The sequence below is a fragment of the Conger conger genome, chromosome 2 (genome assembly GCF_963514075.1).
Source record: "Conger conger chromosome 2, fConCon1.1, whole genome shotgun sequence".
Classification (NCBI taxonomy): Eukaryota; Metazoa; Chordata; class Actinopteri; order Anguilliformes; family Congridae; genus Conger; species Conger conger.
The window spans coordinates 13,298,151-13,429,589 of NC_083761.1; the positions used below are offsets into that span (position 1 = coordinate 13,298,151).

Genomic DNA, 131,439 nt, shown 5'->3' on the forward strand with positions numbered 1-131,439 from the left:
GTTTGTAAGCTGTGACATACAGGCAACAAACTAGGTCTGAAGATATTTAGAAAGCATGATTATAGCTTCCTCTCATATTACGGAGCTTTTGTTTTGGTGGTACACTTGTGCCCTTCATATACTGCCTTCACCCAAGGCTTTATTTAGAGCACTGCAAATGGGGAAAATTGGCTTTTACATTGGAGTTTTAAATTTGACTAAACAGTGTATGCAAAGATGTAAGGTATGCTATTTGCTCTGGAGTAAAGAGCAGAGTAGAACACATTTAATATGTTCATGTACCTTATTTACATTAATATGAGCCATGTAAACAGTTTCATTATGCTACATGTAGGCTTATATTAGTTAGAATAAGGCACATCTTTCATCTGATTTCATGAATTAAGGATACGTAACTATTGAATTGGGAAGAGCAAAAGAAATGTAAAAAGTAATGAAGTTTGAATTAGAATTGAATTAGACAGCTGCACTGATGGGAAGATGTTAACAGACAAATGTACTGTATGGAGTGAACAAACATCTGTTAAAGTACAAGTCCATTTATTTTTACATCTAGGCACTGAGGTTCTTATGCAGAGAGACTTACACAGTATGCAATTGTATCATACAATCCATGGATAGTTGACAGCTCATTAAAAGCTGTTATTAGAGGGCTTCATTGAAATTAAAACAATCATACACATTCTGAACTGATCTATACAATTTGTTGCTGTAATGTGTGGGCTAAGAATTACAAGGTTCTAACTGACCATTATTTAAATATAACATACATATGTTGGCCTCACAGCAAGGAGGTCCTGGGTTCGAATCCCCGTCGGCCGGGGCCTCTCTGTGTGGAGTTTGCATGTTCTCCCCGTGTCTGCGTGGGTTTCCTCCGGGTACTCCGGTTTCCTCCCACAGTCCAAAGACATGCAGGTTAGGCTGATTGGAGAGTCTAAATTGCCCGTAGGTATGAGTGTGTGAGTGAATGGAGTGTGTGCCCTGCGATGGACTGGCGACCTGTCCAGGGTGTATTCCTGCCTTTCGCCCAATGTATGCTGGGATAGGCTCCAGCCCCCCTGCGACCCTGTTCAGGATAAGCAGGTTTGGATAATGGATGGATGGATGGATACATATGTTGTTTATCGGGTACTAAGTACACGGGTTATACAAGGCCCTGTAACATCCAAGGGACATCATACAGCAGTGTGCTTCAGAAAAGCATATGAATGCAGTGTGTGTGTGTATCAGAGTGTGTATCAGAATGAATATCTCGACCTCAATGTTTCCCAATGTTGTGGAAGTGAAAAGTTGTCGATGAAGTATAGTTCATGAATGTACAGGATTGAAATTGAAATGTTACAATAGTACATAGTTACAAGAAAGTGCTATTAAACATCACAAGGCAAAGGTTCATCCTCCTTTACAAACAGTAAATACTATAGACATGTATATTACATAAGTTACAGTCATAAAATAAGTGAAAGACAGTAGATTTCAAACTATGGCTTGTCACTCCCAAAGTAATCACAAAAATGTGGCAAAGCAATAAAAAAAAGAGGGACCGGCAGAGCTTGCAATACCACGCACCAAAAAGTGGAGCTTGTAATACCACACACCAAACAGCAGGGGGCCAAGGCAGCTGGACAGGAACAAAGAGCTAAAAACAACCGCAAAAAGCTCCCCAATGCTCAACAGTTCACTCTTTTATGTATTTGAAAGAGGAGAGGGGACACCTCCTTTCTTCCTGGTCCACATACGTATAATTAATGATTGCTTAGGGGGAAACCATATATAGACTTGGTCAATTTTGTCTTTTGTCTATGTTTTGGTTTGGGACATTCTGCAATACAAAACATTTGTTTTTTCAGAAGAATAACCCTACGTTGTTGCACACTACATATTGCTATGTTGTGGTTAGAGAGAGATAGGTTTCATTATTTATGAAAATGCAGGTAGCCAAGGTCAGGCAATAAACAAGCTAGAGTATGTTACAAGTCTGTTATCTTTCAGTAGTATGTTATCTTTAAGTTACATGTATGCTATCTTTATGTTGCAGTATCTTGTCTTTTACACACAGCAGCACACACAGACACACCCCAGCACACACACGCACACACACACACTCACAGATGTACACACACATTTTACAAATGCCCCAATGGTGAAATTACAGGCCCTAGGTGAAAGTTGCTCATGTGGATGTGTATTACTGTGATGATCAGCCCCAAAGTCACAGTAGAAAAATACGGGGGACAGGCGAGCTGTGCACACACTGTGAGAGAATTATTTCAGCAAACTCATCAAATCTAAAGGGAAAGGTCAGAGGTCAATCGTCCTGTTTACAATATATTTCATCAGCCTTTTTAGGACCAAACATTGACAATGTTTGTTTGTTGGTACATTGAATTAATTGCAGCACATGCTGTGTCTAGTGAAAAAAGTGAATACAAATTAATAGAAACAAATCATAGGTATATTTTCTTCGGAATAAGATAAATGTCTCTAAATGTTTATTTTAAAAAAAGAAAAAAAACGCAATAATGAAAAGCATGAGAAGAGAGTATTGGAGATCCTTTGTGGGATGAATAACTTAAAGTGCTTATGGATTTAGTGGTATTCAATACAAATGACTTAATTAGTATCTATAATAGTTTTTGTACAGTATTATTGACTGTTAGTTATTTTGGCAGTCACATAAAAGGCTTAATTGGGAGGATAGTATTCAGTGCATGTCCAGGAGCTTTCGCTGGAGAAAATTCTGGATTACAGCAGATAATTCAGATTCTACCAGCAGATGAGGGGCAATTATCTTCTGTTTCCAGGCTCTTCTGTAGGCTGTAATAGGTACAGTGGTTTATTATGATATAATTGCAACAATTAATCACTTTAATTCACTTTAATGATTCAGTCAACACAGTTTCTTATTGGCTAACTCACATGACAGGGTTTTGTGGGTCTGAAAATGTATTGAATTTAAGGTGAAAATAAAAACCAGTGCACTCTCTTGCAAAGGAGTGACTACCAGTGCATAATGCTGCAGCACATAAACGTGAATTAAATCTATGTACACAGCCTGCATACATTTATGAAAGTTTTATTACAAAAGAATTATGTAAAATTCCATATACAGTGCAGTCCATCAGTATTTAGACAGTGGACAGTTGGACAGTTGCTGGACAGTTGACTTCTTAGCTGTTTTTGAGTTTTCAGGTAGCTAACATTTCTGCCACTATAAAAACTGAGCTGTGGCAATTGAAAGTGACTGCAATTTCTGTCAAGCGACATTCAAGTGATGGAGTATAAACTGCACTTTGTGCCACTTGTGTAGCAAGAGGTCCCCTTCTCATTGCTTGGGAGCAATCTGTCCCACAAATATTAGCTGTTTGGATGAGGGCCACAAAGCAGCCAGGCCATCATTTAGCACTGATCGTACATTTAGGGGATTTTACACTTTGCTTTGAAGCATGAGTTTATATAAGTTTATCTTATTCAGTTTAGTGTTGTGTGTGTGTGTGTGTGTGTGTGAGAGAGAGAGACCTCTATCACAGGTCAATAAATATATACATGTACAGTAGAACCTAGACAGATGTCATTTTAGAAGCTGCTGGAAATTTCCTGCCAAATATATAGTGTCCTGCATAATGTTGGGACAAAGACCCATTTTGTATTTATTGTCTTCTGTACTCCACAATTTGAGATTTGCAATGAAGCAAATCACATGTGGTTAAAGTGCACACTCAGATTTGAATAAAGGGCAATTTTATTTTTGTTTAGTATTTTGTTGCATGTTGTTGTATTTTGCATGCCATGACTTCCTGATGTCTGTGACCTATCAACATCATCAGAGTCTGGATATCTTATTTGCAGGTTGTCCAACAAGCAATACTAAAACTCTTTGCATGTGAATGGACCTCAGTGGGAATTGGGGGGTGGGACTAGATTCAGATGTGAATTATGCTGATATAGTATGGAACACATTTGTTGGCTAAATGGGTTTAAGTCATCAAGGGCCTCAAACCACCATGCTGCTGCCAGATATGCAGTAGATACGAAAAAAATGGTTTCTCCCTAATATTTTTTTCCATTGAGTTCAACGGAAAGATTTCTCAATGCATATAACATTGTGTTAATAATTTTCTGGAAAAGGCTGGGTATAGATAAAATGTTTTGGAGTTGCAACACAATATAACACACAGCAAATTACAGGCAATGCTATTCCCATGAAAACTGTTGCATCGGGGAATGTTAATATTGGCACCAGAAAGCTTGGAAAGGCTGTCCCACTGGGGACTCATTAGCTGCTGAAAAAAGCCCAAATCAGTCGGAGTATCAGAGAGAACAACACACCATAAACTCTCACAGTCAATCTTCAATTTATAAAGATTGATGCACGTTGTAACAAACAGTGCATGGTGTATGTACACATTACAATCACTAAACTGTTTTGTGTAATTTTAAGTATTTTAAAATATATTTACTATTTTTAATATATTTATACTTTTTTTAAATATCCATTGAAGGACAATGGACTGCATTTTTGTATGGTTGCCTTAAAAATATATTTCAGCTTGAAAACTACCTGTATAATATTTTTTGTTGGCTGATTCTATATGGTCTACCACTGGGTCTTCGCTTGTCCCAATAAATCATCTTGAAATTGAAACACTAGTTGAAGAAGAAAAATATTGATGCAGTACAAAAAGAGAACAGTAGATAGTTGAGTGTCTTGGGGCTTTTTTTTCAAAGCAGTAGTATCCGAGCTTAAAGAAGCAAACTGGGTCATTTACAAAGGAAATTTGTCAATACCATCTTAAGGTAAGCTGTTTGTGTTATCCCTAATAATAGGGACTTGCACACATGCACGCACACACACACACACACACACACACACACACACGCACACACAATACTGTATTTATACAGTGAACATCTACACTCAGCGAGCACTTTATTACGTATTTACGTATTAGTCTTCTGCTGCTGTAGACTATCCATTTAGAGGTTTGACACGTTGTGTGTTCAGAGATGCTCTTCTGCATACCACTGTTGTAATATGTAGTTATATGTAGTATGTAGTAATATGTATTTGCATTACTGTAACCTTCCTGTCAGCTTCAACCAGTCTGGCCCTTCTCCTCTGACCTCTTGCAACGCATTAACAACACTGCTCACTGGATGTTTTTTGTTTTTCGCACCATTCTCTGCAAACTCTAGAGACTGGTGTGCATGAAAATCCCAGGAGATCAGCAGTTTCTGAGATACTCAAACCACCCTGTCACTAACAAACACAGTCAAAGTCACTTAGATCATATTTCTTCCCAATTCTGACATTTGGTCTCAAAAACAACTGAACCTCTTGACCACATCTGCATGCTTTTATGCATTTAGTTGCTGCCACATGATTGGCTGATTAAATATTTGCATTATCAAGCTGGTGTATATCAGTCCATTATTAAATATAGCCACAATCATATTAATGTGTACAAACCATTCTGAGGAAACATGGAAGCCAAATTACAGCATTGTATAATACTGTTAATACAATTCTGTGAGTCATATGGAGTATCACACCCAGTGCACAGTAAACACAGATTCTCTACAAAATACATTCTTCACCTAATATCAATGTAATGGCCACTTGTAAGAACACCACTGTTAAGTGATTGCCTTGAACACATACCAGCTAAATAGACTCTGAAATGAATAAGTCTTTTGAAAATGCCGTCATCTTAAGCTTTCTGTAAATGGCGTTGAACAGCCGTAATAGCTTGCAAAAATGGCATTTCAGAGACGCGCCGTTAGCCACTTAGCCCTTCTCAGGATTCCTGACACTGATGGGTATGATCATATTGCTGTTAGAATAAGCCTGCTAAAAATCTCTCTTCCCATACATTGTAAGTCATGACACATACCAACATAAAACTAATGATACATCTTGTCCTCTACTATATAGGCTACCAATCCTATTATATACATAATATATATTATATACAGTGAGTGTACAATTTTCAAACATGATAAATACTTCATTGCCGACCACAAAAATGCTTAGCTAGAAGTAATGTTTTGCAGCCATGATATTTTCTACTTTTTATGCACATATTTAACCATAACGTTGTGAATGAACAGTTAAAATCTGTTGCCAAGGTTACATTTCCCTTAATTTATTTGGGGATATGAACACAGAAAGATTTATTTGATTTCTAAACTGACAATTTAAAAGTTCACACAATTATTTAGAACTGAATGAGACAAGTATCCAGATTACTGTTAAACACAAATATAATGCACGGCTGTGAACCAATTAGAACTGAGTATTAATCCAATTCATAGAACAAGTAAGGGATAATAACCAAGGGGCTGTGCATTGCTGTTCGAATGCCCGACACGGAGGTAGTTTGCCTTGACATTTTCCTTCCGGAAAGAACATACATATAGGCCCCATCATTGGATTGGATATCTGTTTGGACCAGAGGTAAGTGCATCTCCAGATACCCTGCTGAAAATTCCAGCTTTAACCAGCCTAACCTGGACAAGCTGCTTTAAGCTGTGTTTAAAGCAGCTGTCACTTTTCGCTGGTCAACCAGCTATTCATGACCTGACCAGCTTGTATAGTCAGCTAGTCCGCCAGTTACTCTACCAGTTTAACCAGCTTTGTCCAGCCAGAGAACAGCTTCGACCAGCCACAGAGCAGCTATGACCAGCTAGAAGTATCAAAGACACAGCTTAAACCATCTTAAACCCAGCATAGAATCCCCTTAGATGGACATTTTCAGCAGGGTAAATAGCAGGGGGAGTGAATAATATGAAAGGTATATTTTTGCCTCCTTTACACTGATTTTAGCATGTGACTCATGGCAATCACCGACAGCTACTGTATACCCCGAAACGCATTTGACCATATTGGCAGCTGAGTGTCAATGGCTATGGGAGGAATTTTTTAGCAAGGCTCAATTTTAAATGACTTCCCCTCATTTCCAGAGCCTGCAACATTTGACACACCAAATTTGTGTAGGCATATCTCAACCCCTAGGGCGTAGTCTGGAAAGCACTTGATAACATTGGCAAAGACATAAAAAAATAAACGAGCAGGAGTGGATCTTAAACAGGCAAGAAAAAACGAATTCCTCATCATTTTAATGAGGCTTCCTGTAACTAAATTTTAATACAACAAGGAATAACCTCATTACATATCCCTATACAATATTAATTTAAGCATTAAAAGGTGACTAAAGAATGTGTTGATGCTTAACAAAGCCTGGAGGTTTCTAGCTTTAGTATTTGAAGTGGTCCTAAATAAATCTTGCATTTGTCTTAAATTGGTGAATCATCTTATTTGATAAATGTTATTTGTTTTGAAAACAGCTGAAGAGGTTAATTGCTGTACTTAAAATACTGCTAAAGAAATGTGTTTGTAAAGTACTGTACAACAGTTTTCACAGTCGAATATAGCCTGTACCCAACATAACTATGAACAGGCAACAGCACCATCTGTAGGAATGTAAAAGCATCTACTTCACTCCATCGAGCTGGGCTGTCCAGGAGGATAATTTGAGTTTTGCATGCCAGTCTGCACTTCGGCATTTAATATGCCAAAACAATCATATTTTTGCAACATAAATTTCTTGACAAGCTCTTCAATGAAAGCTACAGTGTTCTTGTGCTCCTAAATGAAGTGTTTCTCTGTTGCCTACCATACAAGGGAACAGACATGTATATAGCCAAATAGCTCATTGACCCAAGATGTCTGGTGAAGATAAAACATTTGCATACATGGCTTATAAATGATTTCGAAAAGTGTATTACATTTTTGTTTTCTGATTCGGTCCTGATCCTAACAGATATAGAATTCATGAGGGTTCTGTTTTATAACAGAAAACAAATGCAAAATTCAGGCCAACAGAAAAATGGTTTCCCCTTTAGGATTACAGCAAAATGCTTATACACGATCCAGCTTTAATTTCTGCTTTGGGTTACACCTCTGTTAGTAAAATTGCAAATACATAGCAGAATAATATATTATTATTTTTTATTTGGTTGCCACAGGGGTTGAAGAGAACTTCCCATAATTTACCACATGATACTGAAACAGTGTTAAACAGATACTTTCCATATATGACATCACAAGATTGAACATGACAGGAATACCATGCACAAAGAACAAGTGCTTCAGAAACATTATGCAAAGATACCATAGTGTCAAGTCCACATTATTTCTTATGACAAACTCAAAACAGTGCATCCAACAATATCTGCCATAACAAAATTCAGTCACATACCAGTTAGCTACATTATGCACTGTAGACAACTTAACCTTCAAATGAGTGTACTGTATGAAGAAAACCATTACCAAGCTTGTCAACTTAAAACTTTTTTTTTTTTCTGGAGAGATCAATGAGCACTGAAAAAAACGTTTGAGGCATTTCTTTTCAACTTTTTTTTTTGCCATCTATGACAAAGAAATATATACACTGCTTATTCACCAAGGAACTGTCAGCAGATAAGATCACCCTGGATACTGAAACAGACTGATAGAACATTCAACATAGTGTCGTCTGGTTTCTCTCTCTGCTCCTCGTCAAATTATGAACGAAAAATATTACCACGGTTATAAATACGAAGATACCCTGCAACAATTACAGTACAACTGGCCATTTCATCTCAGCAAGTCCTGAAACGGGATTCATTCTTTTCCACTGCTGGTTCAGAAGAAAGATTATTCGGTTCAGTTAATGTTAAGATGTATTATTCTTATAATACAAAGGTAAATAAATTAACATGCTAGTACAAAAAATATATACACAACAGCTTTGTAAAATAAATAATTCAAATTTCAGCTGTGCTTTGCGTTCCAACAGTTATCCTTTTACAGAATTATAAGTCGAATAGGGTGCAAACATCACTCTTCCAAATATGGACATTAGAACAAGCCAACAAAATTTAATTAAATAAATGAAAAAATTATAATCACAATTTCATTAAATCACGCAGTTCAATATACAACCAAACATAGGAGGGGAGGGGGATTAGAAACGGGATTAGATTAAAAAAAGATTGAAAAGAAAAACTTTATACACTGTATAAACATTTTCTCATGCAGTAATTACAGCCATGGATCAATCTCATAATGCGCATGACAATCTGAACAGGACTGGCCCAGTGCTGACAGCTGACCTTTGACCTCGGAACTTATCCATCTGCAGTCCCCTCGGGTTGAATTATTTGATACGTTATCAAATATTCTGGATAGGCCTGGAAAGGAATGTACAACCATTAATAACAGCAGGATAATCAATATCACTTGTTTATTTCAGGCACCTTCATTCCTTGTGAAAGAAGAGTGAGAATATGGTGCCTTATGTCTTGAGAATCAGTGTTAGGTCATGTGACTTCTATGGTGTCTGTACCTGTTCCCCTCTGTAGATGACGTACTCGGCCAGGGCCAGTCCGTTCACACTGGGCCGGCCAGTGACGGAGTGGTGGCCAGGGGGGGAGTGGGCCATCTTCATGGCGCTGAACTGGAGGAAGGACTTCCCAAGGGTCACGCGGCAGAACAGCAAGTGCCTGGAGTCACAGTCAAACCGCAAAGAGCAAAAAACACAAAGTCACACCAAGTCCTCAACACCAAGGAGCCTTCGTGCCTCCACATTATGACAGGAAAGAAAAAAGCATGCAGGGTATTCTAGAGAATCAGAACCGTCTATAGGTGCAGAGAATTGTAGCTCCTCCTACTTCTCCCCTCATTCAATAGCAGGACAATAAGAAAGGTATAAATACATGTGCTGGTTACCGGAAGTCAAAATAAGTACCCACTCCTGTCTCGGCCAAAATAAAGTCATTATTTTGTTAGAATTGCTGATATCTAGGGTGTTCTTTCCCACGTATTAGAACTTTACTAACCCTATGCATTTTTTAAATGGCTAAAAAGGCTTTGAAAAACCGTTTTCATGAATAATTTTTCTATTATTTTTCTGAGCATGGGAAATGTATAAAAACACAGTTGATTACAAACTCATTTGAGTTGAGCACCCAACGTTAGTTATCCTGTCCAGGATTGCTTATTTGACATTATTATTACTCATATTACATACTACTCATACAACATTTTGTTCCAAGTCTATCAATAAAACGATATAAGCATCTTGATAATATTTTCAGTTAGCTGAAACATAAGCATCTAAACATGTGCAGTGCTAGGAGCCTACAGGGAGAATGGAGAGGGGGCTAACCTTTGGCAGATGTAGCAGGAGCGGTCTTTGTGCAGGGGGCATCCTGTGCCCCCTCCTATCCCATAGACATACTGATTGCTCTTAGAGGAGTTCTCCGCAAAGTAGATCCCAGCTCCAAACATGCCTCCTATGTACGCGTGCCTCTCATCAAAACCCTTATGGATGATGGCGTTCACAAACGGAGAACCTGCAAGCCAGGGAATTCATCAGCCCACCTTTGGAATTGAAGACTTTTAATGTACAAATATCTACAGTATGCAAAAATCTAACAAGATGCAGGAGCCTGTAGCCAGGAAGGTTAGTGGCTCAAGCCCCAATGCAGCCACAATAAGATCAGTGCGTATCTAAACCTTGAGCAAGGCCTATAACCGCACATCAATGCTTGAATCAACTGTAAATTGCTTGGGATAAAAGAGTCAGCTAAATAACTAATGTAATGAAAAAAACAAGGCTGGGTCCTCATGTAATATTGTACATTCATTATTTTCAAAAACCATCACACAACTGCGATTCAGGCCGATTCCTTTGTCAAGGCTGAAGGTAAAAAGAGGTTCATCTGGCAGGAATACACCATTAATCCACCGGCTCTGTAGACAAGATGGACAGCTGGATTTCTGCACAGACATACCGTGGAAGAGCATTCGCTCGTTGGAGTGGTTGTGATTCTCCTCAGATACTTCCTTCCTGCGATGAGTATACCTCTCCCACAGCTTCTTATTACACACCTTCTGGATCTGGAATTTAAATGATGAAAACCACACATTCAGTGCAGATTTTACCAGCATTACAATGATAAAATAATACATAGAATAGAATACCATACTACAAGGCCCATATCATTTTGGTTATTTCATGACTTTCAGTTAAAAATGGTATGACTGCAATATGATAAGCATGTCATCATTCATGCTTCAAAGCAATTGGGGGTTATAGGGAAAGCCCTGCTTTATTACAGGTTAATCGAGTTCAGTAAAAACAGCCCTCACTGCAATTTCTTGTGAAAAATGCAAAAGATAGTCCTTGAATTGGTTCTTTAGACGAGGCCAGATGTGATATAGGATACAAACTATACACAGAGTGAAGGGCACTTTAAAAAGACAATGGCAGTGAATGAAAATGATTCTGCTTGTCATTTGTGTATTAAGAATTCAGCCTCGGGGGAAAACAAACTATGAAATGATCCATAATAGCACGCACCTTTAAGATATTGTATCTGTTAAAAACTCCCCCAGCATGGCCGCCATCCCTGTGCTCCCTGATGGTGCTCTGCATCTGTAAAAAGCAACACGTTTCAAACTCTCCTCCTCCACCAACACTATAGCACAGGCAACTTCATTTTTTATTATTAGGCATAACCAAGTCATAGATTTTGCAGGTGTTATATTACCTAGAGGCATAAATCCCACTTATGTTTTGTGTGTTCCCATGAGGAGCTTAGCTGTCTGAGTCACCCATAGTCAGGTTGACTCCAGATGAGTCGACTTTGATTAGCAGGTAGAGGCTTAAAGATTAATATGATTACCACCACTGCAGTGCCCTCAGGCAAAGTCACCATGTCATTCAGAGACTGACCCTCATAAGACGATAAATACAGTGTCACAATACGCTCCTGATGAAAGAATATACCAGCACAAAAACAGCCGTGTTTTCAGGAGCTTGACGGGGCTCCACAAATATACTTTATGGTGAACCAAAACTCTACATTTAAAAAATGCACAAATACACAACTGCAAGACAAGATGCTATTCTCGACTATTACCATCTAAGGCAAGAACAGCTACCTTCTGCACCTTCACTGAAAATAACTTCAGCATATTATCTGGAGTATCAACATTTTTTAAACACTGGTGAATCCGTCTATGATCATGCGATCATAGATTTTTAGCAGTGAGTTAGTACCTCTTCCTCCACGGACTGGAACTCCTTGTCATCTGTGGCCAGGTCGATCAGGATGGTCCCACTGTTAGCGGTGTTCAGAGTTAGGTACGGGTTCAGACCTGCAGAACATCAAATACAAGCACACGGTTATTTCAACGTTGCAGGTGCGTAGCTGTGGAAATACCATGTAAGGAAAGGGAAAAATCCTGTACACTGCGTTAAATCAGAAGAATGATATTAATGGAAAACTTTATGGCCTTTGAATTTCATTAGAGCGCAAAAATGGAAAGGAACAAAAGTTTAGCTTTTAAGAACTGTGTGGAGTTTTTATATAATATATGTTATATTTTGTTATATAATATGTTGTCACAATAAGCAACCTGAGGCAAAAATCATTCGGTTTCCTGCAGTGTGCAAGTTTTTGTTTATTTTGTGTTATTTTGTGCTTTGTACTTTGCGGTCCTGAGATCAGCCTTTCCACCCCCTTGATGATCTTGTGTCGGTGTCCGTAGGCGTTAATGCCGATCTCCTTCAGCTCTTTGTGTCCCATCTCGATCAGCACGTCCAGGGTGATCTGAAAACACAGAATTCAGCAGTCCACTTTCCGTTCCTTACAGCTTTTGCCATATGGAATATCAGGAATTTAGGCTAATCCCCCCAAAATAAGGAGTAGACTGATATTTAAAAGGTGGATTAAAAAAAAGACTGCATATGAAAAGAGGTTTGAGATATGGACTCACCTGCTCTCTTTCGAAGATCTCCAGAAGGTGGTCCAGGCTCAGGTTGTGGAGGAACTGGCTGATGCTCAGGTCAACCCCTAGAACTGGGAAGAGGGGGGAACAATGGAGTCATACTGCTGTTACCCTCCTCTCTATTCATACAGTAACTCATGCAGGGGTCAGGGCCCTACAGAGATACTGTTTGAGCACACTGTAGCTGCTGACCCACATACTTTCACACAAATGTAGCGGCCTCCAACCCCAGTCAAAACACCATCACAGATAGTTGGCATCTATCCATTTCAGGCATCTATGTTCTGATCTTGAATACATTTTGGAAACATCTAGAAGGCTGGTTGACTAAGGTGGAGTGAAAAGTAGCAGGTCCTGGAAGCTCCTTTTAAGGTACAAGAACACAAATCTGCGAGGGTGGAGACACTCACCCTCTTCCTTGTTGTCTCCACCCGCTGGGCCCTCGGCCCCGGGAGGCGCGAGGAGGGGGAGGAGCTCAGGGAACCCTCCCGGCTGGGTGTCTACGGCGCTGGAGGAGGGCAGGGGGGCGGGGCCGGCGGAGAGAGCGGAGGGGGCCACGCCCGCAGGGGCGGAGACGCTGATGACCTGTGGCTTGTAGCAGGAGGGCAGAGCGGAAGGGGGCATGGCTGCCGTCAGCAAGGCGCGGACGTCGTCCGCCTGGAAGACCCGGAGAGACACGACGTCACGTCACTACCAACGCCATGGAAACCCGGGCGCCATTGAGACGAGAGAACGGTCACATGCACACCGGCTACGCGACACTGGCCTCGAAAGAGAGGCCGACCTAAGGCCTAAGACAGCCGTGCGAAACTCCCCACACCCAAACGCAGCCTGAAGGCAGGCTCCGCCGTGGGTGCGTCTGGCATGCAACGTCACGTCAAGCAGAGGCCACCTTCACAGCAGGCCTGAAGGACAGCAAGCCCATCATTCTCCCTACATTCGCTGAGGGCCGTGAGCCGTGTTCAGCTGGATGTGACAGTCCCGAGGCCCGGGCGTGTCAGGCTGAATGGAGGCGTGAAATGGGCACAGAGATGCATTCAGCCACGTCGGCTACACCCACAGAGCAGAGCTGCGCACGACACCTCAACACCGCAAGGCAGACCTACAGCATTTTAACAGGACAAAACCACAATGAACTAACCGTAAAAAGTAATACGAATACAATTGGTACTATTTTAACATAATATTTGTTTAATAGACCAAACAACTGCCACTTTATGTGAAAAGGATACATAAAATACCGTTAAAAACTCAAATGAACTACAGGTGCATAATTTATTTGGTATTACTGACACACTGGTATCATCAACACATTGGTATTATTTAGATTTGGAATATGGACACATTGGTATTACTGGTACACTGGCATTATCCAGCCTGTTTGCCTATCCTCGTTCATGCGCAGTAGCCTCTCCGCTCGGTGTCAGCCTGCAGCCTCGCTGTATGGGCGGTGTGAGCCGAGCGGTTTAATGCATCTGCAAGCCGGCGAGTGGGGGTGGGGGTGGTGGTGGGAGCAGGCCTTCTACCCATCCGGACTGAGGGGGTGAACGGTGATTGGGGAGGGGGCGGGGTATGAGAACACCGGGAGGACGTGGATACCGTCACTAGGTCCAGCGGCGACTGGCCCTCCTGGTTTGGGAGGCTGGGGTCGGCCCCGTGCGCCAGCAGTAGGGCGCACAGCTGGGTCCGTCCTTTCTGAGCCGCCTCGTGCAGCGGGGTGAAGGCCCACTTATCTGTGGCGTTCACGCATGCGCTGTACTTGATGAGCAAAGCCGCCACCTCCACATGCTGCAAACGAGACACACGCACGCCGCTCGCTCTCGGTTGGCTGTTCCTCTCCGAAGAGTCACCTGAAGCTACTCCCTCACCCTCCCCCCGTAATTAACCCTTTCCCCCTGTACCCAAACTCACACACCCCCCCCCCGCCACTGAGCCGGTATTCACCACGGTACTGTGTGCGAGTGTCTGCAGAAAGCACAACGCAGGCGAAAACACACACACAGCTTTCCACACCCATTCTCAGGGAAAGGGTTACATCACACTGGATCCCTTTATTCTGTGAATACAAACACCTGCCTGACATGCAAACGAGCTGCTTCCTGCCGCCAAGAGCCAGAGCTCCATTTTAAAATGCCGGTCGCGTAAAGACCAGCCCTGCGGAACAGCGGACGTAGCACTCAGCAATCTAAATTAGACGTACAAGTAGAGCAGCTGAGATGTGTGTTTGGAGTGAACACAATCCCTCTTTGCAGGAGCGCTGGGCAGCTTTAAAAGGCCGCGGCGTGATTAGCCGCTCACAACTCAAGGGCCCTCGGAGACGAATGAAACGAACAAGGCAATCTACCGTCCTTGTCTTTTTTCTTTCTTCCTCCTTCTCAAACCTTAACCCTTCCCTTATGATGCAAACCCAAGCCAAATCTTTCCAAGTGATGACTCCCTTAAGTTCCAGAACCTGCTCTCCCCGACTAAACTGGGATACCGTAGTTACCGTAGTAACTGCAGGTGTGATGCTACGACCCAGGAAGTGTTTCGCAGGGCCAGAGGAACTCACCCCGTATGAAGCAGCGTTGTGTAGGGGGATGAGGCCGCCCTTGTCCTGAGAGTTGACCTCCGCGCCGTGCTGCAGAAGGTACTCAGCCACCTCCAGGTTGTTATAGCCAGCTAGACCCAGGAACGCACAGCTCATTACACAACAAGCCTTTCTGCGTCTTTGGTATTAACATAAAATTAAAGAAACAACTCTATCTGGTCTTATATATGCTGCAGAGCGCTTAGCTATCAATTTAAGGGCCAGTTAAGTTTGGACTGGTCTGAATAAATTACAAATCAGCTAATGTCGTTCGCATAAAATAGGCATTGATTATCGCCCCTTCATTACTGGGTTGTAGGTACTAAAAACAGGCAGGAACTATTCCTATTGTCTTTGTTCTTCCAGCTAACATTTCCCTCTTGGCTATATCTTCTCGCAGAAAGGCCCAGGTTTAAGAGGCCAGGTGGGTGAGCAGCGGACGTGGCCGTGGTAACTGACCTGCGAGGTGCAGGGGGGTGGAGTGGCGGCCCTGCGTGTCTCTGCAGTTGACGTTGTCGGGCCTGCACAGCTTCTTGACGCGGGCCAGGCAGCCCTTCTTGGCGGCGTCCAGCAGGGCCGCGTCGCCCCTCAGCAGGTCCTGGATGTCCGTGTCCCCGTCCTTCACCAGGTCCAGCGGGGTGTTCCCGTCACGGTTCTTTTTGGTCGGGTCAGCACCGTGCTGCGGGCAGGATGGGTGCGTTTAGGGGAGCGGAGATTTACCGCGGAAAACCGCCCTCTCACCCACGGCTACTGCAAGCAACGGTGCCTAATCCACCCGGTCCATTGAATCACATGGCGGCCATTTTGTGCAAAGCAACACATTGTATAATGGACACTACATTATACATTCTATAACTATATAATGCAGTGTCAATTATTAAAACCTTCCAGAGTGTATTGATCCAGGCCCAGGATCTGGAGTTAAGAGCCCTGAGAGATCAGCACTACCTGGAATAAACCCGCAGGAGGGCATGGCTGCCATACCTGCAGCAGGAGTTTACAGATCTCATATTTCCCTTTGGCCGCGGCCTCGTGCAGAGGTGTAAACTTCCATAGGTCCGCCACATTGACCACAGCCCCGTGTATGACCAGGAGCTCCGCCACCTCATAGTGACCGTAGGAGCAGGCGTTGTGCAGGGGGACCAGACCGCTGTGGGGCAGAGAGACTGGTCAAGGCGACCGCAAAACCGCAGCATCACTCATACTCCAACACTCATGACCAATAGAATGAAACCATTTGGCGAAATTAAACCTACATTTTTCCTTAACTCAGACAATAAAATATTATCACTATTATTTGTAAATCATACATGTTTTTATTCCCTTTACAATACTTTTTGACAAGTTCCAAACCACCAAATTACTTCAATTGCACCGGTCATATGCAAGTTTGCGGCCTTAGCTACCACTAGTTCGTTTCAAACGGTTGCGTTACTAAATTCTGCCTTCGTTTTACCACAAAGTACAGAACTTTATGCCATTCAGCTTCTCCTTCATACGTCAGCGACAGTAAACGTCTGAGTGAAGCCCAGGGTCCCGCGCCTCACCCCTTGTCCTTAGCGTGGACGTCGGCTCCGTGCAGAAGCAGGAACTCCACCACCGCCACGCGGTTATACCCCGCCGCAAAATGGAGGGGCGTCGACTGGCGGCCCTCCACATCCCTGCAGTTTACGTTCTGGAGCGTACACAGCCTCTGCGGCAAGAACCCAGACAAAGTCAGAATCCACACTTCAATCAGCAAAGCACTCCATGTGATCCGGCTCCTGTAGTGTGACTCATCTGCCTGTTATGCGGCACAATGGAAGGGCTCTGGGGTTAATCCAGTCCTTCAGAATGCATGCAGAGGTTGGATTAATTATGCAGACGCCGCCGAAGAGTGGCACATTCGCTTCCTCCTGATTACCTTGACGATCTCCAAGTCTCCCGATTTCGAGGCCTCCAGCAGCTGCCGGTCGGTGTCCGAGTTTCCGATGAACACGCCCTCTGTCGTGAATAAAACATGCGCGTCGTTGGCAATCAGCATCGCCGAGGGCCGAAGAAGTGCTTTCAAGTATAAACGGCCACCACAACCCGACACCCAGTGTCTTATGCGAGGGGGGAATGAAGGCCTTTCATTTCACAGCAGGGTGTTTTTCTGCATAGAGATATCTTTGGCGTGCACCAAAGCGAGATTTGCAAGGACCAAAGGAAAAGTAGTAAAGGGAAAATGGGAAATGATTTAATGTGAACAAAATGAGATGACTCTACGTGAGACCACATGTGCTAGCCAAAAAACGGGGAGCAGCAAAGGAAAAATGTCCCCATTTCATATCAGGAAAAAACCGCAAACATCAGTGGTCCTCACTCCTGGTCCTGGAGAGCCACAGGGTGTGCTGGTTTTTGTTTTTGCCTTAATAACAGCAACCAATTCAGACCCAAGAAACCAGGGGAGGGAATTTAACAGTGTAATTAAAGGCTTTAATTGATCAATTAAGTGCTGAGTAACAACAAAAGCCAGCACACCCTGTGGCTCTGCAGGACCAGGAGTGAGGACCACTGCTGCAAATAACACTGAATGTATTTTTGGGATTGCAGCTTGCAGCAGCCCCGAGCCCTCCCTCCTTACGCTGCAGGACCTCCTGGACGCTCTCGTTGCCCATCTGAGAGGGGGAGAAGCCCTGCAGGGACGTGATGAGGGGGTCACAGCCTGAGGTCAGGAGGAGGCGGCAGGTCTGGAGGTGTCCGCAGTGGGCCGCCCGGTGCAGGGCTGTCTGGCCCAGGTGGTCCAGCGCGTTCACCTGCAGGCACACGAGGGCAGGACACTCAGAGGCTGTGTTCGAAAATAAGAGTTGGTGGAGCACACTGGGCACACTACATAACATTAAACAGAGAGCATTTCTCTGAGCCCAATGTGCACCACCGTCTCTTATTTTCGGCTAGGTTGTAGAGCACCTATTGGATCCTCCGATTTTAGCTGACTTGTAGCACGTTGGGTATTTCCCTTTCGATGCTCTCCCCACCACCTCTGCACCCCATTCACGATGGGAGCCGTTTGAAGGGCGCTTACTTTGGCCTCGTGCTTCACCAGAACTTCCACGATGTCGTTGTGGGACTTCTCGGAAGCCAGGTGCAGGGGCGTCAAAAAGCTGAGAGCCAAAAAATCTAGTGAAAATTCAGCACATTTATTTGCATACACACCACTTAATGAAGCACATTAGTCAAAGGTAGAACTAATAAAACATAAAACCCTTTACAGCGGTATTCTGGGTCATGTGATGTTACAGTACGCACTCTTTAGACTTCTCGTTCACGTTGGCTCCTTTCCTCAGCAGTAAGTCGCACACTTGTTTTCTCTTCGGGTAGGGGGATGTGGCCGCGCAGTGCTGCAGAGAACAGGGAAGCATCCCACTGAGAAATCGAATTTAACCTGTAACAACAGGAGTTCTAACGGGATACTGTAAGCCAGTACAACTTGGGACAGTAAAACACAGTTTTGAAGCCTGTTCATTTTGCGAGGGGGGACCATTTAATCAGTGTGGCCCAGGAATGGAGTTGATTCACTAAAGAATAATCATAGAATTACAAGCAAATTGATAGAACTGACATTGGCATGTTTCATATTTGTACACAATATGAAAATATCCAATGCATATATTTGCATGTTTATAAATATACATTTCATAGATCCATCATATAACCAATATCCATAAGTCAGAGTAGAAACGCAGTGCGAAAGGTTACCAGTGCGGTCTCGTGAGTCTGCGGATGCCTGAAGTTGATGGTCTCCAGGGAGAGATGTTTCTTCATGCCTGCCAGGTCTGCCTCTCGTGCGGCGTGCAGCAGGGCATGACCTTTGAACTCATCTACAGAGAGAGCAGAGTGAGTAATGGCAGCCATTTACCGGCGCAGCAGGGGGCAGCCTGTTGCCTAGTGGCTAAGGTACATGACTGGGACCCAGGAGGTTAGTGGTTCAAGCCCCAGTGTAGCCACCATAAGATCCACAAAGGCCCTTAACCCCACACAGGGATAGTCCCCTGCTTAGTATAATCAGCTGCCAGCTAAATAACTTTTGCTGTGTATTTTGGGGATTTTATTTCATTGCATGCTCATTTCTGTGAAGCATTTTGTAACTTCCATTTGAAAAAGTGCTACATAATTAAAGATGTATTATTATTATTATTAAAGACGGCCGCCGGGCTCGGTGCTCACACGCCAGGCGCTCCTTGAGCAGGCTGGTGGGTGCCAGGTCGATGGCGCTCTTGTTGTGGCAGTTGAGGAAGGTGGGGTCGGCTCCGTAGCTGAGCAGCAGGGAGCACACCTCCACCCTGTTCTTAGAGGAGGCCTCGTGCAGCGGGGTGAACTGCCACAGGTCCATGGCGTTGACACAGGCTCCATGCTGAGACAGGCAGCAGGCAATGCATGGGGAGAGGGAGGGCGAGGGAGAGGGAGGGAGGGAGGGAGAGAGGGAGGGAGGGAGAGATAGAAGGAGAGGGAGAGAGAGAGGGAGAGATAAATACTGGGAGACTGGGATGGAGATATGATTCAGCGCTCTTTTTGTTGTTGCACCTTGGGACAATAATTAATCATTACAAATAAATGAAATACCAATTTTAACTGTGGCATTATTCAATAACCTGGGAGCACTGGGAAACACTCTCAATAATGTTTTACAGACTCAACAGTTTAGAAAGATACAGAAACATAAAAGAATAGGAAAGATAAAAACACACCTTGACGAGAAGCTCGGTGACTTCGTAATGTCCGTAGGAGCAGGCGTTGTGAAGGGGGACCAGGTCTCTGAAAGAAGAGCAGGGTGTTACGGGCAGGAGGGCGAAGGGGGCGGTAAATGAGACGGCGCCAGCTGAAGCCTGACACAGAGTGGCCCCCCCTCTCTCACCCTTTGTCTTTGGCGTGTACGTCAGCCCCGTGCTGCAGGAGCAGCAGCACGGCCTTCACGCGGTTGTACCCGGCGGCCAGATGCAGCGGGGTGGACTGCAAACACAGGAAGAACAACAAACTTACAGCATGAATACTCACACACAGAAGAGCATGCTACACATAGGCCAAGCTAATATCTTAACTACTGTACAATTACACTCATTTAAGGAATTACCTTCCTTCCATCACTGGCATGACAGTTAACATTTAGGGGTGTAAGAAGGGCCATCAATTTTTCTTCATTCCCACTCCTGGAAGTAGAATACAAACAGTAGAATAATGAAGCATTCCCAGTACTGATGTTTGTACTCTCAGCCATGTCAGTCAGGATTCAACATTATTCTTGCACTTGCATACAAGACGGGGGTGACATGGCTCAGGCAGTAAGAGCAGTCGTCTGGCAGTCGGAGGGTTGCCGGTTCGATTCCCCTGCCCGGGCTGTGTAGAAGTGACCCTAAGCACGACACCTAACCCCCAAATGCTCCTGACGAGCTGGTTGGTGCCGTGCATGGCCGCCAATCACCGTTGGTGTGTGAGTGTGTGTATGAATGGGTGAATGAGAAGCATCAATTGTACAGCGCTTTGGATAAAGGCGCTACATAAATGCCAACCATTTACCAGATGCGAATTACTTGGAAATATTATTTCCCTTGCAAAAACAGCTGATTGCTATAATTAAATACAGAATTAATGACTGAAGCCGGACACTTAAACATTTTTTTTTTTATACCCAAGAAGTCTGTTATCAAGATCTTTAAAAGGTTATACCAAATACGAGAGTTAATTACAAACTTATCCACATTTTAAGAACCAGGAATCAAGCAAGTTAAGTTATTGAACATAATGTGCCTATAATCTGATATATAAACCCTGCGTGCTATGTAAATAGCAGGGTGACTGACTGATCCTGTGAACACTTTGCAGATCATATTTCATATGTTCTGTGTCTGTCTGTCGGTCAGTCAATCACTAAGTGTCAGTAAGAGGCCGAATCTGTAATTGAGGTCCTTTAGTCAAAGCATGACAGGCTGTTGTCTCAACAGCACTGGGGGTACCCTTACACACAGTAGCAGAAATCAGGATTTGATGTACCTTGCACTCTCCAGGAGGTCATCTTTTCTGTATTCACCTGTATGCGGAAATACATTCACATATTACAATGATAAAACCGTACATTACTTTAAGATGCCATACAAAGGAGAAATGTTGGATTAAAATGAGTTCACAACCCAGGTCAGAACACAAACAGTTAGTACATTCAAACTCAAATTACCAATGTCAAGAACAATCTAGGTCTGAGAAGCTTTGTATACACCCATTCTGCAAATCAGATTTTAATGAGACCTCAGTGGAATCTATAGTGATATGGAGAGAGCTCACATTGGGATAAGCCACAACGATCCCCTCATAACATGCATACAGTGAAATGGCACAGAAAATGGTCAAAGCAATCAGATGTATTAACACTTCAAAGGATACTCTGTACAAGTACAGTATACAGTACAAACCTGACACTAAAGCATACTGCAGTCCAGTGCCTGCAACCGGTTTTTAGTCACCTGTGTTTACACCACCATAATAACTGAACAGCTTGGCACATGTTTTCTTGATGTAAAAAAAAAAAAGAAAAAAAAGTGCATTTAGTAAGCGGGTGCTCCACTCACCCGTCAGCACTGCTTTGGTTGCGGGCTCAGCCAGGTCCAAAGCCGTTCTTCCGTCTGTGTTCCGGATTGTTGGCTCGGCCCCGTGCTGCAGCAGCACTACACAAATAATTCAAACATTCTAACTCGATCCAATGTCCCGGGCAACACTGACGCCAAACACCCACAGATACATTGCTTGTTTTGTGATCTCTGAAATGAAACTTGCTGTTCCACCACATCAAGTTCATTTTAGAAAACTTTTAATTTAAGTGGTGTATCATAATGACAGTGGATTCATTTCTAGCAACTGTGGACGGAAAGGGTGTTCAAGCTGTGCAACGCTGACGCTTTAAAAAAGGGCTACAAAAATCCCAACGTTTCTAATTTAGCCCCCTCCGAAAGATCATATTTCACCTATGCAGACGTCGATCTTGCCCTTAATGGCAGCTTCGTGAAGCGGAGTATAGTTCCAGTTGTCCCTGGAGTTGGCGTCAGCCCCGTGGTGCAGAAGCAGGTTGACCACCTCGGCGTGGCCGAAGGAACAGGCGTTGTGGAGTGAGATGAGCCCTCCGTCATCACGGGCGTGCACGTTCGCCCCGTTCTGCAGCAGGTAGTCCACCACGTCTCTGCGGCCAAAGCCTGGGAGGCAGAATGCACTTAGCACCGGGACATGTGCCATAGCACAGCACAAATCTCACAGTTCACATGCAATAGGAAAAGCCCTAACACACAGCTAGTCCAGAAGATAGATGGACAATTTAGCCAACAGTTGTTAGGATTATCACCCTTCCATAACCAACGCTTACTAACTTACACTACATTATCTATTGCAATATATTGTATGCGAATACTATACTATTACAACTACACTGAAAGCAAAAAATATGACATTACGTTACTGTACGTTCGCTGCTAGCACGGATTGTTTACTATACAAGAGGCCTTACCTGCAGCGAAATGCAACGGAGTCGATTTCCTCCCAGCAGTGTCCCTGCTATTTACATTCTCCAGTGTGATCAGCTTCTTCACTCGCTCCAAATCGCCGTTCCTGCAGGCCTCGAAGAGTTCCCTCGTTGGCTCCCCTGTCCCGGTTAATGTCACTTCGATTCCGGGAGACACCGCGCCTCCACCCACACCTGAGATCCCCGAGCATCTTCGGGCGGACATCAGCGGACGTAATCTATTTTCTATCTCGAGCGCAAAGTGGACACCAAGCGCCGTGGCAATTGGCCCAGGAAATAAAATCTCCAGATTTATCTCCGATCTTTAAAAAAACATGCCGAAATTAGGCTACCCGCACGGATAGCTAACGTTAGCTGTCTAACCGGCTACGACTACCGACACGGCCCCATGCAAATGGATAGCAAGTTAAATGGGAAGCTTATTAGCAAGCTCGCACAGCAGCTACAGCTATTTGTTCGACATTACATTATTTGTACATTACGTGCTAACAGTTTTATAGATTGCAAACGACGTTATACGGTTAGCTGTACATCATATATCTATTGAAGATTGGCCACACACAACACTAGCCATCTCAGGCCCTACCTGGGCGTCTGTGTGATGGATTGTAATATGTTGCAGATCACGTGGTTATTCTGCTGCAAAGCTTGTCCATCTGCAAGCGAGCGAGAGGAGGAGGTGTTTTGAGAAATCGGACACACTCGTCTCTTTTCGCTAATCACGTGATGTTGGTCAGCGACGTCCCCCTATGCTCTTCTGAACGTCATTAACTTGTCTTTCTGCACGCCCCATTCTAATTCCTAATAATATGGTTTATAGAAAATTCAACTCAATGTTGATACGTATGTGGATCAACGTGAGGAATTACGTTTTCTTATTATCAATAGTAATGCAAGTGCTGCTCGTGGAATTAAAGGTCTGGGAATTGTGTTAGGAGTATACACCAGGTGGCGGTAAAGACGTGTATGACTTCAGTGGGATTGATCCTGGTTACAATGACTGCTCTACATACATAAAGCAATATTTTTCTTAATAAATATAGATTACTAGAATGTATTGCTTTTGTATTTTATTAGTTTTATAAGTCATATCTAATTTTCATATCATATTTTTATTATTATGAGGATGATGATGATGATGATGATGATGATTATTATTATTATTATTATTATTATCATTAATAATGATTAATAATACTTGCACTATATTTAAAAATATAGCTTGCTATGAATTTGCTTTAAGAATGCCATGTACAACAATCCGTATAATGAATATGGTACTGTGAATATGCATCATAAAAATCCCAATGATATATTCCTTTTTTTAATGTTGTGAATATTAAGCACAGTAAAATTACTGTATTACTATGAACATTAAGACTTCTTACCATAAACGATAGCATGGTAATGCATGTAATTGAAACAGAAAGTTTAGGTATTGCAAGCATTATGGCATCGCCATATTGTGGCAGTATTGGGGCAAAGGTTTTATACTTCTGTAGAATAAGAGTAAATAGAGGACAAATGGTGTATCTTATTGGAGATAGTATCACTGTAACCTTTTTCTCCATGACACATTTCAATTTTATTTCTAAAGTGAGTCTATTTTTGTAGCTGTTCCCTCACAACACAATTTTGACCCCATTTTCCATGGCCAATGACAGGTCTACCACAGTCCAGCACACGTGCATGGCACCCAATCATGCCACCCCTAAAGTTGCACACCACATGGGGTTGACTGTGATTGGTCACAGTTCATTTCACCTTGAACACACCCCCTTGTTTTCAATCCAAAGTAAACCAACAAGGAAAACATCAATAGATATTTTGAGAGACCACTTGTTAAAAAAAGGTTCCAACAGTATCCCCTTTGCCTCACGATTTTGAACACGCAGTTTTTTCATGCAGTGGATGACCTGCCAGAAACTCCCGTCCAAGCTCAGTGAAATAAAAAAAGAAATTCCTTTCAGTGCCAACATTCATGGCACCCTCTTGGGTTCATTTCCCCTGTATACATTGCATGTTCAATCTACCAGCAGAGCTAGAAAGGTTTCTTGTAACTTTGTTTATATTTATAACCTATGGTTTTAGAACCACAAATGTCTGTTTTGTAAAATACTACTCTTATACTTGACAGTACGTTAAACCTGCCAAAATCATGTATTTTTAGCATTAATTTCAGTCCTTTCAATCCAAGACAATTTTGATGGAATAGATTGTTTGGTACATTTGGATCTTTATTAATGGATATATTGACAATTATTGCCATTTGGGCAAAATATAATCTGCATATACTGCACTTTAAAGCATTTCATTCTAATCTTACACTGACTATAGCACTTTTCAGCATATTTGGCAATGCAGGCTCTTATAACAGTTTATTTTTACATGCTTAATTATATATGCATGGGTGGAAGACACTTATTTTTCTACAGGGTGCATCCAGTGTATACTGCATAGTAGTAGGACAGGTCTAGTGACTGAAATCTTAGTGAATTTGGTTTGCAAATGCTAGGTGTGCAGAGATTGCATTAATTCATGAAAGTTAACTTTACTTCCTATGCACATACACAGTTTGTCATTTTAGTGGTTGTTTTTCAGTTTATTGTAAATTGTTATCATTTGCAGAAGGTCGGCTTTTGAATTATGGCATCCAAAACGCTTTCGGGAACTTTCCACTCTGAAACTTCCATATTTGTTGGTCTCCCTCACAGGCTGGCTGCCAAGTTAAGCACTGTGGAATTCTCACTACAGGCGCCAGCTTGCTATGTCGTATGTTTGGGCCCATGTCACAACAACTTATTAAACAATATACTGCAATAATCAGGCATTCTTCAATACCAATACATAAACAATGCAGACCTGGAGCATGTTTAATCTGAAATATGCAGCCTGTGTTCATGTGTCTGAATGTATGTGCCACTCTATGTGTGCATTGAATGTCTTTATTAAAAGCTGATCTATCCATTACATTTTACCACCAAAATATCAGAACTGCAAGGTTGAAACTACAAGGGTACATCAATAGGAAACTCTTTGAAACTATTGCATCAGCTCTGCATTTGCTTGTGAGACATTTCAAAATATATACTTGATGCAATGGAACAAGAGGCAATTTGGACAATCGTTTTTAAACCAACTTCTTAACTGGAGTTACTTGAGGTTGCATGGAGGTGGTTGAGTCTCTCCAAATTACATTTAAGAACCAAGGCCAAAATATGCTGTATCCACCCTGCATTGTCCTTTCATAGTAAGGAAATCATTTATTGCATTTGGCAGCATTGACCCCGAAGTAACATTTCACACAGTGAGGTGCTTAAAACAACAACTTTAGATTAGTACTACTATTTAATATTACTATTTAACAATATGTCCATGTGATCTGCTTGTTTGAATATAATTGGATATGTACATTTTAGACTCTTAATAAACATTCATTTACAGATATTTATATTCTGTGCTGCATAATGTGATATTATTAGTTTCTTATTTTTTATTGTTATAATGTACATATAATGGGTGGCTTGTAGCGTAGTGGTTACGGTACATGACTGGGACCCGCAATGGTTCGATCCCCAGTTTAGCCACAATCCGCATAGCTGTTGGGCCCTTGAGCAAGGCCCTTAACCCTGCATTGCTCCAGGGGAGGATTGTCTCCTGCTTAGTCTAATCAACAGTATGTCACTCTGGATAAGGGCGTCTGCCATTAATGTGATTGTATTTTATTTAATGTGATTTATTTGCACAAAAGAGCGCAAAAGAACATAAAAGGATATGACACATAAAATGCAATACAATAGAAAAGAAACCCTAAGGGGCTTCTAAGTGTCATCCACCTATATATGAAACTTAGAAACCCTAAGGGGCTTCTAAGTGTCATCTACCTATATATGAAATTGTACACTAAAGATGAAAGTAGTTGAATTATGCGAGATTTTAATGGAGATACGCGTTTGCTACAGGCAGAACCACCTGTCACACCTGTCACCTGTCCCCCAGAGATTTAGACCTGAACTTTAACAAAATTAAAAACGTATCCACAGGTTTAACTGCATAGCATTGCCGTACAGATCATAGACCATAGCCTAAAGGACACATGTTCAATTTATCAGGCAACACAGGCAGTCTGTCGGTGCACTTCCTGCTCGGAAGTACCTTGACCAATCAGCACCGGAGTTCTCCTCTCCTGACTGCCAGCACTCAGTGCATTCAACAGCAGTGAGTGTGTACGTGCCTGGTACTCTGCCAGCTGGCTACTGGGGGGATAACAGAGCTCAGCTTTTGAGCAGCAAAGTTCATATGCTTTGTATCTTTATTTATCCAACAGGTGAGCATTTCAGCACATAGATCATCATGCTAAACCACAAAATATGTGTTCTATCTCTTTTTGTTGGTAGTGTTTAGTTGGTGCTTAGTCTCCCCTGTGACATTTTACTGCACCAGTATCACAAGAAAAGTTAAAGTTTTTTATTTACAAAACATACCGTCTATATAAAGTCCATTTGGTTGCAATTGGTTATATTTCCTTTTCTTCTCAGCAGCACCACTTTCATGCATAGAAAATAATTATTTGCAAAAAGCACCTTTTGAAAATCACCTTTTGAATCACTATTTACACTGCAGGAGATAAGCTGAATGAAATCATATTCAGTTTAGCTAATATTCCAGGTGACCAGTTGTCGTGTCCTAAGAAGCCTTCCCAGACTTCAAGGACATTAAAATTCTACAGCTACAACATCTCCTTTCCCCCAATCCTCTTTTTACTGCTGAGAGCTGCGGCCATATTTCTCTCCACCCACTGCAGACATAGCTACCCACTCGTTCCAGTGCTGCTGGGCTCTGCCACGAGAAGTCCTGCCAGAAATCTAGGAGAAGATATCCAACAAATTGCAGTCATTTACATCTTCAAAGCCAACACATTATGAATTCATGGCCACTGTTCAACTGACATTTTCCTTTGTCACCAAGCTGTCAGTGGAAGTGTTCTTGCTCCGTAAATATAACTGTCATTGGCACAGTGGCCTCCATGCTACTCACAACCCCAAGCACCATGATGTGAAATTTAGTTCAAGTGGTAGCACAGTGCTGAAGCCTGCTCACAGCAGATGTGCAACAATTGTCTACCCCTACAACTACATAGACATAGACAAAGAAAGGTTGTTTTCTTTCTTTCATCCCAGTAACATACCTGCAAAGCTAGCTGCATGGGCATTTTGACTTTAATCAGCAGCTCAAATTGTTTAATAAGTCCCTAAGAGAGTGGCTGGCATCAGTGCACAGCCTTCAAAGGTAAATATTTAGTTCTTATTGCAGTTTGAAAACTAAAATTTAATGATTAACATGTGACCTAAATACTGTTTAGTATTTTAGTAAACACCTGCAGGACTGGTAATTACAATTCTGAAGGGAAAAAACATTTTATCACACTTTATTCCCCCATTTTATCACACAATCAGTGAAATTAATTTGTGTTTACATTCCATTGTATGCATGCAAATAAATAGAGGAATAGACAGAAATTACTAGAACTGCAGAGTTTTTTATTAAAGAGAAAAGGCTATGAGAGCAGTTTGTGAAAGGGGAAATAGAATCTGAGATGCCCCTTTCACTGCTGATATTAGGAAGTAGGCTAGACAAGTTCTGAATTTGGCACAGCAGAAGTAATGTAAAAGGTACCTCATCATGTGCAACTCAGAAAACATGTTCCTAAAATATATCGTCCACAGCATGTGAAATCCGACATGGCATTTGGAACTCAGTGCCTCCTCCGGCCTGCAATGCCACCACTGACCTCATGAAAAGTCAGTGTGGGTAATGCCGGTTATATCACTAACACAACATGTGCACCAAGGTAAACACTTTACACACATATAAACATACACTGAATCCCTCTCCTGGGACAGAGAAAAAAAATCCCCTTAGCTTGATTATTACAGTTTTACACTACAATAGCACATACAATGCTCACGCCTATATATATTTTTAAATGTCACAAGCTTTCAAGAATTTGTTTGCGTTCATTTCTGGATTATTACTACCTGGACACATCTGATAATCACATCATGTGAAGGTTTGTTTTCTTTTCACAAACAATGGTGCGGAAATTTAGCGAATGCCTGAGACGGTTGTCATTTCTCCTTCGAATGTAATATCCGCTGTGGCATATAACAATGTTTTCTTTTAATAAAATAACTCCCCCAGATGACGGAAATTCTGATCCTGCACACCAATAACATGTAAACTTTTAAAACACCAAAAAACACGCACAGTCGCGCGCTACGAAAGCACGCACGCACGCACACACATACACACCCACACACAAACTATTTCCTCCACAAACAATACTAGCATCTATTTGACGATGACAGCTGCAACCTTTACTCGGTTAAATTATAACAATTCAGAGGAAAGCAGTACTCAGTCGGGAGATGGATCCATGGGATATGTGTTGCAAACAAATAAGCAACCGGCCGGCAGAGGTCTACCACGACTCTCAGAGGGAATGTGTATCAGACGTCCTCCCGCCTCCTTCCGTGGAAACGTCGACGTCAGATTTTTTTTTTTCCTGTCAACTGGGTCGTGATCAGCCCAGTCCTGCTCGCTGATTGCTCTATTGCAAACTTTCTCTTTCTTGCCATTGGCTGTCTGCTGGCTTCACGTGAGAAGTATGCAAATCTACTTGATATCCCGATTGAAAGCTCAGAATTACAGTGCCAGTGAAGTGCAGCGGCCGAGGAGGGGGCGTGAGAAGGGACAGCCTGAAACCACACTATCGGTTAGTGAGCGGTAAAACATTTAAAATAGCATTTCGGAATCTTCAATCGTTGATTCAGCTGCAGTGTCTTCATGTTCCGGAGTTTTGGCCATTTTAGCACTTTCCGATGAATTGCACCAGGTAAGATTAAGAAGTGCGTCAGAGACACCAGCTTGGTAAATTGATGTAACATTATTTAGTCAGTCGATGACAATTGGGTTTCAATTCATCGCGAAAAGTTTTTTTTTTCCATTCCATATCAGAATGAGATATTCACAGTTAAAAAATGTCGACTTCCACTTATCTATTGAAGACCGTGAATAAGCAGTTTAATTTAGCTACAAAGTTTGAAGGAGGATTCGTCAACCGAATATAGGTAAATAAAATAGGCCTATACTTTTTGGTGTGCAAAATAGACACTTTAAAATTATATAAAATAATTTTAGTTTATGAGTTACAGTTATTCAAAGTGCATGATTTGCCACATTGTTTTATTATTTAAATATAGCCCGCCTTCTGTGTTGTAACAAATTACAGTTATTGATGGTGTGCATCATTTTTTAATATAACATAAAATGAATAACTTCATTTTACCGGATTATTTTTGAGCCAAAAAAAAGAAGATAATTCCAAAGTCTTACGTGCACTGTATGTATTGTGACTCAGCAATTCAATTTAATAAAAGAAAATGATAGGGAATAACTGATGAATGATCTTAAATGTTTTCACTATGAATAAGTAACCGACAACCGACATATTTTCATAGTATCATATTGAAAGTGGATGTGGTCTGTATTGCCAACATCACATAGCGGGTCCTAATACCACTCTGAAATCATTTGCACTTAATTATGTCCTTCTACTTGTTTCTCACATCTGTCTCAAAGTTGTAACACTAATTTCCACAGACATGGTTCAATGTAATCATGTTTGTTCTCATTTCAGGGTATTGCATATCTTGAATCCCAGACCGATGCCGGGCCCGATCATGCCTGTAGACGTTGCCATGAGGATCTGCCTGGCACACTCGCCCCCCCTGCGGAGCTTCCTCAGCTCGTACGACGACTGCAGGGCCAGGAACCTGGTCAACGGGTACAAGCCCCTGAGGCCCTGCATCATCTCCAAGCAGGAGGTAGAGGCCTCCAGCCTGGGCTGGGAGAGCCCCAAGGCCAAGGGGAAAAAACGAGTGGTGTTTGCCGACTCCAAAGGCATGTCGCTCACCGCGATCCACATCTTCTCCAACTTCGAGGAGGACCCTCTCTCCGAGCTGCAGTTTGACCTGGGTGACCTTGAGGACGGTCCCGTCAGCCTGAAAATCAACAAGGACAAAAACTTCATCCTGGACTTCCCTCAGCCTGCCGCCGACTACCTGGACTTTCGGAACCGCCTCAAAAAGAACCTGGTGTGTCTGGAGAACTGCACCATTCAGGAGAGGTCGCTCGCTGGCACCGTGAAAGTTCGAAACGTTAGCTTTGAGAAGTCTGTCCACATCCGGGTAACCTTTGACTCCTGGAAAAGTCACACGGACGTTCCCTGCACTTTCATGAACAATGTATATGGCTGTCCAGACACAGACACTTTCTCCTTCACAATTGATCTGCTGAATGCTGTCCCCCCTGATGAGCAAATTGAATTCTGCATAAGCTACAAAACCCATGTTCAGACATACTGGGACAACAACGATGAAAAGAATTACAGGTTGATCCCTGCTGAGTGTGACGGTGACCAAGGCCAACCTGTGGTCCCGACGAAAGCACCTGAGTACAAGAGCCCGATGAAAGTGCCGGAGATGGAGTTTGATCAGTTCGGAAGCCCAAGGACATCGAGCGGATTCTTCCCAGAGTGGCAAAGCTGGGGCCACATTGAAAACGCCGCCCCCTACTGGTGATTTCACACAACACTGTTGACAAGTCTTGAAGAGACACAAGCTCTGATCTTTGCATGAAGAGAAAACACAACAGTGTAGATGTACATCTTGGAATCCTAGTGTATCGTATGTGATTTCTTATTTTAAAAAGATGTCCTTCAGATCTGTTTGAAATGGACTTAAGGGAACACTGGGACATTGTACTATGTCTCGAACCGTAGACGCCAGCAGAATTGAGCATTCTGGGCCCTTTGGAGGAAACGCCCACATCTTTGTTTTGCTAATTGAAAAATAAGGAGGCTCAAACTGTTTTTTTGCCTCATTTTTATATGATTTGCTGTTTAATGTGATCCTACTGAAGTCAACAGAGTACATTCTCAAATGTCTGTGCTCTTTTTAGTTGCGAACCTAACCCAGCTAAATTCCAAATATGTTTGAGTAGCAAGCAATCTTAATCCTGACTTTCTCAAGGTCAAAGTGTTTAAGTGTTCTGATTCTACTGAAAAGCAATATTAGAACAGGCAATACATGTAGGGTTACTTAGAACATGCAAGGACAGAAATGAAGATTGTAATATATTTCCAAATCTTATTTGCTGTGAACTAAAGCATTTTCATGAATCTAAGACGCAGTAGATCATGTGATGTCATAAGATAGATGCCTACCTTTGTATTTGTGTCTGATTTTCAGTTTGCCTGTACACAAAGCAATAGTGTTTCAGAAAATGTAAACTGTAGTTAAAGCTTCCTGAAACGAGAAGTCGAGCACACGTTTGGAAGTCTATACTTCTCATGGTCACTGTATAAAATGTCTTTATCAGCAAGGTACAGATTTGTATATTCAAAAGTTTTATCTGAAAGGGTCAAAAAGTGAAACTTTTTTTTTTTTATGTGGAAAGTGCCTTTTTTCCCTTAGCTAAACATCTCTGTAAAGCATGTGTTTAGAAACCTGACCTTTTGAAATTCCCTCTGTTTCATTACAGTATTGATTGCCACCCATTGTGGCATTCATTTGCTTAATGTAGCTAAGCCATGTGAATGTCACTGTAATGAACACAGTGAGGATGATTTTGCACTGATTGAAAACTGCCTTTAGAATCTCAGAGTGTGAAAGATAGGTAATTGGTACACTGTGAAGTCCTTCATATTGAAGGTGTTTTTAATTCACGGTATCTGTAAATTATCAACTTTCAGATAGGAACAGTTGGACAAAGGATTTTTGTGATGCCCCAGGAACATTGATATTTAGCTGTAAATGACAAAAAAATTAATTGTCCCTTTTGCACATAATGCATCCATGTTTTAAGACTTCCTATACAGTACAAACACAAGCAATGCACTTTTCACCAACTTTTACCTGTTTGCTGCTATATTTCGGAATCAGCTGGTTTCTCTGTATTGCATTTTGAATCCATGGCATGTGATTTATCCGTTTTGAACTGGAGAAAGGATTGTGAAGGAACTAGGAATGTTCATTTTGAAAAGTTTGAGTATGTAAGGAAAAAGTGAATAAGTTCCATTGGATGATAGTTCAATGGAAACGTTTGAAATGGAGCCATTGCCTTTTCTTATTTGTTTTTCCGTCCTTCTAGAGGAAAAGCAGGTTTGTCTTAAAGTGCAAATGCCCTGGACTTGAAAGTCTTTTGTGAATGGTAAATGTCTTGTGAGCTTTTGTGTATGTTGTGAATGTTCAAGTTCGAAACATAAACATGGTGTCTGACCGCCAGGTATTTTTCTACTGCAAGGTGAGGTTTCTGTGTGAAAGAATGGTTGATTTCATTTTGTGTTCCTTTCAGAAATAAAACTTTATGATTTAATTGTGTAAGGCTCTTGTTTCTTAACACTTCATCACAATTGTCAAGCATGGAAAAAACTGCTCCTGTGGCATCAGGTTATGTGTAAAAAAACATATAAATGCTAACAAATGCTAGATTTTATGACTGTCATGAATGAAATTTAGATGTCAAACACTGGTCCTTTTCTCCAGAACAGTATGACGCAGGTCTCTCGGCTCATACAGAGTGCTCTTGTTAAAAACAAGCCGCAGTCGCAGACCTGGAGGCTGTCAGGCAGGCTCTGGACAGAAATACGGGCTTCATTAACAGAGGTGTCGCACACAGGCAGCCGTTTCTACCAGATGGTGCTGTAATCAAGACTCTGGTCTTGTGACTAAGCACTGCAACACCTTTACATTGCAGAAAATAAGTGACTGTGCCCAAATAAAGCTGTTGTCAGGTTCATATGTTTCTCTTAACAACATGCAAAAGCAGCATCCTTTCCACTGCTTTAAATAATCCCAAAAAACAGTAGATTTGTTGAACAGGGCATTTATGGTTTGGCTGAAAATACCTGTTAGACTGGTAAAGCACAGGCGTGATTGGAAAACGTGTGCGCCCCACCTTCAGCAAAGCCCTGGACTGCCTTAAATGTCATGGTAATTCACCAGAAGAACATTCAATGTATTGGTCTTCAGGATCAGTCTGACTTTTGTGAGTTGGCTCCGGCTGATCGCCACATGTAACATAAGCCCAGCAGAGACCTGCTGACTGGGGGGATCTGAGATTTGAAACGTGTGGCTGGAACGAGAGATATGAATTCACATGCTCTGTAATCCAACAACCAAAACCAACCAACAAGTAAATATGTCAGTGTGAATGTCAAAGTGTGCATTTAAAACCGACACAGATCTCTAGACCGCTGGTTCTTAAGCTTTTAAATATCGGGACCAAAATTTAAAATACCTTTTTAGTATCTTGACCCAAATTTGAAATGTAGTACCTTTCAGGGACCCATCAAGTACACATACCAGCATAGCCTAGTGGACTGCAGACTCATTCTGGGACCCAACTCATATACTCCCGTGACCCATTTTGAGACCCAACCCATATTTTAAGAAACCCCGCTCGAGACCATATTGTCAAGTCAAGTCATCATTTATTTAAAATGCATTTCACAGACGTCTCAACACACTGTACATTTAAAAACATAGGATTGTAAAAGATAATACATCAAGGCAACAGCATAACAACAACAGCAAATATTAATTGTCACTGCAGAGAATATTTGAATTTATAATATCAATGAGCATTCTATGGGAAGTACATGAACATTTTATGAACTGATTATTCTTCTGACCTATTTATTTACATGCACCATGTTATACCATTAAAACAAGGACCCAGTATTAATGTCTTTTATTTGATAAAACACTAATATAGCCAATGTATGCCTCCAAAATAGCTATTATTGTGATCACAATGAATTGAAACTTAAAAGCTGTAAAAGCTGAGGACAAATGAACTTTTGAACTCAGTTCAAAATAAAATTAATGGCTAATAATTCCCACCAGTCCTAAAAGAATGTCCTATTAAAAAAAAAAAGGTAGCCCAATTATGGTGCGAAGAGTTCTGTTTACATTTTTTGGGAAGTCTGAAAATGATGACCCATTGCTCAGGCTTCCTGTATGTACAAATTGCTGCCTGTAAAATGGTCCCCAAAGTCATTTCCTGCCTAGAAACAGGAAGGCAACAAGGCCAGAGTAGCATTAGTCTTTGCAGGAATTTCATTGGCTGCTCAGCTGAGCTGCAATGTCTAATTAATTTCCTAAGTTTTCAGATGGGCTACCAGATTGAATCCTCATTTATACTATTTATTTTAGAGCAAGGTGAAATTATATGGGTATATATTATACATGAATCCTGTATTGTAATATGTAATATTCTAGGACTTAAGGGATGCTTTTGTTAACTCTTTAAACCCTTTTTTGTGAACAAAGGCAGCTGAACAAGAAGTAAAGAATGGTATTGGGTGTTGAAGTGGTATAATACTTAATGAAGTGTATTCAAATTAAGCTTTAAAAACATAAATACCATGCAATATTATTAGAGCAAATAGCAAAAAAAGAAAAAAATAGCTGCTCCCTTGTTAATATGAGGCAGCACCTATTCCTAGTTATACAATGAGTGGATGATGTGTGAGTGGTCATGGTTCTGTCAAATATTGACATTGATTATTGTCATAATGAGGCAATACATCCAGTCTACAGACATTTATTAACAGGAATATTCTTTTCCCTAAGGATTTTAGGTAGTATATTTGAGCAAACAGAATCTTACTTTTTCAGACAGTGTACATCTAGCACCATATAGCTTGCATGGCCATGAGTAAAGAAATGCTGTAATTCTATCAATAACAGAGATCAGTGGCTATCTTTAAACATTAGAAGCAGAAGCAGTTTGCCCATACATTTGGCCCATAAAGTTTCCCCACAGACAGTCCTCTTCACAGGCTGCGGCTGACACTCAGGCAAGCCTAATTCTTTCACAAGACACTTGAAAACAGGATGCTTTCTTCACAAGTCTACCATGGCTATTTGAACACCTCATAAATTAACAAAATACACAAACTCTCCCACACTGATATCACCAGGAGACACATGAACTATGATTTTGCCAGTTGTTGTGAAAGAATTGTAAACATGGGTGCCTGATTAGACTTGACACATTGGCTGACAATGTGCTGATTAACATTCCAGCCACATTACCATGCACTTTGCTTACCCCACATTTCAAGTGAAGGTTCCCGACAGTAGCCTACCTTCAGAGCTAAATGCAATATAGGCAAAGTGTTAATAATCACTAATCATTTTCTAATTTGTCTCTCATGCAAATGGTCTGCTGTATAATTTTGTTTGGTTGTTGGTCGATGGGAAATATTGCCAATTTTGGCCCAGACATCTTTAGCAATGCTGCTGTACTGTAATTGTTTGAGGCATAACTAGGACAATGGTTCACCGCCTCAATTAATTCAAATTTGCCATTCAGTCATCTTTTTAACATTGGGAGATGTTCTGAGGGTGGGCAGTGATGGCAAATGTTGAGCTTTTAACTCAGAGACAGACAGATGTCAGCACACTAGGTTTAGTTGATGATTATTATATTAATACTATTATTATAAACAGTACAGCGCCAAAAAGGTCAAAACGAGGCATTAGAGAATGTAAACAGCTGCCCTTGTTATCACTGGTTGCTTGCAGAGAGAGCAAACTGTGTGTTTTTCTTCCTAGTCTGGATGTCATGCTTTCATGGTGGCCCAACATTTACACAATCAAAACAAAAATCATTTGAGTGAAAATGGCAGGGGCTCTGCCACAATTATCATAATTGGGATTATGATAGTTAATCATAATCACAGCGCTAATGCTAATGCTAAACCAGTCCTGTACTGGCAGGATAGTGGTTGTATGTCCTAGAGGGGAAAGGCTTCTCATGTGAACAACATAGGGTTTATGGGGACTGAAATATTTCTGACCGTCTACTACTGTCCTCTGCCATGTCACATGCTTCGTCCTCAAGGTGGCTTGCTGTCACTTACTAATATTTGAATCCGAAAGGTTTCACATAGGCAGGTTCGACCTTACTAGAATTACCTCAGCTGTGTGTAACAACTGGATCCTGGTCTAAAATGGTCATTGTTAATTGTGTAACTGCACCCGACTGTTGACAGAAACTTTAATCTAATCTATGGCAACAACAGTGCTTGCAATGCATTTGCTAACTAATTAGCCAGCTAATGGGCTTGTAAGCAGTATAGATACTGTCACTGGTACAGTACTGCAGGTGTTTCAGCCACCCCTTTGAATATAAGTCAAAGCTTATATTCAGGAAAATGTAGTTTTAAAAAGTGTTTTTTATTTTTTTACCTACTGTCTCCCCATGTGCTGATTTGTTTGGTTATTCTCTTATTAGGACAAAATAGTAATACTTTATATAGGAATCAGGGACAGGTCACGTCACTGACGAGTCACTGTGTCTCACAGGTTTAGTGGACATGCTACACTCGGTCGGACTTCATGCCCATATAAGGGCTCCCCGTCAGTGGGTGACGTCACAGACACCAGGTCCATATTTTTTCTACTGTCTATGATATTGACAGACCTGCTTCTTGTGGTGTTAGCATTAGTATGCCACAACATGCAATGCATTGTTGGGGTTGTCAGAAGTCAAGTAATTCAGTAATTTGAGGAAACATTTTGAGCTCAAATTTATTTAGAATAAGGTATTTATAATTGTACTAAACAATATGAGCCTATAACAATATTATTAATGTCTCAATAGAAAATGACTTTATTGCCTTTTTATGAGAGGCCTATTCTTTAAGGCCTCCTTCACACATACTGCCTGTGCAGGCTTCAGGTATCCCTGGTACCATGGATATAATTTAGACAGGGTCCCTTCACATTTGAAGTGTCTCCCACTTGCGAACTAAGGCTATTCTTGGCACATAATTCAGCTGCCTGGCATAGCAACTAAATTACATAATGTCAAATGAAACTCACCCTGTTCCAAAGAGCACTATTCTAATTTCTTGAGAAACATTGTTCAATGCTTAGCAAAGTCAGCTGGCAAATACATATATGGTATAAGAGCTGTAATTCTACATTAAGTGGTATGTATTTGTTTCAGATGCCTACTGCACTTCTGGTAAATTACAAGCTGTCCAGAAGTGCTGAACACAGTACATTGTATACACATGCAACCATGACAACTGTACACCAAAGTACCAAACTTAACACTTTTAATTTTAATTGTAATTGTTTTTATTAACATGGCGGAAGCTATGATAAGGAATTAAATTGACTTCCAATCCCTGCTGTTTAGAGATTGCTGCAAAATACTTTTACAAATGAAAAAACCTTTGCAAATGAAAAAACAAAAATATTATTTTTTACGATGCCTAATGTTTCCAAATTAAATCTTGGTTCATTTTCCGTCATATGTACAGTAAATAAAATACGTAATTATACACCATTCATTCTGGGGAGTTTCAAGGGAACAGCCTTTTAAAGTTCCCGAACTCTGAAGACATGTTTTAAATATATATAAGCCAAATGCCGAAATGGAATAAAATAGGAGCATTCATAAACAAGCACAAGTCTGCTCTGTTATGAGAACAGTCCTGCAGGCTTTGAATTAAAGCAGGGCAGCTGTAAAACTGTAACCTGCAGTATACAAGCCTCCTGAGAAATAATTGGAATAAAAAATAGGAAAGCATACTAACTCTGGATAAAGTTGAAATGTTTTTGGTTTGTGAGAGGAGGCTTTTACACTGATTAGAAGTACCTCAACAACATGCGTCTAACATGACAAAATCCCAACCGCTGTCAGCATTCTTCTCAAGTGATTTATGCAATCTATAATTATCTCCTATTCTCCTATGGGTATTAATTACACTGACAACGTCCTCACAACACACCACGAGGGCTCTTGCCAGCCTGCTCAATGAAAACTCAGTGCAGAGAGTGAGCCATGACCCAACTTGCTCTGTAGGACGGTACCTGTCTTCTGTGAGAAAATGGAGGCAGTTACTGTACAGAGCAGGTGGGGCTCCTGTCATTATATCATCTGTCAGTATTTCTAAAGCAGCCTCCCACCCATACAACTGTGTGATGAAAATATCACACCAACTGTGCAATGGCGGCCAAGTATTAGCAAGTGACCATTTTTTCTGTGCCCTGTCATATGATCTTGATATAGTAAATCCACAATGACCTGAGGGATTATCTGCTCTCCTTGTTACTTCTTTCGGAGCTTGCTTGGCAAATCGACATGTGAATACGGGGTGGATAAAAGAGGACGCTGAGCAAGATTAAAAGCACCCAAAGGCATGTCAGCTATAAAAATAAAAATAAGTCTTTAGACATGGCTTGGCTCCAGTGTTTTAGACGTTGTAGATGTTGTAACTAGAAAAGCACTGCGCTCCCATGGACACCCCACTCAGTGCAGGCAGCTGGGGAGTGTTTCCTGTCTAAGATAACACACACAGGCAACCTGAGGACAATGCACTCATAACCAGTGCTGCTCCGCTACTGCGGCCAACTGAATCCAGTACGCCTGCTGTCGAAGCTGATCCAGAGAGGCTTGTGTGAACAGTGCTTTGGATATGAGTCTCCATGCCAACAGTAATGCCATTTCATTTTCAACATTAACTTTACTGTCCCCATGGGGAAATTAGTTTTGAACTCAAGTGTTGCTGCATTGATAACAAACGATGCATAACAAATCACACATTCAACCATGCATGCTGTACATACATACATACATACATACACAAAAACTTACACGCCAGTGCCACAAATAAGAAATTCAACCAACATATTGCACAGCCCAGGATGTTTGACTTATGTGGCATGGACTTTTGTAAGTTGCTAAAATGGGGTGTGATCTAAGTGTGTGGAATGAATGTTGGTGCCAGACAGGGTGGTTTGAATATCTTAGAAATGGCTGATCTCATTGGATTTTCACCAACAACAGTCTCTAGAGTTTGCAGAGAATGGTACGAAAAACAAAAAAACATCCAGTCAGCAGCAGTTCTGTGGGCAAAAACGTCTTGGTAATGAGAGAGGTCAGAGGAGAAGGGCCAGGCTGGTCAAAGCTGACAGCTAGGTGACAGTAATGAAAATAACCACACACTACAACAGTGGTATGCAGAAGAGCATCTTCGAACACACAATGTGTCAAACCTCTTAAGTGGCTAGGCTACAGCAGCTGAAGATCAATAATTCTAAATAATAAGTCTAATAAATACCTAATAAAGTGCTCACTGAGTGTACATATCACACTCTGGCATTTTGGGGACCCCCTTGGCTACATCTCAGACTGTAAATAGTTGGCATTAGTTTGAAGATAGTTGGCTGTGAAGGAAGCCTTGCTCCGAGATTAATTTTCAGCGTGCCGTGTATAAGAAATGCCCACATAAACGTTATAATCGCATAAATCCACGTTATGATCCCGCATAAAGGAACCCGTCAGCTGTACAAATCAAGAATCATGACTCACGATACTGAAATGTGACCTGCTGGAAGAACTCATGTGTAGTCATGATTGCTATGTGAAATCCTGATCGAATCACAAAATGCAACAGCTTGCTGTGGTGTAGCTTCAGAGGCCAAAGGAGGTAGTTTAATATACTAGTGCTCCTTTAACAGTTCCAAGCAATGGGATAATTCAGGTCCAGGACTGTATGGATAGGGTCTCAGCACAGTGGCTTCAAAACAGTGTGACAGGCCCTCTTTTAGATTAGGGATCAGGGGTTCTATTTTAACTTTGTCAAAGCCTTGAACTCTGGTCCAGGACAAACAGACCAATCTTCTCAAGAGGTGTGGAAATTGTAAAGTCACTTTCAAAGCTCAGCTGCTCGTGCTGGTAAGCTTCCCTAAAGTCACACAGAAGCTTCTGTGAATTTTCTTGTAATGAGAAAATGATAACTCGCAAATGTTGTCTCAGAAATCATTCAACAAATAATATAAACCTTACACAAAGTTTTTGTGTCTTCGAGGGAAAATAATTGCTTTACAAATAAAAATATTTTTTCATGAATATTTTTGTACAAACAAAATAATTGGTTGCACTTGCAAATAAATCTCAATGGATAAATGGTTAGCATTAGACATAACTTTACCTAAGACTGTATTCAATAAATAGTCAGTGTGTTGACTCAGTTATATGCATGTGAGTTTGCTATTTTAATGGACTTTGATCTTTCCAAGGTAAGTATGTCAGTCAAAGCCAGGCCATTCCAGGCCAACCTAAGTTTCATAGCCCTTATTTCCCACACCATAGTGTGTTGGCATTATGCAATTTCACAGTTAATATAAAGCATTTTTGAGAAAGAAAACTGCCTTTAAATAAGCTGCAGGAAAGTATTCCACTACAGATATCTCTGCTGTGCTATGCTCACAAGTGCACTGGTGACTCATCAGCTTGTGGTTTCCCAAAACCCTATAAAGGTCCAGGTCCAGGAATTGGCAAAGTTCATGAGGAGTGAGGCCAAGGGGCTGTTGCCGTTACTCAAAACTGGACGCTACCTTCTGTGCCAGGCAACATCACAAGCTGGAAACTATTTATCTAATATTTTAATGTATGTGCAGATTATGCAAGTAATATTTTAAACATGTTTACTGTAGTTACATTTAGATCTAGACAGCACTGTGATATAGTTGGCGACCTGAAAGATTAGCTAAGAAAATACTGTGGAGAGTAGATAATACCTGAATAAAAAGACTTGTATAAGGCCATTATGCAAGACTTTCAGCCCCCTAGTCATTAAAAGGTGCTTAAATTAAATAGCTGAGCCAAATGTATGTTTTTGCTTTATTCCGGCGTCTTGTGCCCAAGCTGTTTGCTGTGGCAAGCTGGTTTAAAGCAGTAAAATTTCATCAGTAAAATGACTTCTTGTTTCACAGGTTAGCCTGAAAGTACATACTGTAGCATTTTTGTCAGATTTACCACTAGCTCCCAAGGAATGATTCAGTGTGAGATAAAAATAATCACAGGTCCACTGAGACATGAAAATAGTTTCCAGCAGCCCTCTCTCTCTCCCTGTGTCAATTATTTGCCGCACAGCAAAACAATGATTGCAAGGAAATTAAAACACAATGAGAGATGATTTAAAACTGACCCTTGTTTCCACATGAGTCGCTATGTCAAGGCCGGACAATCCCACCTTTCTCAGTGCAGCCTTGGCAGACTGTCAACCCCCCCTGCTCCACACAGCCAAGCAATTGGGAAGCAGCAACTAGGCCAGTTTTATTCACTGAGCCCTGAGTTGCAGTCAAAGCAGTGGTTGTTCTAGCCTACAATGGACATTTAAGATCACTTCCAAGATGCAAAAGTAATTTATGAATGCGGTGTTATGTCATAGAAGTAAATACATTCATGTGCTAAATATCCATTTGTGGTAGAATTGAATTTTTCTCATGTATGAAGTATGGTTTGCAGTATGCTTCTCACTTCTAAGCACTGCAAAGCATTTGTTTCTGTATTTGCCTGTGTCTCACAGTGAAGAACTAATGTCTCATCTAAAGGATCACATACTGTAGCACCACAGTTCAAAGCAGAGAATTGAATATTTCTGCAAAGATGCTTAGGCTGTGCAGGTCACCAGCTGAGAGTCATCATTGCTGTCTTAAGTGCAGGCACTTTACGTTACTTCAAAACTCTGTATGATGCACTAAAATGGTGCCCTAAAATATTGGCCTGGATTCAGTAATCAGTAAAAAATCAGTAATTTGGTTTGGTTGCTACTGAAGCCATGGGTCTCGACAACCAGGCTCGGGCTGTCCTGAACACTGTGAAGGCACAGGCTCTTAAAACCAGTCAGGTGTTCAGCTCCTGTGTCCTACTGCCTTCGCTACTTACTAACCGCACGAGGTTCCAGCTGTTCACAGTTCTGATGCTATATTTTAACAGGCCATAAATATTCATAAAGAAGCATTCCCAAGGAGGTTCACTGCCTCAGCTGTCCCTGGGCACACCCGTTCATGAATATTTATAAGATTAATCAAATTGTAACTTTTTTGTCTCAATCTTAAAAGTAGAGTGGTGAGTTGGCCTATATAGTCTGTAGTAGAGATGCAGAGTCCACACAGCCGTAAGGTCTTCCTAGCAGAGAAAGGGAAGAGTTTGATGCCTGAGCCCTTTGTTTCTGCCCCGCCGAACAGCCCTGGTTTATGGGATGTGACTGTGGCTGGGACTGGGATGACCTTGCAGCGGCTGATGAATGTAGAATGACAGATATTGCCCGGTAAGCTATTGAGCAATAGCTTCCATTTAAAGAATGTCCTGAATGATTTAAAAAAAGCACCCTGGTAGCTTAAATGCATCCATTACAAGTGTCCCATCACTGAATAGTCTTTATAAAGAATCCAAAAAGGAAACATTGAGTTGAACATTAATGTAAAACTCACTAAATTATTTAAATTCCACTTAACAGACAGTTTTAAACACCCTTGACCGACTAGAATCAATCACATTTTGTTAACGTAATCTGTTTTGCAGCTGGTGCAGTATAGCTTTTCAAGACAGTAAAATGATACAGAAGCTCACAAATGAGTTAAGTGATATGGGCTTCTTACTGGAACTGTGCCATATGCTCCATAGTATATATAAGAGTAAACTCATGTCACAAGACTCAAGTTGACCTTAACTGCCGAATGTGAACCTGGTCAGTGAGTTTGAAGGCATTAATCTTTTCATTAATAATAGATTAAGCACTGGTATTTACTAATACTGCTGTATATAAGTAGATATTTGATGGAATATATCTTTACATCTGCCATTGGAATTTTGCAAAATACCAGACTTCGCTAAATACGTAGGCTATGTGAAATACTTTACATATAATTGAACAAAGCTCACACCTGCTTATAGGCCATTCAGCACAGGTGGAGTACATGTACCAAAGTATACATATGGCATATTTTCTGGCACTCTGGTGTATTGTTTGTAAGAATGTTGACCTATGCAGCTACGCAAGACATTCTGAAACAGCAGACATAATTAAGATCTTTCCTATCAAGCATTACTAATGCATAAATAAAATGTAACAAATAAAAAAACAAGTAAGTACAACCTGGATCAAGTGCCCATTGACTCACATATTATATGTGTAGCACCATATAAAGTTATGTCACTTCCCTCAGCAGAAGTTAATACTTGGTCTCATATGCAACACTAGTGGCGAATGCAATAAAAAGCACATCATTCATTTGGGAAGTGTAAAAGGAGCCCTTGTTTTAACTAGCACTGTCGCTCAATGCAATGAGTCACACTTACAGTATATGGGAAAGACTCATAAAGGCTTCATTTTTATGATTGTTTGTGTGCTTACAAATGCCACAATGTTTCCTCCTGCTTGTGCAAACATGTGTGAAAGTGTGGTTTCCTCATGCAAATATTGTACAGTTATTCAAGTAAGGTGAGGCAACAGGCTTCTTTTAAAGAGTAATGTCTCACCAGTAATGTATAATTCAGAAATACCACTTCAAAGAGATGGTCAGCAGATGCCTTCGGGTAATTGGTCACCCTCACGGCAATAAACATAACTAGTTAGAGCCATTGATTGTTTATTGCAGTCTTAGTTGCACTTAATTGATGGCTTATGTGTCATGAGAATACTGTATCTTAGTAACCACAGAAACGAGACCCATGAAACAACAAGGAAGGAACAAATAGTCTTGTTTCGGTTTTTGAATATTTTACAGTGAACAACTCAGGTGTGATTGTTCAAACATTCAGGCATAAAAAGTTCCTAGCGGAGCAAAACACATAATTAATATGGAAGGCCACATTCATTCATCAGTTGTTTATTTGCATTTATATCAGATGATTACTGGCAAAGGTTCAAACACATTTGATCTCTTCATAAGGAAGGACCATACTCTGTATGTCAGAATATGTGTTCACCTACCCCTGATAACCTAATTGGTGACTTGTATTTTGTTGTGTATGCCTGCTTGTACATATGTTTTTTCACAGTTCAGATGCAGTAGGCCACAAGTCAAAATGTATCATCCCTCAAAACACAGTAATATCATTGCTCATCCGGTTCCTCTGTGAAACCGGTAATCGGATGAGAGCTGACCGGTTTAATCTTTAAAACCGCTCTCAGACAAAGTGGGGACTATTTATAGACATCTGTCACTTCAATCTAGACTGTCTAGATTTCACAGGCCCAGCAATATAGATGTGTCCCCGTGAGAAAACATACATTAGATCAATATATGCAATATCTAACAAGATCCCCTACATGAGAAAGCTACACATTATGCCACAATTCACTGCTTTGTGTGCGTCTTGATCTATTCATATCTGTCTGTGCTTCATTTGGCATTATAAAGTAATTGTCCTAATTCATTGGGAATGTCTTCATAGGTGATACATACCTGATTTAAATGCAAATACCTCAAATGAAAAGAAAAATACAAAATTACTTTTGTATACAAAATTTAAAATGTGTAAATTATAAATGGCAAACTGCAACTGATAACACGGAAAGTTATTTGTATCCTTCTGCCACAGGTACCTGGTCATAGAGCTCAGTGTTTAGTCAAGTCTAACAGTTCAACTTTAACAGATATACTGTATGTACAGCAGGCGTTGTATTTTACATTATCTGAGTTAAATGTCCTCTGTCAGAATGTATTTGCAGTATGAGTGTGTGCACTGTCTCCTCAATGTATGTTTCCCAGTATTGATGAAGATAACATTACATCATGTTGTAAGACTGTCAAAGTGGTGCAGCACTTTTGGCCAGATGCTGTAAATGAAGACTGACAGGCATGGTGCATGTGGACCATGGCTCCCAAACCTTACTCCATGAAGGACAAGTCCTAGCTTGCCATAGTTGACAAATTATTTTGCTCTCATAGTTTTAGCAGTTGGTCATAAACATGTACGATGGGGGTAATTCTCAAAATGAACAATCACTCCCTGTGCAATTAACACCTCATTTATTTAAGCTACACTGTTTTTTCTCTACATTTTACACTACAGCCTCAGGGAATGGCAAACATTAGAATGCATGGTACCAAATAAATCTATTAGTTTTTTTGCCTTGACACAAAAAAAATGAATACTGGCTTTTGTTTAATGCCCTCTAAGCCTGACTGCTGACTTGCGTAAATGTGATCACATTGTGCTGTGCACTTGTTAGCTATATAACTGTCCTGTCCCTGAGTATTTTGTCTGAGTACGCCAGCTCTTTCTCCATGGAAGGCCAGAGGACAGGGTGAGCTGGCAGGCTGGATGAGACAGACTTTGCCTGGCCGTGCACAGACAATGTTAGGCTGCCTGATGGGTGGCCAGGGAAAACTGAATATTGACTGAGATACACCGAGCTCTAGAAAAAGCCATGACAGTATTATCAACCCTTTCTCTTTACACAACATATGATAAAATGTAAACAAATGATAATAAGTATCATCTGGGCTTTTATTGTAGCTGGTGCCAAGCCTTACAGTGCTGTGAGAGGCTCTGTGGGAAATGTGTGTTGTTAGGGAGGGACACGACTGTGCTATCTGACTATAAATTAAAATTCAGAGGTGCTCTGGCAATAATATATGTTTACAGTACATGCCTCATCCATAAGTGAATAGACTCTGGAGGCATGTGCTAACATGCCTACATGTACTGGGGAAAAATGGTTCATATGAAATCATGTAACTGGAAGACTGAAAAAATATACAGCAAGGAAACTGACATTGTATTCTGGAAATTATGTTCTTAAAGAACATAATAATTGTTATTGGACAAAATGAACCTACTATACGTATTGTAGGTTCATATCAGGGGCAGAGCTAGCCTGTATTATGGGAGCAACTGGCATTGTCTTCATTGTAGCCCTGTGACACTAGCTGGCTCACAGACACCACAGCACACAAAAACAATAGGGTAGCCCAACGCTTTTTGCGTTGTTCCAAACAAGCGGCCAAAACCAGGCTTCTTCACTGAAGTTCATTTCCTGGTCATACTGAGAGACGCATACTCACTTGCGCCACTGCTGTTGGCTCCAGGATTTCATTCAGTCCTGTTTTCAATGCAAACCACTGTTTATGTATTTCTATTATCTATATGTATATTTATTATACTTCTCACTGCTACATCCATCGACAGCTGCACTGAATTTATTGTAAGTAGCCCAAGCCCATTGACATGGCTCATTCAATCATGAATGTGCTTTCCACATACGTAACTTTCTGTCCACATAAACTCACATGCCGAAAGGGTACAAGACATGTTTCAGGCGTAGCGATGGACATCATGACTGGTAACTGAGTGTCCTGTAATTGCACCAAGGTGTACAGCCAAAGTACACAGACAGTAACATGATCTGTGCATGGGTAATATGGTTGTTTTCCCAGAATTTTGTAGTGCTTGAACACTGTTGTTTACAGACCAAGCTCTCATATACAGTCCCCTCCAAAAGTATTGGAACAGCAAGGTCAATTCCTTTGTTTTTGCTCTACACTGAAAACAGTTGAGTTTGATGTCAAAAGATGTACATGAATTAAAAAAACTTAGGGCATATCACCTTTTGTATCAGACCACCCAATTTTTAAGCATGTGACTGACAGGTGTTTCTTGTTGCACAGATGTTCGATGTTCAGATGTTCGATGTTTGATTGATTGGTTAAACAATAAATACTTCTGAATGTCTACTCTTGGTTTTAGCCTTGGTCTTTGCCTGTTAAGATTGCATTTGTGTTAGAAAATATGAACCAATATGAAGACCAGAGAGCTATCATTGGGAGAAAACCAAGCCTTTTTGAAGCTTAGAAAAGAAGATAAATTGTTGCATAAGCATTTGGGAATTGTTGTACAACAACTTGGAATGTCCTGAAAAAGAAAGAAACTGCTGACGTAATGAGCAACAGACATGGCCTCCCCCTCGCCACACCTGCACTTCTCGCTCACGACTGCTGTCTGTCCTGGTCCCACGGTGGTGGAATGACCTCCCGGTGGTTGTCAGAGTCTCTGACCTCTTTCAAGTGCAGACTGAAGACTCATCTCTTCAGGCTACACCTTCCCCTCCCTAACTCACCACCATGATTAGCCTTATATATGCCAATATAGAGGCTATACCACAAGATGCAAACCACTCATAAGTAGTAAGATTCGGAATTAATTAAGATTACAATTTTCAAAGAAGTACAGAGATGAGCCACAAAAGTTCTGGAACAAAGTTTTATGGACTGATGAGACCAAGATTAACATCTACCAAAGTGATTAAAAAGGCCAAAGTATGGAGAAAGAAAGGGATCTGCTCATCATTCAAAACATGCAAGCTCATCTGTGAAGCACGGTGGAGGAAGTGTCATGGCTTCGGCTTACATTGCTGCTTCTGGAGTGGGCTCACTAATCTTTATTGATGATGCAACTCATGATGGTAGCAGCAGGATGAATTCAGAAGTCTACAAAAACATTCTGTCTGCCAACTTATAGAGAAATCCATCCAAACTAATTAGGAAGAACTTCATCATGCAGCTAGACAATAACCCAAAACACTGCCAACATGACAAAATATTTAATTGGGTAGAAAACGTGGAAGGTTTTAGACTGACTAAGTCAATCACCAGACCTTAACCAACTGAGCTTGCATTTCACCTCCTGAAGAGATGATTGAAGGGGAAAAACCCCCAAAACAGAATGATTTCTGAAGGATTGTATTTAATGAACTATGGTTGCCTACATTTTATGTGTACAAGAATGCACCTATTGTACGGTTACAGTGGCTTGACCATGACCGATAACTCTTTCATCAGCTAGATAATCACTTAGTCCCAAAAAAATGTTTGACTCTTGGCTTCCCTCTACCTAAATCAAGGAATCTCTGTATTCAAGGCCCACACCTGACAAATTTCAGGTAGAATTACATTTAATTTTCTATGCCAGGCATGTAACCTAAGAGTAGATATACTCCTTTAAATAGGGTGCATGTCATAAGGTGGTTCCATAGGGAAGAGCTACTATTAAACCTGGCAAAGTCAACCTCCATGTGATGCTTCAGAAGCTATCTCCTCTCCATGAAGTAGCTCACAAGATATCCTGTGTGGAATGTGTGACGAACATGCAGCACAAGCTATTCGTGGGCCTTACGAGACAGCATTCACAGGAGGCGTGTGGGAGGGTGCTGACTTTCTCCTCAAACCCGTCAGAATGCTCTGAAATGCATGGGCTTTGAAGCTCCCGAACTATGGCAGATCAGCTGAGGGAAGCACGGTGAAGCATGCCAGTAATGATAACAAAGAATTTATCTAATTCTGGACTGGCAGATATTTTCAGCAGATGCTTGTTGCTTGAATGGTGAGAAACTTTATTCAATTTGTGGTTTACCTTGTGGGGGTCAGAGCATTGATAGGCTGGTGAACAATAAATGAATGGATCTACTGGCACAAACTGGAAGCAGCAGGTGGTATGCATGAGTGATCCTTGAACTTTGCAAAGATTCTCCATGGGCTACAATAATTCACCAAAAAACGAGATGCACAATTCTTCCTCCCTTTTGAGTTTGTCCCCTAATCAATGCTTAGTTCATGACACCCATTAAATAATGCCTAGGGAATCACAAAAGCCTTTGAATATTAAGGTCAACCCACGAAGTAGCCTGGTGAACCCTGATTATGATATAATTTTCCAGGACAAGAGTCACAAATCAGTCTGACACCAATAAAACATGTCTGACCCCCGTAAAACAGAAGGGTAAATATGTCAATGGATTTGCACCTTATACTGTTATGGACATGGTATTCCTGCCAGGAGGGTGAGCTGGAAATCACCATTGGAAGTTTAAGTCAAGGTGAGCCAAACAACTACGGTTGCTCAAATCCTCTTATGGGATTTAGCTGTCCCCATGTACCCTGCTGTCTGTGTTCACCTTGACTTAAACTTCCAGTGGTGATTTCCAGCTCACTCTCCTGGCAGGAGTGTACCCTGTTGTCTGTGTTCACACATTCTCATTAAAAGTGCATGTAACTGGGCTGTGGTTTACTACTTACCTGCTGGCAATTTGAGTCTTAATGGTACAACAGGTAATTTTGGACTTCTAATGGTCAAGAGAGGAATTTCATCAACAAACATGCTCAAACCACAACACTGTTTATCCCACCTCTTCTCTGTGAACACACTGAAGTTGAAACGCTATTGGCTGTGGCAATTAGAACTCATTTTCAACAATGAGCTTGAATTATTGTACAACTATACAATATTTTGGTACAGAGTGCCGGTCCGTCAACTGCATATTTTGAAATTTGAATTTGAATTTAAGGATATATAAACGCAGGCAGAGGGTGAGTCAACATCTCAGTGAGCCTTTTTAAATGATAGGAAGGGATTTACAATAGTCTTGCAACAATGTTTGAACACAGAAATCTTACCTATTGTACCTTTAAATAACCATGTAATGCACATGAAACCACAGATCATACCTTGCAGTGCCTCACAGAACTAGACCAATGTGGATGGCATGTACCTCTTAACTGATTATTCGAATGACAAATGTTCTGTGCTAGTTATTTCCAGAGTCAGACTCATGGTGTCCAAAACATTGTGAGTAGAGTAGACATTGTGTTTGGATGGTACATAGGGAACACCTGCAAATTGTGTATGTCAACAGCTCTGACTTGTGCCGTTGTTATCGTAACCTGAGCTCTCCACCCCAAATTGCTTCAGATTTGGACTTGGTTCAAGAGCAGTTTCCATGGGAAATCTTTGGTGTCTTTCCAGCCATTTTGCAAGAGTGATTGAACCCATTGATGCCTAACAGATTGGCAAGTTTATGGCGTCTGTTTACTTATGTCATACATATCTTTACAAGGCTAAAAAATCATTATCACTGAAGAATGAATGAAAGGAAGGTCAACTCTTTTTTGTTAATCTGCGTTAAACACTTGAGAAAAAGGGACTGTGGAGATATTCTGCAGCTGCTTTTGCAGCATGCTGTAGGCAAGATGCAATGAAACAGGGATAGTTCACACTGACATATTCTCCAGAGGCTTAGTTTATTGCAATGGGCTGCAACACCCATATACAGCACCCACTCAGTGCAATCAGTGCACCCCAATTCCCCTCACCCTGAAGCACCCTGCTGTAAAACCCAGCTATTCCAGCTTGAAAACTGCGCTGGTCATGAGCTTGCCTAGCTGGGTATGAGCTGGTCAACCAGCTAGTGCTGGTCGCTTGTCTAAGCTGGTAGCTGGACAAACTATATAAAGTTGGGAGTTTGTCTGAACAGGTCAACCAGCTTAACCACGGCAAGCTGGGAGCTGGTCTGAAACCGAGCTTGAGCTGTTTTTTTCAGCAGTGCAGAATTTTCACACCAACGTGCTCTGTTTGAAAGAATGTTGCCTGAGTACAGTAAATTCAAAATGAAATGTATACAATCTGAATCTCTGCTGCCTTCCCATGAGCCTTTGGTGCTCTGTCCAGCTATGTGCCTCATACTGAGATGTGCTTTACAAAAACAGGATCAAAATGTGGCTGTTTTTAATGAACCCAGTAGGGGTGGTGCATCAAGCAGAGCTGGTTTGCAAGCTGCTGAAAACTGAATTCCGTTTCAGCCTCTTTACATTCATCCCTGTCATATGACAGTGGTACACTCTGTACATACTTGGCTCTCTACAGACCTACAGGGTTTCATGTCACATTTAGTCTACATCTCCCATCATTATATCACATGCTTACAGTTCGGTGTCTGCTTACAATGCGGAAACAATAGGCCAATCCTATTTCAGTTTGCTGTGGATATTTTTTTTATTTTAAAAGAGTCAGCTTTTACCTAACAAACAAATAAGCTAAATTCAAGAGATGCAAGGAAAGGGTGTCTGTGGTTTCTGCCATGCCCTCAACACGATCAGATCAATGAAAAAATGTGTGGCCATGCAAAAGAGCAGCAGAACAGTCATGGTGACCAGTAATGTATTTTCCATTACGGCAAACACATTACATAATGCAGCTTTGTAAGAATCGCACAAACGATAAAATCAAATTACCATTACCGCCCCCACTGCTACTGTCCCGGCTTATCAGTAATCCCTGATGACAATACACAACTCTCAGTAAACTGTTGCAAATTGCTTTTTCCTTTAACTTATTCAGAGATGAAACTCCCAGTATAACCACAGTTCTAATGTGGTCTAAAAATACATATAAATTGTGTTCTACAGGAATTGCCCATTGGTAAACGGTTTTGTGTCTCATACCATCACATCATTTTCAAAATCAGAGGTGGGTTTAGGCTGGGAGTGTATCCTCGAGTGGCAGGCTCTGGATGCACGCACATTTTCAGTTTTATGACTAACCGTCTGTGCCACCGTGAGACTGTGAGTCACAGCAGTCAGGCATGGCCCACTTTTTACCCCCGTGTTATTCAAAAAGGAGGGGCAAACAATCCCTGCTATCGCTGCTCTTTTACAGGAGTGCAACGGCTGGGCCAAAACAAAATAAATATGCAGGGAATTAACGTATAAACATATCAGTGTTTTAACAAAAATCTGTTTTGTGAATTAGACATTGTTCATTTAACCAGAACACAACTGACAAAATTGTGACAACACATTCAGCACAGAAAAGCACACAAGAAAAACTTGAAATGGGGATGAAAGCATGTTTAATTAAAATAAATAAAGACATTCCATTTGCATTCCCTCACTTACAGACACTACAAGACAATGCTGGAGTGCTACCAGTCACCAGCCCGGCCCTTAAATTATAGTGCTTGCCAAACTCATTCAGAACAACATTATTGAGCGTCCTGGATGAAATGTGTTCCATACAATATAATTGTGCAGGACCCAAAATTAATTTTTGAATTCCTGTCAAACCTGTACTCCTTTTGAAAGGCAAGAATCTTTCATGACAAAAACGTGCAACACTTGTGTTTTGCAAGAGTGAATCAGCAATTCAAGAAGCAAAAATATCCAGCTGCTGGTATGCGCACTCTGATTAGTTTCAGCGCACTTCCTGTGTTTACATTTGAACTGGATGTTTTAAATGTACATTTAAATACTGATGTTTCGGCATGGTGAGGAAACAGAAAGGGGTCAGGTCAAGTCACTGAACGCAGGCAAATGTATTGCATCATTGAACCACCGATAACCATTCTATTTGACTGTAATGAAAGAATTCACACATTAAATTAATGCCTCATAAACATCTGTCCAGAAAAAACCAAAGCTAGAACAACAAGACTGACACACAAAGTTTAGGAACGACAATTAAGAAATGAGACAATGTTCCATAAATACAGTTTTCAAATCTCAGCATAAGCTGTTTGTCTAATTTCTTATTCTGACTACACCAGAAGCCAGACTGAAGCATCAGTTAGGATAATTTATGACTTTGTTCTCAAGGTTGGCGAGAAATCTCGTCAGACACGTAGCACAACTGCTTGTTTCAAGACAGTAGGGTGCAAACATTTTAACCATTTGCACTTTTTGACAGTCTCTCTGACATATTGCATGCTAAGTTATATAATCATTGATCCAAACCAGTTTGACCTAGATCCAGGGCTGCTGGACCTACCCATATTACTTTCAACAGCAAGGAAAGAGAAAAGAAGCCACAATACGGTGCTATAACTTACTGATTTGCTGGAAATACCTCACACTTATCTAAACATAAAACTGTCAGAATCCGTGTAATAGCTAAATTATACACTTCTGCCCCAGTGCAACACTTTTTTTGTTGCAGAACAGCAGAATTAAATTCTAGGGTTTGCTGACTTAAGGGATGGAAGACAGCAACGCCACACGTCTCAAATCAATTTGTGACAATTGGGCAACCTTCACAAGATACACAGACATATTTATCAACACCTTAAAACACAGCTACAGTCTGCACCCAAAGTAGCCTTCAATAATACTACAATAAGACACAAATCTGTACGACAACAAACAGGGGGGATCTATTATTACACTACCGATAAAAACCCCACAGCCTGCTCATTCTAGACCAAATCCTTCCGAATTTGAAATAGCGATGGTTAACTTCTGCTTCAGCTCCTTCTTGCTTTTGTATGGTGGAAGGCATATCTGGTTGAAACATGTGTGAGACACGGGTAACCTGGAAGAGAGAGGAAAGATTATATAAGTTAAAAAATTATTCACAGGTGTTCCTGTGCCATCTGATGTCCGGTGGAAGCTTTTATGGCATCTCTCTAGAGAAAACTAACACCCGTATGCTAGATCAGATCTGGGCAAACTTGTCACTGGAGTTCTATAGAACTGTAGTGTAGGTCTGTCTAATATTGACTGCATTTAAACTAATATACTGACTAAAATAATGAAGGAAAAGCTACCCCTGCCCTTTGTGACTGAGGCTAACACTACTACTGCTCAACCAATCATACAAATCCTTTCAATTCCCATGAACAAATAAGAAGTAATCAATGATGTAACAAAATCGCTCATGATTCTTTAGATTTATTGTACGAGGCTTGTTTTGCAAAGCATTCCGCCGGACCAGGGGGATATAAAGGACGATGTTACCATTCGGTAGAGACATCAATCTTGGCAATTTTGAAGTTGAGGTCGGCCATCCCTCCCACAGGAACCCGGTCACTCCCAGTGGTGAAATGGAGAAGCTTCTTCTGCATCTCCAGGGGGAAGGCCAGAACCACATCCCAGAAACAGCTGGACAGAGAGGGAAGGCACCTGCCTGTTACATCACCCTTTCAGGGGAGACTTCGTGCCACGAAGACAAACTGACAACTGTCCTTCTATTCATAAGCAATAAGCACAATTCCAGTCATCACTCAATGCTTGTCTCAAGCGAATATGACACATTTATATAAAAGCCCTTGAGCAAGGCCCTTAACCCTTAGTCTCCTGCTTAGTCTAATCAACTCTTTTACAGTTTGGTCTAGAATCAAAATGATTTTTTCTTCAGATTCCTTGGGTTATGCCAGAAAAAATGCCGATATTGACAATTTAATTTGCATCTATTTGCACAATTTCTTTCTTTTTTTTAGTGAAATTTTTTTTGCTTCTTTTTACATTAATTGTATCTAATCTTCACCAAATTTGATATGGCATATGCTGGGGCTAATTCCAATAAAAGTTATCACTTTTATTTGATGTTCCAAAGCATGTGTCCATGACAGGTCAATTAATTGTAGTGGGTGCTTCCATTTTTACTAAAACAGCTGTAACTCGTGAACGCTATATCTGATCCTCACAAATCTTGACACGCATATGTAGTCCATGATTCTTTGGAGATATACCAATATTGGCACCACTTGGCCTATAGTTGGCACTATAAAAAGCAAATAAATTTAAATGCCCATAATTTGTAAACCATTTGATCAATGAGGTATCTTCCATCTCTGTGCAAGTCTTGACAGGCTTAGCAATGTCCAATCGTCATGAAACTCTGTGCGTATGTTCATGTCTTGACTTGATACCACCGTGTAAAATTTGATATCAGTTGGCCATTATAGCAAATATGCAGGATGTGGCTATGGTTAATGGAGTATCAGTAGATCCTACTCCTTCAGATGAACAACTTTGCTCTAAGAAATAATGCTGGCAACCATTTAGTTTTTCCGCCATTTTTAACAAAAAAACCCCACATTTTTTGCTTCTACTTCTAGAAAGTTCAGCTAATCTTCATCAAATTTGACACAGATCATGCCGAGAGCAATGCCCTATGTCAGAAATCCCTGCTTGCACAGTGGTCCAGTGGATAGCACAGTTGCCTCTGAGCAAGAAGGTCCCAGGTCCAAATCTGGCCACGTGTAGTTTGCATGTTCTCCAAGTGCCAGTGTTGATTTCCTCCATCCGTGCAATGCTGTTTGGACCCCGTTATTCGCTGCTTGCAGCTGTGTTTATTATTTTTATTATGTGCCTGATAATATATGAATGGTGTTGCTCAACAGTGATAATAAAATAAATACAGGTAACTTATATTTTCAAGGATGTCCCAGTTAGGGCACACTACAAAGAGCTGCTATAAGTTGTTATAAGATGTTGCTGGCCGTGTTTAGCAGCAGGAAGGGTGAGTGAGGGAGGCGTACCGGATGGTGGGGTCAGTTCTGCTGTAGCCCTCGTACTGAGCAGCCTTCTGCAGGGCTGCCATGTCCAGCTCGGGGTTTCCACAAACCAGGATCTCCACCTCCTCCGGCCGCAACAGCTGCAGCACAGAACAGCACCACAGAACTATTACTAGATACCATACACACACACACACACACACACACACACACACGTCTATGAATGCCTAACCCAGAACATGGGCAAATGATTCGGAAAACATTTGGATGAGTTCCAAATTAATCCTCGAAGGACCTCGATTTGATTTCTGTACTCAGTATTTATGATATCATTACAGCCAGATGGCATGATGTTTTGGCTATGCTTTTTTAAATAACCCCATCTATTGTTTTCTAAGCACTTCTGTAAATAGAAAAGAAGTTTATAACTTCACAGGGTCTCCATAATGTTCTTTTGGCCATGGAGTTTGTAAATGAATTGTGTCATGAATGTCATGTACAGTTTTTTACAACTTCCCAAGACTTTGCATCAAAGCAATGAAAAATAATAAACTGCTTTTGTGACTGGGCGAGCAGTTTTAAAAAGTGAAGTTGGGAAATAGCAGGTGCAGCGAAATGCAAAAACTGTAATATGTTGATATGTAACACTGAATTACTACTTGGAAAGGTTCACTGAGGTTCAGAACTGACAATGCTCTTATTGCTATCAAATTATCTTATCTTAACACAATCAGTGCTATGTTGCGATTGGTACAGAATAGATGCCTTTATAGATTCTGACCTAGTCGGAAACATTGAACTGGTGTGGTCAATCGAATGAGCGAGTTCAAAGAGACACTGCGTCAGAGCACAGGCGTGGCAGATCGGTCTGAGGCCATCTGTCTCGCCCACCACTCGGTGGTGAGTTTTCACCATCTCACAGCTGGTTACATAAGCACTGAGAAGTAGATGTGTTGCATAACAGGACATGAAGACGGGGGATGGGGCGTTGCTTAAACACGCCGGACTAGAGGCAACCGGGGGGTGGGGGGGGTCAGAGGGTAACTATGTGACATATATACAAGCCTCTGCTTTCTTCTGGCAGTCTCAGTGGCCCCTATCCCTAGATCAGGCTAATCTGACACCAGCCTGCAAAACTGCACGCAAAACCCCTTTCACTCTGCACAAGTTCAAGCCTAAAATGGAAATGGCCAGTGCTTTGGAAAGCCACAAGAGCTTTTTTTTTATCTGCACTTAATTTCCCAAGCAACAAAGCAGAGCAAAACTCTGCACGGCGCTGTATACCGTAATCTGCATATCTGAAATATTACAGATTGTATGCAATCTGTTTCTGCGAAATTTCCCCCGAAAATGATATATCTGTGGGAAATAAGTTGCTGCTTTGTTGTCATTTGAAATTATTTTTAGCTACTGTTTCTCTGGAAGCGGCAGAGCCTGAAACGAACTAAACTCAGGCAGATAAATTTAACTTGGTGTTCCAACAAGACAAACACTGTGGGGGTTGCGCCTGCCCCACATTTCCAGAACTCCAGATTCAGACTGAAGTGAGACAAACTCTTTAACAACGCCACATTATAGTCTAATGAGGGAAATAGCTAATAAAAACGTTCAGATATTATGACTACCCGGAACCAATGCTTGACAAGTCACTATATATCATTCTTTTGTCCAACAGAAGACAGAATAAGGCTAAATATAAAGCTGAACTACTTTTAGCATTCTTTTCGCATTCTCAGCAACATTCCCGGGCATTTGGGACGAGAGAGAACTAACTGTGCTCTCTTGTGCAGGTGTGGAGAGAATTCACCCCCAGGTGTAAAAAGAATTCAACTGGAGACGTCCCCGCCCTATGTGAGTTACTGCAGAACAAACACGCTTAACTGCAGGGCTGCGGTTTCCTCAATCTGAAACGTGAGTGAGTGCCGAGCAGGGATCTCAGAAACGAGCCTCGGGCAGGAAAGCAGTGCGTTTTCAGTGCACCCATTTGCCTATCAATCAGCATTGTGCGGCCCTGACTGAGATTGAAAGCCACTGCTGATAAAACAAAGCCGGTTTGGAAAACAACCGAAGAGATGCGACCACGCTGTGGGCTGAGCAGATCAGCAGTGGCCAGCCAGGCTTCGAGAGCACACAGGACTTTTGTGAGTCTTGGTGAGGGTGGCTGATTGAAATTCAGGGAGAGTCCAAAACTCGGTATTTCACAGCGGTTGAATATATTATTTCTATAGGCCTCTCTCGGATTCCCCCCTCTGTTTAAGAGCCTAGAAACCGCATGGAGACGCAAACGGACAAAGGCAGGCTGGTTAAACAAAGGCTCGGTCTACAAAATCGGCAGGGTGTGTGTGTGTGAAGTGGGGGGAAGGCTAGAGGGGAGCCTAGTGTGCTTCTTTGGAGCAGTATTCAGACCTACAAACACACATGTATACGCACACACACACACACACTCACACACAGACAGACAGAGCCACACACACACAAAAACAGACACACGCAGAGACCGAGATAAAGACAGACAAACACACACATACACACTCACAGACAGAGACAGACAAACGGACAGACGGACAGACACACACATACACACACACAGAGACAGACATACACTAACACACGGACAGACACACAGACATACACACACACACACACAGACAGACACACACAGACAGACAGACACACACACATACAGAGAGACAGACACACGCTAACACACGGACAGCCAGACAGACACACAGACATACACACACACACACACACACACACACACACACACCCCTCTCTTCCACAGTGGGCGTGCCATTTGAGTGCCTCATCTGGAACTTATTACAAGCTTGCAGCCAAACGGCTGCTACTCCTGACTGCCCGATATCCACTCGTACTGATTGGCTGGTCCTGATCATCAGTGTCAGTTAGATTGTGTTCATACTGCCACTAGGAAATCACAAAATAAAAACTGCCAAGGCTTTCCAAATTCTCTGGACCCAAAAAAGTACATGTGGTTCTTCAGTGCAAACACACTAAAACATTTATAAACTACTTCTAATGAATGGATCACTCATTCGATTTGTAGCTTATATATTATTAAAGAACCGCCAGACTCACCATTAGTGCATTTGAAGCGCAAACACTGTGAAATCCATAGTAGAATGCGGCAAACTGCTTGTAAATGGATTTATTCAGCAGGAAGTCCACATACAGCTGGATGTATTCTGCAAACACACAGGGTATTCAACACAGTGGCTATTGAGAGAAAGACATGTCCAACATGCAGGGACCGTTTTTTCCGTTTTTTTCCTGTGAAAGCAGTCTACTCACCCTTTCTGTTCTGCTTGGTGACCGGGATCTTATCTCCTCCCGGCTTGAGGTTGTAGGACTTGATAGTCCCAAGTTCTTCCTGGGAAACCTGAAAAAGTATCCACTGTTTTACACCTTCCAAGACAGCATTTCTCTTCATTAAAAACAATTCCCAGCTTTAGGAACAGGTATACAGATAGGGACGTTATTGCATAACAACGCTGCAGTATGTTTTGTATATTGTAATTTGGACATTTTTCAATGGCTCAGTAGGAAGTGCTGGTGGGGGAAATGCACTCGTGTTTCTGCACAGGTGCTGGTGACAGAGGCAGAGGGAGAAACACTGAGTGGGGGGGGGTCACAGACAGAGTATGAAATGTCAAATCCCTGCTATGGAAAGTACCTCCACATACACATAAGAAGAATGCATAATCTCTACCTGGAAAGTTAAATAAAAGTCTTCTTCCACATTTCCCTCATAGCTGAGAAGTTCTGCCAGCCCACGAGCAAGATCCTTCAAGAAAAATAATTTCCTTAATTCAAACACTGAACACTTATTAAACATTTTCCTCTTTATACCCTAAAAAATGTGAAACTATGGGCTTTCCCACGCAGACACGGGGAGAACATGCAAACTCACAGAGAGGCCCCGGCCGATGGGGATTCGAACCCAGGACCTCCTTGCTGTGAGGCGGCAGTGCTACCCACTGAAAAGTTTGATACCTGAAATCAAACTTATCGTGCCCTTTGTTGAAAAACTTTTTTAAAAGCTTCAGTGTCCTTCTTATAAGGTGATGCCCAGACTTGGACACAACACGAGAACTAATAAATTGGCTTAAAAGGCAGCTTTAAAAGCAGTGAGACAAAACAAATGAATAGCTCGCTCACTGTAAAATCCATTCCAAACTTATAAATGTTTAACGGGCAGCAATCTGATTAAGACTAAAGGTAACATAAATTATCCCTGCTCAACAACATCCTTGTTTATACCTTATACCTAAAAGCAGAAATGACATCACATACAAAAAGGTTTTATATATAACAATTTTGATAGATCGATGGATACATTTTGGTGATCTATTTGACATATGTTCAGAACATTTAGTTAGATAAATTTAAAAGCGACATGATTACTGAGCGCTGATGCTTTTTGCACATTTTTAGTACACAGAAGAGGCTCCTCTGTCTATCTGGCACCATCTTAGTCTCTAGAATGTTTCAGTTAGGAAATGAACAGTGACCACAGCACGTCATGAAGAAAGCCAGCTGGAGCCTCTAGGCTTCAGTGTGCAAAGCTTAAATTCTTCAGCTATTTTTTTAAGTTTCCCAAATGTGTATTTTTTGGTGAAATATTTTTTACTAAGACTAGCTATTAATTATTTCTAAAAGTGCATAGTCATAGCGTAAGCAGAGAGTGATTTACGTGCATTCTCAGATGGGTCACTTTGGAAGAACATAAAAAGCTGTACTTAAGAGCCCTCTGCTGGCAGACAAATGAAATTACCTGCTATCACATGGTCTTGCACATTTCTGTTAAAACTCTAATGGATCTGACCTAAAGCATACATTTAATGTAAGCAAACAAAGATTTTAGTCATTGCAATAGTCAAAACATATTTAGCATTTATGTTAATTTAATACAAATGTGATTTTAGTATCCTCTTACAGAATGGCCAGAAATACAGTTTGAATAACTAAAAACAATACTGCCTACAATGTGTTTTGGTATATGGGTACAAATATTTTGATAGATCGATCCTCACCATAAGCTGAGAATTATATTGCAAGATTTCTAAGCAAATAAGCAAGCAGTCAGAGCAATAAAGTAATACATCATGTTAATTCCAAAATATCAACCTTATTTAAGCCCTCATGAAAAGCTCACGTTTTCAAATGTAATTCTTGAGCAGGTGTCAAATAAATAGTAACGCTGCATTTTACTGTCATTTTAGAATTTGCCATTGCAATGTGTTGAAAATGACAGAGAGGCCTTTCAAATTTAACGTTTGTGTAAATGCACCTACGCCGTATCTGTACTTCTAATAGCGATGAAAACGTAAGGGAATTTCACACTGCTGCCAGACCTGAGGAAGACCTGGGCCAGTAAGCCTAATGCATTTCATCCTGTCTGCATGAGTGGGACCTTGTGAATGAATAATTCAATTTCCTCATTTGCAGAGTCATGCTGGAGTTGCAAAATCTAACAGTGGAATAGTAAATCTGTCTGCTACCTCCTTAGTAGAGGTTATACTCTGCGGTGCACACATATACTTCTGCATTGTCCACAACCACATACCACAATCTTCTATGACGAATTTGATGCTGCATAGAGTTTAGAACATGCTAAGTTTGTGACCTTTTCGTTACAAGACTAGCTCGTTACTTTACTAACACTTATGTTAATAAGCATACGTACTGGCATGGTTTGCTTCAGGTCATCCAGGGTGAGGGTCGCCATGCCGACGGGAGTGTTTTGGTCACATGGCACAATGGGCGGAGACAGCAGCTTCTTGTAGCAGCAGGGAGGGAAGCGGATGTCCAGCGTGATGCTGTTGTACACGGCCAGGCCCATGAGCTGACACACAAAGTCAAGGACCATGAGGGGCAAGTGAGCTTCTAATGAAACTGCATTACTGCCGTCCATCTGAATCTCCTGTCTCAATGAACTGGTCCACGCTTGATGGTAAAAGGGCTTCATGTATATACAATTACACCATTACAACGATGCTTGTCCTTCATTTATTTGCACACACACACACACACACACACACACACACACACATACCAATGGTGATAGGCTACCATGCACAGTTAGGTGTCACCTAATTGGGGGTTAGGTGTCTTGCTCAGGGACACTTTTACACATCCAGGGCAGGGGATCAAACCGGCAACCTTCCGACTACCAGACGACCGCTCTTACCTCCTGGGCTAACGTCGCACCTGATACGGGAATATTAGGATCTTGCTAAATTGCTTTGATCATATCTTGGTATTAAATCCAGGCTATCAACAGTTTGTATTGGAGCATTTTGGAAATGACAATGAAATGGGCTTTCCAGCGTAGCAGGTGTATGGTACGTTATGTGGAATAATTTTCCATAACCTCAAAGAGCTCCTCCACGTGTTTTCCTAACACAACTTGCAATATGTTCTGTTATGTTCTCTCATACACAGAGCTGTGTCCTTCCAACAGCCTGCAGGAAAATTCCATGAAAGATTCACTAAAACCAGGTAGAAAAAAAACAAAAAACATAAAACATTTTCCATAATAATTTATCCCATGTGCAGGGGACTGCAAAGGAGACTGAGAGTACACATCACTCTACAGCACCGAGTACACATCACATTAAATTACATTATTGGCATTTGGCAGATGCTGTTATCCAGAGCGACGTACAGTTGATTAGAAGGAGACAATCCTCCCCTGGAGCAATGCAGGGTTAAGGGCATTGCTCAAGGGCCCAATGGCTGTGTGGATCTTATCGTGGCTACACCGGGATTCAAACCACCTACCTTGCGTGTCCCAGTCATTTACCTTAACCACTACGCTATAGGCCACCCTAGCACTATGCTCAGTGCTCTATGTGACTGAGTACACACCACTCTACAGCACTGAGTACACATCACTCTACAGCACTGAGTACACCCCACTCTACAGCACTGAGTACACCTCACTCTACACCACTGAGTACACATCACTCTACAGCACTGAGTACACATCACTCTACAGCACTGAGTACACATTACTCTACAGCACTGAATAAACACCACTCTACAGCACTGAGTACACATTACTCTACAGCACTGAGTACACATCACTCTACAGCACTGAGTACACATGTTTGTTTCCCTTCATATGTGGAAATGCAGGTTGCCTTTGTGCTGTAATGTAAAACAGAGTGGCATAGGCTAACATGGCCATACAAATGTTGGTTATTGTTATAGGCCCAGAATTTCCATATTGTGAATCCCCTCAGCATAACACAGCTTCAGCCAAAAGCTTGCAGCTGCTGTTCGTCCATTTCATCACAAAATTACTGAGCCTGTCAATTGTGCAACGTCTGTTTGAAATCCCTTCATGGAGAATGTGGTGGTGAGCAGTAGCTTTGCTGTGGAAATTGTACCTCGCTGTTATTATGGAAACAGGCTGAAGCTGAGCTACAGGCTCCAGAGCTACTGAGGACAAAAAACCATGTAAGGGATTACTGTTTTATCCATGAAAGATTCCCCTGGTACAATGTCCATTAATTTTCTATATACGCACTGTGTATGAAACCTGGACATCTTCACAGTACGAAAATATTATTTTGTGTGATTCCTGCCGTTTCCTGAGCATATGGGCTGTGGTTTTTGCTTCATCTTGGCGTGAACATTTTGTGCTGCTGCTCTGTGACGGATTTCACAGTCACTGCAGAGCAGGAAAGGATACGGTTCCAACCAATCGGAACTCAGAGTAGTTGTCACACTTCCAGCTGCTGAACCAATGGCAGTGGGAATCCTTCAAGTATGTAAACATGCCTGAGAAGTACACACAAATCATGTCCGTTTTAAACAGATTCCCAGAGAAGCGGCTCCTAGAGTGAAACGATATTAAAAACCACTATAATACGCACTATCCCCCTTCACCCCAGTTGGTCCAGGCCAAATGAAAGTGTTCACTCACTGATCTAACATGGCACTATTAAGTCTACACATGAACTGTATAGGCATGTTACTGGTTTAGATTAGTGGCTGCGTCAACATTTTAATTTAGACTCAGTAGGTGTGGACATACAGTATGCCCATGAGAGCTTAACCGTGGGAAACAATAATTCGCAGCGGGGGGAAAGGACGAGAACATGCGGTTGAAAAGAAACAGTGGCTGAATGCCTGCATTAGTCAGTGCTCTCACAAGATGGAAGATGTTACTGCAAATGCAAATGAGAGACTTGCAGCTGTGACTGGGCATTCCAAATTGTGGAATCAAGAAGAAAATAGGGATAAAACGCTGTTCCAAATGAAAATTAATCCTCTATAATTGATGTATTTTTCAGTGTAAAGGGCCTAATTAATCTGAGGGCAGCACAATACAGCTGCACCTACAGTACTGCAATAAATGTCAATTAGCTGCACAGGCTCTTGTTTATTGCTTCTGTCTCACCATAGTCGGTGTGAAAAATCTGTCGAATTAGGAGAAGAAACCACTCCTTTGTGAGGCCGCCCATGTCTAAACCAGCTTCTCCCACAAATGTCACTTTCAGCTTCTTTTTTAAGTCCACTCGCTTTCTTGTGAGCTGTAGGGAAAAAAAAGAAGGAAAAAAGTTGCAGTTGAGCCATTTTTCCATATTAAGCCATAGAAAGAACTTTCCAGAACAGATTCTCAGATGGGCTGGGCTGTAAGTACTGTTGAAAGGAAATATTATTCAGTTACTTTACTACTGGAAAATGCAGCGTTGAACAACTTTTAGATACTTAATACTAACTTTTTAGGCACTTCATATGAAAAAAAATACTGTATTAAGCTGACTATAAAATAATCATTATTCATGTGATTGATTTGCACTTTGTTGTACGTCGCTCTGGATAAGAGCGTCTGCTAAATGCCACGTAATGTAATGTAATGTAATGTGCAATACAATTCTGATCACTATTCATAATTTTTTATCTATTATTAAATTCTACAAAATTATGTTGTTAAAGGCACCGATTGTTGTCTACTGTTGAGGACAGGTGGCTGCTGTGTGTTTTATTTTGTCCGCCACGTGCTCTTACCTCATCCAGTGAGTCGGCGAGCAGCTGCGGCCGCCGGACTCTGATGTTGAGGAAGAGGAGGCTCATGTCCACCCTTTGGCGGCGTGACACTTTGTCCACCAGGCTTTGCTGCAAACGGGCCACAGCGCGTGATCACACAGGCGCTCCCACGCCGAATGACACAATACGGGCATTTGCACTTTCACAAAGAGACGGCCCTCACGGAGCTCCTCCGGGATCAAACGCGCCTCATAATGAGGCACTGCTGAATGCGCCTTGTGGGTGTTAAAAGATACGAAATCTCTCCAATATTCCAATCGCGCGGGCTACTCGAGTGCACTAAGACATACACAGTGCGGTATGAAGGTTATGGATCTGGACTCAATAGCTCAATGATTGTGGGTTCAATCCCCAGCTATGACACTTCCATCTTCCCCTTGAGCAAGGTACTTACCTGGAATTGCTCCAGTATAAAAGGACGGTATGTAAAAATGCTATCTGTGTACAGTAAATTGTTGTGGATCAGAGTGTCTGCTAAATTGGCTGAGTTAAGCAGCCTTCTGCTGCCTTGTTGGTTCACTGCTAGCTGATAGAACAGTGCGCAGTCTTGTGAAACGCAGTGCACCAGAGGGGGGTCAGAAGATGAAGGGGCAGCACGGTGGTGGGGCCCCAGGAGCAGGGACCCAGGGGAGGGGGAAAGCGATAACCGACGGCTCACCCTGGCCATGCTGATCATCTGCTGCTCCGAGTCCCTCTGGATGACAGTCTTCTTCACCGCCGCCGACAGGATGAAGGGGAACTGGCAGAAAGAGAACCTGGGGGGGCAGGGACAAACAACAGGATGCCGTGAATAGGGACGAGGAACCGGAGCCACGTGCGGACGGACTGCTCCAGACCTCTGGGGAACATTCCAGATCCCTGGGGAATGTTCCATTCCACTAAAATGTAAATGTAAATGTACCTTTTTTTTCTTCTTTTTTTTACATTAAAGTGAGTCACACGCTGTTCTTCACTGCATGCCGCCTCAGTGACAGTCTCACCATTCTTTTGTCAACTGCCCATGGCAAACACTTCGATAAAGAATCTTTGCTTACAGCCGGGGTAGACTTTTGGTACAGTGATGTCGAGCACTTAATAATACAATTTCTTGATTTCACCATTAGTCAATAATAAATCAATGAAATTTAAGTATTGGATTCATACTTCGCGAAGAAATAGCACTAATGCATTTAATAGACTTGGTGTTCAGTGCTAAATAAACAGGTCTATGGGACCGTTCTGGCAGGCCACGGACATCTGCTTGCAGAAGCGCTTAGACAAAATGGTTAGACTTGTCTGATGCAGTTCCTCAGGGACCTGTCCAAACGTTTCTATGGCGACAGTGCTAGCAAGATGTCAGCTGCAGCTGTCTGTGAAAACAACAACAATGGAGAAGTGTGACAAAATCCATGTGCCAAGAGGCGTCAGTGTGACCGCGAGAGGTTGTGCCATGTTGCAAGTGTCCCACTGAAAATAACAGCGGTGCCATTAAGCTCTATGCTGGATCTTTGATGTGGGCTCTCTTTCTGGAGCTAGAGGTATTAAAGAGGACTCAGTGAAAATGGTGGTCGTGTTCCCATGACATGTCCCTGGGCTAATTTAGAGATCTTGCAGGATCCACAATCAAGATCAGAAAGGTGTGACTGCATTTCTGTATTTTCTGGTCACATGTTACACTGAGCATTATTAGCAGTTTTTACTGCAAAGCACATTTGGCTACAATTAATTGTAAATTGTAATTATAAATTAAATAATATCCTCCACAAATAAAAAATATTTGTTTCACAGGACCGTGCCCCGAGAGATAATAGTGAAGTTCTGATAGTGATGTAATACGCTGCACTGTGTGTGATGTTTTTCTCACACCTGTTTGAATTCCCATGCGTCTGCCAGGTGCGATAGTCCTCCATTATGTCGATGTGGTCCAGGGTGTGGTTGTACAGCTCAGTGAAGGAGATGATGGGAGGGGTAGAGAGGCTGTTGGCTGCGTCTGGTGAAAGAGAAAAACAGTAATAAAAAGAGGAATGAAGGATTACAAGACAAGCAGTAAATGACTGCAGTGTACGTGCACCGCCATACAGTACAGCATGTACTCAATGACACTGAGGCTGAATGTTTCCATCGAGACGATCCTATACATCGGTTTTATATCAGTTTTACTGTGCACTTTAATGTACAGTGGAGGTACATTTTTGTTTTTTAAAGAATACATTTTCTAAATGTACCCTGAAGGTATAATAATGTTCTATTCAGTTACCTTTTGTATCTTTTGTACCTGTTTGTACTTTTGTACTTTTTGTACCTTTTGCAAGCAAAAAACTGACACATAAATTATGTATTGCTGGCTAGGGGCATCATTTTATTTTTATAAAATACAGGGTACCCAGTGACAAACATTTGTACCTTTTTAGACACTTTTTCTTACCTTTTCTTCTGACAGTGTACACCTGCTCATACAAATCATCTGATCTATCATTTTCAGTGCAAGTAAATTTGTTTTCCCCCTAAATAAAGTAATAAAATTGACTAATTTACGACAAGTGTGCATGCATTTGTGTGTGTGTGTACATTTTTAAAATAAAAATAATATATAGAGATTAAGAAAGGTGCTGACCCTACAGTACGTGTTCCTCTACACCCCCTCTGTATCAGAATGGACCGGTCCTGCCTGGGTAGAGACTCACTGAGGAGGGCAAGGACTCGTGGTCCTGCCTGGGTAGAGACTCACTGAGGAGGGAGAGGACTCGTGGTCCTGCCTGGGTAGAGACTCACTGAGGAGGGCAAGGACTCGTGGTCCTGCCTGGGTAGAGACTCACTGAGGAGGGAGAGGACTCGTGGTCCTGCCTGGGTAGAGACTCACTGAGGAGGGCAAGGACTTGTGGTCCTGCCTGGGTAGAGACTCACTGAGGAGGGCAAGGACTCGTGGTCCTGCCTGGGTAGAGACTCACTGAGGAGGGGAAGGACTTGTGGTCCTGCCTGGGTAAAGACTCACTGAGAAGGGGAAGGACTTGTGGTCCTGCCTGGGTAGAGACTCACTGCAGAGGGAGAGGACTCGTGGTCCTGCCTGGGTAGAGACTCACTGAGGAGGGCAAGGACTCGTGGTCCTGGCTGGGTAGAGACTACTGAGGAGGGCAAGGACTTGTGGTCCTGCCTGGGTAGAGACTCACTGAGGAGGGCGAGGACTCGGGTGGCAGAGGGGATCCACCAGGAGCACTTGGCCATGGGGGGCAACTCCTCGGGCCTGGCAGGGAACAGACGCGTGGAGATGAACTGCAGCAGACGCTCCACCAGCTGTCTGAACCTCCGCTGAGACAGTCTGCATGGGAGAGAAGCACAGATCAGCAGGGCGCACACTCTCTCCTGTTCATTCACTGAGTAACACGGCCAGACCTCACAATTACGAGGATCTAACTGACAAAAATGAGCTAATGTCAAACATATGTTGTTTTTACTGCAATTCGATAGGATTTGGATATTGTGCATTCTGAGTACTAAGGAGGGTGTCTATCATTTTGATCTATGAAGAACTGCACTGCATTTCAGTTTTGCTGCGTTAGGATGTGAAAGCTTTGAAGCTGAATATCTTAAAACTACTCAGAACGCAGATGGAACCGTATAATTTAACGGTGTTTAAACTTTTGGGTGTTAGCCTTCCAGAGAATGATGTTATTATTTGAGTAATTGCATCAGATATGGGGAAAGAGTCCACATGAAGCCACAGCCATCTGAGTAACATAGTAACAGAACCTGATTGGTTCATAGTTAAGTGGGCAGCCAATAAGAACGGCAAAAGTCTGTATCCTACTCACACTTCACTGCTAAACCAATCAGTTTTGCTGTTACTGGAAAATACCATATGGACTACTATGCTGGTAGCAAAGTGGCTACCAGTACAGTGAAAATTTTTACAGCTTACAATGAACTGGCAGTGTAATTATTTGTGTATAACAGCAGTATTCATTTAATATTACTAAATGAATTTAAAAAATCTTTGTAATCTTTGTTATGGATGATAAACATTCTAATTTATGTATGAAACTTGTTTATGGACATTTTACAAACAAACCACATACATGAGTACACTATAATAAACAACTCTGGCTGTTTCAGACGGCAAGTGATTTCATACGACTAAAGTTGGCTAGATAATTTGCTGAAGTTTCATAACAGGATAATGCTTTGTGTCTTGATTCATACATACTTTTGCACTATAATAAATAATGAATAGAGTCATTTTTAAACACATCCACCATATTGAAATACAAAGAATAGATTGTTTTGGACAACATTACCATGGATCAAGTGCGATACGATCAAATGGAATGCTTCTGCAAACCGCCAGTAGAAAAACAAGGCTCACTTTTTAAACCAGTGCACCAGGAAATGGTGGTCTGCTTCAGCTAGCGCTGCGATTTGCCTCAGCAAGTGTGCGTAGATCACGTAAGTGGCTGTACTGGTATACTGCGGGTTCTGCAACAAAGAAAAAGGCATTTTAAAGGCAAACTTGGAAAAGAAATACAACTTTTCATTTTGAACGGTGATGAAATCCTGCCATTTAATAAAGAATGGAATTATATAAAGGAAACCGGCAATTCGCCTTCCAAAATGACCTCATCCGTTCTCTCTAGGGAAAACAGCCCATAATAAACGGGGGCTGACTCACTCGTCTGACATCAACGGCAGGCAGATCAGCCCAAAGACCACGTCTTCCTTTTCCATGTGAAACCTTCCTTTGAGAAAACATGGAGGCTCGAGATGGATATCACCATACACTAATTTTAGATGTAAAAATTACAGGCCTCAAATATACGAGAGTGACTATATAAAGGGAGAGCACAGAAATGAACGGGGAAAGAAAAAAAAGGCTACAGGATATACAGAAGTAGCTTGATGCTTTCATGTGAATTTCAACTGAACATACTGATGTGAAATGAAAATCTAAAACAGATTTAATCTTTGTAATCGGGAGCAATTAGCCACATGACTCCATTCTGGTGCAACTGAGCATTTACTTTCACCGTTCCCTCCCAAACAGTGAAGTAGATCCTTGTGACTGTCTACACTGGGGCAAAGCAGAGCCAAGCACACCGTGGTGGTCATGTGTAAAATAAACACTTCGCTCTCATTATGTGCTCTTAGGCCCAGCGCTTGACTGGGATATGACTGGAGTCAATGGAGCATATGGCGAGGGAGGAGATCGGCAGTTTCCTGTCTTTTTATTTTAGCCAGCAACCAAGCCAGCTGCCTCTATATCATCTGGTGTTAAGCCACAGATGTGACTGTGTTTGAAGTGTGCTCAGACTGCTAACAGAACTCGGTTCTTCTGTGTAGCGCCTGCATGCGTGTTAGCGTTGTCGCTATCGCACACAAGATGACTGGTGTTAACTGGAAAAATATTGGGTGAATCACAGTTAGGCAATGATGGCAGTTTGCTATTTATAACATGGTTTTAATCATTAGCCGCTAGAAGGCCAGCACTGCCAGCGCCAGGTCTGTAAATCGTCCCACATTACCTGAACAAGTACAAAATATGCCCTCAGGTCATCTTTGGTCCGAGGTCTGGAACATAAGCAGAAATCGACGCTTCATGTCAGGGGGGGAGATCCTTTCCATGCAGCTCTTTTAACATGAACAAGCAGGCTAAGTTAGACGGAAGAACAGACATGTCCTCCCCGGTAAGGCTTAAAGTAAAGACACACGTGAAGGGCGACTCATGTTCAGGCTAAGACTGAAAAGCTATTTCAGTTCTATAAATAACAGGAGAAAATAATGATGATTTTGCTTTTCAGAGGAAAGTCACTTAAAATGATTGTCAGTGCAGCTCCTAATGACTGATTATACCCCTGGTGTACTGATTAAGCTGGATAATGGGCTCCAATGATGCAGCTGTGGCTACTGAAACACGACTGTTCACCAAGGTTACGCTTAGTCACCCCTCCGGTATGCTGTCAGAGGACAAATACATGTCGTCTTTTGACATTTCCCTGCTATGTGCTTGGAACTTTGCCATTTAGAATCGTAATGCATGAAAGGCCAAAGACTATGAGGCCAAAAATTAAGACCACATATTATAAATTTTTAAGATGAAAAAGCCCAAACGCTAACATTTTTACTTATCACTCATTTCAACCATTATTTCTGCCATGCGACTCACCCTTTCCACTCCCTTAGTAAACTGTTAATGATTCCCCTCAGCACTGATTTCTGGATGTCTGGAGGCTGCAAAACAAACATTAGAAATGAACACAAAGACTGGGTCAACTATGACAGCACCAGCAAAGGCCACAATTCAGCTGCACTGTGTGTTTTAGAAAATAACTACTTAATATAACACACATGTTTTCCACAAATCTGACTTAGAAACAACATTAATTACTTGTAATGTTACCTACTGTATAGGGTAAGGCATCAAAGACAGTGTTAACAAATCTGGTGTTTATTCCTGAATCCTCAATTGTGTTGAAAGGGGCATTGGCTTCTTTCTGAAATAAAGAAAACGTGCATTTGGTACATCAATATCAGTGCCAGAAATTCCTCAGGAGGAGCTGCTGTCATTCCATTCAGATTCAAGATTCACTTCGGTAGTAGGGTCCTACTACAAATATACAGTCTACAGTGTTATTTATGGATTGAGTATCTGGATAATGATTCATTGGTAATGATTGTCTTCCAATAAATTATGACTGGGGCTTAGACCATCAGAGAAACCATAAGCAGGTGATCCTTTTTCCAATCCTCATGGTGACATCATTCTGTTCATCGGCAGTATCCGAGTTTACGCAATGGGTCCGTCGATAGCATCCCTCAAATCCAAATCCAGCCCAAATCCAAATCCAGCCCCAGGTAATTAACTTGACTGATTATCCAGACTCCCAGGTAAAGGGAGGGTGGAACACCAGCACTTGACGGCCCTCAAGGACTAGTTTGACAAAATGGGATCTATAAACATACAATGAACACGACGAGCACATATTCAGACATTGAGAAAGAGACGTGGCATGTTCATACCTTGAAGGCGGCATTCAACTCCAGAAAGGAATCAAACGTGGTCAGGTAGAAATCATGGACGGGTTTCCAATGACCTGAAGCTGTTGCCTTTTCAATATCCTCCCTTAATAAAAACAAAAAGCAATATGGGATCCAACTTCTGCACAAACACACACTTGCTTAGTCTATGAGGGCCGTGGTGATTATTGTCTCTGAACGGGTCTTTACTCACTGGAACTCTTTGGCGGTTTTGGTGCGCAGGGGGATGATGGGGTCACTGGGGAAAGGGGCCTTCATCTCGGGGGGGATAGTGTGGATGGAGATACGCTGCTTCTGCCGGGCGTCAGCGCAGATGGGGGGCAGGTCCCTCACTGGAGTGCGATGAGACCCCCATTGCAAAGAAAAACAAAAACAGAAAGACCAGGAACCTTAACAACACAGGCTAATTCTCAAACAAAGAAACAAGCATTCTACCATTTTCCAGCACCCTGTGGTTCAAAAGGAGAAGGAAGGTGTAGGAGTTAGGGAAAAGTAATACTAAAGTTAGCAGTATGTACAGTTAACCACAATTAACTTACTGGTCAGGCTGTAATAAATGACGAATAATGGTGTAATGAATAACCCACATTTTCATCACAAATTTCTGAAAACGACTTTACAGACAAATCTGCGTCACTCAGAGCGTACAGAGGATCCTCTTAAGGGATCTACTCCATTTTTAATGGAGAAGGAGTAACAGATTTTCAAATTGTGTAGCCAAGTCTTGGCTTAGCAAAAGCAACAGGACAGCAAATCTTTAACTAGGTGCACTGTTGCATGGAATCATGCTCCTATTGGCAGACCATCAAGCCCTTCCTCCCATGAAAAGCATTATTTCTCTTATTTTAATGAACTGAGCTGCTCACAGCCCTAGGGATTTGAAGGACACTGGGGTTACAGGCGGGTAGAAAAGGCCAAACTAGTTACAGGTCCACATGCTGCAATGTAAATGTCCTTTCAGTTACTAGTGCTGTTCTAGTGCATTTTTGGCTAAGTTCCCAGTCAACAAGGGTCAGCTGTCAGGAGAGGATAAATCACTCTAACTTAAGCAATTGTATCTCTTCTCCCTTCTGTCCTTTGTTCCGGTGGCCCAGCAATGTTACAATATTTTCAAAGTACTGTTACTGCTGGTACTGTATTCACATAATGGTGAATACACAATTAACACAGATGACACTTTATGAAAGTAACGGCATAATACTTTTAAAAATGTCTGATCCACAAATAAGTCACTGTTATGTCTGGTTAAACATATCAAAGGGGATTCCACATACTGTAAGACCAGTATCAACTATTTAAAACTTATTTTGGCACTGCCTTTTTGTTCTACAATATGGAAAAAAATGGGACCCATTTATTCAAGAAGAGAAACTCCATGCCTGTGAGTGTATATGGAATGTTTCCTAACTAAGGGAGTACTGTACACTCCCTTAGTTAGAACTTAGTTGAAACCCCAGACTTTTTGTTCAGTGAGAAAACTGTATCACTTTATTTGGTTTCTGGATAGTGATGGTCTGCAGTTGGAAAACCCACAGCAGACCAGTACACACCAGCACCCCAGAGCCAGTTTCTTCATTCTGGGTGTAATTATTAGGTAGACATACAAAACTTTATGGAACACTGAATGGTAAGACACTGAATGGTAAGGAAAATAATGTTTTTTTTTCTGTTGCAGTTCATTGTCAAATGAGCGCAAATTCTTGCAATATAATTTGATAATTAATGGTAACAACATGCGCAAAAAAACTTTTACAACCTGTTTGAGCAGGTTTAAGCCAAGTCACTGTCATCTGTTTTTTTTCTTACATGTTTCATGTATTAAATGCAATTGTTAGCTTTTACATGTCCTAAAATCATAAAAGTTTACTGTTCAAGCTGTTCTAATCTGGAAAACATTTTGATAGAAGGTAATATAACTCTACATGCAGTGTAGTATAAGGGGTAAGGAACCAGGCTTGTAATGTAAAGGTAACAGCCTTTATTCACAGGTAGGAAACAGCCGTTGTACCCTTGAGCAATGTACTTAACCTAAATTACTTCAGTCCAGCTGAATAAATTATTAAAAAAGGTTGTTTAAGTCACTGTGGATAAGGGCGTCTGCTAAATGCTGGTAATGTAATATAAAAAAAACAGTTAATTCTTAGCATCTGGTATATTGTAGTCTAACCAAATCCACTTCTTACATTTACATCCTAAAAATCAACAAACTGGTAACCAGTGAAATCCTGTGTTATAAATTATAAACAGAGGCACTGAGAGAAAGACTCCACAATTAGGAACCCAAACAGCAGCATCACAAAATATGCTTCAGAAGAGAACATGTTCACATTTTGGTTGTCCTTCAATATACAACAAAAACACTTATTTGCAAGTATAAGCAAGACATTTTGTCAGCTTGCGCCCTAGGAGTACTTACTATACTCTGCAGTTTGTACATGATGTTCATCATCAATAAATGTGAACAAGAATGGCTGAAGCCTTCATCTGTGTACGCCATTGTTTAAGGCCCTATACAGCAACTTTGATCTCAGTGGAAAATAAAGCAAAACATCTGCTTGAAGTATGATTCATTAATTCAAAGCAGCTTAAACGCATTGCTTTGAAATTCAATGAAGTATCAACTATTTAAAAATTTACCTTGCAAAAGGGCACAGAACATTTCATTCACAAAACAATGCACAAAGCATTGTATTTTGATGGATCGGACGCTTTGCTGTTCAACATATGCCTACATATTTATTTTGTTAAAGTGACTATAAAGGGAAATCCGCGCTGAATGGTGTTATTACCGTAGGTATTAAGCATTAGCAAAATTTGAGAAATCAAATGCACTGCAATATCGACTTCATATCAGTCTAAATATTTCCATCTATTCCCATGTGGGGATTAAATGAGTGAAGTTCAATTTATTACAACTCTGAGCTATTGGATCAGGGTCCTTCATGACATCAAGAATTCCGTGACATAATGGCCAATAAATGTTGCACAGTGGGACAGTGGATAACACTGTTCCTTACATTCTGCTATTTTTTTCAGCTATTAATCCCTCTACCAAACTTATCCCTCTCTAGTCTCCTTCTTTCTCCAACACAATTTACAGTTTATGGTACATTTTGGGAGGAGAGGGAGGTGAGGTTGAAATGTGTGTTATTATCCTCATTTACATTCATACTCTGAATAGATATGAATAGATATTAATGGATGTATAATGGCTACATCCATCTGGGATCATTTATAGTGATTTCAATATTTTCCAGCCACTTTACAGTCACTTCAAGGGCCAGAATGCAATTCAACAAATGCAATAGCAGCCTTCCATATACTCTGGCTATATACAGTATGTATCAGTACATATAGAGAAGAATAACATTGTCATTGAAATCCATGGGACTGTTCAATTCGAATTTACAGTAATTGGAATTAAATGTATCTTTAAGCAAGAGAAATGGAACTGAATTAACGGAATACACATTACATAAGTATTATTTTGCCATGAATACTCAAGGATTACAGTACATGTTTTTGTCCCATATGCCCAAAGGACCCAGGCCATTGAGAAAGTGACTGCTGACATGGTTCTCCACAGGCTGAAGTTTGGCATACTTTCCAATAATATATTTATGGCAAATACAGGCAGAATTAAGCAGAAGTGTTGCGTAAGCACTCATAAACACTAAACATTTCCTTGAATGAACTCATTTTAAGTTCAAGTCAAACTGGCTGGAGCAATGAGTCAGGCTTCATGTCCATGAGATGAGAGTATAGGAGCTACAGATGAGGAAAACGCCCACAGAATGTCCCCACCACAAAATAACATGCTGCAGCAGAGCTATTTCTCAAGGGCTGACAGACACTGCATCACAAAGAAGAGCCACAGGTTCAAATACTTTGGAGGAAAGGATCCGTTGAATTATAATTATACTCATTTTAATAATGTTACTAGAAACCATGCTAAGGAAATGGCAAGCACATTTGAACTTTCCTGGTGCAGCCAAAATGTAACATATTGATTTACATAGCTAGTTTGTCATGAGCTTGCATTATGCAAGATAATGCTTTTAATAATGTATTCTTTTGAATTCATGACAGGTTCCAGAAATGCACGTCCATAATCACCCACCCAAATTTTCTAGCCCCACTATATATATCAATTTTTGAAAGGAGAATCTTAGAATGGTGCAGAATGCTAAATTCACAGAGCAAACAAGGCTGTTTAAAGTGTGTTATCAAAAACATGTGACCTTGGAATTGTAAGGTTTCGTCTGCATTCTGAGTAGTCTGGAGCTGCTGCACTTCAAGGCTTTCACATCCTAACACAACAAAGCTGAAGAGCAGTGCAGTTCTTCACAGATAAAAATGACAGACACCTTATGTACAATATCAAAATCCAATGAAATTCCCCTATAGACAACATACAGTATTAGCTTTTTTTGTCAAAAATGCCAGTTCGTACACATGACTTAAGCCACAAAGTGAACAAAATGCCTATTTTAATTCGTATACCAAAAACGATAGCCTTTAGGCTGCATGTCACACTGTACCTGTCAACATTATAAATAAATAAAAACATAATATACATTAAATATGTATAGTTTCCTAACGCACTCTAATATAATATATTTATATCATGTGCAGAAAATGAATTAAGGGTTAAATAAGGTCTTACCGTGCCTTACAGCTGGCAGAAGACACTGTGTGGAGAAGCCCTGTCCCTCTGATGCTCGTTTTGGGTTCACGGAGGAGATATAACTGCTGAAGGAGGGGAAATGCTGCTTCGCTCCACGGTCTAAACCCTGTCAGAGAGACAACTCACTCAGTCATTCAGTCATATCTGTGCCTTCTTCACAAACAATGTCATCCAGGTTTATCCAATGTTTGCAACTGACAGCCAATGATGGGAGAGTGAGATTTCTAGGGGTGTAACGATACATCGATCCACATTGATGTATTGGTTCAAAGGGCAACAGTCCACCCAAATTGACACAATGTGCAAAAATCGATCCGTATAGTTATGAATCACAACAAAATACTTATGTCGATGTCCACAATCTTACAATCTTATGCCGGTTTGCTCTCCAGCAACACTGCCAACATCCTTGTTTACATTTCCAACTCAAGCTCATCATCTCACACTAATGCCTTCTTTAAACGTGACGCCAATAAGTTTGTGTATTCTCAGCCTAATTTTGGTTGTATGTGTACATTGTAACAGGATTGTGTTAGCTGGATCATACACTGCATATTGATAGTTTATTACTGTATTGGCTCATTTTGGATTGTATCGTAGCAATATTTGTGATATTGACAAATAACAAACTGTTGCAATTATCTAAATTATATCATTTTGAGATGATGAAACCTGAGGATTATGACCCAAGAGGCTTCATGAATCATGGGTGGAGCAACTGTACCATGTACTCTAAGGTTCTTACTTTTTGTGAGCCAATCAGAATATTTGTTTGCCATAAAAAATACCACGATTCCTTGCGGCCAGGCTCAATATGTTGAACTGTACATTTCCTATAGACAATAAAGGTTTTTTTAAAAGCAAAACAGATCAGCAAGTGACTGCTTCAGGCAAAAATACAGTAATAATGATTTACGGCACACAAAAATTTGCAGTGTCATCAGCAATGATTAATAAAAACTGTAAGTGTTACACCTATCCAAAAATAAATAATTCTATGAGAAAGGAGAACTGCTATGAACTAGTGTATGAGTTGCTTTGTATATCGATGGCAAAAGTCCCAAAAGTCAATGGCAAAAGTCCCTTTCTTCATTCATTGAAATAGACACAATTAAGCAGATTAAGGGTCAGGCTTCTGAAAACACCATTACACAGTCCGAAGCAGGCTCAAATATCTTGACAGGCTGAAAGCGTTAAAAGCATATTGGAAAAAGACAGGGAAGCACATGCCAAGCAGATGATTTTAAAGCATGGGGATTCATGTATTTCCCAAAACCACAGAGACATGATCCTATTCTCTTGGCTCTTTTCCCTATTACCCTTTCCATTTCATGCAAACAAGTAAGAAAAGTCTGTAATATGCATATAATATCACCTAACTCATTTTCTAGTAGTAATGGTGCATGTTTTATGCCGTTTTTTGAAACATCAGTTTTATTCAGGATGAGACATGTCACTGCTTCTGTTCGATATTAAAATTACAAAAGACACAATAATAAAAAATTATTGCAAAGAATACAAGAGAAAATTAAAGCTAAATAATATCCACTGGATACAAAATTAGGCTTTCCATGGTCTAAAAAGTGAGACCATGTTAGGCTATTGGGATCTGTGACTCATGGGATAGCACAATTCTCAAATCTCTCGGGTTACAGAAACATTATTTTTGGGGGTTTTAAGACAGAACAAACTACAGTCCTTGGGCACATTTGAGTTGGCAAAATACTTTAGAATGGATAAATATAGTACAAGTAATGTTCAGTTTCAATGAGTTCAAAGTAAGCTACTTTATGGAATATTTTCTAATCCATCATTAATCACTAAAATTGGAGAGCCTACAGTTCTGCAGATGAGAACTGACGTAAACCAAAACCACAATTTGATCATAAAGTGACTGTAAAAGTCAATCTTGGCTTCGGACTACATTGAATAGCGTTATTATGGCATGTATTAAGCATCAGCAAAATTCAAGAAATCAAATGCATTGCAATATCAACTTATATCAGTCTAAATATATCAATCTATTCCTATGTGGGGACTGAATGGGTGGAGATCAATTTATTGCCAGACTCTGAGCTATTGGGTCAGGTACCTTGATGACATCAAGAATGAGTGGCCAATAAATGTTTTAGTCTCATTGCATATCTCCTCCCATAGTTTCGTGATATTTGTATATAGACATGTTTTATATGACGACATGGTGGTGCAGTGGATAACATTGCCTCACAACAACATCAAGGGTTGAACCTTTTTGTACAGTTTGCATCTTGCTATTTTTCAGCTCTTAATCACACTAACAACCGTATCCCTCTCCTAGTCTCCCTCCTCCAATACAATTTACTTGTGGGTGGTACATTTTGGAAGGTGTTGAGGAGGGAGGTGGTGTGATGAAGCAGTCCAGACCACATCCATACAATCCTGACATGCACAATTTATATCTGACTTGAAAAAACAATAAGTTATGTACATTATTTTAATTGATATTTGGTGTATGTGCAGTGGATACATTAATATATGTTAAATGTAGTTATTTCAAAATGTATATACATATTGTCTTTAACGTTAATATAAAAACACAAGTTTAAAAAGAGGGCAATCACCTTCATCGTGATCAAATAGGAAATATAAGCGTCGCCATACGCATTTTTATTACATGGAAGTGTGCACTGTTCAGTACTGCATGTAGCCTATTGTCATGCCAAGTTGTATTTCCTACTGTTCATAAGATCACAAGCCATTCTGCCAGTCTGTGTTCAGAACTGCACACAATGTCACGGGTCATACTGCCGCGTTCAGTACTGCGTCGTGCGGCTGTGTTACTACCATAGATAACGTGCAACAGGTGCCACAAAGGCTGATAGCGTTGTTCGTGTGGCCGCTCGTCTGATTTTCTATGTTTCTTTTGATCTCCACTGTTGGATAAAAAGTATAATTACTCGAGTTCCCCCGCTCCACCCTTCAAAAAAAGTTATTCCTGTTTGTGAACATAGGCCACTGTGAAGCAAGAAGAAGGCTACTGGCATGGTTGCACACACGCTTTGAGATTCGTAATGCAAGCGTGTTTCTTTTATTCTTAATAAATACGTGATGCACTTTGAAATTCGGATTATGGATGAACATTACGCGTGAGATACAGTGTGCTGAAACTTTACGCTTACGCTAGTCTAGCTAAGGGAGAGATGTATCCGAAGGGAAACTACAATATGACATTTCCAGACATTACTTAAAGCCTTAAAAATAACGAGTGGGCTAGTGTCTTTCTATTTCCAGGTTATTACAATATGCATTCCTTTCCAATAAGATCACTAACGGCTTTGAAACGTTTACCTTGTTCACCCTTTAAACTTTATCAAACAAGCCTTTGGTTGAAAAGGAGGCAACAGAATTGCTTATACGAGCGCAGTATTAGCTGTACCGAAAGACTTAAACAGACTCTTGCATAACGTAATGAGAGAGGCAAGCATTGGTCCAAAAGGTCCCACCCTATGTCTAAAGTTTAACGGACACTTATAAAATGGCATAGTTAAGCTGGTAGCAGATCCGATTTTAAAATTAATTTTCCTTTTAGGTTTACATTATGCCGACCTTTGCCTTGTGTGCGTTATTGCATGACATAGTATATGAAACAGGGAATATGCAAACTGAACGACTATGCAAGGCATCATCTGTCTGCAGCTAAGCAGAGTGCTGAATAGATGACATATCCTAGTCTAATATCTAAACGAGCATATTCCCTTCTGAATCCGCGTGCACGAATATTATAATGAATTTCAACACCCAATTCAATTCAAATAATTAATCAATAATTTAAAAATCTAGAAATAAAAGAGTGACCTACTAATGTATAGTTAGTTAATGTCTGATTATGTTCAAGTCAATGTATCATCAACAACTAAAGTATTTAAAAATCATGTTGACGGAGAACATATTTACATTTGTATCATAATAAATAGCAGATTTTGCTTCAAACATGAACTTTCTGTATTACATTAATACGGAGGTTTATTTTAAAGCGATATATGATATATGAGTTTCTCGCCAACTATACACATTCATCCTTACTGTACACTACACAGAATCAACAAGTTGTGAACGATATGTAGCCTACTATATTGTGTTCAAAACTTCATACTTTTATATACTTACAGATGGTGTCTGATTGAGAATTGGAGGAAGCCTCTCTCTCTCCTTTTCTTCAGTGGAAAACGAAACATTTCTTTCATTCATATTTAGTCGATTATCTTCAACCGCATGTCTTGCTTGAGTTGCGATCTCGTTGGACATGCTTGTGAGTAAAAGTAAATGTGCGAGTTACGCATAATCCTCTTGCCTTCGGTAACGCACACCTTCAGTCATACACTGCACTGTAGATATCGTTAATAAGCGTTGGTGTTCCGGATGCTCATTACCAGAGGAGTTTTGGTCATAACGAGCAGGTGAGATTTCGAAGAATGTCCCAGCCAGTAGAAACTGATGCTGCTGTCAGTGAAGCCGGGTGCACAGTCCAGGAAAATAAAAATCAATAAATACAAACAATATGTACATTATTCGGTAAAAACTATCCGCTAGTGTATGCAATAATACATCATTTTACCGTCCACATCGACGGCAGCGCAGCTAAATACTGGCGCCATGTTTAAAGGAGGTTCATAGAAACGAGCTTGGAGACGGCGGCAGTCTCTACGCAACGAGTGGTTGCTCTGCGTACTTAGCGCAATTAAACGGTTCCAGATTTAGTAAACGCGCGCCGTCTAGCTTCCCAGCTTTCTGGAATATCATTAGCCATCTCAGAGCTAAATGGGAGTGTTTTAGAGCCTGGTAGTGATTTGCATATCACATTATATTAGCATTACTTTTCAGATAATTCGGCATTTGCTGGTGATAAACATATTCTGGAAGCAAAATAAAGAATACCAACAACATTAAAATAAGCATTGTCACCCAAAAGAAACTACCTACTGTGGTAGTCAAACAAGTGTATTCCCGTTGACCCGCCGATTGTAGTTTTTTGTGTGTTTAAATACGTACTGATTTTGAGATATTTGGTCATCTGCCTTCAACTAATGAATTTCATTAAAAATATGAATTGACCATGTTGATAGAACACCTATAGTTATTTCAATATTTTCCTTAAAATAAACACTTTTGGTGTACCCTGTGTTCAATGATTGGCTGCGTTTACGAAAAAGAGAGAACATCCGTAACACTGCACTGTAAATCTCGGACATGGGTCAATGTTTTGTAATCATTCTTCCATTGTGGAACCAAAAGTGGCATATTCAAGAAATCCACTTTCAACAAGTGTGCACTTTCTGTGTAACATATCCCTCCAGATCAGGTTTCAGGAAGTAATGGATAAAGAATCTTTACAGGAAAACCGTTGTCTTCTAACCGTTCCAGACTGGAATTCTTGGAATCGAATGTCTGAGTAGTTGTCCAGTCAGAATTCCAGGAGCAGGAATGTTTCACATCTCTGCGTACCTGCATCACGGCAGAAAGCTCCAGAAGAAAACACTGAGCTCCAGGCAGGACCTCATCTGCTTTCCTCTTTACAATCATCCAGCTCATCCTTCTTTCTTTCTGTCACCAGTATTAGCCACACCTACAGCATCTGGGACACAGCCTCCATTACCCTGGCCACACGAGTTCATTTTTGATTGATAACAAAGCGCGGCCTGTGGCCTACATGAATTTACTTTTTTCTATACAGCTGTTGTTGGTTCAAACGGTCGGCTTGTCTGAGGGATAGTTTGAATAATTCACTGTGACTTAAAATTAGGTGAAACTATTCTCATGCAATACTTGGAGGCCTAGTTCTGATTATTTGTCACACTTCGATGCGCATTATTTGATACAATCCATAAAAGCAATGAATTTCCTGTGTTTATTTCTTCTTATACAGCAATGCTCTTTCTTTGGTATTTATTATATCACTTCAAACAGGCAAGGGGTTAAACATAAATGCAAAATAGATAGAAATGGAAAAGGTTTTACATATTCCATGATCACACTGAAACCATTACCATACTAAAACACACTTGTAGACTTTAGGCATCCTCATATTTTATTTTATATAGCGAGACCATTGATTTTACGGAATTCTGGCCAGTTGCTTGAACAGTAGAGTACTGTGGGAAATAGATTACATAATCTGTTATGATTCTATTGTTTTGGAGGGAAGGTAATTCTGTCTTTCTCCACAAGATGGCAACACACACACATTTTCCATCCGCACTTCCTGCCTCAGGAATAATATGGGAACCATTTCCATTAGTAAGCTTGTTTTTTTAAAAAGTTTTTTCGGTTTTTCAGTGGAAAGCTTAATAAGTAATATGATCAGAAAGCAGTGTTCTTACAATGTAAATCTTTCGTTTAATCCTATTTCCGTTATGTCCTATTTTGGGATATACAACTTCAAATTTTACCTAGTACATGAACAAAAACTCAATTTAACGTACATAAACAAGTGGGCTAAACATGATTTCACGGTTAATATTAAAATAATAATAATTGATCACATTAGGCAATATAAAGCCATTCAGAGTGAATGCTTAATATAATTGCAGAAATGAATTGCAGTAATAGTAGGTTCATTGTTCTGTTGTTTCAATATGACAACACAGATATATATATATATATATATATATATATATATATATATATATATATATATATATATATATATATGTATTTATTTATTTATTCAAAAGCTGTTCTATACTACAATGAAATTAAAACAATACATAACATAACTCAATATCTCCCCATGAGATATAATTTCAGTAAAATACAGACATTTATGTTTAACCAGTAGATGGTGGTAGAGATCTTTTTCTAAGAACCATCATGTTTGTAGCAATTTAAAACCTGCCTCTACAACACAGTGTATGCATGTATGTGTGTGTGTGTGTGCGTGTGTGTGTGTGTGTGTGTGTGTGTGTGTGCGTGTGTGCGTGTGTGTGCGTGAGTGTGTGGGTGTGTGTGTATGTGTGCATAGACACAATACTGGCACAAATTATTGAAACACTGTGCTTGAAGAAGTTTATTAATCTTAAAACTTTCATCTGTTCCTTTCGTCTGTTGTTGTGTCTTGGAGCAAAAAGGTATTCTGAAAAGTTATCTTATTGACAATGAGTGGTAATGACAGTATGTGATCATCAGTCATTTAAAATAAAGTATAGAAGCCAAATGGTTTTCTTTGCATGATTATTATAATTTTATGTAGAAAAATACTAGACAAGGAAATTCATGCTTGAACAGATTATAACATTTCCAAAGGATACATTACACAAATGCTAATTATTTGTTCACTTTTGTGTCATTTTGATATTACGTTTATTACATATTGCATTCAATGTTCCAAAAAGATGTACAGTTTAGTCGCAAAATATTGCATTAATCATCATAATCTGCTTATAAATGCAGTGTTCCAATAATTTGTGACAGTACTGTATGTTGCTAAATATATTCCATATATACTGTATTTCACTAATGTATATGTGCTGTAGAAAGCACAATACAGAAAACAACCATTCACCTGGGAAGGTATATCCATATGTAAACGTAGTTCACTTTAGTTTCACAGTGGAAGCAGCTGTGCTACTGTTGTACGAGTATTAACACAAACAGCATAGATGCACATTTGGAGGGACCAGGGCTAGTGCAATTAAATATGTGAGCTGTGTTATGCTATGCTGCTATTTGTGTTCTGTACTAAGTGAACTTAGTTGAGAGTTGAGTTGAGAGTTGAGAATTACAACCGATTAACTGATTACTTATTTTATGATGACTCATTTTCTTCCAGCTTGCACTAAAGATGTTACAGGTTGGTTTTGTGACGCACAACTTTGCAGGGTGGTGGAGGTTGTGTCTGTTGGGCATGTGTCTGCTCATCTCCTGACATGGTGGAGAGAGGCAGCATCACCCACCACAAGTCACGCTTCATTCCACAGCGACGGAATCAGCTACGGAAATATCAGGCAGCAAGGTGCTGCGGGCTGTCATTTCATTTGAAAAGCAATATGAGCGTAACCTATTATGGACATGTTGTAGTGGCGCTCTATGACCCCCCCCCCCCCTCCCCCCCCCAAGGGCTCTCCCATAAAAAAAGGGTGTGTGCGGCATTTACAAGGTGTAAACAGGCATTAAAAGTGTTTATGGCGTGCATTGTATTATTTGTCGTTTGACGTATGTGTCAGCACCTCAGGATAGAAGAATAATTGAAACAAATAATAATGGTGGGATGTCAGTTACCTCCTCCATGTGAAGAACTTAGAGGTGCTTAGATTGAAAGTTGTCCTATAAATAAAGTCACGGGACATAGGCACACATTCTCTTCTGTCACACTACAGTTTACACCACAGTGAAACAAATAAGTACAATAACAGTACAAAGCATTACAATAGACTTATGTAAATTACAATGCATCATGAATATTATCATTTATAGATCATTTATATTCAAATTAAAACATAACCAATAATAATAAAATAAAAAAAGAAATTGTGTGAATGAAAATGATTTGAACGAAATTAACCTTGCTATTAACAATTAACAACTAAGATAAAATACAAAGCTTGCTGGCTAATTCACAGCACGACAAAAGACACTTTCCAAACTATGGAGCAATTAATTCCTAAGTATTTCAAGATTCAACTGAGGTTTTGAAAGTAATGACACATAATGTATGTACCTGGTGTTCTATTGGTACTTTACCTTTGTATCCCCCACCAAGCCAAGTCACCAGGCATGCGTGAGTGAGTTTGCTACTTTAATATAATAGTTATAATACATGTTATACATGTCATAAGTTCTGTTTGTTCTAAAGGAGCTTGACCTCCAAGAACCCTTGCTTCAGAAGTAGGCCAGTACAGAGTTGCTGTCCAATCACTTACAATGAACCGCCCTACAGCTCACTCTGCCCATATGGGGTTACCTCTCAGGATGTCCGAAGTCACACAAAAAATCCCAAAAGTAATATGGGCACGGGCGTCTGACACGGGGGCTCCGGCCCTGGCTGGGAAGAGGGCAGGTCAGATGACACTGGCCCCAGTGCTGCTGGATACGAACCCTGAAAAATAACTCTGGCTGTCAGCATGACATAAAGCCCATCTGCACATGTTAACAGGGAGCTGTACAAGTTGATTTTTATGGCCTCAGATTACCACCTTTTAAATGATCACCTTACGCCTGAAATGATCTATTAGTGCTTTATTGAGGGTTTCATTTGTTTTGGCTTTTGAATATGGACATATTCAAGGGAAGTATCTTTGATTAGTTCCTGTTTTCACCCCTGCATGGAAATAGAACCCTAGCTACGTTAGCGCACGCTACACTGTGACAGGTGAAAGACCCCAGTGTTGTTTGCAGTCCTGGGATTCCAGGAGGCTTCCACTGAATCTCTGTGAAGCTTTGGGCAGGTGTGAGGGGTTAACCTCAATGTTACAATGAGGTCGCACGTGTGTCATTACATGTGACTTCACTACCTACAGACCTAATGTAATCCATTTCCATAACAGTAAAAAACGAAAGAACATTGTAATGTGCCAGTTTAAAATTGCCGTTGACCTTTTCTTCAGACAGTACTGATGTTGTATGTAGAATGCTACCCTACTCAAGGAGTTTCATTGTGTGACACGGTCAAGGTCAGTTAAAACCATTACCCCAATTCAGTCAAGCCATCACCACTAATATGCATTCATACTCTAATTCTATCTAAAGTCACCAGATATGACATATAGTTACCCTTCTAGGAAGCAAAGATAGCATTTTAATTAAACATCTCAAATTAATTTAAGTTGCTTTGTGATTTATAATGCCCTATCTATCCACATTCTGTTTAGCTTTTCATACATTTTATATAAACCTGGACAGTTACTCAAACAATGTATCTGTAATATCCAGGGTTTAACGGTCATGGTGCTAATTTCATTTGATTAATGACTCAAACCAAAATCAAGAAGAAATTCTATCCTCTGATTTTTTTTCTCAACCAGTATAAGGTTCACATGACACTACTGCACCTGCAGTGCTCTAATTTTGGACGGCTGTGTGCATGACAAACCCAAAGGGATCTGCTGAGGAGATGAATGAGGTCACCAGGACACACTCCAGAAGATCTGCGCCCGGATGGGGGGAGTCGCTGCGGAGCTCCGCTGTGGGGCGCAGAGAGGACGAGGCGGGGGCACAGGCTCCACGGAGCCGGGTGGGGGCGGCGGAGCCAGCGGGTGGAGGCAGCACACGGGGACGGGTGTGTGGAGACAGGAGCTTGGGCAGGGGGATGAAGGGATGGAATAGGGTCGATGGGATGGATGACAGAGAGTAGAATAGAACAGATTGGACCTGGGACAGGGTACAGGAATACATGGCAGAACGTGGAGGAAACAGTAACAGACCTGGCTTGGCTTTGGGACTGACGTCTGGGCGACTCTGCCCGATCGTTAACAGGCACACTGATTCTGCACGGGAAAAAATGAGCCTGGCCTTTTCCGTTTCGCAGCAAGGAAAGCGACTTTGGATTCCCTGACAGTGAAAACGGGCTCCGTGTATCCGTCTGTTCTCCAATGGCAGCCATGTCTCCTCTGCTTGCTATTGTTCATCACACTCCGAATAGGCACTCTAATCTAATAAAGGCTGAGCCTCCACTTTCACATTCACCCGCACTTTTCTTCTCCGTCTATAAATAACCCTGCGCTGCCAAAGAAGGGCTGATCAGATCGGCCAGCCGTCTTATACCCCCGCGAGCATGTTTATTTGCTCCATTCCCTCAGGGTTCTTGCAAGAATTTGGCGGTTTGAAGAGCGCAAGTTCAAGAGGGGGGGTGACTGGCCGTGGCATGCGGCTGCAGCTGACGACGAATCAAACAAATCGAAATGTGGGTTTGGTTAAGTTCTGTAGATTTTTGAGTCAAGGTGCTGCATCACAGCAGTGCAGGAAGAACACTCGGTGTAAAATATGTGACTGTAATTTGTTGGTGCAACCTGTGCAATGTCTGTAGTTCTGGAGGGTGTGTTTCCTCCTGTCAGTCAGAAATGAGTCAGGTCTAATAGCTAAATAGAGGACTACAGTTCACAGCATTCCTCTCACGACCCCCACCCGCAGTAGCTGTGAGTCACAAGGCAGGTGGAACAGATATGTGCTGCCACCTCGCAGGGTGTCGTCACACCTGTCCCAGGATTTTAGCAGCTTCAAACCTTGGAGGGATTCAGTCGAAATAAGATGTTCAATATAGTCTCTCCTCCTTGGTGGCTCAGCGAAAGTGCTCAACCGCAAGAGCTGGCCGAGCCTTCCAGGCTAGACCCAGCTAGCTGCTGTCTGTCTTTAGCTGTCAATGAGTGCACGTTTGCAGAGGCCAGGAAAGAGCTGGCTTCAGCCCAGAGGAGTAGGATGGGCCCAAGAGTTCCTCGCTACCACTGCATCAGCACCCTCCTGGCAATCCACCAAGCGTCTACAGGTTACCATCTGTCTTCACTACGAAGTGCGTCTCTCCACCAGCGGGCTTCAGCCCTCCCATGGTTTGTTGTGTGGGAAATAATCACTGGCTCTTGGGCAAATGTATAGTACAAATGCCTGTGGGTGCGGGTGGTATAGTGGAAACACAAGCAGGTTAACTTATGCCCGGTGAATCAAATTCGGAGGAAGGTGAGCGGGTGTGTACATTTTTGCTTCAGGAGCAGGAACATTACCTCTATTTCCTGATATAAAGGCTGCATTATATTGCTCAACATTTCTTTCACAGGCAAGCTGATCCCTTGGCTGCTTGGATTATTAAAGTTTAATTAGAGGACACTGCAGACGATTGAAAATAAAGAAAGATAACCACATGCTTCATCATAACCTTAGAATTCAGGTAATATCCTAGCAACCAAAAGCTTATCTCCCGCAGGTCCCTCTAAAATACATTTCAAAAATAGAGGGCAATGCTAGATTCATATTACAAAGCCCCTTGCTGGTGCTAGCCACTAGCTTCTCCTTGGTGAAGATAAAAATTGTTAAATGTCACAAAAACATGTGTGAGTGCATGTGCATGCACATATGTGTGCCGATGTGCGTTCTTGTGGGTGTATTACAGTATTGAAGCACACACACATACACATGGAAATGTACACACACACACAAGCACACATACTCTCACATACACGTGCACACTCTACTTGCACATACACACACAAAACACACACACACACACCTTCTTGGTACACCCCTCTGACTTTCAATAAGACCGCTTGCAAAAAAAAGCAGGATTTATATGGATGTAATTTTCTTCTCTTGGTATGGTCTGTCCCAAAGCTCAAAATTTCAAGTCAATACAGCACTCTATATCCTCTATTAAGCTAACCACAAACAGGGTCAGTAATAGCAGATGGACAACATGCCCTTTCTCTCCATTGCGCTGGAATTGCCTTTTGAAATATATTGGCTGTTACAGGCAGATATCATTACCAATAAAAATGCAAACTAATATGCCTCCTTCATCCTGCAAATACCATTTTCATCAGCCATTTTGTTTGAGCCTCACATAATCAGCTATGCCAGAGATACACCTGCTCCTACAATCAGATTAAACAGAGGAACTGACAAATAGTTAAGATCTGACCACTGTACGAAACCGCATATACATTTTTCATTCTAGTTTTCTTAAAGGTACAATAGGTATGATTTTTGTGTTAAAACATTGTTGCAAGATTATTGTAAATCCCTTCTGATCACTGAAAAAGGCTCACTGACATGTTGAGTCACCCTCTGCCTGTGTTTATAGTGCTAAAATTTGGGTTCCAAAATATAAAGTTGACAGCCCGACACTGTACCAAAATGTACAATAATTCAAACTCATTGGTTGAAAGTGGGTTCAACCAATGGCTGTGGCAATTCAACATCTGTGCATTTACAGAGAAGGGGGAGGGATGAACAGTGTTGTGGTTTGATGGTGTTTGTTGCTCTCTTGACCGTTAGAAGTCCGAAATGACCTATTGTACCTTTAAAGTAGGAGTGTCAAACAACCTTTTCAAAGTACATTTTGAAATCTGCTTTATATGGTTCCCTGCTGACAGTAGAAGCCAGTGATGTTGTATGGTACATGCAAACCTGCAACACATAGGGTTAAATAGATAAGAGATTAGCACAGTGGGATGCAAGGGGAGCAAGCATGTTCTTTGAAGAATAACATGTGTTTTCTCAAGTTATCACGCACCTCTTGCTTCCAAAGACACATGTGCTCATTAGGACGGCTGAATGCACTCAGAGATCACACATGTTCTCCTCTAATGATGGCCCGCCAACGGTTCCAGTGGGAAGAGTATCTTCCCACCCTGGGGGGAATTTCACGCCTCACGGTGACCTGGAGCAGATTAGGCGTGTCAAAGACACGGAATAATGACTGACACTCTGGACGCATTTGGCTGGGAGACTCCCTCCCTGTCTCTCTTGCTCTCTTTCTCTCTTCAGTATTTTCTCTTGCCTTTTGCATACTCCTCCCTTTCTTATTTCTACTCATAATTTCAGCCCCGGTGGATTAGGGCTGAGAACAACTACATTTAAAACAACCAAACTTGTAAAAAGCCACATTCACATTCTTTCTCAGTTCATTAACACTGGAGGAAAGTTGGAGTTGTCCCTTGTGCAGTCCTCTTAAGGCCAGTGAAAGTGGTTTCTAAGTTTCCATTTGAAGGGCTGCCTCACCTAAAACCCATTGAAAAACCTGCCACTGACCACCTGGCACAGCCATGCCCACAGATTTAATCAGATTGAGCTTGTTGGCTACTGTTGAGGTTGTGAGGCTTTTGGGGTTAGAAACCCTTCACTATGACTACGCACACTTGCCTACTATTTTGAATACTTGTTGAGAGGACTGGTTGAGAAAGGTAAGCTAGCATGAATTTCTCTAAATGTACAACGTACTTAAAATCCTAGGCTATACTTATTTCTGGGGTTCTGCAGAACATATTCTGAGCATAAATTGCAGGATGTAAACAACCATTATATGTCCCATAAATATGAAGCCCAGCTTGGGTTTATAGACTTCCACATTACTATTGGATTTTTTTGTTGTTGCATACTGTCCATTACATGCTAAAACTGTATGCTTCAATATCCTTAGTCGACAGTACATACTTTGAAGACACACAATTAGTAGGCTGATTCGACACATCTCGCAACGGTGCCTGCTGAGCTGTCAGAAGAATGCTTGCTTGCTTCCTTTTCCCGGCATGTATTGCTGATCTTGGCTGAAATCACCCTCTGCCCTACTGTAACTGTGGTTTCTTGGAAGAGCAGTCTCTGTCTATGATGTCACTTCTGAATCGAGGGCAGTATGACAAAATGAGTGACATTCTGTGACCATATGATGCCAGGCTCTAAATTTAGTCTTCCAGTCTGCGATACTGTCCGGGATTACGAATGCCATACATATTGGACCAAATGAGCTTACTTGGCTCTGCGTATTCACAGCTGAGTTGGAAAGGTGACACTAGAAATATCACAAATTAACAGCTAATTCTTTTGTCAGTGAGGTATCCCAATGACTGTGCTCATAGATTATGAAACATAGTGACCGACAACTCATCAAGGCTGAAGATACACTTCTGGGAGTGATCCAAAATGGGTCCAGATTATATTAATCACTGACTTGAAAATCACAGCATATTTCATGTCATGTAGATTTCACACTGTGTGTAATCAGAGGATTCAACCTTGAAAGTGTGAAGTTTCAAAGCTAGAGGATGCGTTCATGTTCAACTGGAGCATACAGAATGCTTCTAAAGCAACATATGATCTCTGGCACTCATGCATTGTGAGAAGGGTTTAAAGAAACACATAAATATACACTCAACATCTCACTCTTGACAGTTTGTTTGCTTTCCTCTTTGCAACATGAAAAGCCCTTTGAAGTACTTTTCCAGCCAGCTTGAATCCAGACTGTTTGTGTGTGTGTGTGTGTGTGTGTGTGTGTGTGCGTGTTTGTGTGTGTGTGTGTGTGTGTGTGTGTGTGTGAGTGTGTGTCTGTGTGTGTGTTTGTGTGTGTGCGGCAGAGCCTGACACAAAGCCTTTTTATTCCTTGGCTGAGATGTTGCTTAGAGCAGCTGAAAAAGCTATAAATCGGACCTCTTCGGCCTACAGTATGTCTGCGCATCAGAAAACCAACGCCTTTCTTCTTCAGGCATTTCTCCCTCATGCATAATTTCTATACAATAGGGAGCAAATGCACTGCTTTAAATGGGCCACTCCTGTGAGAATCTATCAGTCCACACTGATCCTTACTCTATCTTTTTAGGGCAGTAAATGGGCATTAGCTCATGTTTCAAAAACGCATTTGGTAATTCAGAAACATTGAGCATTCCCCACAGTGTCTGTCACATATAGTTAGATGCTCTGTGTTGATCTGAGAAACTAGAAGTTTTAGAAATTCCAGACTGCTGATAATGTCTGCACTTCATAGCAAGTGATTATGAACATTACCTGCTCATTTTAGTCAGAAAGATGCTTACTGGTTTATTGTGTTTAGTCTCGCTCTGTCTCACTCTCTTCATTTATCTCTCTGCCACTTGCTCTCCCAGGTACACAAGCACAACACTCCAACACAGAAACACACTTACAGTATACACATGCACAAACACACACAAATACAGCATGTATACACAAACACACAAGCTCACACAATGCAGCCTAAAAACAAACAAGCAGCCACCGTGATATCACTCAGTCAGAGGTACGGTCTGACAGTAAAAAGTCATTGAGAGAGATTTAAAGCTGTCCGCAGTCACTGAACGTATGATTGATCTGAGCAACACTGGGACACGGCGCATATGGAAGACTATAAAAAGCCCTGCTGAAGTCAGAAGGGTCTTCTCAGCGTGGAAGTACAAAATAATCTGCATTGGCTGGTCCAAAATTGCACAGGGAACATGCAGGCACAGAAAATCTTTCATGTGGCGAAAGACTGCCGACCAGACGTACAATGGAAGGAGGGACGTTTAGCGCCCACATGCGATGTTTCTATTAGTAATCTCAATGCAATTTTTTAAAGCGTCTGATATAGGTCAAGATGACATTTGGGAAGCACTATGACATTACCTTTCTGGGTCAGAGGGTTCATAAACAACAGCAGTATTTCATGCACAGACAGAAGGGTTCCTATGGAGAACATGATCAGCCAGCCTGATTTCACCAACTTTAAGTATAACCTGCAGTATAAATGATTTAAGATCGTTCCTTTCCACTGCGCACCATACACTTGTGGGGTTTCATATGTATATAGATATGGGATCTATTTCACGTTTCTCATTACAGCCGCAGTCAGGCTACATTTCTGTTTCGACACAGCTAGCACCCTCAATGGATAAAGTTATTTAACATTTTTTTTTTTTTTGGGAAAAGGGAACATGAGTGACGGGCTGAAAGGGAAGGCTGGTCGTCAGGCTTCAGATAGCTGTTCATCTACAAGTTTGTCTGTGTCATTTGCATTTTAAAACCTGGAATGCGTGCTTCTGTGGACTAGGTCTTAGTCTTACTGCCAGATCTGTGCGACACAAAGATGTCTTTCACAGCGAAACCCACACTCTCCCCCCTTTTCACCTCACAACAGACGCGACTGATCTACTGAAGCCAGATCACAGAGGTCGTGAACATTCAGCTTGATGCAATCCACTGAAATTCAGCTTCCTTTAGGAACGTGCCGGCAGAATTCAGAGACAAACATTGTAAAGAATTACTCCCTTTCCTCAAATTAAAATGGCAAATTTTCCACTCGTGAGCTTCTTGGAATGATGTGGCTTAGCTTTTTGCCATAGTGCCATGCCTCCATCCCTCGCTCACACACTCACTCACACCGTCACTCTCTGGCTCACACATTCACCCAGACACTCTCACTCACTCAATCACTCACTGTCATTCACACACTCACTCATTTTTCTGACATATTTTATTTTTGACGCTTATGACAGTACAGACTTCCCAATGATCCTTTTGACTGTCAATCTATTCAGAGTGGAACTTTATCATGTTATTTACCTGAAACATGGTATTGCAGTGTAAGGTATTATTCATGGAACAGAGCTTGTGACCTAGGTTAAAGGTTCAAGAGCTTATTTAATTTCATCGGCTGGCAGGTTTCCATTTTATAGTGCTAAAACAGTTTTCCTTCAATGCAGCCTTTTGAAATATTCTTCCGGATTATTATCTGTATGAAATATTCAGTCTTACTCACTCTGGAACCAGACCATCACTCAGAAAACAGAAAAACAATTACATGCTTGTGTAATTTTTAACATTTACAGTCAGTATTGTTTTTCTTGATTGCAAAGTTACTGTGAATGAAGATGCTGTCTACTTAATCTGGACCATAACCTTAATGAGCACAACAATATGCAAAATCATTAAAGCCTTTTCTCATTGCTTTCACAGAGATGCAAATGTAAAGCACACCTTCTGCAAAACAATAAACAAAATTCCATACAGCAGACACAATAAACAAAGAAGTCAATTATGTCAAAATGAAACTGCCCCCATGATTGTGAATGGCTTCTACCTGTGTTGACATTTATTCAGTAAATAATCTGTCCTTATACCCTTATACATGCTGTGGTGCCAGGAAGAGAGATTTGTGTGCTTTTGGGGGGGACTTGGGCTGTCCTGGGTTCCTTGCCAGTTTTTAGTTTGATGGTTCCCCCCCGTTTTTGGTTGATACCTCAGTGCATTTTTGAAGAGTTTTTTTATTTGTCATTTGATTTTGAGTGAATGACGGTAAGCCAACCTTACTTAAGTTTGTATGCTCGCCATGTGATGGCAAGGCCCTCCCCAGCCCGGCATCACAATGCATTAAAATGGTCAATTTGAGTTGGTCTTCCGAGAATGGAGCAAGATAGAAATCAAGGTCTAGTGCAAAGAAGAGGAAGAGGAGATGGATTATAGCATGGCTCAAAGGAGAACTCATAGAGATAATGTTTCAGTTGAAGTCCATGTTACACTTCATGTCATCATCAGTCACAGGTTTTAATCATTCACCGTTGGTCCACTGGAAATGTGCTCGGCCAAATGGAAGACCACCATAGCCATGCTCCACCATTAGCCACATGACACAGAGCATCTAATTTCAGTCCTTAATTCATTGTACCAGAAGATTGTGCCAGGAGCAGAGAAAGGGCAGACCAGGGCTGATATGTCACACTTTCTAATCGTTCAGGACAATGTTGCATCCCATCACCCTGGGTCACTGAACCCTACCCATGAAGCAATTTCTCCCACAATTCTGAATCCTACAGCTGAATTCTTATCTTCATGGAGGTAGATGGTACAGCATATGACCATTGTTCATATGACTACTGTAGATGTCCTGTAATGTAATGAATGCTGGTGGTCTGTTAGTTACTGTGCAGGTAAGGTGCCACTGCATTCTGAGGCAAAACATTTATAAATGGTGCGCCAAGGTACATTTTTCTATTGGTTTTGTTCTTGCTTTGGTTTCACAAAAATACATTTAGTTCTCTATTTGCAGCATCAGTCAATTTGTTTGCTATAATGAATATTTATTGTGCCACTGTACAATGAAATAACTTTATGTGAGATAATAAGTGCCGTTTTGGTAGAGTTACTAGATTTTTTTCTCACATTTTTATGATCATCTTGGGGAATTTTTCAAATGACGTATAATTTTGGCAGCCCCGATTCAGTCTTGTTTGTTTCGCAAAAGTGACTTCTGTTTGGAGAAAAAGTGCTCAAGTAATCAAGAAAAACCGCAATGGCTTCATTGAGCCAGTTGCTTTGAAAGAGATCAATACAAGAAAAAGTAGAGTGAAAGAACAATAAAGAAAATAATGAATAACAGGACAGCTGCAATGGGCATAATTATACGTTTACTTAAGACAAATATCTTCCAAGTGCATCAAATGCTCAGCTTTTGACTAAAATATTCTGAGAAGGAACTATGAGGAAATTGGGCCAGCAGCAGGTGCCATATATGAGAGAATAATATCTTACAGTCACTGACATGCACCTCTCCCCACCATTCCCACCCTCGCTAGAGAATTCCCACAAACCTGGAGTGTATATAGTATTCATCTCAAACTGAATAACATACTGATATATTTACTATACTAAATGTTCTCTGAGAATTAAATCTCTGGTAAAAAGCTGATAGTTTAAAACTTAATGCTTTATTTCGATGGGGGAGGGACCAAACATAATGTAGACCACTGGACAACAAAGCCGGACCCCATTTATTTAAACATGTGTCCCCTTTTTACCATGGATTACCATTGCCCTGAAGGAGGATGAATTATAGCTTAGGTCAGCAAGCCTTTTTGCTGTAATTACAGCCACTCAATAATAAAACCATCCAGACAGAAGTGGTCTGTGGAAAATGTTACCCCTTAGCTGAAGCCTGGAATGGAAGCCAAGAGACCATATTTCAGCCTGACCAACCATTTAGTTTGGCTCAATGCTGTGGAAGTACCGCCACCAAGAGTGTCAACGTCTTCAGAGGGCTCACAATACTCCCCAAAACGAACGATCCAAAGTGTGGAAAGTCTAATGGCACCGATCCGGCGAACACGACCTTGGGACCTGTCACTCGGATTGAAAGGCCGCTCAGGACAGCTGCAGACGCCGTCGGCGAGATTCCCCGGGAAGATCTGTCACTCCTGCAGCACATTCTTGTTGTGCTCCGGCTGCCAAAAGGAGGGGCTGAAGCTCACAAAATGTGGACCAGTTTTAGTGTCTGAGAAATTGTATCCTTGGCAGACTGACTGCTGGTGAAATCATGTTGGAAATATGAGGGCTGGTGTCGGCCCCATGCCCCAGTGCTGACTGTCTGAGCAGGCAGACGTTTTGTTGGTGTAGCTCAGATACGTAAATTGCTTGTTTTTCAAAGGATAGGTATCGTCAAATTTCAGATCTAAGTCCACTTCAGGGTTTCATTTGAAGTGTTTAACTTCTTTCACAATATAGAATTCCAGTACATCAAATTCAGATTACGATTATTTTGTCCACAACATTACAAAACTATAATTTACTTTGAAAACACTAATAAAGGGGCACATTAAAATAAAAATGAACAAGATACAGAGGAAAAGTAACCAAGCACATCATTTTGGGTTCTTTGTGGTGCAACCAGCTTAGCTTTTCAGTCCAGCTTCTCTTAAAAAATAAATCAGACATTTTGGTGCAAGTTAGAAAAATTAGACAGTATTGACCTTCTAAAAGACTACACCCTAACCAATAATGCCCTCTGTTCTGCTCATAGCAGCAGCCTGGAGAGAAAGAGCCGTGAACACAAGAATAATCAAACCCAGAGTAATCAAACTGGGCCTGCTTCAGAGTGATGCATTGCATCTCAAATAACCCAAACAAGGGAAGTTTTAAATGCAAAGGCTGCATTTACGTTGTTGTGGTTATGTGACTACATGAGAAATCTAATCTCAGCAAAAGTAGACAGCCCAATAATTAATGTCTACATGATTCCATCCATTAAAAATAGTGTTGGAACAAGGTAGTATTAATCAATAAATATATGAATCATAGCAATTTAATTTCAGTGAATGAACTACAATACACCCAAGTTAATACAATGGAATTTTACAAGTAATATATTTCAGCTACATTTGTTTTGTGTGTGGTTGTAAAATAACACTACGCTATGGTGAATAACACACTTATATGACTTTAGATGCTCTAATCCAGAATAAGAATACTGGGTATCTCAGAAGAACTGTAAAACGTCTATGTAATGATCAGTAATTCAGTTATTTGTTTTTATCAGCTGCTGACATATAAGAGGATTATGCAATATCATGATTGAATTCAAGGACAAGGCAAATGTTAGTTTTTTTTGTTCCTTGACACTTATTGGGTATCCTATTTTACCCAAATTTACTTTGCTGTACATTAAATGTAAGCGTAATTATTTGGAAATATTAATTAATAATTAAGATTCATGTGTATGTACTTACACAACACCCCACCTTAAAATAGACATTCTATTTTGAGAATTCCAACAAAATTAAAAAAAATATTAAATAATAATTTTACATTTTTACAAAAACAATGCAGTTTGACCAATAACTGTAGATCTTGGAACAGGAAAAAAAAGTTTTGTGCATACTTTTATTTCCGACGTCTAATTAGACACAATGCAATCAAATGTCTCATATTACTTCTATAACAATGTTGAATGTCCGATCAAATAATTTTCATATCGAGAAACCATTTAGCATGAGAAGAACAATGAATCTTTCATTTCCTGACTAATTCCCAGCGAAGTAGCTGGCAAATGAAACGCCCCTTGCAGAAAGAAGAAGAAAAAACCATTCACATCAGTGTACTTATTGCATCATTGAGAAGTGTGTAATTGCCATGAACTGGAGAGCACCATTTCAATAGCACTTCTTCATGCTTTTACAAGCATCCTGCATAAAAGTGATTTTTCCCGCTTTAAAAAAATCTTTTTCGATATATACATTTTATCATGCTTGTATAAACGACTTGTGGGTCATTAACCTGGACAGTGTCATGGCTTTGTATCATGGTGACAGACTGGAAGTAGGCTGAACTCACAGATAGTGTCTATTGGTGGACAATGTGCTTTGTCTTTTTTATAATTCTTCATTCATCATTGTCCTGCCTGTTCGTTATCATATTTTGCCAGGTCATGCATCACAGGGGGGACAGGATTATGACACAACGTCAGCATATGCCTAGCACGAAAGAATCCTCCACTTCAGTCTGAACAGCTTTTAGAAGGTAAGCCAATGAACAACCTGAACAGAACAGCAGTGCACTTGCTGTAGAGACAATGAATAGGACATTCAAAAGAGACCCGATTCACTCTTCGTAAAAATGCTTTTCTTGCAACGTTAGAGCAAAATAATAACATGTGAACAATGAGTCTGTTGGTAGTGTGGTTAGATTTAGCACCGAGTCTATGAGGTAACCTTGGCGACACATTTTTGTGGTTTATTAACAGACACTGAATGCAGCAAATGCAACACTTTATGTTTTGGAAAATATTATTCCAAACGAGATTAGCATAATGTTCAAATGGTAGGCATTTATATAGCGCCTTTATCCAAAGCGCAGTACAACGGATGATTCTCATTCACCCATTCACACACACCACACGGCCATTCACACACAAACGGTGATGGGCCACCATGCAAGGCACCAACCAGCTGGTCAGGAGTGTTTTAGGTTTTAGGTGTCTTGCTCAAGGACACTTCGACACACTCAGAGCGGGATCGAACCAGCTGCCAGACAACTGCTCTTACTGCCTGAGCCAATGTCGCTCACTCTTAGTAAAAATGCTTTTCTGGCTACGTTAGAGTCAAATAATGAGAACAATGAGTCTGTTGGAAGTGAGGCTAGATCTAGCACCGAGTCTAAGAGGTAACCCTGGTGACACATTTTTGAGGTCTATGAACAGATACTGAATGCAACACTTTTCTGATTTTGGAAAATATTATTCCAAATGAGATTAGCATAATGTTCATTACTGCCATGTGCTTCATCATACCACGAGTATTCCACAAATTTACACAAGAAACACCAAATGAGGCTTTTTCTCCTTTTTTAATAATGTCAAGTCACATATAGAACAACTCTTGCATATATACATTTCTAATCTCTATAGGAATGCAGTTCAGGCACATTTACATTGAAAAATAGAATAGATTATTCTAAGCAGCATTTATGTTTGGAAAACATACACATACAGTTTAATTTAAAGATAAAATATCTACAAGTGCTTCTCATTACAAAAATACATCATATTGTTTAACGCAGAACGAGGACATTTCAAGGATTATTCAGTCTAAACATTTTTTCTCAGCTAACAATTAAACCACCGTGGGGTTTCAGAGTAGTTTTATAAACACTATTCAAAGACACCTTAAACAAGAAAAAGCACAAGTGTGAAAAGATTATTAGAAGAAGCTGACATACAGTTTCTTAGGCTCTGTTGTAAAGGAATGAGTGACAAGAACAATGTCAAATGAAGTTGTACTTTCTAAGTAACACGTGAACGGCTGTAGTAGTGGAGATTTGTAAAGACGTCTGTACAAGCCATTTCATTACATCCCCCTGACACTGTTTCCACAGGTGCTTACTGGCTGCAAGTATGGCCACACACACTTCGCAAAGCAACTGCATATTTGTTTGCACAAATACAGACGAAATCCAAGCTGGCATATGGAAGGTTATAAATATATTTGTCGAATGCATCAAGGAATTTCAATCAAATTATAAACGGAAACAGCATTTGAAGACAAATGCAGTAAAGACAATTCATTTCTTTGCCCTCCCTCAATCACCGACTCTTTCTGCTTCTTTCTTTCTTTTACTGAACAATGTTGGAGTGATTCAAGGTAGACGTTTTGAGACATGGTATCTGTTTTCTCCTTCCTGAAAGAAAACATGATGAAAAATGCTTGTCCTAATTCTGTGCCCTTAATTAAGTTCAGCCACAGAAAGGCGGCTACGCCTCTACAGAATCCTGATCCTGCAAGTAAATATGATTCACTACTGCACCTTACCCTGAAAATTCCCTTCATATGTCTCAACTTTAAAAACCAACTTAGTCTCCTCGATAATTCTTAAATAATGTATTTACCCATATGTCACTGGAAATATTCAACATAGTCATTGAAATTATACACCGATATGAATATATTTAAAATAACATAGTGAACCTTTCCATAGCTATACAATCAGAGTGGGAGTAAAAACAAAACAGGGGTATCGCTTTAAAAATACTTTGAAGACAGAGAAGAGGTTAATTAATAACAGGCATCTGACGAAATCTAAGCAAATGTAGGTCACCCTTGCTGCCGACGTTCTCAGATGGCAAGGGATACTGTCCGTGAAAAAACGTGAGTTTCGCATTCAGATCTATCTGACTAAAACCCATCAATATTCCTCTGCCTAGTGCCAAAAAAGCTATTACCAGTTCAAGAGATTGTCAGGAGAAGCCGCCTGGGTAATCATATTGCAGTCTGGCTGGGGAGGAGAGAACCACTGCTCTCTGAACACTGGCTTGTCCTTGCCAGAGAGTGAGTCAAGCCGTCACAAATGCATAATTACCATCAATGTAGCGTTTCCGTATTTAGGCAACATTCTGGGATGTCAGAACTGTGGCTTTGTGGGGCAGCAGGTTTCTGGGAGGCCTTTGTCTGCCAGAGGTACGTCTGACGTCTGACGTGAGCCTGCCGGTAACTCCAGCACCCCCCCGTCAGTCAGAAAGGGAGACGGCCCTCTTACTGGTCATGCCATGATTAAAACCTGTCTCGCGGAAGAGGCCAGGCTGGATGACTCACGCGGCAATGGGAAGAATAAAAATACAACGCAAGCATTACTGCATCCGTTTATCCTTCGCCATTACATTAAACAGGCCGAGCTGCCAGATACTGCGAGAATCACCGTGAGTCGGGGGGGGGGGGGAGGACATGGTGGCAGCTGGAATACTGCACCTTGAGTGGGGAGAGGAGTTAGTTGGATCGTCAAAACAGCGGAACGAAACAGAGTTTGTACAAATCTCCAGCATCTACAAGTAAACCTTTAAAAAAAGTCCCATTTGGCAAACATACATGTACAGGGAATTTGCCATTGCCAACATCTGGGACAGCTTCCTTGTTTTTTGTTTTGTTTTATTTTTTCTTAAAAAAAAAAAAAAAAAAAAAAACTTACTTCAGTGTTGCTTACTTGACTTCCATTGCATTGAGAATGACTACAAGAACATGTATAAAAATCAAACCTTGTACAAAAGAGGCGTTACAAACAGACAGAACTGGTTCCCCACGTCACAGCAAACTCCTCATACCCTTTTTCTTACCAATGTACCAATGACATGCTATGTGTGCGTAAACCGGTGCAATACTTGTCGAGTTATCTACAGAGTCAAAGATGGTAGAGAATGAGGCTTGTGGCACTGCTCAATCGTCCATCACGTGCAGCATTGCACTTCAGAGGCATGCTGGGAAAGGCCTCCACTAAGAGACTGTTACTATACCACCGCAAGTGTTTTAACGTACACCGACGGATTCAGTCTTGAGGTCCAACACAGCCTGCCCAGGTCTAATGTTACTGGTCCCTTTTCCTTGAGTAAGACTGTTCATTGTTCCAGAGGTTGGGTAGACGTTTTTATATTCATTATAATAAATGAAAATGGGAGTGCATTTTCCTTTGGACATAGGTATAATTAGAGAAACATGTGTCTTTAGTATTCCCAGTTTTATACCTTTAAAATACCCTTTTACCGTAAATCTGAAACATAGTCTCAATTTTCATGCAGGCTTTACTCAACGTATGGGGCAGAACACCTGCACTTGTTGTCATATGGTAACATTATAAAACATCTCACAGGAAAAATGATTCAAAGTAGTGGTTAAGAGTGCAACCATTTAACCTTGTGCACTGCTGTACCTTTAAGAGTCAACTTCATTGGAACTGAATCTATCAGACTTTCACAAATTGTGAAAGGAATTAATTTCAGGGATCTGAAGCACTACTAACTCAATACTCCTGACAAACAAGGACACATTTTGAGCCATTGCCTTCGGAGTCCTCCATCCCCAGATTCCACAGCATGGATCACACACTATGGAAGAAACTCCACTGGAGGTGATCTGACACCCACACCATTCTGTGCCCTGGAAGTCTCTCTCCCTTCGGATCAGTAAGGACTGTTGTGGACTCATAGGCTGCAGTCACATCACTTAAAAAGAACTCACATCACTCAAAGTGTGTCCCCAAACAACTACCTTGTGTATTTGTGGGATGGTAGAGAGAGAGAGAGAGCAAGAGAGAGTGTGTGAGAGAGAGAAAGATAGAGTAGGGAAGAAGAGAGGAGAAATGCGTGACTATTAAAGAACACAAATAAAAATGAAGATAAGGCCAAAAAGGAGTCGTGACTGCATGCAGATGTGGATCTGAGGAGAACTGGAAGAAGATGTTTGTCTCCCCTTTGCCAGGCAGGTCCATTCATTGTGCGATCTGTCGATGGGTTGGAGTTTCAGCAGGAGTCTCCTGCTTGGGCCTGTCCCCGCTTAACCAAAGTCAATTCGCGGCCGATACTCCAGCACCATGGGATAAGCCTGGGAAGACAAAAAACACAACTGAGGTATTACTTCAATCAATCAAGAACTCAGTTGACAACTACATTTCCTGCATTAATTAGATTAGACTAGAGTTCAATTCATTTGAAAAATGTGACATCCTTAGCACCAGTTTCCTATTACTGTGATACTGTGACACTGTGAAACAACGACTGTGAAACAATGTGCCTTGGGAAATATCAAACTACATTGGCATTGACATCAGATGGCACTGGCATCAGTCTACTGCAACAGCAGTACAGTACAGAACAAGCAAAGCAAGTCACCCCTTGCTGGAAGGAATTTTGAGATGCTTAGAAGTGGATGGAAGACACTATTCAAACTCAACTCAACATTTTTTTTACCTGGTGCAGTTATAGCATTATATCTAGTTTCCATGGTATGTCTTTGACTGTTTGTTTTAATGTTTTTATTAATAGCATTTAAAAAACTGTTTTTCCATTAGTGGAACTGTGAAGTGAAACATATGTACAGTGTGACCCATCCACCGTTTTCAAAAAGTGTGCCTCCTGACTCCTCTTAGCTAATTTGCAAGTTGTAGTTGGCAGCAGGTTTCTGGGAGGCCTTTGTCTGCCAGAGGTACGTCTGACGTCTGACGTGAGCCTGCCGGTAACTCCAGCACCCCCCCGTCAGTCAGAAAGGGAGACGGCCCTCTTACTGGTCATGCCATGATTAAAACCTGTCTCGCGGAAGAGGCCAGGCAATATTGATATTGATATTTTACAACTGACAAGCTAACATGCGGCTAAGTATCTTGTCAAACCAGCATAAAGACCAAAAAGTGGCATTCTCTTACCAGCTACAACTGCCAGAAGTAAGATGCAGCTAGCAGGCCTTTTCAAAATTGGTAGCAAGCTATTACAATGAGTTTGACCTTCTCCTCCTCAATAAACCTAACAAAAACATGCCACATTTTTCTGTAGCTGAACACACTTCTGGTATGTTAATGTTAACTGACCGGCACCATCAATTTAACTAAGCACCACAGGCTTTTTAACTAATGTAAATAGTAAGGGTTTGCATTGATAATCCTATTATTGTTATTTAACAAAGCAATATGAAATGCTGGTGAGACACTGGTAAGTGTAGGGGCGGCCTGTAGCATAGTGGTTAAGGTAAATGACTGGGACAAGGTCGGTGGTTTGATTCCCGGTGTAGCCACAATAAGATCCGCACAGCCACTGGGCCCTTGAGCAAGGCCCTTAACCCTGCATTGCTCCAGGGGAGGATTGTCTCCTGCTTAGTCTAACCAACTGTACGTCGCTCTGGATAAGAGCGTCTGCCAAATGCCAATAATGTAATGTAAAGTGTATTCATGAAGGGTATGCTGGAATCATTAGCAATCTTTAGATTTTATTTCTGTTTAATTTGCTGGGCATTAAAAAAAATAGATATGAAAATTTATCATGACTTTCACATTGTTGTGTTTGAGACAATAGACTGCATAGACTACTGTATTATGTAGATGTGAATCTCCTAGGATTTAAAGTTGCAAATACAGAATTGCAGTATAATATGGGGAATAAGAGAGAATCCAGTGCTCCATAATGTAGAACATTTATTTGATATCATTTTACAGGGTTCTTCAAGTATATAATTATAACTATTATATAGTTACTGTTACTGTTAATATGCTGCATTAAATAATCTTCCATGCACTCTACAGTGTGTTGCATTTGGCCCATCCAGACTAGTGTTGCTTTTGTGTTACGTTTTGCCCCTAAAATTGAGGAACTACATATAAAACTACATATACAATGTTCTTGTGATATGGTTGCAAACACCCTCAAATTAAAGCAAATCTGTACTTTTCCCTCATTGTCATCGTTTCATTGAAAATCCAATGTGCATGAGTAAAGTGCCAAATCAACAAAAACTGCGTAACTAAATAATTATCCAAATACTTAAGGACTGCACTGCATGCAAGCATGTTTTGTGGGGTAACCAAAGGCTAAAACACCCACAGATAACTTGGAAGTACTTCAACATTGCATGGCTGGGGTAACAGACGGTTTGGCTTCCTGGTCCTTACTGAAAGTGAGTGAGTCATCTGCAGATGTGAACGCAGTGAGAGGGAGCAGATAGCACCTGTGGTTCCCTCAGGTTGAAAGGCTTACTGCCAGTATCCAGTGCCAGTCCTGGGCCAAGCAGGCCCCTATTTTTAGACGCCAATGGGAGGATATTTACATGTATGTCGTGACAAGGTGCAAGGTCGTGTAGCTCAGTTTATGACATTTCTTCTGGGAAACGCTAAGAGTATTATCAGTCTCAGAAGCAGTCTTGCCGTAACCCATATCACTGGTGAAAAAATAATTTTCAAAGGTTCTATTTTTTACCATGAGCACTGAATATCGTACTGCTGTATGTTGGGAAATGCCACCCAAGGCTCCACTTTAAAATATTTAATTTTTGTGAAGGTTCATTTTTTTTATTATTTTGTTTTTTGAATCTTGACAAAAATGATTTGAAATCTGCACATTAAGCTTTTTGTAATTTTTAGACTGCCATAATGGCAAACTACAGTATGAACTGAATATTGTCCTAAGGAGCTACATTTTCTCCTAAGAGCAATTCATCTTCGCCTCCTGTAGGGGACATGGATCTCTGGTCATAATCTCAAGAAGCATATACTCTACTAAAATGAAACCTACACTGCAAGGGACATTAAAAATATAGATTTTAGAAAATATTTTCAGTGCAAAACATGCTTTTGTCATCCAAGACACTGGTATTATGTCAAAAAATCCTTAATCCTTAATGACTGCCAAGAAAAAGCTAAGCTTATTGGGCCCGACCACCACTCAAACTCAATGAAAAAAGCAGAGAAATGCTGGACCCGATGTGCTTAGAAAGGATGAAGAAGTCCCAGGTCCCAGTCAGGGGATCCACCCACAGCACAGGGCACACAAGGACAGGCTACTCTGCTGGGCAGGCCAGTCATTAGGGAGCATCTACTCACTAAGGCCAGTGCTACGGGGGAACGGAGGCGGTCAGGTGATGGGCTTTCAAAATGGCCTCCCTCATCGTGACAGCTGTCCAGAGTTCTCCATGCTTGTCTCTTCTGGGTCAATACCGCATGCTCTCCTGGCACGATCTCTGACCCCCCTGCTGTGAAAGCCTGCCCAGATCGTTTTAAGGGGACCCTCCTTTCTCCTAAATTAGCGACAAGGTATCCTGCTGGGAGGGCTCTCTAGGTCAAGTGTGGGGGAAAAAAGTCAGCAGTTTAACCAAGGTTGTCCTCCGGAAATAGAAATAACATTACCTATTTCGGGTGAAGCAAAAAAGGAGGAAGTGGATCCGTTTGAGCTTTTTATTCACTGCGTTCAATTTCACTTGATCCACCGAAAGCTGACTGCACTTTACCAGAATTATTCAGCACCGAGTCAATTGCAATTACTCTTTCTGGAGTTCCAAACAGCTGGGTGCACAAGCAGAAAGGAGAATATGTCACAGAACATCATATTAGAACCTGGGGAAGACAGCAGTTGTGCTTTCTCTAACTATAAAGGCATATCAATGACACTCCGGTTTTCAGAGTCTGCCATTCCCATTCAAATCACTGATTGCATTTCACTGATTACACTTCCACCCTTGCTGATAAAATGTCATAGTGCCAACAATCGGCTTTTGCGAAAGCTACCAATATTACAAAAAGAAGTCAAATGAGAGCCATGTTTTCTTGTTCTGAAAAGCTGCAGACGTGAAATGTTACATAGGGTAATGTCAATGGAAGATGATACGGTTTTCCAAATGTACTATTTAGACACACACTGTTAGGCATATGAGAAGATCCCTGTGATATTTAAAGCATGTTTGATTAATGGACAAGATAAGTTCAGACACTTACAATTTTCCAAAAGTATAGTATGATTTTAGGTAGGATGACTTATGCAATTTTCACAGGATTTGAGAGAAACACCATTCTGTGATTTTTGTTTTGTCCCCCTCGGTATACAGTGGCAGAGAGAGAGTTGCTCTCTGTTTTGTTGTGGCCCAAGAAAGGAAAAGGAATATTTCATTTTCCATAAGGTCGGAAAGCCCAGGGTGTGTCCCAGGTTTCTTTCTGTTCATTTACAGAAAAATAATCTGGCAAAAAAAAAAATAGTTCATCCATTTTTCATTGGCTCACAAATGGCAGACAATTTCACAGCTGGCTGAGCTACAGCTCCGAACTGGAGGAGGCAAAACTACGGAGAAAGCCTTGAAACAGTCCCTCACATGGAACCGCACTACAGCTTACACCAAAAAGCCCAGATACTGTAGGCCTAAGCATTGATGGACCCCTAAGGCTCCCATTCCCGAAACAGCTTCCTTACAGATTCTTTCATCTTTTTGTCTTCCTTCTTTCAAGGAAACACATGTGCTGTGATCAAGCTGTGTGGCATTCCCTTAAAGGTAATGCAAGGTCTTAATGACAGATTCGACAGGTAACAAAGCTAGCCAAAAATGAAGTTTCTCCCCAGACTTCCTGCTTCAGGTTTTATTAGAGCTGAGAACCTCCTTCACGTTAACACCATTTTAGGCTGGCTAATGGGGGCAATCGTCTTAAAAGCAAGTGTCTCTCTTGTGAGTATGAGAGAGAGAAAGAGGGACAGATGGAGAGAGAGGGAGAGAGAAAGAGAGAGTAGCTGTGGTATTCAGTGACAGAGCCAGACTGAATAGATAAAAGTTGAGGTTTATGATGAAAATTCACGTCAGCTTACATTTTCACCCCGGAGTCTCCACCTGGTCATGTAGATGAATTCCATGGTGTGGTCCTTCCCCATGATCTCTCCGTTGCATAGAACATCCAGCTGTGGGGAGACAAGCAGCTGGTGAGTGTGAGTGTGACAGGGGAAGGCCTCAGGGGGTGGACTGGAGCAGAACAGTGGGGGCATGCCACAGCTGTACCTGCATATGTCCACTAACAGAGGCAGCCAACCACAGCCAAAGACTGGCCATGTCTCATGGGAAGAAAGGGCATTCCCATCTATCTTTCTTTCTATCTACCATCCATCCATCCTTTGATAAGTCCTGGAATGGCTCTAAATGCTGTTCACTGAAGGTGCAATTTCCTTCTGTACAACTCAATGCCAAATAAGACAAACAGTGAGCATTGAGCTGGACTCTGACAGGTAACATGGCAAGTGTAGGAGAACACAGATGCTGTTTGGTGCATTACTGAGAAGCAATGGGCAGCATGCAAGAACATTTTCGTAATTGAATCTTGACTCATATTTGATCTGCAATGCCTAGTTTGAATGCTCTTAATTACATGACTCCTACGACAGGTCGGGACCACTCATAAATGTTGTTCCTACCTCAGGAAAAATTCTAAATAAGTTATCTGAAATCACTTGTTTTAAGAGATTTAAGGGATGTAAGAACAAATCCGTCTTCTTGCATGAGGCCCATTGTCCTGTCCCTCAAGCAGGCAACGGTCACAGCACATGGCTCAGCTGATAAAGAGAGGATGGTTTTCCCCACTGAGCACACCGTGTGGGGAAGCCACATGCACAACTTCAACAGCTTTCTCCATTTATAACATTAGAAGAGACACAAAGGTTCAATCCATTTCGTTGGTAAAATCCATTTCTAGCTCACCTCGTAAGAACTTGGAAGCTTTAACTTCAAACTAAGAAACTTCTTAATTGTTCCGACGGTCACCCGAGTCGAGCAGCGTATAAATTTCTTCATTAAGCCCTGGAGGTGGGTATTAAAACAGGATTACATCAGTTCAGACTCTCTTATTTGCACCACACATTTGCATTAATGCACGGCTCTTTCATCTTGGGTTTTTTTCTATTTTTGGTTTTACCAAGAATGCACTGTGCCCCTCTGTTAGTGTGACCTTTTCAGAGGCAAAACATGGCGAGCATGACCACTCCAATATAAACCATTTGAAGTTTTTTTGTAAATACAAAGGAATCTACGGAGTTTCCTAATTATGGATCCCAACTTCAGGGTTAATCAGAAGAAGGCCAAGTATTAATGGAAATGAGCAGCAAATTGTAGTGAAATGCATGAAATCCTGCCGACAGTGGTGTGCGTCTACATGAATATCACATTTTACACAGTAGGAGTTCTGCTAAATAAATACTCCACGCCAGATGTTTTTTCCTCAGTTGAAAGCTGGAACATTAGCTTTATTGTACATAAGGAAAGCAAGGCACATTAAGCCAGCACTGTTTTTCAGGTTCTACCCACTTGAGGGGATGAGGGGAGGGATGTGACGATGAAAGAGGGAGTGAGATGGGAACAGAGGGAAGATGACGGAGAAGGGGGGAGCTAAAGGCTGGGAGGAGATGAGGGAGGGAGAGGGTGAAAAAAGGGAATGGAAAAACAAATAAGGTGGGGTGTGATAGAAGAGAGAACTATTTCTGTACAATTCACACCTCATTTAATGCCTTTAGTTTACATGAGGCGGGAATCATTTCTGATTACTTAAATAAAAAAAGAATCCCGGGATATATTTCAGCATTTACTTATTAATAATAATAACAATAATAACAGGGGTAAAATTAAGGGATAAATGTTTGTAAATAGAATAGGAGAAAGGAAAGGGAGGTTGTGAGAGTTGAAAAAAGGGATGAGAAGAAGGGAAGGTGAGAACAGAGAAAAGGATGAGGGGAGGAGAAGGAGAGGTGATGGCTGACCTTCACGATGTTCTCCCCCATCTGCCCGTTGTTACGGAGGCAGTCCAGGCAGATGGCTATCTGGGGGTCGCTCCTGTGGTAGTCCTGGTCTCCACCTTCCTCATCGTCATCATCCATCCTGGGCTTCTTGGACCTGGGGCCATCTTCTGCCAGAACACAACACCAACATTATACTTTCCACAAACAAACAGCAACACAACACACCACCACTCAGCTCTACCAGTATGATTTATGAGCCAACCCAGTGGTGTGGTGGCAGAGCCCAAACCTCTGGGACAAAGCCAACTCAGTTTAGTTTTCAATGCATTATATTGTGCAAATATTGATTACAAATACTGGTTTTGTTCTAGCATCAAAAATTTTCCACAATATATTGAGAGCTGAGACAGAAAGACATCCAGCCAAGATTGGAGCTTCAGATTTCTGCCTTCAGATTTCTGGTCACACTTACTCCTGCATGTCAATGATTAGAAAATGGCAGGAATGCTCGTTAAACCATGCCAAAACAAGGCAGCGTAGGCTCTACCTTTGCACTGAACCACACATCAGAACACAGCGAGTCTTAATCCCTGAACCTGGCAGGATGGAACAGTGGAACCAGGAGACCTGAACACACTGAAAACCTACTTTACCTTGCCAGATATAGAACAATGGGGTTTAATCCATAAATCTGTGTGGCCTCTACGTGTACTTTGAAGGACTCGCACACTTGATGTAACGCTCCAAAATCAAAGTTCTAAAAGATTGGGTTAACATTTTGGCTGTGCGAAGCTTCATCAGAACATCCTAAAGTGAATCATTCTGATGGACAAAACATCAACCCTATTGTTGGATTAAAATTTAGATTACATCATACAAGTCTTTTTCCTTCATAGTTTCACTCTGTGCTTTGAGCCATTGCATTGGTGTGGTTACATCTCTTCAAACATTTCTATAGGCATCTTAAACCTTATTTGCTGTCACATTACACATTATCATTAGATGAAACTGAAAGTGTAAACTGATGGTTTACAGCATGTGTCAAACCCCAGTCCTGGAGGGCTGCAGTGTCTGCTGGGTTTTGGGTTGTTCTTGGCCCTGTGGTTAATTCAAGTCATTGATTTGCTGAAGAATCCACACAACTTGTTCTCAAGGCCTTAATTGACCGCTGATTGAAAGAAAACCACGAAAACCTGCGGACACTGTGGCCCCGTGTTAAAGTCTCCTATAGGCAGCTACATGTGCTCCACTGCAGAAATAATCTCCACCATTCTAAGAATGAAATCACAGTACAGTACTTTTTCTTTATTTGTAATACTTTCCAATTGGTGCTGCATAAAATGATCCATCAATTTGAGAATGTCAGATCATTAACTCGTGTGACATTTAGATGTGGCAGATAAGCTTTTCTCCTTTCCTACACTCCAGCTGTTGAAGGCCAGACACAGCAAGGTGGTCCATCCTAAAGGCAATGCCATGGCTGAGGACATGCAACTCAGCAATACGCCTCAGCCTGAGATATTGCCTTAACACTGAGTGCTTGATTGATTGATTGATTGACTGGCTGGAATTCTTTATTGATAAGTTAAGGTACAGGTGACTCCACTGACCAGAGATGTGTCAAAATACAAAAAATCTTCAAAAATAATTCAAAAAAATAATGCGAAAGGCTGTATTTATGTTAGGGGGGGAGGAGCAAGGGAACTATTGTTCAGGCATTGTTAAACATTGTTAAACATAGTCAGGGCTTTGAACAGGAATAGCAATTCAGATAAACCTTTGGGGGCAAATCCCGTAGATAAACATACAGCTAATATGCACTTAACATCTAGACCTGCAAGGATCTTTTCAGAAAAATTTACTTTCATTTCAGACTTCTGTATGAAAATGAAAATGAAACTAACTGAAAGTTCATTTCAGAAATGGCCTGCACCCAAAAAGTGTGGTCTGACACCATAATCTTCAAAAAAACACCTCTATACCTCTCCGAAAAATGAATTTTTCATCATTAAGAGACGGGAATGGGATTGCGCGAGACCTCGGCATGCCGTCCGCCGGCTCCGTCAATCAATCACGCCGAGCGCCACAGCGACGGCGCCTCGGCCGCGGCGGTTAAGACGGATTCCCGCTGATTAAATCAGCCTTCCCTCCGCGAGCCCCTCCATTATCGAATGGAGCTCCGCATCCTCCCGGCCTCCTGTCGTGACTCACCGCCACCCACCGCATCGCCCACTGAGCCCGTGAGTCAGAATGGAGGCCGCCGCTTTTGTCTGCCTCCTTATCGCGCTTCCTGCCAGGGGGCTTTCATCCCTTTCACCTGAAACAAGGTTCATTTACACCTCCACCTTCCATCTCCCGCCGACCGACAGCCCCGCGTCCATAAAGACCCTGACAGGCGATTACCGCGCGACGAGGCCGGTCACTGACAGCCGAGGCGAAACTGTATACCCGGCTTATTGGGCAAAGAAAAATGCCACTTTCTACCCCTGTTATTCGGTGAAAAATGAAGGGCCATTTATAACTTTACAGGCCCTGAGTGGTAGGACAGAATGGGGACTTTTCTGTTTTTTTCACTGCAAAATAATCAGTTATTTTGTCATTAGCCAAGTAGAATGTTTCCATTCAAATTTCACGCAAATGTTATCCGAATTATTTAACATTCGACAAACTAAATATCCAAAACACGTGCGTTTCCATACCCATTTCAGCAAATAATCTGTGCTCGCAGGGTTTTACAAGATTACACCACCAAAAAAACTGCTTGCCATTAGAAGTAATAATACCTCTTTCATGCAAGCAATCCCCAGCCATATTTCTTGTTTCCCAACAAAAAACTACGTTCAACCACCAGTGCAGCATTGTCATGCGATTCATTGGCAGTGATGTGAGTTCATCTCCTATGTCATCATATATTTATAAATTCCATATCCATCACTATTTATTAAGTAACCGCTTAAATGGAATAACCTCAAAATCCAGCTCAAGCGAGCATATATATGGGTTTTCTCTTCAGAGGTTTGGTGTTTCATTCAGGTTTTCTTATTTGAAACTTCAACATGCGCATAATATGGCTTGCTGGCACCATAACTACTAACTAGAAGGAAATGTGACAGAGTGTGATGTCATTTCCAGAAGGGGTTTGGTGGCTTCAGGGGGTGGGGGTGGATGTTTAAATGCGGCACATGCACTGGCCACAAAGCGCTGCTGTGATCTCACCATGATCTCACCATTAATATAGACATGATGATGCACACAGCTAGAGAGCTCAGTGAGCCAGAAAACACCTGTTATAATCCATTAAGGTCTCTCTTCACTTGCACTGAATGACCAACTGTCAAGGACAAACTGGTGCGAATAACCAAGAACACATGAAATTCATGGAAGAAAACAAAATCAACTTTTTCTTTTTAATCTAAGTTTACTCTGACGCAGCCCTTGTTCTATGGGTACCGTTCTCCCCTTCGTGTTTCTCCAAATCCAGTCATACAGAAGCTATGTCTCTTTAGAGAAGTGGATTGTGATGGCGTAACAGTGCACAACCGGGGTTTACCATCACCATTCTCTTTTGACTTGTTCTTCTTCCAGAATTCGATCTCCTGTTGTTCCTCCCCTAGTCAAACAAAAACAAATGGAGATATGAATGTAGATGTAGTATAAATACAACTCACACAATTCAGAGTACTGCTCAATCAATAATTGTTCATGTGTCCATGCGTCATGTATACTGTATTTGTTTGTGATCTAATCGTTTTAAATAAACAGCTATATAGTACAGTTATATAGTAACCAACCTGAAACCAACATAAAACATGGTGAAACTCCAAATAAAATCAGCATATGGATTTATTATGACTGTTTCCAGTTTGCATTTGTATTTATCTGGGTGGTGTAGTAGTTGTTCACCTTATCTATATATAGTTTGACATGCCATACTTAATGACTTGGCCTATTTACCTTATCCAACCTGTTCTGTAGTGGTTCTAATGACATTCGGTATGCATTTATTGTATGTGTCTTTGGATAAAAGTGTCTGCTAAATAAATGCAATGCAATCTAATGGTTTTCACTGAATAACTTAATTAATTAATGATCTGATTTTACTTTTACATTTTCTGAACTACACATGGCATATTTAAACTGTCGTTTGAACGGATGTATTGACAACATATACAGAAAACGATTCAAAGCTAATGATTCACTTTACTCTGGGGTCCCTCTGCATTAACATAGGCTCCCAAAGATCAAGTCCCACATCAGCTGTAATGCAGCAATTCTTATGACAGATTCTGGGAATGATTTTCACATAAATACATCCTCATTCTCTCTCTGTGACACAGCCCTTAATGTAGCCAAGGTCATTCCGTACAGAACACACCTTGTTAAGTCAAACTCATGTGCACCCAAGAGTATAACATATGCCACCTCCAATATTTGGATCATAATTATGAAGATTTTCTCAATTATTTTGTAACTGTCAATGAGGACCTGCATTTTCTGAATGTATAATTCTGGCAAACTGCCACTCGGGAAGAAAGCTCATTTCATTATGAGAACATTATACAACTTGTGTTCACAGACACTGGAAATTGCAAATGTAGAACTGTGCAGAGCACAAGTGAAATGATGGGATTACTGAAGCCAATGGGTGTGATGTGTAATTTAATAAAGACAATGAACTGCATTACTAGCTGCATTAACCACATGAAGGTCAGTCAAAGGAAGCTTTAAAATGGCATTTTTTATAAATCTATGAAAGCCCATCTGGCCAGAAATACATGACTGCATAGACATATGTGTGCCATTTAATCATTATGAAGCTTTCATTCCATAGCCGTAAAAGCTTCACACTTATTGGCACAATCAATAATAATGTACAGGATGCAAGCTGCTTACTTTCCCTGAGTCCAGGCACAAGTTTGAAAATTATTTCTTCCAAGGTGTTATCCAACCTAGAAAAGAACAGGGGTCAGTACGGCTTTGCAGAGGACTGGAGACAGGAACTGAAGAGGAACAATCCAGTGAGGAACAGGAAGTACAAACTCAAAGATAAGAGTTTTTTTAGAGACAGATAAATAAATGAACCAATAAATATGGCGGGACTTACAGCACATGCAACATTTTTTACACTAATAATGACACATGCAACTGGAGACTATTCTGCAATAATGGGGAATAAGCTCATGTGATCCTGTGATGCCTTTTTCAAAATGTGACACTGCAAGATAACAACTCTGCAAGAGTGAAATGTGCACGACAATACCTTACAAGATAGATCTAAAGTCATACAACATGCTCTTTGATTTTCTGTGTGCGACCAATTCTCTAGTGGGAAGTGTGAAGAGATTAGATCGACCCTTTATACTGTATGTTGCTGACACTGGGCACATGGCTACATTTTTGCTGAACCGCTGCCATCCATGTTTATCTCACTACTTTTTACATTGCCCGTACAATAGAAGACACATTACTGTACCATGCAGTCTAAACACACAGCACATCCATGGATGGTTACAAACAGCCATGGCTCTTGTGAGCTGGAGAGATGTTAGGGCCGGCTGGGTGGGGGTTGTTGGGGGTGGGCCTCAAAGAGAGAACTGGGCTGAAGCTTGCGGTTCAGCAGCTGACTGGAAATCTCCACCCAGGCTTCATGTTCGCAGCACTGACTCCCCCACAAGTCATGCAGACAACTGACAACCATGTCATAAACCTCGATTTGTCAAAGCCCCATATCACTCTAGTTCAGCGGTACAAAGGCCAGAGTCTTATCTATTGCTCGAGTCATGCTATTAATTTGAAACATTCTTCAATTTTTAATAAGATATACGAGGGATTGGCCTTGTTCCACTTATAAAGTTAAATGGATTGCAATAAAACCAGAAATAAAAATATGAAATGTTGGGACATTCAAATCCCATAGCACATTTTAAATCAGTCACCAGTCAATTGTAGATATGATGAATCTCCACTAAAGGAAATATTTACATACAATACATACACATACAATGGTGTGCAAAAATGTGGGCACCCATGGTAAAAAAAAGCCTTACAATTAATATCTAAGTGAACAGAACTGAACCCGAACTCTGAATGGTACAACGTTAAACATTACACATTTCTGCAAAGAAAGATTACTTTTTATTTTCATTTTTTACAGTTTCAAAATAATAAATAAATGAAAGAGGCCCTATGAAAAAGTTTGGTAGAATTCTATGGCTCTAACCTTAACCAAAGCACTTTGAGGACAGTGATAATCCTGTAATAAACTAAAAGGCTGCTGGTACATTTCCTCTTCCTCTTGTTCAGCAAATTACATGCTGAACAAAATAGAGCATGTCTCTCAAACATGTGACATCAAGAAAATGTCGCTGGCAGCTCTGTTAGCTGGGTGACTTCACAGTGCTTTGTGTGGCTCATTGTCCCCAAAGGTCTTACTTCAACAGAACCATGCCCTTGGGGATTAATCAGGTGGATGGTCACTACTGAAGGCAAGTCATTCCAGTTACGCTCACCTTTGCCTCTCTGCAAGGGCCAAAATTCACCTGATATCTTACCGTAACATTTCCAGAGGGTTTGTTTCATGGACTTGGATGCCGCATTTGGGGCAGTCGTTGCTGTCTTCAAAGTGTTGGACGATGCAGCTTTTACAAACTGGTGAGCAAAGAAGAGAAGACAATTTTGAAATTTATGACAACAAAAATCCCTGACAAAGCAATTCTCTAATAACACAAGACAAAGCACCTTTTTAAGTTGGCCAAAAGCTTGCATGTACAGAGAGTGTATTAAGACAGCTTCGCAGAGCAGGACTCCTGATCTAGGATCAGGTTTCCTCTGCCTATATCCCTACATTATCTGCTATGAGGCAATGGGAAACACTAATCCTAGCTCAGCACTCCAACTCAGAGACACTTTATGGGTCCCGTTATTGAAAATGAATCCCAAACAAAATTGTGATATATAAATCCAATTATAATTTTTCAAAACGTAGGATATTTTCAGAGCTAAAAAAAGAACAAATGACAAATATCCTTATTAGAAATGTTCTTGAATTTCAAAAAGTTCTTCTTCTACAGTTTACTGCTTCGTCAAAAATGTTCCATCTATTCGCCTGAATCTGTGTGAACATTTCCAACAATCAGAAAAAAGAAACTTTGCCAAGAAATTATATATTTATTTTCAAAAATCACTATGATGAATCAATCTCTGAATACACACACCTTATTCACTGCTGACTGGTAACTGAAATAAACGTCATTCAGTTAGGATATTAATGTCTTCCCTTCTCTCTTTCATCCACTCTCCATTCCCTCTCTATCTCTCGCTTATTCACTCACTTCAAAGCTGTGTGCTGGAACAAAAAAGCAAATTTCTGCACCTATTACACACCATTTATTTTTATCCCAATTACGGATCTGTGCAGCAGAAAAGATACACCATGCAGTACATTACGCCTCATGCACTGTAGTTTCATTATGTTCTAATGGGCAAGTTCCCAAAGCAGAAAATGCTGCGAGTGTGGAGTCTGGAACGCCCCCTGTGAACGCTCCTGCTGGGGGCCTGGGGGTCAGCAATGAGATGGGGCCGGAGAGGTCAGGGGTCAGGCAAAGCCAACCGAGCAGGGCATCGCATTCCCGCTGCCTGCCGCTGTAGTTGCCAACACACAGACGCGTGAGCCCTGCCGACACGCACAAACCTCTGACCGCACTCGTAAGCCTGACCTTTTTTTTCCACCCATCAAAACCCGTTTCCATTCGGCCGAGGTGACAGCTGGCTTGACATTCAGTAGCTCCTCAGCCTGCAAACGGCCTGTTAACTGCACAGCACTCTATTACTAAATAAGCCCCCAACTTGAGTTACGGTAGTCCTCAAGAAAGAAGACCAACAATTAATATGAAGTTAGCTATATTTGTTTGATTCATAATATTACTTGTAATATTCCCACACAAGAAAAATGATTCAACCTGTTAAGTTGTCTAGCTATAATAGATACAATACCCACTTCATATTTGAAACAGTTGTCGTCTCCACCCAGGCTGATATCACAACAACATGCAGCAACCTTCAAGGTCAGCAATATGAGAGACGGCCCATTATGAGGAGGGAAATATAGGGCACGGTCTCTCCCTCTAGCTATCACCACTTTCATGTATGCATGGCACGTATAGATGCACAGTAGAGAGTAGACTGACCTACACAATACAACCCAACACACAGAAATCCTCAGAGAGCTGCTGTCAAGAGTCAGCCGTCCACTAAGCCTCAGGACAATAGGCCTTGATCAAAATACAACCCGCCATGACAAACAATGATGCCTGACATATTCAACAAACGGTATGCACTCTGCAAAATGCAGGTCTAGAAACCAGAGCAAAGTTATGTATTTGTGAATTGTTACAAATATAGAGTCAATGATGGCAGAAACTGAAATCAAAACAAACCATGATGGCAGGCTTCTTGACCAACATAATTCTGCATTTAAATCTCTGGATCCAGAAAGATAAACACTGCTTGATATTCCTGTACAGACACACATATTAAGCCATAACAGGCAGTGTGTGGTTCAGCTACTACTGCACATTTCACTGGGTGTTGTGAAAGGAGAGATGGTCAGAGATTGACAGCATCTCCTCCAATCTTAACGCTCGCTCACACTATGAGGGTGGAGTCAACAGGCTAGGAGGAGAGGAACAGCAAGAAGCAATGTGCATTATATTTCATGCACTATGAGGTGTTATGTTGATGGATTCACATACCTACGTGTCCTACAAAGCATGGGACACACACACACACGCACACACACCCCCTGACCTGTTCACTCTTAAACATGCCAGGGAATTTCTACTCCAAGACATGACCTTACATGTTCACCCCCACAAATGATCTGATGCGCTCAACCCTTAACACAGGCTGACACGCTGACCCCCACACATGACCACACATAACGCATGACATGTTGTGTCAGGTGACGGAGAGGCTGCTGGGATGCGGTTCAGCTGTGCTTCGGGATTCCACCGATGGAATTCTGGAAAACAGAATACCCAGAACACGCAACACCACACACGGGAAAGAAAAGAAGCAAGGCTAAAATGATGATGAAAAAAAACACCCACAGTGTGAGTGCCTCAGTTGCCTTATTGGTAATTTAACTGCTGAAATCAGCGGCAGAATCCAGAAGTGTACAGAAGCATCATATCTGCCCAAGTTCAACCAAGTGCCTCCAAATTCATTGGACAGTGCTTCATCCCAAGACAAGACAATGATCTTCCAAATTAATGATCTTCCAAATGATGTTCCAAACAGTTGGTTTTGGTCAGCCTATTGTTTGGCCTATGTCTCTGTTTTTGTTTATCTTGCCTCTCAGCCTTATAATGGCATCCTTCACTTTCACTGGCACAACTTGCCTTCATGTTGACAAACACCATTTATAGGCTCCAAAGGAAGAATCAAGACTAGATACTGAAAGCTCTCTGATACCGGCACTGTGGAAATGATTGAACACACCTGACTAATCAGAAACAACTGTGAAATCAAAATGTATAAAAATGTTAATAAAAGATAAAAAGCACTTTAACCACATGTGAATAGTTTTATTACAAATCATAAAGTGTGGACTACAGAGCCAAATAAAGAAAAACTCATTTTTACCACAAGACTTATGGAGCTTATTGCAGGGAACTCACTTTGGAACTTCATATATTCAAACTAATACCAAAAATACAAATTGAAAAGTGCATTAAATGAATTATCATTGCAGTGAGCAATCTATCATCCTTATATTTTTTGTTATGTTGGACAACCTCCACCTCGGTATTTCCTTGTATAATTACACTTCTCAATGAATGCCATTTTCATTCATGACAAATGCACGCTTTGGTCCCACAGCTATTTCTCATTAACAAGTGTGATAAAAAAAAAAATTATTTTAAACTTTGCGGTCTACAGTTACAATCAATGGACCTGGGGCTGCAGTGGAAACTCACGCAGGGTCACTGCAGGGTCATCAAGGATTTACTTCCCTACACTACTCCCCTGCCTTAATACCTGCAAACACTTGAAGTAGCATCTCACGTAACTTAGTTTTGGAAAATAAAAAACTTTTTTTCAGCAGTGGCAAGGGAGAGAGCGGGATGTTATTATGGCCAATTCCATGGTAACAGACATTACAACTGCCAGATATTTGTGTGATAGTTCTATACAGCTACATAATAGAGACTGATAGAAGCTTCTATAACCATCAGGAGCAAATAACCCTGTGTAGCCATGTGTAATGCAGGTTACCATGGAACTGGGATCAAGATTTTCACATTTTCATACAGCAATGAGAAAAATACATATAAAATGTACTCTGTCTATACAACTATATTGCCGCAGTGGAATATGCTATGCACAAGTGCAGTAGCTCTTGCTAAATTTCTCATAGGCTGAAACACTTAAAACCAAGAGTGAAAAATTGGTTCTATTTCAGTTAGACAGATTTCAAACAGCAAATGGTCAATGTTTTAATTACACAAAAAGCAATTTAGTAATAAACATATTTCCTACAATGAGACAGACCCTAACTTGCAAGTTTATAAAACTACCGTAGATGCTGTCTGTAAGGGTAATATAGGCTATTTTAGTTCTGCAGCTAGTATAAGAGACACCAGCAGCTGAGTAATGACTGTATTTAAATAGCTGATACTACCCATTGATACTATTCCTGAGAAACGGGTATTTCATAGTGAGCTCCATAATATTTTGGGACAAAGACATATTTTCTCCTTTATTTGGTTCTGTACTCCATAATTTTAAAGTGCAGATTCTCATCTTTAACCACACTTTTACAGAACTTTGTATACATAGCCCCCCATTTGAGGGCACCATGTTCGGGACAAATGGCTTCACAATTGTTTCTGATTATCAGGTGTGTTAAATTGATTCTTTAGTATGAGTATAAGAGCGCTTTCAGTATCTAGCTTTGATTCGAGGCTCTTGATTGACTTTAGAATCTGTTATTGGCATTTGTCAACATGAGGACCGGAGTGGTGTCAACCAAAGTCAAGGAAGGCCGAGAAATAAAGAGCCATGGAAAACCTCTCAAATTGATGACTGAAAAATCTGACTATAATGAAGAAAAACCCCCCCAAACACCTGTTTGACAACCTCATGAAGCAGGCCTAATGGGCAAGATATGCTTGAAGGCTACTAGCAGGAGCTGAAGATGGTTGCAACACAAGAGGAGATACTCAGCACCTGGTGATGGTAATGGGCAACAGACTTCAAGCAGTCACTTCATGCAAAGGACATGTGTCAAAGTACTATACATCACTACTTTCTCAGTAATCGCAAATCACTCTGATACAAGTTCCTCTTGGTCTCATCTGTCCACAAGACCTTTTTCCATAACTCTCCATAACTGGTTCCCTTAGGTACAGTACGTCTTAGCCATTTAACTTGGCCATCCTGTTTTTGCAGCTCACTAGTTTTGATCTTGCAGTGTTGCCTCCATAGTTCTGTTTGTGAAGTCTTCTCCTGACACTTTTCTACCTGCCTCCTGACGAGTATTTCTCATTTATTCACATTAAGGGTGGCCTGTAGCGTAGTGGTTAAGGTAAATGACTGGGACACGCAAGGTCGGTGGTTCTAATCCCGGTGTAGCCACAATAAAATCTGCACAGCCATTGGGCCAGGGGAAGACCTGCTTAGTCTAATCAACTGTACGTCGCTATGGATAAGAGCGTCTGCCAAATGCCAATAATGTAATGTAATGTAATTTATCAAACAGGTGTTTGGGTGTTTTTGTTCATTATGGTGAGAATTCTTTGGTCATCAACTATCTTCCTTGGCCTACCAGGTTCTTTGCGATCACTGAGGTCACCAGCGCTCTCTTCCTTCGTAATGGTGTTACTGTAACTACATGTGAATTGTTTGACTACAAATCTAAAATTGTGGAGTACAGAGCCAATTCAAGAAAAATGTGTCTTTGCCCCAAGACATGGAGCTCACTACATATACTGTGAGTATATATACATTCACTTTATTAGGTAGACCTGTACACCAACTTAATATAAATATTTAATCAGCCAATCATGTGGCAGCAACTAAATGCATACAAGCATGCAAACGTGGTCAAGAGGTCCAGCTGTTTTTCAGACCAAATGTCTGAGTGACTTTGACCATGGAATGATTGTGGGTGCCAGACAGGGTGGTTTGAGTATCTGGAGACAGTGAGCACACTTTCTGGCTATTTTGCAACCACTTCATATGTTTTACATGTTATATTATTGCGCTTACAGTGCTAAGTGGTATGGTTAACCATTTATGCATTTTGTTTTTGTACCCATTACCAGACTTGTGATGGTCAATTACCATTTGTCTCTTCTGAATGGTCAGTTCTTTTCCCATGCTGATGGATGAAAAGAGATTTCACATGCTTGATGACTTATTTTTATGCTCTAGTGAAACTGAAAGTGATGCAATGACACAATATAGTTCATTTAGACTGAGATTAACTAAAGTAAGAAAAAATTGTATTGTCAATTTCAATATGTTTGATTGTATTTCATAAAAAAAGTATACTGTGTAAAAAAGTATGTATGTTTTTCACATGTTGAACATTACATATAGATTAGTCTCTGTGTATTTCATAATTATATGTAGCCTTTTTTCTTAAATTGGGTGCCAAAAATTCTGCCAAAAATTCTGAGGCCCACTGTATCACTGTAACATGTATATACATATATATATATATATATATATATATATATATATATATATATATATATACACACACACTGTATAGAAACTGAACACAAACAACATATTCAGAGGAAGATATTTGTTGTCATGGTGACTGAACTCACAGATGACTGTGTTCACCCTGACAACTCAAGATCTGTCTGCCCTGGGAGTGAGTGTTCACATCTGCCATGCCATTACATCAAGCATGTCATTCAAATAAAAATAAACGGCTGGTCCACGAACAGCAGAGCAGGCCATGTAGGCAACCGATGTTCCACTTGGGCACAGTGGCAATTTCCTATGATATCCGCAAGCACTTAACGCTCATGGGAATGCACACTTGAAAACAGAGGCCTGCTCCAAATAAACGCAGGATTTCCACTTGATTCATGTTTTCTATGAGTATTGATGTATTGATGAACCTTGAAAAATTTTAGTTGGAACAGATGTCAAGCTCTAAACATTTAAAAAAGAAAGGACCTCAGAAAAGTCTTCTAAGGACAGTCACTTGTTGAGTTGCATTTTCTGAGCAATGTGCCTGGACATTAAAAAGTAACTTTGATAGAACATTGTTGTAAAATGAATACAGTATGTACTCTTGTGTCGATTAAATCAAATTTGCTTTTGATCCTGAAATGAGGTATGTTAGAGTATGGGATGCTGTTTCAGGAAGCCCCACATATCCACAGAATTACAGCACAAGTTGCATATGGGAAATGGATGCTATTAATAATTTGATTGACAGCCTGCAGGCCAGAGGGGCCAGGTACTCACACGTATGGAGGCACTCTGTCACTGTGGTAGGCTTGATCAGGTATCCCTTGCACACGTAGCAGGTGATGAAATGGTTAAAATCTTTGACCAGGTGCTTCCTCTGTGCAGCCATTTTCAGCCCCGGCAGAGGAGGGGAAGATGGTAAGGGGAAGGGCAGACGGAACGAGAGGAGAGGGGTGATGGTGGGTGCAGGGGGGGAGGGGGCGTGGGACAGGGTTCACAGGAGCGTCTGCACAACCCCACGCTGCTCGACTTCCCCCTGCGTCCGCCTCATTGCAAGCCTGTCTTCACCTCACGGAAAACGCATTCTCTTCCAGACAACACAGTGGGCACTTCATTTTAACTTCTAACACAGATGGTCACAAGGAGCTGCCAAAGATAAAATACATCATTATTAGAGGATTCTTCCCAAATGCAGAGTAACATGCAGGGCTTATGCTTAGAGGAATGCACTGAAATACCTTTTTGAAATGCCAAGACATAACAAAACATTATCTATTTGAAGCAGACTTATTATTTCAATGGCAAGTATATCCTAAGTAATTTCTAATCCTATTTAACTTATTCTGTGAAGTAATATACTAGGCAGAAAAGACGTAATTGTAGGAGTCGAATTTGAGCCTTTGTTGATGGAATTTTGTCAGTCATATGCATGTACTATGTGCATCGCAATTCACACAACATTACAGGTGCATGTTATGTTACAGCGATGAACCCCGCCCCCTTTCCCCGCCCCTCCCCCGCTATCCCTGAACACACACGCACACTCACATAGCCTACTGGGGTTTTGTGACTTCAAGAGTTAGAACTTTAGGATACTTTCACATAATCTACCGTCAGCACGTATTAATTACCCGTTAAATGTATCATACGCGGATGAGCATGTCAATATTCTAAAACGCAGTTGACTTTCCACCCAGATCCAAGTTTCTGTGCAATGTCAGTATACATGCGCAGGTGCCCGGTCAAAGCAACCTAACTAGCTACATTTTGACATTGGCTAGCAGTAGCAACACCCCTTAGTGCTACAGTAGCATTTTATTTTGGCCCAGCGCTGGTTATACTAACTACGGGACATCAGCTACAAAATTATTTTAAGATGCAAATTATCAATATCTACTACGAAAAGTGTGACGATCTACCGAAAGAAAATAACAATCCAGCTCACAAACGTGCAGATGCACCGAAATGGACAAACGTCACAGAACTGCCGAGGATTAGATTGCTAGAAAAATCCTCAATACGCAGCAAGTAAATCTAAAGCGTGCTTGCTAGCCCTAAGTGACTGTACTGTATCTGTCCCTCATCATCACCAGGAAGTCACAAGCGTCACAATTTGCGTCACCTCCCTTAAAACAGGTTTACTGGACGATAAACGTATGAATACGGCTAGTTACTGTGAGACGTTACGATCATATTCGTTTTAAATGGCTTACAACGCAAGTTGTCGATACGCAAAAGTATTACTTTCCGAAAGGACGGGGGAGCGAGCCAGTACATTGCTCCGAGGACTAGCTAGTTCAGACACCGTATCTATAGCTACACGCTATCGAATAGAACAAGGTCGGACACATGCCTAGCAACTTGATATATATGACACACGATACCATTCCCATCCCACCCCAAACTTTACTAGTACCTTGTGAAAATGATACGCAATCGCATCTGCTGCTCGGTGGCTACTTGTAATAAAACCGCATCCCTTCGCCTACCTTCCAGTTATCACGAAGCCATGGTCATGAGAATTAGATGTAAATTCACGATTTGGTAACCTTATGCTGGTAACGGCGAGTGGATGATGTGTGGCAAAGTAGTACAGAATACGGAACTAGCTTCTGTAAAGATGATAGAAGGAAGGGGCGGAGGAGTTTCCAGCGCTTGTTTACGCATTGCTGCTTTATTCATTCCCCGGCAGATACACTCTGATTGGACACAAACTAGGGCGCAGCCTTCAATTACCAACTACTCCAGTAACTGTACTGTGATAACACCAGGCTTTTGAGAAAGTGTGGCGTTTATGAACAACATAGGATATGCACAAATGCTGTGGTAACGGATGATTATTTGTTTCATCAAAGCTTTCGCTGAGTAAGCAGTTGGGTAGTATAGAAATATTACATTATGATCTCAATGGCTTCGAAAAGAATATTGTTTATATTATTTCGTATTCCAGTAACTACATCAACTAGTCAGCGTGGCTCGATGACTTATTATCTAAGTAACTTTTCTTAAAGGGCCCACGCGCTATTAACCCAAACGTCAACAAATGTGGTTTAAATAAATGAAACCAACCTTGGCAGGTTGAGCTTTCACTACCCTTTGGACGGTGTCTCACCACAGTCGTAACACTCTCTTAATGCATTACATTCATCTTAAATGTCTTGGTAATCTAATGAGCTATCTCCATTCCTCCACATTTACGTACTGTATCTCTTTAAAAGCCTTTTAATATATCAGTATACTGTTTCTTTCCTGCAGTTGTATTATATGAATATTTTGTTAATGTATGATTGGAAAATGTGGTTGTTTTAAACTGGAATCCCTCTCAAAATAGGGTTATTTAATGTATTCTGAAAGCCATAAATGTATTTGGAAAACTATTGGATTAATATTTTTGTTTGTAAACAATAATTTGTTAATTCATTGTATATTGAGTAAATTTAATGGCACTGATGTTAACAGCTTCCTTTTCTTGTGATCCTTACTGTATGTTATGCACCTGCCTGTGTCTTAGGGTCAGAGTCTTCCCTCCCACTGCACCTTGGGCCCCCAGCTGCAACAGGGCCCCAAAATATATTTTTTTGCCTAGGTCTAGGGACTGTTTTGCCCAGGGTATAGTTAATCAAATCAAAAATGAAATCAAACAGCTCTGCCCAGGGTCCTCTTTACTGTATGTTATGACAGCCTAGAGCAGGGCTGCCCAACCATGTTCCTGGGGATCTACCGGTTTTCATTGCAACCCTAATTTGGCACGCCTGATTCTACTAATTAACAGCATATCTCTAGCTGTTGAATGAGGCATCGACAGGACAGTAGACCAGGTTTGGCAGCCCTGGCCTAGAATGTTAATTGTATGAGAAAGTAAAACACCTTACAATCAATATAAAATGCTAAATTAACTGTTCAGTACCATTCTTTCACACATAAACACACTCATGTGTGAGTGTGTGTGTGTGTGTGTGTGTGTGTGTGTGTGTGTGTGTGTGTGTGTGTGAAAAAATAGGGTGTTTAATAAGGTACTGAATTGTTATCATTGCATTTTATACCTATTGTAAGGTATAGCGTTTGCCTTTCCCATACAATTGACACTCTAGGTCGTCTTATCTTACTGAGGACCTTAGGTCATAAGCCAATGCATAACCTGATTCACCAGGTCTAGTTATCATTCATTTGTATTTGCTTTGCTAACCTCACAAGGAAGGTCATTCACACAAGCAACTAGTAATTGATTGTGATTGACTCAAAAATAGCCTCTACCCTATTATACAAAAATAGTTTGTTTTAACAGGAAAAGTTTCAAATTCAATTTTTCAGCAATTCGTTCTTACAACAGCTGTTGCTGACATTTTGCCAACCTTCCTTCTGTTTCATCCCAACGGATTACTGCATTATGCTTTTTAACATGCAAATTGCTTATTCGCAAATGCTGTGCATCATTGAAACTACATCAGCATTTCATTTTCATTTCTTAGACATAGGAACTATTTATATTGTCACCTTCATTGCAATGGAGCAAATAGACTGAATCAAAACAAAACACAATGCTTGTTATATGAATCAGCAGCAACCTAGAGTAGAATATAATCATGACAAAACTCACTTGATTTATTACCATTACTGCAATTATACACTCAATGAGCAGTTTATTAGGTATTTATTATACTTATTTTTTTTACTTTAAGTCTTCTGCTGCTGCAGCCTATCTGTTAAGATGTTTGACGCGTTGTTTGTTCAGAGATGCTCTTTTGCATTCCACTGTTGTAATGCGTGGTTATTTTTGTTACTGTCACCTTCAACTAGTCTGGCCTTTCTCATCTGACCTTCGCACCATTCTCTGTAAACTCTAAAGACTGTTGTGCATTGAAATCCCAGGAGATCAGCAATTACTGAGATACTCAAACCACCCGGTCTGGTACCAACAATCATTCCATGGTCAACGTCACTTAGATCACATTTCTTTCCCATTCTGACGTTTGGTCTGAAAAACAGCTGAACCTCTTTACCACGTTTGCATGCTTGTATGCATTTAGTTGCTGCCACATGATTGGCTGATTAAATATTTGCATTAACAAGTTGGTGTACAGGTCTACCAAATAAAATGGTCACTGATTTTATACTGCAATATGAAATTCTCAAGAAATGAGAAGAATGAGCACAAATCGTAGAAAAGTCTATAAATATACTGCATGTGGAGATTGGCACACTGCTTTTGACAAGGTGTATGATTTGTGTGAAGCCCAGATTTTAGCAACATCAGAACACACAAGCTGTTTGGTAAAAAGTCTCAAGGTAGATAATACTTTTGCCTTTTTTTTTAAAATGACAAATTAATATCCGTAGTCAAACATGATTGATATGCTTGTCTCTGATTGTGTTGGTTTATCCCTCTTTTTTCATTTCTGTGGATCTGTGTGGATATGTGCATGGTTTGGAAAACTCATAAAAATATTATTATCTGCAGTATCTATGCATCAGGGTTCAAGGAATGAATACAGAAAAAAACAAGAAAGAAAGGATGGCCTTGACAGTTGACACGACAACAAAATTAGATACACTGACAGGCAGGTTTTACTATACTGATCTGATAGTGAAATTAGGGAAATATTGTACATATATTATGATATACATGGGTCACATTGTGCATATACAGTAAACTGTATTGCTATTCATATTCAACATTTGTGTAATTAATAGTGGGATTATAATGGGTATTTGAATCATACAATAATTATATGCCAGTTTTCCTATATATACAACATTTTCTATAATTTTATTATTTGAAAAAACATCCATTTAAATGTTATTGTCCTCAGAAATAGCAAAACACTGTTGTATGAATTAATGTGTGCCCATATCTGCTGGGTCAGTCATTGAGTTTATTTCATTCAAACTTAGTAGTAATAAAAATATTAACTCAATTGTCCTCACACAAATGTCAAATCCTATTGGCTGACTGATATCGCTCCATTGTATATCAACAGCAAACTGACAATAATGAAACATTGTTTGCATCTTTGCACCTGATGCTTCTGTTTTTAATAAATCACTCTGATCTTATCTCTGTTTCAGATATTTTCTGCCAGTCACATGGCTGAGGCAGTTCTCAGCCTGCAGTGGATCAAAGCATCAGTACCTCAGTTTGGCCCAAAGTTCTCTGCTGCTTACATTTCTATTTTTTCTGTTTCCAAAAAGTTATCCAAGAAGTACCTGACATTGGTTTATTAGAAATAAATATGCCCAGATAATGGGCAAACCCATCTTAAGCCAATGTGTCAGCCGGTTCATCCTCAGGATAGAGTGAGGCTTCTTATTTTTCAGTAATGAACATAAAATTAATGAACAATGTTTAAAATTTATCTTTGTGGAACAGAAGCTTTTCAATGGGACAATATCCCAACATTTTATTTTGCTATGAAGCTCACACCTATACTCAGTGAGCACTTTATTAGGTATTGATTAGACTTTTCTTTTACTTTCTTGGTCTTCTGCTGCTGTAGCCTATCCACTTAGAGCTTTGAGATGTTGTATGTTCAGAGATGCTCTTCTGCATACTACTTTTGTAATATGTGGTTATTTGTGTTACTGTCACCTTCCTGTCAGCCTTCTCCTCTGACCTCTCTCATTAACAAAACGTTTTTGCCACATGATTGGCTGATTAAATATTTGCATTTACAAGCTGCATTTACAGGTCTACCAACTAAAGTGCTCAGTGAGTGTATATTCAATACAAATCCCAATACATAAATGAATTCATTTTTTTTTACCAAGTGTAAAACATTTTATTGAATTGTAATTTTCTGCATTAACCTCATCATAATTGATAATGTTTTTATTGCATTTTTTATTTTGAATCAAAAAACAAAGTAAAAAATGTTCGATTCAGTTAAAAGTGGATATACTAGATGTAATCTTAAATATATAAACATTAAATCTTCTCTGGCTTATGCTTTTATGAGTTTTGAGGTTGCTGTTTAGGCCTACTGGATGAAACTCAGGTGAAATTCAGGCCTGACATTGTGTCCAATAAAAAGCAATTGGTGTGCAATGAGAAGTTTTTCCCAGCAGTGTGTCATGCAATGGGATATGATGTTACTAAATGGTCATTGGGTTAGAGGATTCCTATAAAATCAACCCCTGGCTTAAAATTATCTTCCTTAGTCCAGCTAATGACATCAGAACAGATGCCAGACTCATTATAAGTGCTGATTGAAAGTGCTGCTGAACAGACTTCATAAATGGAAAGAAAAAGCAATTCTTTGAAAAACACATTTTGCCGGTTTACCCCTGCGGATACAAACAAACCTTTCTGTTAGTGAAAAACTTTAATGGTATTCCAAACAAAAACTGCAGCCGGTTTTCTGCAGAAACAGTTCGAGTTTGTGCTCCCAAGTGGCTTGGTTGGTAAAGGCACTTGCCACAGACGTAGGCTAGCCTGGGCAGCAGTATCTCATTAGTCATCTATGACAGGGAGTCTGCAGCAGGGGGACATAATTAATGTCATTCTGCCAGGGGTAGACTGGGATTGAGTTGGCCAGGATCCCCTGGGTCACTGCTGAATCTGTGCCCCTTAGCTACAATCCAGGTGCCCACAGTTTACTAGGTGTCATCAGTGAGAGATGACCTCTGGTCGGTGCTAGCTCCAATCTACTATGCAGCATCGCTGTTCAGCGTGTTCAGCATAGCGTAGCATAGACATGCGAGCACGATGCAACTGTTGTTTTCTAATGGGTGAAGCATAGGAGTGGGTGGTGGCTGTTACTTTCAAATCCAAATGGCACAGTTCAAAAATGTGGAGTTCAGTGGAGGTTTTTGATGATAACTACATTATTTAGGTGTGGTCAAAAAACATGAAAGAGGCTTCCCAGAATAGAGGCCTGATATTGCGTTGTGATGACACATACAGATTTTATACAGATTATACAGATTTTCTTTCACTCAAGACATATATAGATAGCAAGTAGGAAGATCTGTACAGGTACGTTTGCATGTATTTTTGAAAAATAAAACTCCTGTGTGTTATTTGTGACAATTAAGTGCTTCAGTGTGTACAGTCTTCAGGGAAGGAAAAAAATGTTTTTTGTCAAGGTTCGCACTTTAAAAACAATCTACAACATCATTAGCATGTCTCAGGTGAAAGATAATGTTTTCTTCAGAACTGAAATGTGGTCCATTGTGTATGCGTGTGTGTGTGTGTGTGGAGGGGGCCTTGTCTAAAGCAATTATTTTGAATGAAAAATGATGAAAATAATGGGCCAATCCCTGCTTAGAAATGATTGCTATGTATGTACAATTCCTCAGACATCTAGCTCAGACACTTGTGTCTGCAACATTGTAGCTGACAGCAAAAATTGGGCATAGCCCTACAAAATGAAAATTAGACTAACATTCAAACTACCTCTAGCTAACATTAGCTTACAGAGTACTTCTTGGGCTAATTTGTTTAATTTTACCCAAAGGAGAAATGTAGCCTGTGAAACTACAATTACTCAAACAATGTAGTTGAAACGACTTAATAATAATTATTTTTTGGAGTCATCATTGCCATGTTCCCCAGACATGATGCATGTGTGAACAATGCCTCCTTTTTAGTGAGGAGAACCACTAAAGCTCAGTGGGGAAACCCAGCAACAAAAAACAACCTTTTTATTTACAGAATAGGTTGATTTTAGGGCCTGTTGTTAACTACACCTCAAAATGGCAAAAAAGGTAATGAACTACTACAACCACTCTGCAGATTTGACTGTAGCTGAAATATCAACTTTTGCTAAACATATTTAAACTATTAGTCTTGTTACTACATATAGTTCAACTACTCCCCAACACTGATGGCACCTTCCCTATCTATACATGTAAGGAGCAAGATTGCCACACCATAAAACAAACTCAACCATGTTAAAAAAGAGCATGCTGTAGTCATTTTTCAATATTTCCTCAGTTAGACTTTTGTCCTATTTATGTACATTATTTATGATTGTACCAAGCAGACCTACTTTTTGAAGATACTGGATTACGCTTCCGAAAACCATCTGTACTTTCTGATGGTAATTCACGCAAGCCGATGCAGCCAGCTGACTCCATCTACTTTTGTCTCCATATAGTAGCAACAGTTGCTAAAAAGTGCATGATAAATATGCATGATAAAATATTTTGGGAAATTTTGCACCGTTCCACAAAATAAATGGGTTAATGCTCATTGGTCAAGAAAAAATGTCATGCCTTATATGAAAGCATGATAATTGTGCCACATATTGAACACAAATGTGTGGATGCAATAACAGCAACAGTTTTTAATTGTTATAATGCCTTGCACAGTTATTTTGTTTAGCAACATCAAATTTAATTAGAACTTAGCGTTACAGGTAAATGATAAAA

At 40.9% G+C, this 131,439-nt stretch overlaps 4 protein-coding genes across 11 annotated transcripts; 1 reads left to right on the forward strand and 3 right to left on the reverse strand.

Moving 5' to 3' along the window:
* Window positions 1-7,994: 7,994 nt before the first annotated feature.
* On the reverse strand, window positions 7,995-23,604 carry LOC133120336 (poly [ADP-ribose] polymerase tankyrase-2). 2 transcript variants are annotated; one of them, XM_061230296.1, is made up of 28 exons: window positions 23,519-23,604; window positions 22,918-23,234; window positions 22,385-22,609; window positions 21,992-22,087; window positions 21,420-21,456; window positions 20,503-20,578; window positions 20,287-20,381; window positions 20,120-20,186; window positions 19,599-19,785; window positions 19,131-19,252; window positions 18,681-18,772; window positions 18,457-18,535; window positions 18,016-18,187; window positions 17,314-17,393; window positions 16,958-17,103; window positions 16,395-16,560; window positions 15,870-16,089; window positions 15,393-15,502; window positions 14,441-14,629; window positions 13,252-13,498; window positions 12,830-12,912; window positions 12,543-12,663; window positions 12,111-12,208; window positions 11,409-11,483; window positions 10,840-10,945; window positions 10,212-10,398; window positions 9,390-9,546; window positions 7,995-9,234 (listed from the first exon to the last, which is right to left on the reverse strand). In XM_061230296.1, the coding sequence occupies exons 2-28, from the start codon at window positions 23,135-23,137 to the stop codon at window positions 9,172-9,174; spliced, it is 3,516 nt and encodes a 1,171-aa protein (XP_061086280.1). In that variant the 5' UTR covers window positions 23,138-23,234; window positions 23,519-23,604; the 3' UTR covers window positions 7,995-9,171. The 2 variants fall into 2 exon arrangements, with proteins under 2 accessions (XP_061086280.1, XP_061086281.1); XM_061230297.1 differs by lacking the exon at window positions 14,441-14,629 and having other exon boundaries at window positions 22,918-23,569.
* Window positions 23,605-29,650: 6,046 nt separating this feature from the next.
* ppp1r3cb (protein phosphatase 1, regulatory subunit 3Cb) lies at window positions 29,651-33,369 on the forward strand. Of its 4 annotated transcripts, none has more exons than XM_061231386.1 (2): window positions 29,651-29,707; window positions 30,632-33,369. In XM_061231386.1, exon 2 carries the CDS (start codon window positions 30,660-30,662, stop codon window positions 31,572-31,574), a length of 915 nt encoding a protein of 304 aa, XP_061087370.1. In that variant the 5' UTR covers window positions 29,651-29,707; window positions 30,632-30,659; the 3' UTR covers window positions 31,575-33,369. The 4 variants fall into 4 exon arrangements, with proteins under 4 accessions (XP_061087370.1, XP_061087368.1, XP_061087369.1 ...); XM_061231384.1 differs by having other exon boundaries at window positions 29,655-29,827; window positions 30,595-33,369; XM_061231385.1 differs by having other exon boundaries at window positions 29,655-29,827.
* A 19,109-nt stretch (window positions 33,370-52,478) lies between these two features.
* On the reverse strand, window positions 52,479-81,318 carry hectd2 (HECT domain containing 2). Its single transcript, XM_061231283.1, has 21 exons — window positions 80,796-81,318; window positions 76,629-76,755; window positions 72,156-72,294; window positions 71,945-72,047; window positions 71,329-71,418; window positions 71,091-71,155; window positions 70,450-70,495; window positions 69,297-69,406; window positions 68,104-68,252; window positions 66,803-66,926; window positions 65,616-65,712; window positions 64,919-65,026; window positions 64,308-64,440; window positions 63,597-63,685; window positions 61,584-61,742; window positions 59,607-59,681; window positions 59,189-59,276; window positions 58,976-59,082; window positions 55,901-56,016; window positions 54,375-54,518; window positions 52,479-53,949 (listed from the first exon to the last, which is right to left on the reverse strand). The coding sequence occupies exons 1-21, from the start codon at window positions 80,931-80,933 to the stop codon at window positions 53,829-53,831; spliced, it is 2,328 nt and encodes a 775-aa protein (XP_061087267.1). The 5' UTR covers window positions 80,934-81,318; the 3' UTR covers window positions 52,479-53,828.
* A 17,866-nt stretch (window positions 81,319-99,184) lies between these two features.
* On the reverse strand, window positions 99,185-124,697 carry pcgf5b (polycomb group ring finger 5b). Of its 4 annotated transcripts, none has more exons than XM_061233109.1 (9): window positions 124,560-124,697; window positions 122,848-123,216; window positions 115,908-116,004; window positions 114,250-114,305; window positions 112,907-112,966; window positions 109,378-109,523; window positions 108,326-108,424; window positions 107,446-107,535; window positions 99,185-102,721 (listed from the first exon to the last, which is right to left on the reverse strand). In XM_061233109.1, the coding sequence occupies exons 2-9, from the start codon at window positions 122,957-122,959 to the stop codon at window positions 102,674-102,676; spliced, it is 708 nt and encodes a 235-aa protein (XP_061089093.1). In that variant the 5' UTR covers window positions 122,960-123,216; window positions 124,560-124,697; the 3' UTR covers window positions 99,185-102,673. The 4 variants fall into 4 exon arrangements, with proteins under 4 accessions (XP_061089093.1, XP_061089095.1, XP_061089094.1 ...); XM_061233111.1 differs by having other exon boundaries at window positions 109,378-109,520; window positions 112,913-112,966; window positions 124,487-124,686; XM_061233110.1 differs by having other exon boundaries at window positions 112,913-112,966; window positions 124,487-124,686.
* Between the last annotated feature and the right edge of the window lie 6,742 nt (window positions 124,698-131,439).

Bases quoted from the DNA above. Each gene is read 5' to 3' on its own strand.
- hectd2 (XM_061231283.1), bottom strand. From the start codon at position 80,933: ATGTCCAACGAGATCGCAACTCAAGCAAGACATGCGGTTGAAGATAAT. The intron at 72,295-76,628 runs GTAAGACCTTAT...ATCGCACTCCAG, and splicing joins TCTGCCAGCTGTAAGGCACG to TGAGGGACCTGCCCCCCATC. The intron at 59,682-61,583 runs GTACGTATGCTT...TTTTTCTTGAAG, and splicing joins ACCTGAAGCAAACCATGCCA to GATCTTGCTCGTGGGCTGGC.
- LOC133120336 (XM_061230296.1), bottom strand. From the start codon at position 23,137: ATGTCCGCCCGAAGATGCTCGGGGATCTCAGGTGTGGGTGGAGGCGCG. The intron at 16,090-16,394 runs GTATGGCAGCCA...TCCTGCCCGCAG, and splicing joins TCTGTAAACTCCTGCTGCAG to CACGGTGCTGACCCGACCAA. The intron at 9,235-9,389 runs GTACAGACACCA...ATTCCTTTCCAG, and splicing joins TCATCTACAGAGGGGAACAG to GCCTATCCAGAATATTTGAT.
- pcgf5b (XM_061233109.1), bottom strand. From the start codon at position 122,959: ATGGCTGCACAGAGGAAGCACCTGGTCAAAGATTTTAACCATTTCATC. The intron at 114,306-115,907 runs GTAAGATATCAG...GTTCTTTTCTAG, and splicing joins AACCCTCTGGAAATGTTACG to GTTGGATAACACCTTGGAAG. The intron at 112,967-114,249 runs GTAAGCAGCTTG...TTGTTTGACTAG, and splicing joins TGTGCCTGGACTCAGGGAAA to GGGAGGAACAACAGGAGATC.
- ppp1r3cb (XM_061231384.1), top strand. From the start codon at position 30,597: ATGGTTCAATGTAATCATGTTTGTTCTCATTTCAGGGTATTGCATATC.